At 43.3% G+C, this 144,179-nt stretch overlaps 1 protein-coding gene across 1 annotated transcript; it reads right to left on the bottom strand.

Annotated features, from left to right (window-relative positions):
- Positions 1–39,621: 39,621 nt before the first annotated feature.
- LOC144255126 (transient receptor potential cation channel subfamily M member 8-like) lies at positions 39,622–130,094 on the bottom strand. Its single transcript, XM_077799196.1, is given in 12 exon segments — positions 39,622–39,862; positions 41,517–41,610; positions 41,613–41,694; positions 42,656–42,797; positions 43,846–43,937; positions 48,422–48,641; positions 48,941–49,053; positions 49,732–49,877; positions 51,209–51,338; positions 52,950–53,045; positions 123,030–123,128; positions 129,936–130,094. Coding segments are annotated over 12 exon segments (1,614 nt in total).
- Positions 130,095–144,179: the final 14,085 nt, after the last annotated feature.

Raw genomic sequence — 144,179 nt, 5'->3', positions numbered from 1 at the left:
TATATTTGCTTTGTTCTGAATTAATGTTTCAACCATCTGCTGTCTGTTTTGCTCTATGGCAAGTAAAAGTGGTGTATAGCCCCTCTGGAAAACAACAAAAAGTTTTCAAAATTATTCAACTGAACTGAACCTCTTATAAACTGCTGTCTGAACATAAGAATATAAAAAATAATGTAAATTAAGAGTAACCTCTTCCTTCTCATCTCATTCTACTTTCATATTTTCTGACTCTTAACTTTGCAGTGTCTCTCCTCTACTTAGAGTGGCCACATAAACTCTAGTCATTTCTTGAAGACAGAGACCTCTTTTCTCAATAGCCCTGTACCCTAAAACAATTAGTAAAGGATTTAAATATTTTATTTAATAAGCCAAATTTTTAACTCTATATCAAGGTTTATTAATCTACATACCAAAGAATACATACTTTTCCAGAAATACCAGCCCTTATCAGAAAGGTTCTTTGATTTTTACAAGACTGTGCATTATATATCCAGTACTACAGAAATATCTTTACTATTGCTTAACACTTCTTTGACATTGATTTTTCATAGCAAACATTTACATGTGAAGAACTAAAGTTGCAGGTATACACTTTCCAATAACATGGAAGTTTTCTTCATGTTACTCGAGTCCTCTTGATTCTATTCCATTTATGGTGTCAGAATCCCACATACAATATCAGGCACTTGTGCTCCAAATTGTTCACAAAAGAAGTGGGCTCTGAATTGAAAGGATAGACTTTGAGTACACTATGCTGCTTTTTTCTTAAAGGAAAGAAATTGAATCTTGTTTTCTGCTATTATTAGATAAAAAATATTTACCTTCCATGTTATAAAGATGAAATCAAAAATATATTCTCCCTGGGAATCAGTGAAAGTCTGTCAGCTACTCAACTGATAGGGGTTAATATCCAGAATATATAACACAGACAACAATATACCCCCAAAACAACCTATTCCAATAAATGGGCAAAAGAACTGAGGAGACATTTTTCAAAAGAAGAAAATGAATGAACAACAAATATATAAACAAATGTTCAACATCTCTAGCAATCAAAGAAATGCTACAATAAGGGCTAATATCACTCCAATTGGAATGGTAATGAGCAAGTATACAAACAACAATAAATGCTGGCAAGGTTGTGTGGATAAAGGAACATTTCTACATCGTTGGAAACAATGAAGACTAATATGTTCACTCTGCAAAGCAGTTTGAATATTCCTAAAAAAAATCTAGGGATCAAACCACAATAGAACCAAGATATTTCACTCCTGGTTATTTTTTTAAAAGAATTAAAATCAGCATACTATATTGATATAGCTACTTGAAGTTTATAGTAGTCCAATTCTTAATGACTATGTTTTATAATCAACCCAGATGCCCACTGATGGATGAAAAGATTAAGAAATTGTTGTATGTATACACAATGTCATTCTACTCACCCATAAAGAATAATTAAATTATGGAGTTTGCTAGTTAATTTGTCGAAATGGAGAATATCATGTTAAGTGAAAAAAAGACAAACTCAGAAACTCAAGGGTTGAATGTATTCTCCAGTATGTGGAAGCTAGGGTAAAATGAAGAAAAGGAGGAAGGAAGGATAGGATATCAAAAAGATACAGGGAAGATCAGTAGTGTAGTAGGAGAAGATGGAGGGGCCAAGTAGAAGGATAACAAAGGAGAGTCAACAAATAATGAATTCTTCAAAAATTATGTCATGTACATATATAAATATACCACAGGAAATGTCATCTTTCTGTTTAAGTAAAAAGAACCAATCAAAACTAAATAAATAGAGAAAGGAGCATATGTCTATCAGAGTAGAGGAAAGAGAACAATGGAGGACAGGAAGGACAGAGGGAGAGAGGGTCAAGAAAAGAATTGAATCTTGAACTGAAATCAAATTCCATGCATGTATAATTTTGGGGGGATAAACCCGACAAAACTACTAAGTATAACAATGACTATATATACTACTATGCATTCAACTTCTATGTATAACTATTACAATCTAATAAAAAATAAGATCATAACATATATCCTCAGTTTTAATGGTAATTCTGGGACCCTAATGAACATCTGGTTTTCAAGATTCTTTTAATCTTATGTAATTTTTGTTGCTACTTAAAAAAATTTATAAATTGAGGCAAAATGTAACTCAGAAATTTTGCAAATTGATGAGCTTCATAGTGATCTGTATGGATGAACTGTTTTTTGCATAATGAAAGACAATAAACCAATTGCATTTTTAAGGGACAAAACTGAAGAGAAAGAGATAGTATTGCTTGCAGTGTGAATAATTTTTTTAAATTTATAACAATGTGTAACCTAAACAGGCTTTAAAAATTCCAATGGGAATATGATTTTTATAGTATACATAAGAAAATATGTTTAAAATTCTAATTTATGAGAATTGGAAGAAGATCACAGAATAAAGGAAGCTGCATTCCAAGCTGTGCTGTGTTAAAAGACCAAATAAGTGGGTATACAGCTTCTCAGCCTAGGTACGTAAAGGAGAAATTTCACCAAAATTAAATATTGGACATTCAAAGAGACTTAGGGATTCCAAAATTTGAGTTTAAAAAAAATGAAGAAAGTGCCATTGCCCATGACCAATGGCTGCCAGAAGTGGATTTGGCACAGATTTGTTGACTTACAAGGGGGAGTAAAGGAGGTTGCATTGCAAGCTGCATTTTTTGGAATTTCTTGATTCAGAGAAATCTCACATCAGAAACACTGCCTAAACTCATGTGATCCAGAGACTGCACTAGATGCTTAAAAATCATGCTCTGTTGGAAGGGGAAAGGGGAGTTCTATTCATTTCTCCTTTGTGTTTGGCAGCTCAAAGATCATCTGAAACGGGCCAACAATATGAGTGGTTGAGGGGGAATGCAGTCAAGGACTAAATCCAGAAAGGCTATGCTCTGGGACTCCAGTGAGTGTAGAATCATCCCCCATGAACCACAGTTAGATTTCTTGGGAGGCTTCTGAGAACCAGATCCATTGAAGAAATTGGCTGCTGTGTAGCCTAAGAGTAGGTCAATCTAGTTTCTTCAAAGAAAGCCAGGTGCAACAAAACCTAATTAGACCTGAGGCCAACTAAATCTCAGTGCCAGCAGCTAGAAAATCCCTTAAAGAAAGCTGCAGAAGTGGTAGCCCAGGAGTGCATCAAACTGGTCCTAATGGACACTACTAACTCATCCCACTTCATGCAGGAAAGAAGAAAATATCTCTTATGTAAAACAGCTTCAATCTTAGGCCACTCCAACTAGTAACAAAAAAAGCAGGAAGAGGTTAACACCCACTTCCTTTGCTCTATCAGTACATAACTAAAAGTTATACATAATTTTAGTACATAATTTTTAGTTGTAGATGGACATAATACTTTCATTTTATTTATTTATTTTTTATGTGGTGCTGAGGATCAAATGCAGTGCCTCATATGTGCTAGGCAAGTGCTCCACGACTGCATAACCATACCAGCCCTCTCATTTTCTCTTATCTTCTGGTAACAACCAAATTCTATTGTTCTCTCTCCCTCTCTCCCAATACCTTTGTTCTTCTATTTTCCTTATCTTCTTCTAAACATTACTGCCAAATATCTTCTGCACTCTCTCTGTTCACTTTCTTATAAATCTTAACTAACTTTGTAAGACATTTCTTTTTTCTACTTAACTGCATTTTTAACATTGTAGCTCCTGCCCGCGCACCTTTAATGCTAATACAATCATTAGTATTGTAGGTTATATGACTGACACCTGCTATTGGCTTTAAAGCCACAGGTAGTTCATGGATATTGTTTATAATTTGACAATTGCTAAATTCACTACTCCTCTTTATGGCTACATTAATGTTGAGACATCAGAGCAGGATCTAGGTATTAACGTTAACTCTGTGGTATATTATTTGGAACAGTTATCACTACTGTTTCTTTGAACCCTATTCTGTGATGTGTTGAGAAGCCACAGGGACACTAAGAATTCACAGGTTAAAAAATGTACTGCTGAACTAAACATTCCCTGACATTACTTTAACCCCAAGAAGCGAGGAGATAAATCCCCTGAACTATCAACAAGAATCCAAGGAGGAACAAAAGAGAGGAAAATCGGGGCCCATGCACATAAGTTTGTCAAAGTAAACAAAGTACCATGTATAATTATAAAACTATAATAATGATTTTAAAAGAAAGAAAATTGCCAATTTCTAAATTCTAAAATTTAATCCCATTTCAAAGATTTTTATAGTTTGTTATACAATTCAAATTCTTTTTAATTGATAAAAATACCAAGAAAAGTATGAATTATTTATGTATATTTATTTATTGAGGAAAACAGATCATCTGAGCGAATGCTACATTTTGCCAGCCACAAACTAGAGAACACTCATCTATGCTATTAGGAGGCACTCTCTGTCCACCACACCACACAGTAACATGGCCCAAAGGGGACCTCATTTGGTTCTTAAAAGAAGCTTGGATTCCAGATTTCTGCATCAGTCATCTTAATTTTCAATATGGACACAATGCTTAGATGTAAATTAAATAAATTCATGAGATAAAAAAGAAGATGGACAGAAATTTCAACAACTATTACTATTCTGATCAATAAAACCCTGCTTAAAAATCCACATTTGTTGAAAAATGTCACACTTAAAGCAAACATATTTTAAATATTTTGGAAATAATCATCTTTGGTATATACCTTAGTTCTGGCTTCTATATTTGCATTGAGTGAAAGCAGTTTTTCTGCTAGTGATGTTTTCTTCAGAGAAAGAGCAAAGTGAAGAGGAGTTTCATTTTGGTTGTTGTGAGCATTTGGATCAGCACCATTTTCTAGAAGGATAGTTGCACATTTCTCTTCCAGATATTGTAGGGCCTGTTGGGTTTATACCAAGAAATAAACTGTAAATTTTGACAGTCCAAGAAAAACATTTCATCTGTTTTACTAATTAATCATATTAAATAGAATTAATCAATTTTTCTTCTAAGCATTTCTATCATTTTTTTTTTCTGCAGATATCCTTGGCTACATCTACCTTCATCAATGGTGTGTTGCCATCACGGTCACAGAGGTGAACATTACATTTTATCTTCACTAAGAAAGCCACCAATTCTGGGTGGCCAAAGGCACAGGCATAATGTAGAGCAGTCCTATGAAGGCAAGAGGCTTTGTTAGAAGTTCATAAAGCATTCTCTCAAAATACATGATTATTTATTCAATTATCAACATTAAATAGTATGCAAGTCCTCTACTATTTTCTAAAGAAAGAACAATATTTACTAGCTGTTAGTACACACTAAGTTAATAAATGAGCAGCCTATTCTGTTGACTTTTTCTTTTGTCTTTTTTGGATACTGCTAGGGACTGAAGCCAGGAGCACTCAATCCAGGAGCAATATCCTAAACCCATTTTAATTATTATGATTTTTTTAAATTTTGAGGCAGAGTCTCCATAAGTTGCCCAGGCTATCATTGAACTTGCAATGCTTCTGCTTCATTCTCCCATGTAACTAGAAATATAGGCATGAGCTACTGGGTCTGGTCCCATTGATCTTTTATTTTTGATTGATTGATTGATTGATTGATTGATTGATTGATTTTTGGTGCTGGCATAGAAACCAGGACCTGGAGCCTCCTAGATAAAGTCTCTACCATGGAGCTATATCCCATCCCAGAGTGTCCTACTTGCCTAGAAAGAGCATAGACCTTGAATTTAGCTCAACATTTGCTTGAATTCTACTTTAACCTCTGTGACATGCTATTTAGTTCTCCTATCCATCAATTTTATCTTCAATAAAATACTGATTAAAATTAGTAGTTACCTACTGGGATGATAGTGTGATGCTTAAAATTAAAATATATGTAAAATGTTTGAACAGTTTCTAGCACAATCAACAGCTCAATAATTGTTGGCTATTGTAATTATTACCATTACTATGAATCAACAGAGTATTTCACTTAATGAAGAAGTACTATTATAATGATTTTACAAATATCTTGTAGGGACTATGTGTTTCAATGACTCTTAGATGCTCTTTTTTTCTATCATTTTGACATCACTGACATTGGAAAGCCACTACAAGTATATTGGCAGCATTCAATTTTTTTATTCATACATGAAATAAAGGACCATCACGCAGTACCTTACCTTAAGTGAAATGTGATATACACAAGAGGTCTACAGTGGTTATAGTCATATGAGTGGCATTTAAATTAATTTTAGTTGTTAAAAATACTATAGGTAAGGAGAGATGAATGATAAAACAATAATAAAAGACCAAATTAAAACCATAGTAATCCTTGCTTTTCTTTTTTAAAGTAATTTAAAGCTAAAGGAAATGTAGGACTCAAAAGAATTAGCATGGTTCAATCTATTCAATATTTAGATTTACAGGATATACATAAATCAGGTATTTCCAATGTTAAGTTTTTAACACTGTCTTAACTTTAAAAATGGGCAGTTTACAATTTCCTACCACCAGAGTGCTTCTGTTTGAAATGGAAGAGGAAAAGTTTTACTTGAAATTGAGTCCTATCTCTGAAGTTTTAAATTTCTGATCAATCAAACATAAAGCTTTTAAGGAAGAGTCTTAAGAGTCATTATGTCAATTACATACTAGGTATTCAGAGTATGGGTATAAATGAATAATATAAAAGAACAGATAAGTATACTTGAGTTCAGTTTTTTAAAGCAAAAATTATGAAGGAAAGCAATAATTTGGCAGTAAGAATAATCTTTATTACTTGTTCTCTTTCTTATCAGCATGCCACTAAAACAGAATTAGTAACCTATAATTGCATGTATGTATTAAAACATATCTATAAGAAATGTAATAATATCTATAAGCACAGATGAAAAGTTCCCCTTTGCTTCTACATAGAAATGTACTAGAAGAAAACACAAATGCCTCTTTATACATTTTATATTGGCAAGAACTTTCCTAAGAAAGAAAGAACTTAAAAGAAGACTTCCTTTTTTCCTACCTCTTTTTAAAATCTTTTATTTATTTATTTATTTATTCGTCTATTTATTTATTTATTTAATTCTGGTGCTGAGGATTGAATGCATGGCCTTGAGTTTGCTAAAGCCAAAATGACTTATATTGGACAAAGTACTCTTTTTCCAGATGCTCAAGAAACATATGAACATAGGAAAAAAATATTTGTGCTTCTGGTAAGAGAAGGAATTTAATTTAACAAGAAATGAAATATATTTCAAAATTTTGAGGATGCAGAGAAGTTGTACTTACTCTGTAGCTTAAGGTTCAGCTACTTAAGACTCACTCCTCAAATAGATGATTTGATGGTAATTTCTGTGCAACATGTAGAAAGTATGTTTCTACCCACCTATTCTAGTATACTAAATATACTTTCAGATATTTTCATGTTTTGTATTTTATCCTGATGTACTCACTTATATTTTGGCTGTTGGCAAAGAAGTAATTCATAAAAGTTTACAATGTATTTTGATACCCAGATTGGCAAGACTTTGTCTACTACATAAACATTTTTGTAGTGTCATCATGATCTTAAATACTGCATGCAGGTGGGACTCAAAAATGTTATAACCCTGATATTTTAATTAATTTTTTATTTTAAAATTTTTGTGAAATTGGTAACCATAGAAAGAGCTCACACATTGGAGACAATGAATATTCTTTTTCACAAACACTGTCACCAGGGCACAGACCTACTATGGATAGCCTTTGTCCCTTGAGAACAAGGCAGAGCAAGGGACATTAGGGGAGAAGCAGGCAGCTTGTGCAGCCTGGGAACCTTCTGTTTGCTGCTCTCTTGTTCTTCTGACTGAAGGCCTGCACTGCCTGATCCTGTGGACCAATGCTCTGCTCTCTCTGTTTAAATAAACAAATAAACACTAAGAGATAACTACAGAAAGTATATTGGAACAGGGGAATCAACAATTTTGTACAGAAAGCTTTTGGCACATTTTTTTAAAGTGTAATCTACCTGAAGTGTACAAAATTAGAAAAGCAACATGTGTTTGATGCTTGGAAAGTGGGAAAGCTGCCAGTGAACTCTATTGTCTGCTCCCTTGAAAAGTAAATTAAGTGAATGGAATATTTGCAAAAAAAATCGGGGCTATTCAACAAGCCTTGTTATGAAGTTGGTTGGCTAATGAAGATGACATCAAGTTATCCTTCAGAATTTGATGAACTAGTGAGTTAAGCATGTGAGAAATAAATAATATCTAGTGAGGAGTGAAAGTGTTTCTCCTAAATGTACTAGTACGAATTAAGGTAAAAAACAAAAGAACAACAACAAACGTGGAGCCATGTTCTTAATTCAAAGAGTTCTAATAAAGGTTCCTCAGTAGACAACAGGTAGTGGGTTATATTTGAAGAATTTTTTTAGCCCTCTTGTTGCAATATTATGAGTAATATTTTTTTCTCATTATGTACTTTTCTGCAATGTATGTGACCTATTGTGAAAGTGTGTACATTAACAATAAACTGCTGTATGTACTTACTCGTTAACAATTAGTTTAACAATTAGGAATTATATGCCCCTGGGAAACCAGCTACAGATTTGTTTTTGTTTTACAGTTCATTAAGTCTGCCTGGGTGCTAGACCTCCAAGGTTTGCAGGTGCCTGGTACAGAAGCTCCATGGGGGTATGAAAGTCAAGTATCCTGTTGAAAGAAGGGTCGGTCTCCCTCCTGCTCTGCCCCCATGGGCACAGCATCAATAGTGAAGACCCATTACCCTGCTTTCCCCAGTTGGCCCCTTGTCCTTCAGCCCCTGACTTCCCAGATCCCATACCTTTTCTTTCTGTCCGTGTCATCAACATGACTTCCACGAGCTAGGAAATATTTCACTCGAGGTAAGTCACCATTTCTGACAGCCTCGTGAAATTTGTAAATCTTATTTTCCATGCGGTAGGCAACAATTTTCCTCCAGGCCGATGTCATCCTGAGGCATTGGATACTCGCTCCCCATGGGGGCTTCCTCTGCCTCCAACTCGGATTCTTTGAACTAAAGATTAGCTGAACTAAATCGCTGCAAAGCGCCCAACAGTATAGCCAGCCGCTGGGAGATTAGTATCTCTCCACTGGAAAATAGCCGTTGCCAGGCAACACCAATAAACAGAACTGTTTGTGGGGGGCGTGGCCTCTTGCTGGATAGAATCAGCTAGGCCAGCAATGATTGGCTCCTGGCAGACTCAACCACCTACTAGTCAGCTATTGGCTCTTCTGTCCAGTTGTAGATGGAAGTGTAGGATATGCAGTATTATAGGTGGCGCTAGAGCGGAAGTAAAAGTGGTTGCCTCAGGCCCAATACATCCCAATATTGGTGGGGGAAGGAAAGTCTCACCTTAACATCACAGCTTGCTGCTGCTGCAGGAGGAGCAGTAGCAGCAGCAAGCAGCAGAGATAGAGCTAGATGAAATTTAAGCCTCATGGTGCCAAAACAAAACTTACTGAGCATGGTGCAAGGAGAAGACCTACCTGAGCTTATGGAAGGACAATCTGTGGCATGTAGATTCACTATATCCAAGGCCACCCTGCTGCACCCAACATTCATGGCAGGCCACCTGGAGTCCCCAAGACCCAGGGGCCAGTCTGCAGTTTAAAGAGGGTAGAGTGAAGTTTGGGCTCACTCTCTTTGGGGGCTATGCTCTGGCCAAGCTCTTCTTTGGAGTCCCTGGGTTCTAGCGTCCTAGGCAGCTCAGAGTCATGGCTTGAGATTTTCCATAATGTTGCATGCCCTGTAGTATGCCAAGAAGTACCCTGCCTGAGCTGGAGCAGACACCCACAGGCTAAGAATGTCCCTGTGTCACTGGGGATACCCCCTCCAAGACAGCTGCCCTTTCCAAGCTGTAGTTGTTTACCTCCATGAAGGATGAGGACACTGGGATGAGGCTCCAGGTGATGGCTCAAAGTCTGAACTTGTCCAGGGTACCTGCTCTGCAGCCTTCCAGACACCAGAGGCTGATGACTGGGTAGATCAGAACATCAGGATTATGAATGCTTGGTCTCTAAGTAAACTAGCATAACACAGTCTCCTCAAATCTATATATCCCTACCACATCCACCTGGTTCCTAGCATGGCTCTAGGGGAATTTAGCACATGCAGTAACAGAGACACAAACTTTTGGGGAGAAGCCAGTAAATTCTCCAGATATAATAAAAAGCATTTCTGCTTGCCCCTGCCCCTTCCCTTTGGACTAGCTTTCCTTATACGCTTTCTTTTCTTCTATTTAATTTCCCATTTTAAATCAGTCCATGATTTATTGTGGATCACAGGGCAAGGTGTAAAGCTTAGGAAAGACTTTTTTCCACTGATATTTATTTATTTATGAGGGAGGAAGATGGAGGGCTAGAGGGAGGCAACATTCTGGATCGCTCTGTGATCCAGATCTCACCTACTCAGAATACTGCATCTCTGAGAGTGTTAGAAGACTCCTATACACCTGCTCTCTGCAGAAATCACCAGCACTGTGACCCTGCACAGGGTTCTGGGCCTCAGTTTTAGAGCAGGACACTTGGCATTTGAGTAGAACCCGAAGCTCCAAGTTCTAGCCAAAGCAGGGCTCATGAGCACCTTAGCAGAATCACCTATCAACACATCTGCAGATCTCCAAGACTTTGCTCTACTCCCATGTAGGTCACTCAGCTGATACTTACCCACAGCACAACGCCATCATCCAGCATCCCCCACCTCACCAGATACCCTGGCACTGAAAGAAGACTGCCTCCATCTTGGCTCAACAGTCTCACCATATTAGGTGGGGGCAGCTCCCAGATCAGATCTTCAGCAGCCAGGTACCAAAATCCCAACATCCCCCCTCTTCAGCATTGTTAACCCAACACAGTAGCTGCCTAACACAGGTGTGCAGTGCGACCAGGGAGTTTCCCATGGGAGCTCCTGTGTGACAGGCTCCTCAATTGAAAACTGCTAAGGGAGAAAGGACGAAAGTTTGGAGCCTAACAGAGAGACCAGGAACTGGGGAATCTCCAGGCAAGATAGGGAGATAGTACCAGGTGCTCAAGTCATAGAAGTGACCCCCCATGAGGTACAGTCTCCCTGCAGGGACTGGCAGGTGCAACTCCCTGCTTCCAGAATCCCTGCATCAGGACCAATCTTTTCACCCTGGTTACCTCCACCCTCCTGAGGGCAAAGACACCAGCTTACAACAGAAAACCCCTTCTATTGGATGAGAAGAGAAGCAGGAATGATACAGATCTCTAAAATTAGCAACAACCCCAGTTTCTTCCTTTGAGATTTTTTCCCCTCTTCTACTCTTCTATCCTCCAGCCCTCACATCCCCACCATATGTGAAAACAAGAACTTTGCATGAAATAGGACTTAGAGGACTGAGTCATCTGAATAATATAGTATAGAGTTGTTATATCTCATTTTTTTCTTTTCCTTTTTCTTCTTTCATTTTTCTTTCCCCTTCCATAATTTGCTATTTTAACATGTGCATTTTTCTAAATATATATATATATATATGTGTGTGTGTGTGTGTGTGTGTGTGTGTGTGTGTGTGTGTGTTGGTTTATGTACTCTACTGTCTTCCCAAGTACTTGTCTACCCTAAATTACTTCCTGTCTATTCCTTTGCTACTAACCCTCTCCATTAGATTTCTTCTTTACACTTCCTAAGGTATATTAACTCTATATCCTCACATCCTACTTCCTCAGGATATCATCTTATACTCCACTCCCAGTTCATTTGTCCACCATCAGAGACAGTAAACCTTTTTACAAAACTACTGATTATATTTTAGATAATAATTGAATCCAACATTTCTGTACATTGAGACTAAACTGTAAACGTCTTAATAACAACAAGTTGTTCATAGGTGGTATATTATTGATATTGGGTTCTGTTAACATTGTCCTTACCCACAAAGGAAAAGACCCCACAAAGGAAAGGTCTTGGAACCCTAAAAGAGCACTAAAAACCTATAGGGTAAAACCAATGACACTCCAGACCCACAGAGATGAAAAGGAAGACACATGAGCAACATGAAAAGAAAAAGAAAGAAAATGCCCCAAATAAATCAAGACACCACATCATTAGAATCATTGGCAGCCACATCAGAAGAAATTACAGATAAGGAGTTCAGGGTGTACATGGTTATAATGTTCTGTGAACTCAAGGAAGATATAAGAGAGCAAATACAGGCAGTGAAAGATCACTTTGACAAAAAGGTACATAAACAAACACAGGAAGCAAAAGGTCATCTCAACAGGGAGATAGAGGTTCTAAAAAAAAAAAAAACCAACCACAACAATAACAAAAAAATCCAGAAAAAATAAACCAAATTGAAAGCTCAAATTAAAGTATTACCAACAGAATAGACCACTTGGAAGATAGGACATCAGACAATGAAAGCAAAATATATAATCTTGAAAAGAACAGAGGCCACACAGTGATAATGATAAGAAACCATGAGCATAACAGTCAAGAAATATTGGATAGCATAAAAAGACCAAATTTAAGAGTTATTGGGATAGAGGAAGGCATATAGGTCCACATCAAAGGAATGAACAATCTATTCAATGAAATAATATCAGAAAACTTTCCAAACATGCAGAATGAATTGGAAATCCAAATTCAAGAAGGCTACAGGGTGTCAAATACAAAAAGTCACATCAGGTCCACACCACAGCACATAATAATGAAAACGCCCAATATACAGAATAAGGAGAGAATTTTAAAAGCCACAAGAGAAAGAAATTAGATTACATATAGGAGAAAACCAATTAGGATAACAGCAGATTTTTCAACATAAACCCTGAAAGCTAGAAGATCCTGGTACAACATATATCAAGCTCTGAAAAAAAAATGGGTGCCAACCAAGAATCTTGTATCCAGCAAAACTAAGCTTTAGACTTGAAAATGAAATAAAAACCTTACATGATAAATAAAAGTTAAAAGAATTTATAGCTAGAAAACTGGCACTGCAAAACATCCTTGGAAAAATATTCCATGAATAGGAAGTGAAAAACAACAATGAAAATAATCAGAGGGTGGTAGTAGTACCCTAAAGGAAAAACTAATCAAAGAAGAAAATCAAGTCAAGGTAAATAACAAAAATAATCAAATATGGCTGGGAATACAAACCAGATCTCAATAATAACCCTAAATATCAATGGCTTAAACTCACCAATCAAAAGACATAGGCTAGCAGATTGGATTTAAAAAACAAGACCCAACAATATGCTGCCTCCAGGAGACTCCTAGGAAAAGACATACACAGACCAAAGGTGAAAGGTTGGGAAAAATCATACCACTCATATGGAATGCAGAAGCAAGCAGGGGTTTCGACCCTCGTATCAAATGAAGTAGTCTTCAAGCCAAAGTTAATCAAAAGAGATAGAGTTAAGCATTACATATTGCTCAAGGAAATCATACACCAACAAGACATAACAATCATAAATATATATGCCTATGCCCCAAACAATGGTGCAGTTATGTTCATCATACAAATTCTTCTCAAGCTGATATTTATTTATTTGTAATTAATAATCTATTTATTAATTAATGGGGATTGGACCCAAGGTACTTTACCATAAGATACATCCGAAGACATTTTTATTTTTATTTTGAGACATGGTCTCAGTAAATTGCTGAGGCTGGCATGGAACTTGTGCTTTTCTTGATTCTGTTCTGGGTTTATGGAATTAGAGGCATGGCTTACCTTGCCTGGTTTCACTTTTTAATAGTATCATTTTTATTTTATTTAATCAACAATACTGTGTTTTATATTAGTTTTAATTAGTTTTACCTGATAGTAGAATTCACTTTGATTATGCACTTTGATATATCATACATAGATGGGATATAATTTCTCATTTTTCTGAGTGTACATGTTGCAGAATCATATTGGTCATGAATTCACATATATACATACAGTAATAATGTCCGTTTCATTCTACTATCTTTCCTATCCCCATATCCCCTTCCCTCCCCTCCCATCACTTCCTTATACCTAGTCTAAGACAATGCTATTCTTGCCTACAACCCCCTGCCTTATTGTAGAATTAGCATCTGTATATTAGAGAAAACATTTGATCCTTGGTTTTGTGGGATTGACTTATTTCTCTTAGCATGATATTCTCCAACTCCAACCATTTTCTGGCAAATGCCATAATTTTTCTCTTCTTTAAAGCTGAGTTATAGTCCATGAACTATATGTACCACATTTTCTTTATCCATTCATCTATTGAGAGACACCTAGTTTGGCTCCATAGTCTAGCTATTGTGAATTGAGCTGCTATAAACATTGATGTGGCTGTGTCACTATATTATGCTGATTTTAAGTCCTTTGGGTATAAACCAAGGAGTGGGACAGTTGAGTCAAATGGTGGTTCTATTCCCAATTTTCTGAGGACTCTCCATACTGCTTTCCATAGTGGTTGCACCAATTTGCAGTCCTACCTACAATGTATGAGTGTATCTTTTTCACCACATCCTCGACAACATTTATTGTTGCCTGTATTCTTGATGATTGCCATTCTGACGGGAGTGAGATGAAATCTTAGTTTTGATTTGCATTTATTTAATTGTTAAAGATGTTGAACATTTTTTTATACATTTGTTGATCAATTGTATTTCTTCCTCTGTGAAATGTCTCTTTGCGCATTTATTGGTTGTGTTATTTTTTTTCTTTTTTTTTTTGGAGGTGGATGTGATACAGATTTTCTCTCAATCTGTAGGCTCAATCCTCATCTTACTGTTTCCTTTGCTGAGAAAGAAAACTTTTTAATTTGAATCCATCACATTTATTTATTCTTGATTTTACTTCTTACCCTATAGGAATCTTGTTAAGGAAGTCAGATCCTATTCTGACATGGTGAACATTTGGGCCTATTTTTTCTTCTATTTCTAGACACTTTAGGCACAGGGTCTCTTTTCTAGTACCTAAGTCTTTAATCCACTTGAGTTGATTTTTGTTTAGGGTGAGAGATAGAGGTTTAATTGCATTTTGCTATGTGCAAATTTCCAGTTTTGCCAGTACCACTTATTGAATAGGCTATATTTTCTCCAGTGAATGCTTTTGGCATCTTTGTCTAGAATGACATAACCATATTTATGTGGGTTTGTTTCTGTGTCCTCTATTTTGTACCATTGGTCTACAAGGCTATTTTGGTGCCAATACCATGCCATTTTTATTACTATAGCTCTGTAGTATATTTTAAGTTCTGGTATTGTGATGCCTCCTGCTTCACTTTTCTTGTTAAGGATAACTTTAACTATTCTGGGTCTCATTTTTCCAAATAAATTTCATGATTGTTTTTTTCTAAGTATATGAAGAATGCCATTGGGATTTCAATAGAAATTGCATTAAATCTGAATAATGCTTTTGGTAGTATGGTCATTTTCACAATATTAATTTGGCGTATCCAGGAGCATTGGAGATCTTTTTAACTTCTGAGGTTTTCTTCAATTTCTTTCTTTAGTGGTCTATAGTTTTCACTGTAGAGATCTTTCACCTCTCTTGTCATATTAATTCGTAAGTATTTTATTTTAATTTTTTGAGGCTATTGGGAATGGAGACATTTTCCTAATTTTTTCTTTCAATGGATTCTTTGTTGACGTATAGGAACATGTTTGATTTATAGGTGTTTATTGTATATCCTGCTACTTCGCTGAATTCATTTATTAGTTCTAGAAGTTTTCTGCTGATATTTTTTGGATCTTCTAGATATAGAATCATGTCATCAGCAAATAGTGATAGTTTGAGTTTTTCTTTACCTATTTGTATCCCTTTAATATCTTTATTTTGTCTAATTTCTCTGGCTAGAGTTTCAAGGATGATGTTGAATAAAAGTGGTGAAAGAAGACATCCTTGTCTTGTTCCAGTTTGTAGTGGGAATAATTTCAATTTTCTCCTTTTAGAATGGTGCTGGCCTTGGGTTTAGCATATATAGCTTTTACAATGTTGAGGTATGTTCCTACTATCCCTAGTTTTTCTAGTATTTTGAACATGAAGGTGTGCTGAATTTTGTCAAATGCTTTTTCTGCATCTGTCAAGATGATCATATGATTCTTGTTTTTGAGTCTATTAATTTTAATTCTATTACATCAATTAATATGATGTATTATGTTTATATTTTTATATGTTGAACCAATCCTGCATCTCTGGGATGAATCGCACTTGATCATGGTGCACTATCTTTTTAATATGTTTTTGTTTGTGACTTGCCAGGACTTTATTGAGAATTTTTGCATATATATTCATCAGGGATATTTGGTCTGAAGTTTTCTTTCCTTGATGGCTCTTTATCTGGTTTTGGTGTCAGGGTGATATTAACCTCACAGAATGAGTTTGGAAGGGTTCCCCCCTTTTCTGTTTTGTGGAAATTTCATGGAGTACTTTGAGGAGTATTGGTGTTAATTCTTTGAAAGTCTTGAAGAATTTGGCTGAGAATCCATCTGGTCCTGAGTTTTCTTGGTTGGTAGGCTTTTGATGGCATTTTCTATTTAATTACTTGAAATTGATCTATTTAAATCATGTATGACCTCCTCATTCAGTTTGAGTAGGTCATATGTGTCTAGAAATTTGTCAATGTCTTTATTTTACTAGAGTATAAATTTGCAAGTTTCCAATTTTTTCTGTATTTCAGACATGTTCATTGTGATATTTCTTTCATCTTGTATTTTAGTAATTTGAATTTTCTCTCTTTTTGTGTTCATTAGCATGACAGAGTTTATCTATTTTATTTAGCTTTTCAAAGAACCAACTTTTTGTTTTGTCATTTTTTTCAATTGTTTTTTGTTTGTTTATTTGTTTCAGTGCCATTAATTTCAGCTCTGATTTTAATTATTTCCTGTCTTCTGCTTTTGGTATTGATTTGTTCTTCTTTTTCTAAGGCTTTGAGATGTAGTGTTAGGCCATTTATTTGTTGGGTTTTTATTCTTTTAATGAATGCACTCAATGCAATAAACTTTCCTCTTAGTACTACCTTCAGAGTGTCCCAAAGATTTTGATATGTTGTATCAGTGTTCTCACTTACCTCTAAGTTTTTTTTATTTTATCCTTGATATCTTCTACTATCCACTCATCATTCAATTATGTATTATTTAGTCTCCATTTGTTACAGTAGCTTCTTTTTTTAAAATTTTATCATTGATTTCTATTTTCCTTCCATTGTGGTCTATTAGAATGCAAGGCATTAGCTCTGCTTTTTTGTATTTACTAAGAGTTGTTTGTGGCATAAGATATGATCTGTTTTAGAGAAAGAGCCATGTGTTGCTGAGAAGAAAGTATATTTGCTCATTGATGGACAAAATATTCTATATGTGTCTGTTAAGTCTAAGTTATTGATTGTATTATTTAGTTCTATAATTTTCTTTTAGGTTTTGTTTGGAAGATCTGTCCAGTAGTGAGAGAGGATTGTTAAAATCATCAAATACTATTGTATTTTGGTCTGTTTGACTCTTGAAATTAAGAAGGGTTTGTTTGATGTACATGGATGCTCCACTGTTTGGGGCATAAATATTTATAATTGTTATATTCTTCTTATATATACTTCCCTTCTTTTCCTCTTCTGATTAACTTTGGTTTGAATCTACTTTATCTGAAATGAGAGTGGAGAACCCTACTTGTTTATGCAATCCATATGAATGGTAAATTTTTTCCCATCCTTTCACCTTCAGCCTGTGGATGTCTTTGCCCATGAGGTCTCTTGAAGACAGCACATTGTTGGATCTTCCATTTTAATCCAATCTGCCAATTTGTGTCATTTGATTGATGACTTTAGGTTATTAACATTCAAGGTTATTTTGGAGATGTAATTTGTATTCCCCGTCATTTTGATTTATTTCTGATTTTTGATTTGTCTTAGTTTCTCATTTGGTTGAATGTCACTTTACTGTAGATCCTCCCTTTGCTGGTTTTCACTCCCCCCACCCCTTTATCCTCAAGGAATATTCTGTTGAGAATGCTATGATGTAGTGTACACTTTCTAGTTGTGAATTCTTTTAATTTATCATGGAATGTTTTAATTTTGTTTTCAAATTTGAAAATTTTTCTAAATATAAAATTCTTGGTTAGCATCCATTTTCTTTCAGAGCTTGAAATATATTATTCCAGGACCTCCTAGCTTTGAAGATGTGGGCTGAGAAATCAGTTTGGATCTGTAATTTGATATTTTTCTCAAAACCTTTGGGATTTTATCTTTATTCTCTGTGTTAGTCATTTTCATTATAACGTGTCTTGGTGTGGGTCTGCTGTAATTTTGTACATTTGGGGTCCTGTAAGCCTCTTGTATTTGATCTTCCACTCCATTCTTTAGGTTTGAAAATTTTTCTGCTATTATATCATTGAAAGATTTTGGATTCCTTTGGTTTATGTCTCTGCTCCTTTATCTATTCTGATAACTCTTAAATTTGGCCTTTTCATGTTATACCATAATTCTTGGATGATATGTTCATGGTTTCTTACCATCTTCTCCACATGTTCAACTCTACTATCAAGGTTATATATTTTGTCTTCATTGTCTGTGGTTCTGTCTTCCAAGTGATCTAATCTGTTGGTGATGCTTTCAATTGAATTTATAATTTGGTTTACTGATTCCTTCATTTTGATGATTTTTATTTTTTAACTCTTTATTGAAGTGGTATTTCAAATCCAGTATTTTTCTTTCATTTCTCTCCTTATACTGTACTTCACATATCAGTTTAACCATATATAGTCTGAACTCCTTCTTAGACATTTCTTCTACTGTGTTATCAGTGGCTTCTGTTGTTGAAGCATCTTGGTTTGTTTGGGGTGCTTTGTTCCCTTGTTTTTTCATGTTGTTAGTGTTCTTTCCTACCTAAAAGTATGGATCTAAGTCAAGATAAATTCTACCCTGTAGACCTATAGTGTCCCTAAAGGTTTCCGGTGCTTTGCTTTTACTGGTAAGACCAATATCAACAGGACCCAATGAACACAATAACTTAACCTTATAACCTAATAACTCCCTTAAACCTAATAACTCCCACTAAGACATCTACTGCTTTCTCACATAGAACCAAAAATAATTAGTTCAATGACTATCTATAGTATAAACAAAATATTCGCTAAAACAATTTATGATTTAAAATGGTGAATGAGAGAACAAAGGTAGTGTAGTATGCAATATTCACGAGGGAGGAAGATAGAAGCTAGAAGTAAAAATTCACAGGAAGTGTGGAATAATAACCCATAGAGATTGACTGTTGGTTGGAGAAAGAAATTCCAAGAAAATAGAGAACATAAAGGAAGAATACAAACAAAGAGGAAAAAAATAAAGCCATAAGAGTACAACAAAAATGCAAAACAAAATTCATATATCATTGTCCTCCACACACTGATGCATAAAAAACAAGCTGTTCCAAATATGGTAGAGAGATTAGTGAATTAAAAAATAAAATAAAATAAAACAAATCATGCTGTAAAGTTGAACTGTCAGTGTTAATCAGTTTCTCAGCCCTATCTCTGACATCTCTTGGGATCACCAAACCCAGACCAGCCCTTGCAAACCCAGCCTCTATCCCACCAATCTGAGCTTCAGATTCCTCAGGATTGGCCACGCTGCAGTAGCAAGATCTCAATGCTGCTCATACTTGCTGAGAGACCACCAGGGATACACTCATGCAAAGGAGCAACTCTGAGATGCAGCAGCAGCAAGACAATGGCCACCAGCACTCTAACCAGGAAGATCCAGGGTCCTCCAAACCTTCTGGCACCCCCACAGTGGACCTGAATGTCCCAGCAGGAGTCCCCAGACAGAGGCTCTTGTGGTGGTAAACCTGCTGGCACCCAGGCCCCCGCACTGACTGGTGTCCCCAAATGGGTGCAGCCACATGCAACCAAACCTTAAGTCTCCCTCGAAGTAGTCCTCTAGGTTATGATAGGAGCGGTAGTGGTGGTGGTTGCTGGCAGGGAGTCAGCAGTAGTGGTGGTTGCAGCAGTAGCTACAATAGCAACGGAAGGGGCATTGTATCTAGGTGATCTCCAGGTTCAGCAGCAGAGTAGGCTTCAGTTGCATCCAAGGCAGTGGATTCCTTCTGTGGCAGTAGCATCCAGAAAGAAGACCTCCATAGGATCTAAGGCTGGCGGCAGAGGTCAGAGGCAGCAATGGAGTTAGCAGTGCAAGTGGCGGCTGACTGACAGGAGACTTCCAGTTCAGAAGCAGCTACCTGGGAGGTAGCAAAGGAATTCACCTCCGAGGTACCTGAGGCCTTCCCAGGGATGAGACCTTGGGGAACCTCAGTCACTTCTGTGGTAGTCCTGAAAGAAGTCCTCCAGGTGATCTTAGGCTGGCGGCCCCCGAATCAGAGACAGCAGTGGTGGTTGAGGTGCTGGCAGCAGATGTTTGATAGGAGACTTCTGGTTCAGCAGCAGCTACCTGGGAGGTAGCAAAGGAATTCACCTCAGAGGTAACTGAGGCCTTGCCCAGAGAGTAGACCTCCAGCATGGCAGTGACTTCTGCAGCAGCCCAGAAAGAAGTCCTCCAGGTGATGTTAGGCTGGCGGCAGCAGAATCAGAGGCAGCAATGGAGTTAGCAGTGCAAGTGGCGGTTGACTGACAGGAGACTTCCAGTTCAGCAGCAGCTACCTGGGAGGTAGCAAAGGAATTCACCTCCGAGGTACCTGAGGCCTTGCCCAGGGAAGAGACCTTCGGGAATGTCAGTGACTTCTGCGGTAGTCCAGAAAGAAGTCCTGCAGGTGATCTTAGGCTTGCAGCCACCGAATCACAGACAGCAATGGCAGTTGAGGTGCTGGCATCGGTTGATTGACAGGTACTTCTGGTTCAGCAGCAGCTACCTGGGAGGTAGCAAAGGAATTCACCTCCGAGGTACCTGAGGCCTTGCCCAGGGAAGAGACCTTCCGGAATGTCAGTGACATCTGCAGTTCTCCAGAAAGAAGTCCCCCAGGTGATCTTAGGCTGGCGGCAGCGGATCAGGGACAGCAATGGCTGTTGAGGTGCTGGCAGCGGTTGATTGACAGGAGACTTCTGGTTCAGCAGCAGCTACCTGGGAGGTAGCAAAGGAATTCACCTCAGAGGTAACTGAGGCCTTGCCCAGAGAGGAGACCTCCAGCAGGGCAGTGACTTCTGCAGCAACCCAGAAAGAATTCCTCCAGGTGATGTTAGGCTGGTACCAGCGGAATTCCAGGCAGCAATGGAGTTAGCAGTGCAAGTGGCAGTTGACTGACAGGCGACTTCCAGTTCAGCAGCAGCTACCTCAGAGGTAGCAAAGAAATTCACCCCCGAAGTACCTGAGGCCTTACACAGGGAAGAGACCTTCGGGAATGTCAGTGACTTCTGTTGTAGTCCTCTAAGAAGTCCTCCAGGTGATCTTAGGCTGGCGGCAGCGGAATCAGAGACAGCAATGGCGGTTGCCATGGTGGTTGATTGACAGGAGACTTCCGGTTCAGCAGCAACTACCTCTGAGGTAGCAAAGGAATTCACCTCCAAGGTACCTGAGGCCTTGCCCAGGGAAGAGACCTTTGGGAATGTCAGTGACTTCTGCGGTAGTCCAGAAAAAAGTCCTGCAGGTGATCTGAGGCTTGCAGCCCCCGAATCACAGACAGCAATGGCGGTTGAGGTGCTGGCAGCGGTTGATTGACAGGAGACATCTGGTTCAGCAGCAGCTACCTGGGAGGTAGCAAAGGAATTCACCTCAGAGGTAACTGAGGCCTTGCCCAGAGAGGAGAACTCCAGCACGGCAGTGACTTCTGCAGCAGCCCAGAAAGAATTCCTCCAGGTGATGTTAGGCTGGCAGCAGCAGAATCAGAGGCAGCAATGGAGTTAGCAGTGCAAGTGGTGGTTCACTGACAGGAGACTTCCCTTTCAGCAGCAGCTACCTGGGAGGTAGCAAAGGAATTCACCTCCGAGGTACCTGAGGCCTTGCCCAGGGACCAGACCTTCGGGAACTTCAGTGACTTCTGTGGTAGTCCAGAAAGAAGTCCTCCAGGTGATCTTAGGCTGGAGGCAGCCTAATCAGAGACAGCAATGGCGGTTGCAGTTGCGGTTGCGGTTGATTGACAGGAGACTTCTGGTTCAGCAGCAGCTACCTGGGAGGTAGCAAAGGAATTCACCTCAGAGGTAACTGAGGCCTTGCCCAGAGAGGAGACCTCCAGCATGGCAGTGACTTCTGCAACAGCCCAGAAAGAATTCCTCCAGGTGATGTTAGGCTGGTGGCAGTGGAATCAGAGACAGCAATGGAGTTAGCAGTGCAAGTAGCGGTTCACTGACAGGAGACTTCCCTTTCAGCAGCAGCTACCTGGGAGGTAGCAAAGGAATTCACCTCCAAGGTACCTGAGGCCTTCCCAGGGATGAGACATTCGGGAACCTCAGTGATTTCCGTGGGAGTCCTGAAAGAAGTCCTCCAGGTGATCTTAGGCTGGAGGCAGCAGAATCAGAGACAGCAGTGGTGGTTGAGGTGGTGGCAATGGTTGATTGACAGGAGACTTCCAGTTCAGCAGCAGCTACCTCAGAGATAGCAAAGGAATTCACCTCTGAGGTACCTGAGGCCATGCCCAGGGAAGAGACCTTCCGGAATGTCAGTGACTTCTGCAGCAGCCCAAAAAGAAGTCCTCCAGGTGATCTTAGGCTGGCGGCTGCGGAATCAGAGACAGCAATGGTGGTTGTGGTGGCAGTTGTGGTTGATTGACAGGAGACTTCTAGTTCAGCAGCAGCTACCTGGGAGGTAGCAAAGGAATTCACCTCAGAGGTAACTGAGGCCTTGACCAGAGAGGAGACCTCCAGCAAGGCAGTGACTTCTGCGGCAGCCCAGAAAGAATTCCTCCAGGTGATGTTAGGCTGGGGGCAGCGGAATTCGAGGCAGCAATGGAGTTAGCAGTGCAAGTGGTGGTTGACTGACAGGAGACTTCCGGTTCAGCAGCAGCTACCTCTGAGGTAGCAAAGGAATTCACCCCCGAAGTACCTGAGGCCTTGCACAGGGAAGAGACCTTTGGGAATGTCAGTGACTTCTGCAGTAGTCCAGAAAGAAGTCCTCCAGGTGATCTTAGGCTGGAGGCAGCCTAATCAGAGACAGCAATGGCGGTTGCGGTGGCGGTTGCGGTTGATTGACAGGAGACTTCTGGTTCAGCAGCAGCTACCTGGGAGGTAGCAAAGGAATTCACCTCAGAGGTAACTGAGGCCTTGCCCAGAGAGGAGACCTCCAGCATGGCAGTGACTTCTGCAGCAGCCCAGAAAGAATTCCTCCAGGTGATGTTAGGCTGGCAGCAGCAGAATCAGAGGCAGCAATGGAGTTAGTAGTGCAAGTGGTGGTTGACTGACAGGAGACTTCCAGTTCAGCAGCAGCTACCTCGGAGGTAGCAAAGGAATTCACCCCCGAAGTACCTGAGGCCTTGCACAGGGAAGAGACCTTCGGGAATGTCAGTGACTTCTGCAGTAGTCCAGAAAGAAGTCCTGCAGTTGATGTTAGGCTGGGGGCAGCGGAATTCAAGGCAGCAATGGCGGTTGAGGTGCTGGCAGCCGATGTTTGACAGGAGACTTCCAGTTCAGCAGCAACTACCTGGGAGGTAGCAAAGGAATTCACCTCAGAGGTAACTGAGGCCTTGCCCAGAGAGGAGACCTCCAGCACAGCAGTGACTTCTGCAGCAGCCCAGAAAGAATTCCTCCAGGTGATGTTAGGCTGGCGGCAGCGGAATCAGAGACAGCAATGGTGTTAGCAGTGCAAGTGGCGGTTCACTGACAGGAGACTTCCCTTTCAGCAGCAGCTACCTGGGAGGTAGCAAAGGAATTCACCTCACAGGTACCTGAAGCCTTCCCAGGGATGAGACCTTGGGGAACCTCAGTGACTTCTGTGGTAGTCCTGAAAGAAGTCCTCCAGGTGATCTTAGGCTGTTGGCCCCCGAATCAGAGACAGCAGTGGCGGTTGAGGTGCTGGCAGCCTATGTTTGACAGGAGACTTCTGGTTCAGCAGCAGCTACCTCAGAGGTAGCAAAGGAATTCACCTCTGAGGTACCTGAGGCCTTGCCCAGGGAAGAGACCTTCGGGAATGTCAGTGACTTCTGCAGCAGCCCAAAAAGAAGTCCTGCAGGTGATCTTAGGCTGGCAGCTGTGGAATCAGAGACAGCAATGGCGGTTGTGGTGGCGGTTGTGGTTGATTGACAGGAGACTTCTGGTTCAGCAGCAGCTACCTCAGAGGTAGCAAAGGAATTCACCTCAGTGGTAACTGAGGCCTTGCCCAGAGAGGAGACCTCCAGCATGGCAGTGACTTCTGCTGCAGCCCAGAAAGAATTCCTCCAGGTGATGTTAGGTTGGCGGCAGCGGAATCAGAGATAGCAATGGAGTTAGCAGTGCAAGTGGCGGTTCACTGACAGGAGACTTCCCTTTCAGCAGCAGCTACCTGGGAGGTAGCAAAGGAATTCACCTCCGAGGTACCTGAGGCCTTCCCAGGGATGAGACCTTGGGGAACCTCAGTCACTTCTGTGGTAGTCCTGAAAGAAGTCCTCCAGGTGATCTTAGGCTGGCGGCCCCCGAATCAGAGACAGCAGTGGTGGTTGAGGTGCTGGCAGCATATGTTTGACAGGAGACTTCTGGTTCAGCAGCAGCTACCTCAGAGGTAGCAAAGGAATTCACCTCTGAGGTACCTGAGGCCTTGCCCAGGGAAGAGACCTTCGGGAATGTCAGTGACTTCTGCAGCAGCCCAAAAAGAAGTCCTGCAGGTGATCTTAGTCTGGCGGCTGTGGAATCAGAGACAGCAATGGCGGTTGTGGTGGCGGTTGTGGTTGACTGACAGGAGACTTCTGGTTCAGCAGCAGCTACCTCTGAGGTAGCAAAGGAATTCACCCCGGAAGTACCTGAGGCCTTGCACAGGGAAGAGACCTTCGGGAATGTCAGTGACTTCTGCAGTAGTCCAGAAAGAAGTCCTGCAGTTGATGTTAGGCTGGGGGCAGCGGAATTCAAGGCAGCAATGGCAGTTGCAATGGTGGTTGCGGTTGATTGACAGGAGACTTCTGGTTCAGCAGCAGCTACCTGGGAGGTAGCAAAGGAATTCACCTCAGAGGTAACTGAGGCCTTACCCAGAGAGGAGACCTCCAGCATGGCAGTGACTTCTGCAGCAGCCCAAAAAGAATTCCTCCAGGTGATGTTAGGCTGGCGGCAGCGGAATCAGAGGCAGCAATGGAGTTAGCAGTGCAAGTGGCGGTTCACTGACAGGAGACTTCCGGTTCAGCAGCAGCTACCTCAGAGGTAGCAAAGGAATTCACCTGCGAGGTACCTGAGGCCTTGCCCAGGGACCAGACCTTAGGCAATGTCAGTGACTTCTGCGGTAGTCCAGAAAGAAGTCCTGCAGGTGATCTTAGGCTGGCGGCTGCGGGATCAGAGACAGCAATGGTGGTTGTGGTGGCAGTTGTGGTTGATTGACAGGAGACTTCTAGTTCAGCAGCAGCTACCTGGGAGGTAGCAAAGGAATTCACCTCAGAGGTAACTGAGGCCTTGACCAGAGAGGAGACCTCCAGCAAGGCAGTGACTTCTGCGGCAGCCCAGAAAGAATTCCTCCAGGTGATGTTAGGCTGGGGGCAGCGGAATTCGAGGCAGCAATGGAGTTAGCAGTGCAAGTGGTGGTTGACTGACAGGAGACTTCCGGTTCAGCAGCAGCTACCTCTGAGGTAGCAAAGGAATTCACCCCCGAAGTACCTGAGGCCTTGCACAGGGAAGAGACCTTTGGGAATGTCAGTGACTTCTGCAGTAGTCCAGAAAGAAGTCCTCCAGGTGATCTTAGGCTGGAGGCAGCCTAATCAGAGACAGCAATGGCGGTTGCGGTGGCGGTTGCGGTTGATTGACAGGAGACTTCTGGTTCAGCAGCAGCTACCTGGGAGGTAGCAAAGGAATTCACCTCAGAGGTAACTGAGGCCTTGCCCAGAGAGGAGACCTCCAGCATGGCAGTGACTTCTGCAGCAGCCCAGAAAGAATTCCTCCAGGTGATGTTAGGCTGGCAGCAGCGGGATCAGAGGCAGCAATGGAGTTAGTAGTGCAAGTGGTGGTTGACTGACAGGAGACTTCCAGTTCAGCAGCAGCTACCTCGGAGGTAGCAAAGGAATTCACCCCCGAAGTACCTGAGGCCTTGCACAGGGAAGAGACCTTCGGGAATGTCAGTGACTTCTGCAGTAGTCCAGAAAGAAGTCCTGCAGTTGATGTTAGGCTGGGGGCAGCGGAATTCAAGGCAGCAATGGCGGTTGAGGTGCTGGCAGCCGATGTTTGACAGGAGACTTCCAGTTCAGCAGCAACTACCTGGGAGGTAGCAAAGGAATTCACCTCAGAGGTAACTGAGGCCTTGCCCAGAGAGGAGACCTCCAGCACAGCAGTGACTTCTGCAGCAGCCCAGAAAGAATTCCTCCAGGTGATGTTAGGCTGGCGGCAGCGGAATCAGAGACAGCAATGGCGGTTGTGGTGGCGGTTGTGGTTGATTGACAGGAGACTTCTAGTTCAGCAGCAGCTACCTGGGAGGTAGCAAAGGAATTCACCTCAGAGGTACCTGAGGCCTTCCCAGGGATGAGACCTTGGGGAACCTCAGTCACTTCTGTGGTAGTCCTGAAAGAAGTCCTCCAGGTGATCTTAGGCTGGCGGCCCCCGAATCAGAGATAGCAGTGGTTGTTGAGGTGCTGGCAGCAGATGTTTGACAGGAGACTTCTGGTTCAGCAGCAGCTACCTCAGAGGTAGCAAAGGAATTCACCTCTGAGGTACCTGAGGCCTTGCCCAGGGAAGAGACCTTCGGGAATGTCAGTGACTTCTGCAGCAGCCCAAAAAGACGTCCTGCAGGTGATCTTAGGCTGGCGGCTGTGGAATCAGAGACAGCAATGGCGGTTGTGGTGGCGGTGTGGTTGACTGACAGGAGACTTCTGGTTCAGCAGCAGCTACCTGGGAGGTAGCAAAGGAATTCACCTCAGAGGTAACTGAGGCCTTGCCCAGAGAGGAGACCTCCAGCAAGGCAGTGACTTCTGCTGCAGCCCAGAAAGTATTCCTCCAGGTGATGTTAGGCTGGGGGCAGCGGAATCAGAGGCAGCAATGGAGTTAGCAGTGCAAGTGGCGGTTGACTGACAGGAGACTTCCGGTTCAGCAGCAGCTACCTCAGAGGTAGCAAAGGAATTCACCTCCGAGGTACCTGAGGCCTTGCCCAGGGATGAGACCTTTGGAAACCTCAGTGACTTCTGTGGTAGTCCAGAAAGAAGTCCTCCAGGTGATCTTAGGCTGGAGGCAGCCTAATCAGAGACAGCAATGGTGGTTGAGGTGGCGGTTGCGGTTGATTGACAGGAGACTTCTGGTTCAGCAGCAGCTACCTCAGAGGTAGCAAAGGAATTCACCTCAGTGGTAACTGAGGCCTTGCCCAGAGAGGAGACCTCCAGCATGGCAGTGACTTCTGCAGCAGCCCAGAAAGAATTCCTCCAGGTGATGTTAGGCTGGCGGCAGCGGAATCAGAGACAGCAATGGAGTTAGCAGTGCAAGTGGCGGTTCACTGACAGGAGACTTCCCTTTCAGCAGCAGCTACCTGGGAGGTAGCAAAGGAATTCACCTCCGAGGTACCTGAGGCCTTCCCAGGGATGAGACCTTGGGGAACCTCAGTCACTTCTGTGGTAGTCCTGAAAGAAGTCCTCCAGGTGATCTTAGGCTGGCGGCCCCCGAATCAGAGACAGCAGTGGTGGTTGAGGTGCTGGCAGCAGATGTTTGATAGGAGACTTCTGGTTCAGCAGCAGCTACCTCAGAGGTAGCAAAGGAATTCACCTCTGAGGTACCTGAGGCCTTGCCCAGGGAAGAGACCTTCGGGAATGTCAGTGACTTCTGCAGCAGCCCAAAAAGAAGTCCTGCAGGTGATCTTAGGCTGGCGGCAGCGGAATCAGAGACAGCAATGGCGGTTGTGGTGGCGGTTGTGGTTGACTGACAGGAGACTTCTGGTTCAGCAGCAGCTACCTCTGAGGTAGCAAAGGAATTCACCCCCGAAGTACCTGAGGCCTTGCACAGGGAAGAGACCTTCGGGAATGTCAGTGACTTCTGCAGTAGTCCAGAAAGAAGTCCTGCAGTTGATGTTAGGCTGGGGGCAGCGGAATTCAAGGCAGCAATGGCAGTTGCAATGGTGGTTGCGGTTGATTGACAGGAGACTTCTGGTTCAGCAGCAGCTACCTGGGAGGTAGCAAAGGAATTCACCTCAGAGGTAACTGAGGCCTTACCCAGAGAGGAGACCTCCAGCATGGCAGTGACTTCTGCAGCAGCCCAAAAAGAATTCCTCCAGGTGATGTTAGGCTGGGGGCAGCGGAATCAGAGACAGCAATGGAGTTAGCAGTGCAAGTGGCGGTTCACTGACAGGAGACTTCCGGTTCAGCAGCAGCTACCTCAGAGGTAGCAAAGGAATTCACCTGCGAGGTACCTGAGGCCTTGCCCAGGGACCAGACCTTAGGCAATGTCAGTGACTTCTGCGGTAGTCCAGAAAGAAGTCCTGCAGGTGATCTTAGGCTGGCAGCTGTGGAATCAGAGACAGCAGTGGCGGTTGAGGTGCTGGCAGCCGATGTTTGACAGGAGACTTCTGGTTCAGCAGCAGCTACCTGGGAGGTAGCAAAGGAATTCACCTCAGAGGTAACTGAGGCCTTGCCCAGAGAGGAGACCTCCAGCAGGGCAGTGACTTCTGCAGCAGCCCAGAAAGAATTCCTCCAGGTGATGTTAGGCTGGCAGCAGCGGAATCAGAGGCAGCAATGGAGTTAGCAGTTCAAGTGGTGGTTGACTGACTGGAGACTTCCGGTTCAGTAGCAGGTACCTAGGAGGTAGCAAAGGAATTCCCCCCTGAAGTACCTGAGGCCTTACACAGGGAAGAGACCTTCGGGAATGTCAGTGTCTTCTGCAGTAGTCCAGAAAGAAGTCCTCCAGGTGATCTTAGGCTGGTGGCAGTGGAATCAGAGACAGCAATGGCGGTTGCTGTGGCGGTTGATTGACAGGAGACTTCGGGTTCAGCAGCAGCTACCTCAGAGGTAGCAAAGGAATTCACCTCCGAGGTACCTGAGGCCTTGCCCAGGGATGAGACCTTCGGGAATGTCAGTGACTTCTGTGGTAGTCCAGAAAGAAGTCCTCCAGTTGATCTTAGGCTGGCGGCCGCGGAATCAGAGACAGCAATGGCACTTGCGGTGGTGGTTGAGGTTGATTGACAGGAGACTTCTGGTTCAGCAGCAGCTACCTGGGAGGTAGCAAAGGAATTCACCTCAGAGGTAACTGAGGCCTTGACCAGAGAGGAGACCTCCAGCTTGGCAATGACTTCTGCAGCAGCCCAAAAAGAATTCCTCCAGTGATGTTAGGCTGGCAGCAGCGGAATTCCAGGCAGCAATGGAGTTTGCAGTGCAAGTTGTGGTTGACTGACAGGAGACTTCCGGTTCAGCAGCTGCTACCTCAGAGGTAGCAAAGGAATTCACCTCAGAGGTAACTGAGGTCTTGCCCAGAGAGGAGACCTCCAGCATGGCAGTGACTTCTGCAGCAGCCCAGAAAGAATTCCTCCAGGTGATGTTAGGCTGGTGGCACCAGAATCAGAGACAGCAATGGCAGTTGTGGTGCGGGCAGCGGTTGATTGACAGGAGACTTCCGTTTCAGCAGCAGTTACCTGGGAGGTAGCAAAGGAATTCACTTCAGAGGTAATTGAGGCCTTGCCCAGAGAGGAGACCTCTGGGAATGTCAGTGACTTCTGTGGTAACCCAGAAAAAAGATGTCCAGGTGGTCTCAGGCTGGCAGCTGCATAATCAGAGGCCACAATGAGGAGGGCAGCGGTTGATAGACAGGAGACTTCCAGTTCAGCGGCTAATTTTTAATTTTTCTTAATTAATTACATTTTCTATACTTTGTGTAGTTTGTTTTTTTATTTAAATATGTCTTAAATGATTTATATAATTTATTGTAGATAGAATACATATTTGCCGTTCTTATAATAAATTTAGATTTTTTTGTTAAATGTACTACTATTTAATTTCAATGATTTTTTAAAAAATACGACAAATTCTGAACCTGTTTTTGTTTTTTAGTGTATTCCAGTTATAAATAATGGTGGGATCATGGTTAACATTTTCATAAATACACGTAGTTTTCTTCATTTCAATACTCAGTACTCCCTCTTTTCATGCTTTCTTCTGTCCCCTTAGTCCCAAGGCACCCTGGAGCCCAACTCCCATGAGCGAGGGAGTGAATGCATGGGTGCATAGCTGCTGGAAGACGTACCTGGATCTCATTAAACCATTCCAAGCCTAGACCTGCTCTTCTTGTTCCTCTCTGCTCCTCCTCTTTTGCTAGAGTGTAGCTGGTAATGGACTGGAAGCCATAGCTGCAGTTAACTGGAGGATTGATCCTCTGTGAATGGAGACAATGAGCAGAGCAGCGATGTAGGAATGGTAGAAACTTTAGAATCAGCTTTGGTTCCAAACTTGACTTGGCTGCCCCTCACTGTGTGACCTTGATCCCATTATATTTTTCCTGAATTGAATTCTCTCATCCTAAAAACCTAGCAAAAGCAAACCTCAGGGGTTCTGGTAAGGATTCAATGAGGTAGCACATAAAATACCTATTATGAGCCTAATAGGTTTCAATAGGATGTGTTTTCTGACTAGGTTTGAGTTAGAAAATGAACATCAAAGAAACTAGGAGATCTCTGCTTTGTCATTGGTATAAATTTGTTCCTAATGAATCATTCTGATGAGTATAAATTCCGCCAGCCAGCTATCTGTTCTTCAAATGCTTCCCTGAAGGACTCTGCTGTCAATGTATTCATTGGTAGAGAACATAGTTTTATTCATTCAACACGTATTTTCTGAGCATAGGCTATGTCATAGGACTATACCTACTTGATTTATAACACTATGATGCCCCTGCAAGATAGCTGTGATTATCATTTGACAGATGAGTCAAGTGGGTTCAGTATTCTTTCATGATCACATGGAAGATGGATAGTGATTTGAACTTAGCCTCTCTGATTCCAGGATTTCTTTCTCCCCAGCTGCCTCTGTTTTTAATAATGGCAGTGCTTCAGGCAGGTCAAATTCATCAACACAGTCTCAGTTCCAGATGTCCAGTCTCCTGAGCTTCCATGGAAGTAGAGAGTTTGTGGGGTATGATACTGGTGTCTTATGGCTGAAAAGCCCAGCTAGATCCAGGGCTCCCATGGTGTCACCCTGTCCCTAGTATCCCCACCTGTAGATTTTGTCCTTCTATGGTGAGTAGGCTCTTCACACATGGTGGATAAATGGTCTCCATTCTTTGACTTATATGTTTATAGCTTTCCAATGTATTAGCTTGGGGAAAGGGCCTCGTCTCCAGAGGTTCTACCAATGTCCTGGACATATGTTCATGGCTCTCATTGTCCTAACTTGGGCCTTATGTCCATTTCTCAGATAACTCCTGGGGCTGGAATATGAAATATACTGATTCCAAGTTGAGCTTGGGTGATGTGACCTCAATGACTCAGTGTAGAAAGGGAGGTTTCCTCAGATGAAAATCAGGGTGCACTTGCTAGCACAAGAGGAAGTCGATGTAGGTGAAGGAAACGTATCGCTCTCCACCTTACAGGGCTGGATTACATCTCAAGGTTGGGTCAGATGATGACAGGTGTGCTAAGCTGTCGCAGATTTCAGCAACACAAGCAGAGAGCAGGGATACCCAGGGCCTACAGTTCCCATTGTACAAGGAATGCAGAGTATCCAGGGGAAAGACTCTATAAGCTTTGACGTTCCCCCTATTTATTATTTCTAACTCTCCCTAGGTAATGCTAATATGCCATCAGACAAGTGAATCGAGGGAAGTGATTGTAAATATTGACACCCCTATTTAGCTGCACTTCTCCATACTAGCTGATCAGCTGCCTAAAGTCTCCCCAAAGAGACCCTGGGGTTGTCACATATGTGCCAAGTCCAGTCAACTCTAACCCCTTGTGGGTACCTGTTTCTTGAGAGGTCATTGGAGGAGATGCTGGACCATTGCCCCTGCTGGGTATGCTCTGAGACATGCCACCTTGTTAAGGGTCACCTCTTGGTACTCTTGGTGTCTCCTGGATCTGGTTGCTCTCCTCAGTTCTCACTACCTCAGCCATGCTGGGTTCCAGGCAGAAACAGAAGGTATGCCACTTTCCTGGCACTGTGCAGCAGAACTTTCCAAGGCAATGGAAGTGTTCTTTATCTGTGCTGTCCAGTGTGGAAGCCAGTCATTGTGGCTACTGATCATTTTAAATGTGGACATTACAACCTAATAACTGGATTCTCTAATTTTATTAAATTCCAATGCAAAATTAACCACATGTGGTTACTGGCTGCCATATTGCCATATTGGATAGCATAGCTCTGTAGGACTCAGCCTTCTTCATCTGAGAGCTAGACCTAGGGTCCTGATGCCCGCTGTCCTCTTCAACTCTTGTCTCCCATCCCTATTCCTCCTTCAGATAATGTGCCCCTCATGACTTTCTAGCAAACCATCTTCTTTATCTGTATCCAATTCATACAAATTGGTGCTGAAGGCCAATAAACCAGACAACTCTCTACTCTATTTCAAACTAATCAGATTGGATCACTTAGCTTTTTTCACAACTACAAAGCATTTTACTATCTGTGGCAAGTGCCTCTTAACCATGGTGAGATCTTTAAGGGTAAGGAGTTTGTGTTTATTGAACACCTACTATGTGAAAGCTCCTATACCTGGCCTATAAAATGGTCACTTGACTGATCTTCCCACCAACCTTATGTGGTAGATTTTTTTAGGTGGACGACAGACAGTTCTGTGCTCTGTCATAGCACAGCACACTGAATCCAAGAATCAGCCTTGCACTTCTTCCAAATGTAGGTCAGGCTGCTTGGAAGCTAATACCAAGCTGTCCTACCCACCTTCTCTGGTTCTGATGCCCACAAAGGACACCGTGTACTGCTGCTGCTGCTGCTGCAGTAAGACAGATCCATGGCACTTCCCAAGTTAATGACATCCAGCCTAAGAACTTTCTAGAGTTCTTAGGCCCAAGTTACTGGCCCAAGTTATTGTCCCTAAAAATATCTTGAAATTTGACCTATCTTATCCAGAATGGATCATACTGACTGCCCAAATACCAATGCACATGAAAAAGGTCTGCATCTGCTTCGATGGGTCAGATGCTGTCTGCAGAGGTTTTATCTGAAAGAAATTCACGAGTCCGGCTGAAGGGAGGCATGTTTCTGCAGCTTCCAGTAGGGCCCTGGCCTCTCTGGCAGGTGGGCCTCCCTCCCTTTCTTAGGGCTCAGAATAGAGCTGTACCAGGAAGGGCCACACAGGAAGAGACAGTGCTGTGGCTTACCTGGTCACTGGGGGTCGGTTAAAACATCGGGCACCTTCTAGATCTGCAGGAGGAGGGGTTGGAAACTGTAACCAGGGTCCAGTCCAGCCCCTCACTTGTTTTTTTTTTACCATCCTTGAGTTAAGAATGGCCAAGAGGAGTAGAGGGACCAAATGGGTGCAAGTTCACGGGGCACTGCTTCTTTGGGTACTTGGAATAAAGCAGAGACCCCAGCTGCCCAGACAGAGCAGGTCTGCACCCCTGACCCAGGGCCTGAAAATCATGGCTTTGTGTTTATTTCATTCTCCATTTGAAAGAGCTCTGCCTCACGGGTCACTGGGTCATTTCTTCCTTGGGAGAAACCTCCAAGGACATCTTGTTGTAACAGCAGCTTCCTCGGCACCTCAGAGGAACATGTAGATTCCAGGACCAGCACCCTTTCCCCACATAAATGGTAACAACCTGCTTCCCACTGGGCAAGAGTGAGCTAGCAGAGGCCTGGATGTCAATCCCAAGAGCGTCTCTTCTCAAACCTCAGGGGCCCTAGTTGGCCATGCGGAAGCTGGCCTAGACACTGAGGTCCACCTTCCCTGTATGAAGGCAGCTTCCACAGCCCCCAGTCAGTTCCAGCTGGAGCCACATAGAACAGGGTCCCCCTGGGGTGGCTGATAGTTGGGCACTGCTTTGCTAAAGTACTTTATATATTGTTTAGCCATTATGTCATACCTGTAGAGGACAAAGGGTACTCACAGAGAAGGGCTTTCTGGTGCCAGCACGTGCACACCACACCCCAGGGCCACACACGTGTAAGAGTGGCCTAGGGACCAGCCACGCCCAGGGTCTCACCACCCTACGGATGGTTCCCGTCTCCCCTCCAACCGCTGACCCCAGCCTGCCATTTTCCCTTCAATGCCACATGTCCATGGTGCCTGTGACCTTGAGCGTCCTGCCCCTGGTAACCCTTCTGTTGGCTGGAGGTGAGCAGAGATGACCAAAGTCAACCGCTGAGACCAGCTGAGCAGCCCCAGCTGAGCAGGGCAGGAAGAGGAAGCGAAACCCCACAGAAGGCCAAATTTTTAGAAATCCACTGAGCCTGGAAATGTCCCTAACAGATAACAGACATTTAGAATTCAGAGAGCCTTGTGCACAACGAAACCCAGAAGTATGTTAAAAGAATAATATGCCGTGACCACAGGGTGGAAAGATGACTAAATATTCAGAACAGTTCTATGATTTATCATTTGTATAATACATCATAATACTAGACCAAAAGGAAAATATGATCCCAATGCTGCTAGAAAGTCTTCTGGCCATGCCCAACATCCTTTTCTGATTAGGAAAAAGAGAAGAAGAAAGGAGCTTAATAAATAGGGAATAAGAAGAAACTTCCAGAATGTGATAAAAAGAAAAGAAAAAAGAGACAGTTCAGGAAGAAGACTTGTTCTAAAAGAAATAAGCAAAACGTTAATAGCCTTCCTACGCATCAGAAAGTAGCCACTGGAAAAAACATAATAGCAATTCTGTTCACAACCATAAAAGGCTGGAAATAAATTAACAAAACTCTGCCAGACCCACAAGAAACCCAGGTGACTTTACTGAGAACTGTATATAGTTGAATACACAGAGATCAACTATTTTCTCTAGATAGTAAGGCCGACTTCTCCTAAATAATTATAAAAAGTCAGCATCATCACAGTAAAATTCACAAGATTTTTTTTTTTCCTTTTGGAAGGAAAAAGAAAAGATTTGCAAGATGGGCTTTGAGCTTCTCCACACAATTAAATACACAAGAACAGCCAGGAAAGCTTGGAATAGGAATAATGAGAACTTGTACAACAGATGTTAAAATGATTTAAAAAATTAACATTTCAGTAATGAAAGCCATTTGGTAGTAAAACCAAAATAGAAAGACTGATTACACCAGTATGCAAAGTCTGTGCAAATTTCACAAAGAAAGAGTAGATGCTAATCCCATGGCAGGACCTCAGGATAACCCCAAGCACAAGAAGCGGGTCAGCTGGACGTGGCTTAGTGGACACCCCTCCCAGCTCCCGGCTGATCCCAACCTTCCTGGGCAGCCCAGCCGCCATGTCTATCCAGTACTGTCCCATGCCTGGGGGCCACCTATGTGCCCTCCAGCTGTGTGGAGGGCAGTTGACACATCCGGTTCCCTCTCATTCCCAATAACAGTGTGTTTCAAAATAACCAGAGGAGAGGAATCTGTTTTACCAACATCAAGAAGTGGTAAAAGCCTGAGAAACTGGATATGCTAATTATCCTGATTGATCACTACACACCATGTACACATAGTGAAACATCACACTGTGCCCACAAACGTGCACAATTATCACGTGGGGATTGGGAAAAAAGAAGACGCCATCTTTTCTGAAACTTAAAGGCAACTGAACAGCAGTCAGGGAAAATGGTGAAGATGTCCTAGTTTCACTATTTTTGAAATGAAGTGACTTAATACGAGGGATAGGCAAGGGTGTGGGTGGATCTGAAGTGGGTTAGGTAAGATCTGAGAGGATGTGGCTGATAAGAGGAAATAAGTGTGATTATCCCAAGATGAGAGGGGAGGGGCCGGCAGGAAGCCAGCAGCCCCAGCAGGGAGTGGCACCAATAATGTCAACTCACTGGCTTTTAAGTGATAATTCAACTTAGTCCATAGTGTTGCTATCACAACCAAGATGGCGCCACGCACCTGTGTGGAGGCCCAGGAAATCTCTTTCACCTGCAGGAAATGCCTGGGTCTTTAAAAGAACCTTCTGCATCCACTGCCCACCTCTCCACCTCCTCCCAGCCTCACGCATCGCCCCTGCTTCTCCAGCCCCCACGCCTCTCTGGGCTCCGGGTACCAGGACCTCTGAGCACGGCTCCTCCACTTGGTCACTGCTGACACCAGCTCACTGCCAATATTCCGTCTCACGTCACGACTTCCTCCCCTGTAAACAGCTTTTCCATGATGATCAGATTACGTCACAACGTATCATAACGATATCTGTGATATCATATTATATAATATCATGTCATAAGGTCACATGTTGTTGAAGTAGCAGCAAGCCTTTAGTCTACACGGGGGATTATTTTCTTCCTCCTGCTTTTCTGCATGTTGATAATAAGCATATATTGTTCCTAAGATTTGTAAGTAATCATTCTCGGAAATAAGTCTAGACCCCATGGTTGATGGGTCCTGGCCAGAGCCGCAGTGGGTGAGTTCCCCTTCAGGACAGTGCTTCAAGGGCCACTCCAAGTTCACTTTGCGCCTCTGAGAAGCCACACAGGGCCTGGGACAGAGCATTTTAACGTAAAATAATCACAGATGTTTGCGACCATTTCCTTTGCCACTGAATACCGTCCCGAGAGCCCTGCAGCCTGCCTGTGTGACTCAAAGGTATGTGTACAGTGCCTTCATAAGGTGGCCTTTGGGCACGATGGAGTTTTTAAAGGAGAGTTTTGATGTGACACCAGTCGGGGGTCATGGTCAGGGACAGCTCATACAGTAAGCCCTGAGCAACATTAAAAGTGACCAGAAACAGTGCTCTGAGGACCTAGCCCAGGGACCACAATGGCCCCTCCAGCTGCTCTCAAGCCAGGGAGTAACACAGGAAAAGGCCCTGGGGTAAGCCAGGCTCATCCGGGCTCCCAGGAAGGGGTCCCCGGCTCTCACTCTGAAGCACCAGAGGGGCGAGAACCGCTAGGGCATGGCTGGGGGCTCACAGAAGGAGACGAGTCCTGCCAGACCCCTGGGGTTGGCCCAGATGTGAGCTGCAGATTGACCTCCTTACCCACCCCTGTCAGTTTGGGCTCTCGTCCCTTTGAACTCCAAATCCTACCATCCATGATCATGATGTAGATAATGGATTACAAACACGGCAAGGCCCTTGTAAACGGCTTTTGTGAACAATTTGCAAAACAGATTCTGAGGCCAACTGAGCTGGTGCAACTCACAGGTCACAGCCTCGTGTTTAATTTCTGCAGATATATTCACTTCCAGTTTTTGCTGCACTCTCCAGGGTAAGCTCAATGGAATCTGTTGTCAATGTAGAGCACCAAGCCCCCCTCCACCGCCCTCTTCCTCAGGTTTGGGACCCCCTCTTCTTCCCTTGCTTGTGATACATCGCTATCTGTCACCTGCCACGTCTCTGCCGGCTGGGACGGTGGGCCCCTTGGACACGTAGACATCATTTGGACACCGTGACACTGTCTGGCTGGCTGAGGGAGAAGCTTCTGGGTTCCTGAGTCCCTCCCTAGTCACGGTGGGAGGGAAAGGGTGGCACAGTCCCTCTGGGAGAACTTGGGACACCAGTGGCCACATGGCCTCCGTATCTCCTGCTCTGCTGCTCACCACGAGGCTCCTCAGCAGTGACACACCAGGAAGCAGCCTCGTGACCACTGGCTGATTAGTGAACAGGACGTGCAAAGGACACTGTCCTCCTCCTTCACCAACCCACGAGGTCCCAGGGCTGAGATCAAGGCGCAGTCTCCACCCTCGGAGCTTCCTGTGCAGAAGAAACGTGCTTCGTGGTCTAAGGACCCCCTCCACAAAGGAAAGAGGTCGTCAGGGAGGCTGAGCTCACGAAGGGAGAGAAAGGAGAGGACGGAGCCAGGAGTCCGGAAGCAGGACCTGCCTGCACAAAAGCATCGTGCCGAGCAGGTGGCCCTGCTTAGGGAGGAACAGGGGGACTTCCTGGGGGGCAGACCAGACAGCAGGGGGACCTGAGAGTGTGTTCCAGGGTCAAGTCACACAGCCCTGGGGAAGATGAGGAGACTGGAATTAAAATAAAATCCTTTGAGGGTTCTAAGCAGAGCAAGGGATGCACTGGACCATGGGAGACCAGAAGGCCACTCCATGTGATGTCCCCAGAGGCACATGTCCCACGTAGATGTGCCTGCCTCTGACAAACAAAGCAGGTGACCCTCCTGTGTAGTCTGTACTTCTCACAGCCTCAGACCTCTGTGTAGCAACTGACTGTCCTCGTTCTCTTCCTAAATTAAAAGGCAATATGTGATTATAACAAGTGAAATGTATAACTGAAGTTTTAAGATATTAGTGTTAGTGATTAGAAAATAAGAGTACACCCTAAAACTAGTCTGCAATTTGTTTTTTATATTAAAAATGCCATCCTTCAATAAACACAGATCTTACTTTATCTTTTTAAGGATTGTATAATATTCTATAGTACAGATAAAAGACGCTTTATTCAATCATTCCTCTACCGACAGGTATTAAAAATGACCCAGGAAACACCTTTGTATGCGCGTCTGTCAGATTCCCAGGTGTGAGAAGGTTTGATTAAAGCCTGTGTGTTTTTCCCTTTAGTAGCTCTGATCAGATTACTTTCCAAAGACTTGGTGGCTGTTTGTGCCCCAGCAGCAATGTCACTTCCTAGCCTCGTCTGTGACACCACAGGCTCCCTTCAACTTCCGCCCATCCGATGGTGCAAGACCAGCATCTGTCTTAATCTGAACTTTCCCTCCCAGCAGGTTGAGCTCCTTTTCACGTGCGTTTAGCTACCTGAATCTCCTCCTCTGAACGCACGGTCATTGTCTCTAGCAGTTTTTCTCTGGGATCATCTTTTTATAAATTCAGGAGTTCTTCCTTTATTAGGAATTAAAAGCCTTTGTTCACCATATGCATCAAAAACATTTCCTCAGTCTTTACCACTGCATTTCAGCTCTCTTTTATCTTAAAAAAAAATTTTGTTTTATGAAACTAACTGTGTTTACTTAGTTTGTCATTCATAGCTTCTGGGTTTCGGTTTTGACTGAAGGGTTCTGATCCATATCAAGCTGTATTAAATGATTTGTTAAATTTGTGTATCTTTTTGTGAACGTCTGAACTGGTATGGCTGAAATACCCTCTACCCTAAAGGACAAGTCCCCCCACTGGCACCACCACAGGGGACCCTGAAACCCTCTGGGAAGATGAAGTGTGAACGCACAACTGCGTTTTCTCGGTGTATGAAGGAGAACTGCCTAAGCCAATACAGATAAGATCAGGTCCTGGCAGGTCCCGCTCAGCCTCGTCAGTCATGCGTCCCAGAGAAGACGCTCTCCGGGCTCCACTCCCTGAACTCCCATTTAAACGGAACCGTTTAAAGCAGCAACTGAGCTCCTGGAAACGCTGAAATCTACACCAGCGAGTCCCATAGAGCACAAGCAACCGCCGAGCGGAGCAGAGCTGCCCTGGGGTCACCGTTGTGCCGGCATCCGGGCGCCTGGGGACACTGCTCATGGGTACTGAAACCCCGGCCTCCATTTGTCACAGGTGGCTGGAGGTGCTCACCACTGGTGTCAACTTAAGGCTCAGCTCCTAACGGTGCTTTTAGTCCCTTTGAGGCCCCAGCCCTGAAGACCCTGCTCTCAGCCCCTCCAGGGAGGCCCTTGGCTGCTGCACTCACGGCCCTCCCGGCCTGCCCGGCGTGGGGTGGACCCCCGTGAACACATAACGGGGCACATACCCGAACATGGCGACCAGCAGGTTGACGAGCAGGATGTTGATGGACAGCATGTAGATGCACACCAGGGGGATGGTGACCCACTCGGGGAAGCGGGGCAGGCTGTGCTCGTCCAGCTCCACGCACAGCGGCTTGGACTCGGTGCCGGTGAAGGTGCAGTGGGCGAAGTCGTAGTGGTACCTGAGGGGGTGGAACCAAAGGCCCAGTGAGGCCCCTCTAGAGGGCCCAGGGCCCTGGCACACCGGGGAACCAGGATGCGGTCACGGATATCCAAGCAAGGGACACACCTCAGAGTCACCTGTCCCTCCACTCCGAGCTTCCTGAGCTACCTCCCTGCTCCTTAGGGACTTCACTGAGGTCAAGATCAAGCAAGGGCACATGTCCCATGGCCTCCACGGGTCAGTGGGTACCCAGGCACAGAGCTTAGAGGTCCAGCCTGTGAGACACGCACAAGGGCTCTGAGGCCACAGACGGGGGCAGTCCACCCAGAGGGAAGGGTCTCTGAGCTGAGAGCAGAAGGCTGGGCAGGAGCCGGCCACGGGGGCGAACGGGAGGAGCAGGTGCCCAGGGCGTCCCAACAGAGCCAAGGCCTACGGCGTGGGCATCACTGAAGACATCATCCCTCCCAGAACGAGAGATCTAGATGCCCAGCGACCAGACCCCCTTTTTTTTCTTTTTTAAATTTTTACACTAAAACTGCGGGAAGCCATCAGACTGTTTTAAGCAGGGGACAACACATCAGACTCTCCTCATCTGGCTGCAGCGTAGATGGGGGGAGCCAGAGAGGGAGCTGGGAGGTTGGGAGGAGGGTGCAGGCAGACAGAATGGGATGCTTAGGGTGGGCTGGGGGCGGGGACGCAGCAGGATGTCAAAGCATCTCAGAGACAAAGTCCACACAGCCAGCTGAGGACGTGGATGTTGGGGTGGACTCAGAAGAGGATCAAGAATGACATCGAGGCTCTGGGGTGCACAGCTGAGCTCATGGTGGGGAGACTGAGACAGAAAGATGGAGTCGCCCCCAAAAGGGCACACAGCACACTAAAAGCCGAGATTGCTGCCCCACTGGCCACAGTGTATGCTCCCAAGTGGGACCAAAACACCAACACGGAGGACCCTCCCGAGGACAAACGCAATGGCTTATGGGAAACAGCAAGAACGGGGAGCAGACGGGATAAAAATGACGAAGAGGAGGAAGAACCGTGTTTCTAACATCCTGGAAGAGGCTCCAGCACAGGGCGCTGGAGAGACTGAAGAAGAGAGAGCCACAGGACACTGAGAGGTGCCACCAATCAGGGCAGGCGCTGGCTCCAGGAGGCCGTTGGCATCATCTATGGCAGGCAGACAGGAAAGGACGGCCGGGCTGATGTCAGCACCATAAAGATGCTTTGCACAGTTCCCTGCCAGCACCAGCACACGCCCTGCTCTGCTCGCCTGCGCTGGGTATGGGCGAATTAAGCCACGGGGCCACCACGGCTGCCTCCCCAAACCAGCTGGCACTGGGCTGATGTAAAAGTTTAGATTCCAGGTTCAGAGCAAATTTCTCCACGATGCTCTTTTTGAAACAAATAGGTGCCCCCGTTACCCTGTTGTAGGAAAGCACAGCTCGTGAGCGGGGTTCCTTCAGCCACCATGTTACTCTGAAATCATTCTTCAAAAGGTTTGAAAAGTGAAATGCTGGGGACAAGGGAGAATCCTGCTTAGGAGTAAAGACAAGGTTTGAGGATTGTTTCTTCAGTCCGTGGCTCCGGCCCCCGCTCAGTGAACACATGGAACTGTGGTCAGGGTTAGCCCTGGAGGCTGCCTTCTGCTGGCCCCCTCCCAGCCCCATCTCCACCTGAGCCATGTCGGCTTACCATCCACGTCGCTGGGCACCTGGCCGAACATGGCCAGGTAGGGCTCCTAGATGACGGAGCAGAAGATCCACCTCAGTGCTGCTCGTTTTGCCTCAGGATCCCTTGCCTGGCCACCATCCACACGGCAAAGAGGAACAGGAAGAAGAAGACATCCACCAGCTGCCAAGGAAGAACATCAGAACAGAGTCAGGAGCATGCCCACGGGCAGTGGGGCCCGCAGCCTGGCTGTTCTCAGTTAGCCCTGGTCCCAGGGCCCTGAAACTCTAGGTTACCTGTGCTCACTTGCTAATTTTTAAAAAATGGCTGGCATCACCTTTGGGTCTGGGGACAATGCTTTTCCAGAATTAAACCTGAAGGATGCATGTGTGTCCACCAGTCTCCAAACCAGCTTGGCACCTGCTGCTGAGTGACAGCCCAGCTCAAGAACATACAAAGACCTATGGGGAGGACCTCTCTGTGTCTAGACCTCACGTACTTGCATTCTTTAAACCCCTAAATTATTTCTGTAGGTTTCTTTTCCTTGGGAAACAAAAGCAGTTCTTATTAGACAAGAATGGACAATTTGATTTTTTTAAAGTTTTTGCACACACAGCATGACTTCATAGTGACTCCCTGCCTCAGATATGCTTTGAGCGAAAACCACAAGCTCAGCCTCGGTGTTGGAAAGGAACGTCCAGATGAGCTCATCCAGGCCCATCTCGCTGCAAGACAGACAGTGGAGGTCTGAGCCACATGGAGAATCGGCCTAGGGAGCCACCGCCATGTGTGATTTCCCCTCTGGTGCCATGTGAGCCTGGGGGGTCCTCCCTGCATGTGTCCCAGGGTCTGAGGTCAGGTTCCAATCCTCCCCTCCCTGCCCACGCTCTTAGCAAATTGTTCAGACTCCACTGGAAGCACACTGTAAAGTGTGCATCTGAACACGTGTGTTTATTTCCTACTCCCAGCCATCTCTCCTGAAAGTTCAACCTGGGGGACGCCCTTCATGAGGACACGTGGAAGAAAGCAACCATCACTGATTGAGAAATGCAACCATCACATTAGGGGAGAAAGCCTCCTGTCAATCATTAGTGGAACTGAATGGAGCAAGAGAACCGTGGCGAGAGGGACTCTTGACTCTTACCATCCTCTGCAACATTATGATCTTGGGTCCTAAATTTCTGCTGACAGTGAAAATGTGGATCAACCTTAGGGTGAATATAATGTAATCCAGGCAGAAAATGACCCAGCCGGAGTACAGCGAACTTTTATTAGAGGGGTGCAGCCTGTGGAGAGAAGGCGAACAGATGTGTGGGACGTGGACAAAGCATCGCAACGTCGAGTTTTTAAAGTAACCAGAGTCAGGGAGCAGCTGAGAGCCAGGAGCTGGGCATGTGGAACAGGACAGGAGCATCACCACTGCCCTCTGCCACGTGGGCACTGAAGAAGGCCCCAAGAGCTCTGGAGGCTCCTGGCTCCCTGTCCCTCATCCTCACGTCCTCCTGCCATCTTTGCTGGATCACAGGGAGGTGTCCAAGATGATGCAAACCCCACCTCAACCCCTGGACTTGGCTCTGCCAACTTCCCTCAAAAACTCACCGCGGTCTCCCTGACACTGATTAGCTAAGCCCTGCTACCAGAGGACACCCCTGTCAATTCTGAGATCCTCAACCCCAGCAGGAAGGATGAGGAAGAAATGGCGTGCTGGCCCCTTCGCCGTGGAGGGCAAGCACGCCACCTTCACAGGGGCAAAAGGGAGCAGGTGGGCTCCTCTGCAAAGCGGCGCCCTGTGTGCCTGTCCATGTCGCAGCCTCCCCTTTGGCCTGGAGGGACGTGGGCAACGGACCACGCCTGGGGCTTCCCAACCCTTCCTCAGGGAGGGCAGCTGGTGCTTTGCCCTCAGGGGCAGCGTTGGATTTGTCTGCTGACACACTCTGGCTCCAGGATTGAGGATTGTGCTGGTAGCTGAAGGACAGCTCCGTGGCCGGTTTTCAGGTTAAGGTCACACATGTCTTAGGTTACACACCCCAAATGAACCAGTAGTAGCCTAAGGTATCGGCATCCTCCTCACTCTTTACTCTCCTCGGTGTGGAGTTCCCTCTCCCCAAAGCCTAGAAGGCCAAAAGGAAAGATCACAGACCCCCTGGAGGGAAGAGAGGAAACGCTGACCAGGCTGACCAGGCTGCCCAAGCTGCCCAGGCTGACCAAGCTGACCGGGGCCTTTCCCAGTCAACTCCAAGCAACAGCCCCCATGGGCTCAGAGGGTCCAAGAGTTTTTCTCCACTTTGGTGCCCACAACGTCGAAAACTAGGGAAAGCAATTAGGATAACTCACGGAAACACAATCCCCGCTATGAAGTAGAACAGCCCCAGCGTGTCCATGACATTCCACAGGTCGGTAAAATAATTCACCCCGTTCATGTACCACTGCAGCCCAGGGGAAAAGAGAGGTGTCAGCAGCCTGGGACCACCGTGTGCTTCCCATCCTCCCCAGGTCCGCTCTGTGCCAAGAGAACCCTAACATGCCCTGCCACCCGGGGGACCCGAGGCTGGGCTGGGCGCCAGCGGCTCTGCTATTCATGTGTTGCTGGTCTGTCAGGAGGAAGGTCTCCTGGTCCTCCTTCAAGATGAAGCCGCAGAGGGCGAGCACCACCTGCCAGGGCACCTGGGAAGCACGGGGCCACCTTGCACGGTGAGTAGCACAGTCACACACCTCACAGTTACAGAGGGGCCATCCCTGCTGGGCTCGTTGTCTGCTTCTGTATCCACGTAAGATTTGTCTGGCACATGACAGTAAAAGGCCTTAACTAAAGGATATCCAGGAGGAGACGCCTCTCTAGCCACTGTAGACTGGAGTTGGGGAGTCCCAGGGGCGTCCTCTAACTTGTCATCTGTCCTCCTACTCCAAGTATGTTTCCTGAGGGCCCACAGGATTTCAAACCCTGGGCCAGCCTCCTGGGACACAGAGAGATCAGTGGGTGCAATACCAATCCTCAAGGAGTCCACTGTTCCATGGAAAGACAGGTGTAAACCATGTTAAAACCAAATGTGAAGAGGATGGGAGAGAAGGCAGAAGTTCACCGGGGAGTAAGCTCAGATAAGGGCCACCATATTCCCTGTGCACACCAAGAAAGCCATGGCAAAGAGGGCCCGGAAGGGCGAGGCCCACTCATCTCTCCATCCGAGATGGCCAGTACTCGGGTCCTGCTTCCTACCCTGACCCAGACACCGAGGCCTGGAGGCTAAGGTGCCGCCCTGAGCAAGGCCTCCCTGTTCTCAATCTCCAGGCCCCTCAAGCTCCCACCGGGAGGAGTCAAGACGCACAGCCCACTTCCCAGGCACCTCCTTCCCCACGAGTGAGTGGAAAGAGCAGCTGAGTGGGCAACAGAGGAGGCTGCTGGGAACCAGTACCCGTGGGAGGCCACGGCTGGAGCAGCCCTGGATGGACCGCGTGCTGGGAACTGACCGCTGGGGAGGTGGCAGGGGTGTCCACCTGGCTGGGCAGCATGATTCCAACTGACATTTGCTTTTCCTGTGCCTAGTGAGACGAGGGTCTGCCCTGGCACTGGTCTGCCCCTGCCCTCCGGGACCCAGGCAGATACCAGCAGCCTACACAGCCTACACGACCTTGCCCAGGTCACCCTGGCCTTCATGCAGACACCTTAGGCCAGTTCCAGGGCTCCAGGAACCAGTGCTGGGAGAAAGCTCTTTTTATTTCTTCTTCTTCATCATCATCATCATCATCATCATCATCATCAATGAGAGGAGGCCTCTTCTCTGAGCGTAAGGGCAGAGGCAGACTGAATTTGTAAACTACCAGCACCATGTTGCAGGTTCTCTCAGGATCTGGGGACACGGTGGGCCTCGAGATTGAATGGTACTCTCTGTGAAGGTGCAGGCTACTTGCCCCATCTTAAGCAAACACTCATGGTGCCTGCTTAGCAGAGCCCAGGTGATTTAGCAACTGTGTCGTGCTATTGACTGCCCTGGTTAAAAACCCCAAGTCAGCACATCAGTATCTGCCTCCAGGCCGAGGTCACCTGGAGACGCTACAGAGCAAGGCTCTTTGACTCCCAGACACAATTTAAATCAGGTGGCCTCTATTTCGGGGTTGTTTTCCTCTCACAAATGTGAATCAGTTTAATGAAGACCACACCCGGCCAGCAGAGCCACTTCCTGGGGGAAAACTAATCCCTTAGGAGTCCAAAGGCACCGGCTGCAGACAAGAAGGAAAACAGCGACCCCAAGTGGCAGGTTCTTTAACAACAAGCCCCTCACAGCTACAGTCTGAGGACTCCCTGGATCCAAGGCCAAGCAGCCACTGCGGGCAGGACCACTGAGTTAACACAGGTCAGTGTTGGACCAGGAACACTGACTGGACACCCTCGGTACCACCTACCAAGCACCCCCATTCTGGACGCAGAGGGTAGGGGCTCTCCGGCCTTGCAGGCCTCCCTTCCTCCAGCAGCCCCAGGGAAGACTCTAGCCCACTTTCCCTTCTGATGTTCCTACCCACCTGCCCTCTGTCCACTCACACTCCATGTCCCTGCCCTGAGCCCTCCTTGCTCCCAGCCTAACCTTTCCCAGGCCTTCTCCAAGCAGGATAGCTGCCTGGGTCTCCCCACACAGGCCAAACAGGTGACTTAGTGGCTAAATGCGCACATGATGCTTGTATGGAGATGTCTGTGATGGCAGCAGTTCCCCTGGGCCAACCTGTCCTATGGTGCTGGCCCCCACTCAGCTCTCCTCAAGAGCTCCTGGAAGTGACCCACCAGTCACCCTAAGGGGAAAGCTCCAAGGGCCAAAGGTATTTGTCTGGTTCATTCTGTATCTTCAGGGTCTCGGGCAGGGCCTGGCACGCAGTAGGTGCTCACTGAATACTTGGTGAAAGACAGAACACATGGAAAGGGACTGGGCTTCCAGAGTTAGGCCCATCTCCCTGCGGTCCCAGCCAGGCCGGGCTCTTCCTTCCATGGCAAACAGAAACACGCCCTTTTCTCAGCTTCATGGTTCCTGTAGATGCCTAAGGACCCGCCTGGCAGCTTCTGTGTCCTAATGGGACGGGAGCAGGGTCAGGGATGAGACTGGCGGGGCAACGTGTGAGAAGATGAGGGTGGCGGAAGCAGGAGAGCATTTCTTACTGTTTATCAACATTCCAAGATGAGGCACCAAGGTCCCCTCGGCTTGGAAGGCTGCCCTGAGCACCTTGATGCCAGGGAGCACCTCCAGGTACCTTGCTCCCTCCCCGTCCTCACTTTCCACTTCCCTTTGCTGCTGCCACACAGTAAGTCAGAGTAGAACTAGGTACAAGGCTGGCCGCTGCAGAGCGAATGGACCGTGTGATGGGCTGAATCATGTACCCCAAATGGAAGTCCCACCCTCTGCACCTCGGAGCAGGACCTCGTCTGGACAGGTCACGGTGATGTGACTGAGTGAGTCAGGAGGAAGTCGAGTGAAGCAGAACGGTCCCCACCCAAAGTGACCGTTGTCCTCCGGAAATGGGGAAATCAGAACACAGACAGGCTCCCAGGGAAGACACCACATGGATGTGACACAGGGTCACAGTGTTGCTTCAACAGGCCCAGGGACAGCAATGATGGCCCAAAACTACAGAAGCCGGGGAAAGGAGCCAGCCCCGCCCACACCTGACCTCAGACTCCAGGCTCCAGAACTGTGAGCAATGAGCCCGTGTCACTGAAGCCACCAAGCCATGGTGTTTTGTCACCACAGCCTTACAAACCATCACAAAGCATGACCTGGACAGGGCTGTGGCCTCAGGAGGCAGAGCATGGGGCTCCCATGGGGCTGTCGTAAAATCGGGAAAACGCTCTGCACCCCTGCAGGACCTGGGAGAGCTGCAGGAGACAGCCCGCCCGGCAATCGGCCCCGTCCAGCACTGATGGTCACTCAGCCCTTCCTCTTCACCTCCACCCAAACCTCCCACCTCAGGGAACAGGAAGACAGGAGCAGGGCACTGGCCCAGGACCTCCCACTCCTCCCACCTGGCAGACATAATGGATCAAGATGCTCCCTGCTGAGAAGACACCCTCAGACTCTTCCCACCCCAGGGGTCCTGGAAACCACACACCCACACAGGGAAAGGCTGTCAGGGCCCTGTGACGAACAGGACAGCATCTTCTATCACTGGGCCTACTACTCCCCAAACTGCAAGCACCCCGTATGTTCTAAGGGCCCGGCACACACTGCGGAGCCCACACATTTTGAGGCTTGGGCTCAGAAGGGACCACAGCAGTGGCGGCAACAGCAGTTCCTAACAAGCTGTGAGCCCCAATCTGAAGGGTTTCTCAGACGGCTTTTCCTACAGATTCAGGGACAGCCCCACTCTTCACCATCAAATGATTTCTTTGAGAATTACTAACTAAGCACAGGTGAGGCCAGGGCTCAAGTTTTGGATTCAACAGTGGAGAGGGGAAGCCCAAAACAGCAGATGCCCAGAAACCAAGAAAAACCCAATCATCATTTCACACCGACTCCCTGAATCCCACAGGGAACCCCGCTTTTGTTCTGACACAGGGCATCACGATGCCCTTAGCTGCTGGAAAGTCCCCCCAGATGCCCTGCCACCTGCTACACTGACCCTCTCAGGGCGACAGTCACGGTAGGAACACGGATGACTCCTGATAATGGCAGGGGCTGCAGACCAAGGTCTCTGTCCCTTGAACACCACCCACCCCTGACTGACCCATCATCATCGATTAGCTGCAGGCAGAGGGCAGAACATGGGGCTGGCAGATCTCCCCAGGTCGCCAGCAGTTTGCGAATGCACCCCAGGTTCACGGGCAACCAGCCAGCAGGGACACTGACGTCCTGACTTCGAGCCCCAGCTCCCCAGTGGCTCCCCCTCTGCTGGGCACTAGGAGGACGTGGCCCGCGCCCCCGAGCCCTCCTACCTGCCTCACTTCATCACAGAATAGGACGAAGGCCAGCGCGTACAGGACCAGCTCAGGGGTGTGCCGCACCTCGTGGAAGTCCATGAGCAGCACGTAGGCAAAGAGCAGGAGGAAGGCGATGTTCGAGAAGACCACGTTCCAGGAGAAGACCACGAACGGGGAGGTGAAGAAGGCCACGTAGTGCCACAGGAGCCGCTTGTGCTTGTCCACGGGCTTCTTCCTGAAGGAGAGGCCAGATGTCATGGTCCAGGCACGCGGTGGAGTGGTCGGGTCCAGCCCTCACGACACACACACATCCAGGAAGGGAACACACAGGGCTCCAGGACTGAGCCCGCCAGACAACTCCGCCTAGATAACTGACCCCACCACCCGCCCTCTGAAGCCAGACCCAGGAAAAGCCTCCCTGCAGTGAACCATCCCTTATCCAAGAGCGTGCAGGTGTGGACGTGCATACACACTTCACACTTGCACACGTGCACACACACACACACACACACACGGGGGTGCCCCAGCTCCTACCTGAACGACACGAAGCCACAGCCCACCAAGGGAATGAGAAACAGACACAGAATGATCTTCCAATTCTTGGTGTCACGGGAGATCTCTCCATACCATTGCTTGGAAAGAAAATTCTACAAGGACACAAGACAACACAGATTTGATTCACGCAGGTGACCTCTCTCCCAGCCCCCACGCCTCCCCAAAACAGATCTAAGTTAGTATTCTTATAAGCTGCCTGGGCTCGTGAGGGCTGTGAGAGAACAACTTAAAATCCTGTTTGATTTTAGGTTTTCTTCTAAGCTGGGTATGTGAGCTTTCAAACAGCCACGTGAGTGCAAGTTCAATACACCGATGGATCTTTGACCAGCTGATTCTCACTATGTAAGTCCACACCAGTATCCTTCTGACTCTCTTCTCTAATGATCACAAATTCGGGGGCATGGCCAACCCTGTCTGTAGGCCCCAGGGATCCCTTTCCAGACACAGGCAGGTGTCAGTCTTGCAGGAAAACTAAAAGGAAATCAGGAAGGACGAGACCAAGGTCAATGACAATTCAAGCTAAAATGCTCCCAAAACTTTGCCCAGACTGTAGGGCAGGGCTGTTTCTCCAAGGTGGAAATTAGAAAGAGCTGGGGTAGGAGAGAGGGTGAACCTGACCACAGCCAAGGGACCCACAGCTCTCAGAAAAGAGCCCGACAGTGGGAGGAGCTTGTGGGGGATGCGGTTAATTTTCAATATTTTTAAAGCTGCTAATAGCATCTGATGTCAAGGCCTATTTCTGGGCACCTAGTTCTGTGGCTGGTGTTTACCTGCACCCCAGGTTGGGCGATGAAATGCTGGTCTGTGGCCTCCACCGCCAGCTCCAAACAGTTGCTTCCGCCCCAAGCTTCGCAGGAGTAGACCAGCAGCTGCTCTGCCAAGTCCTCGTCACTGCTGTAGCACTCTGTGAAGAGCTCTGCACCATCACCAGAGACGGAAGCCAGAATCAGGGCTGGCACCTCGGGAAGCAGCTTGCCCCCAGCCGACCCCCAATCCAAGGACAGCATGGACACGAGAATCTCATAAAAGGCACAGAGAAGCCATCACAACACAGTCATTACCCAGCACAGAGCTTTTTAAGACGCACCACACCCTGCAGGGCCAGTGTGATAGTGGGTGTCAGTCAGAGCTCAGGGGATCAGACACAGGAGCCTCCCTCATTGGTGGGCTTTGGTCTCGGTCCAGGCAGAAGGATAGGAGACCCTCTGCCTCCCCTTAGCTAGCACAGACTCTCCATCCCCTGGGCTTCTGTGCTTTCTTGGTAAGATTTCTTCACAGATAAGTCACAGCATATAAACCATAGAAGGTGGAAGAAACATCGACTTGGAGCATTCAGGTGTGCTCAGTGACAGAGACCACTGTACAGAACCTCAGAGGAAATGTTTTAAAGTAAAAATAGAAACCATGGCCACCTGAGGTCACCTGGAAATTAATGTATTGAAAGAAATGGCTGCACACCTCTTTTCCAACACCAAGAAGCTGAACACATTGTTACGTTAGATTAGACAGTAGACAAAGGTGTCATGCAGATGTCACCCTGCAAACTTAAAGCTGCAGAGGAACAAGGGAGACACTGAGCAGACCCAGAGCTCTCTGCTGTTGGATAACAGTTGCTCCCAACTCTCCCATTCGCACGTGGTCCTGTCCTCTGCAAAAAGGGCACTGACCAGCTTTAATTAAGGATTCGATAGCAAAGAGCAGCCAGATGACCAGTCCCGAGGCATCCAGGAGAGGACGGCTCAGGAATGCCTGCTATCCCAGGCCGTGGCTGATCCCCCCCAGCCCTTCTGGAGCTCCAAGGCTCCTACCTTCAGGGACCTACTCGCCAGCCATCACTGGAGTCGCCCTATGGGACACTGAGGCCTAGAAACCCAATTGCTGCCTTTGCCATTAAAACCAAATCTGCATCAGACCCAGGGACCTGAAGTCTTCTGAGAGCATTTATGTATACACGAAATGCAGACTCACTTGTTCACAGTGTCTTAACTATGTCCAAAAACACCCTGAAACCTCCTGAGGTGTTGAGCTACTTAGGCCTGAGCCAGGTAGCTCTGCAATGACAGTACTCAAGATTTTCACATTCACTCTGGGAAAAGTCCCAAGCGCCTGGAGCAGGAAGCCTGTACACAGCGTGGGGGTCTGCATGGGTCTGCAGCCTTCCGTGAGGCCAGCAGGGGGAGCCCAGACACTCCAGTCTGAGCCTTGGTCCACCTGCAACTCCCCTGGAGTCCCTCTGCTGTGACTTACCCACTGCGTGGGTCTTGTACTCATTTGCCAGCTCCTCTGATTCTCCAGCGGCATGGATGTCATTCTTCACTTTGGCCAGAGTCTTCAGAAGCTTGCTGGCTCCCAGAGCTGCCAGAGTACAGCCCCTGGTCTTTTCAAGGGGTGGAGAAACTTAGGTTAACTCAGAATCCCTTGAAGCGGTTGAGTGGACACTAATGGTGAACAAGGATGAACTCAGAGCATGAGCAGGAAGGGGCAAAGTCCCAACTATGTGTAACATTTCAAAGTAGAATTTGTAATGAGCACAAGAGTCTTGGACCTGAATATGTTCAGTCCTAAACAGGGCGACCTCGAGCCTGAAGCTACTCAGATGAAGAAGCAGCGCAGGAAAAGAAAAACATCAAGATAAATGCCCCGAGAAATTGCCAGTAAGAGGGGATGGAAGCCAGTCCTCTATTACAGCTTTGTCAGCTGCACAAAGAGCTCCCAGATGGGGACAAGTGGGTAAGGACATAAAGGACCTGAATTATGTAACCAGAGGCCATATGTGTGAATTCAGCACTCCACACCCAACCTGATGCTCTCAAAGTGGAGAAGCTAGTGTTACGTGCTAAATCACACATAAAGTTTTCAATAATTTTTCCAAAGCAGACTTTTTACAAGCCCTATTTCCTGTCCATAAGGCAATAAAGCCAAAAATTAACTTTTTAAACTAAATTTCAATTCCTCACCAACTGAGGAAATATTCACACACCCACACATACTGAGAATCAGGTGCCCACTAGGTGCCCCGCAAGGCAAGCCCACTCTCCAGGGACCACCCTCCTGAACACACCTCCATCAACATGCAGCACAGCCATGACCACCTGGCATCTGCAGTGTGGGAGCAGTGACAGAGAATGGGAGAGCAGTGTCTGAGACTGGGGTCTCTGATGACTTAATGACTGTCGCATGCTTGGTGCCTGGGAAAGTTTCTGTGCAAAAGGGCAGCATGTCTAGTTGCTATGGTGACACCCTCCATAAGAAGGCTCTGTGCTAGAGTCTTATCAGCCTCAACCTTGCTCTCAGGCACACAGCTCCTGGGAATAGAGGAACTCTCTTGCTACACAGCCACAATGTGTCACCAAGTTCCTGAACCTGCCTGCCTAACGTAACTTTAAAAATGGACTTTCTTTTTAAAAAAATATTTATTTTTTAGTTGTAAATGGACACAATATCTTTATTTTATTTTAAGTGGTGCTGAGGATCGAACCCAGGGCCTCACACGTGCTAGGCGAGCCCTCTACCACTGAGCCACAACCCCAGCCCCTGAACAATGGACTTTCTTGAGAGCTGCACAAAGCTCCTAACATTGCACATTGTAACTGTAGAATATAACAGCAGAATAAGCTTCATAATATTGCTAACTCTGTACCTTTCATGAATACAGAGAATAATGCTTGTACAGTCTTTAATCTGATAATGAGGCACATATAAATAAAGATGGCTGGTGTAATTATTAGACCTGCTTCTCCATCAGAGAGTAGAGCTCCACCTGATCCCAGCCATTATCTTCAAAATCTGAGTCCGTAAAGTGAGTTTTTATTTTCCTAATCCCCATCGTCTCTCACCGGAATCTGCTAATTTGGCCTCACTAGTCGCAGAACGGTGGCCACTTTTTTTTTTTTTTTTTTTGGTGATGTTTTAGAGTACACATGAGATTTGAGGTCAGAATTGTTACAACCAAACATGCCTTTGGTGTGAACTCAAGCTGAACATTTACCTGTTCCCAAATGACTTTGGAGAGCTCCTTCTTGTTCTGCAGAATGGCCCAGATGAAGAGAGCTTGCAGGGGGTGCCGGGTAATAAAAGACACATCCTGGGAGGGGCCAGAGCATAGGGTCAGCTGTGCAGAGGCAAATCACTTCAGGTACCCAGGAAAAGGGGGTCAGGAAGCCCAGGGGACCGCCCTGTGCTGGAGGCTCTGTGGCTGGGCCATTGGAACAGCAGAGTGACGCAATTTCCATCTCTGCCACCCTCCAGGGGGTGTAATTTGATGTGAAATCTTTCATCTATCATAAAATATAAAGTACAACTAGAAGAAAAGGTATCAAGAGTGAAAAAAAAAGTGCTAAGAGCAATTTAAAAACTAAAAGACCTCTGACAAGCCAGAGAGAAATCAATTCCTTCTCATCATATAACTCTGTTTCTCATCTAGGGGGAAAAAATGTTCAGATTAAATTCTAACTTTCCTGTGGTTAAAGTTCAACTATCAGAACATAAAATGTGCTTCTTTCTTTGGATTCTTATTCAAAGATTCGACTCCTAATACATCAATTAGAATCCCAGCTGGTCTTCAAGATTCAAGACCTGTCCTGATAGGAAACAGGTTATATTCAAGACCTGTCCTGATAGAAAACATGTATATATTCCCTTTCAACTTCTTTTCATGTTTCACCAAAGTCTTAAATGCATAATGTGTAGTTAGGGGTTGTGTTGCAAAAAAAAAAAAAAAAAAAATTCACATAAACAGTGTCCAAAAGAAGCTCTCTGAACACTTCGACTTCCTGAGAACACCTAGCTTCTTCAGATTTTTAACTCACACACACTTAAAAGTCCCAGAATTCCAAAAGGTAATGACCTTGTTTGGGTTTCCCGAGAAGCAATCCCGAGATAAGAATTTGAGGTAAGTAGGTTGTTTGGGAAATGATCCCAAAGAAACCAGTGGGAAAGTGAGGAAATGAGACATGAAAAGAGAGACATCGACAAAAAGTGTGGAATCAAGCATGCTGCCATGGTGGGCACTGGAGATCCGCTCCCCTGGACAGCTCTAGAAGTTCAGGCAGAACACTGCCCCAGGCATGACCGGCCCGTCACTGGGCTCTGATCAGCACAAGCGTCTAGCCACAGTCACTGGTGCTGGTCAGGGGAACCCGGTCTGCCACTCAGTCACACCCCATCCCTCTCAGTTCTTATCTTTGGTAAGTGTAGTACTTTGAAGTCAATGATGCTCTGAAAATTACCTACACAGTTTTAGCAAATCCTTTTATTGTGTGTGTGTGTTTGAGAGAGAGAGAGAGAGAGAGAGAGAGAGAGAGAGAGAGAGAGAAGACCACATGGAAGAAGTCCTTAAAAATAAACTCTTAAGCCAGGCATGACAAGGGCAGGGCATGTGACACACACTCCTGTAAACCCAACATCTTGGGAGGCTGAAGCAGGAGGATCCCAAATTTGATCAGCCTCAGCAATTTAGCAAGGCCCTCAGCAATTTAGTGAGATTAAATTTATTTTTTATTTCTCAAAATAAAAAATAAAAAGGACTAGGATGTGGCTCAGAGGTTAAATGCCTCTTGGTTCAATCCCTGGTGTGAGAGAGAGAAAGATAGAGAAATGAACTCTTAAAAATGTACACACACACACACACACACACACACACTAAGGATTAAACCCAGGGCACTTAACCACTGAACCACATCTTCAGCCTGTTTTATTTTTTGTTTTGAGAAAGGGTTTCACTAAGTTGCTTAGGGACTTGCTAAGTTGTTGAGGCTGGCTTTGAACTTGTGATCCTCCTGTCTCAGCCTCCCAAGCTGCTGGGATTACAGGCTATGCCACTATGCTAGGCAAGAATACATTTTAACAGTTAAGGTTGTACTTTCATTGTTAAGAATATGTTCTCTGTTAAGGATATATTTTAATTTGATCTTGCAATGTCTTTTGAAGACTTTGCTGTAGGTAAACGAGGCCCTCTGGAGAGATACCCAGATAAATAAAGCAATCTGCACCCTTGAAGGAGAATGCTTTTAGTAAGATGAAGAGACTTGTAAAAACACAACAAAACAATGGACTTGAAAAGTGCCAGTGAGGATGCTCCCATAAGGGCCAGTTAGGCGACACTGGTGATAGGGCTCAGCCTGTCCCAGGATGGTGGCCAACATTCTTTGCTTATTCATAACAAACCATTAGGGGCAGCCAGACTCTAATTTACTTAAAATCATTTTGAAAATTATCATGAAATTAACATTATATAAAAATTAGAGGAAATTAACTTTTTTTTTTTACCTGAAAGAGAAATTGACAATTTGATCCAAACTTCAGAAACAAACCCAGAGAATGAATGAGCCTTTCCGAAGAAAGTCATATGGCATTGCTATAAAAATGAGTGTAATGTGAATAATACTAAAAAGCTTCCTGCCCATAAATCAGTGGTCTGCCCTGACTAGTTACACTTCCAGTGTCTGAGATGGAGGAGGATCTTGTGACTCAGGCCATGCCTATGTGCCACCGCATACCAGCCCACCCAACCTGCCTGAGGATTTCTTAGCTCTGGATGTGGATGTTTCTGAGCAGAGGAGTGCCAAGGTATGGCAGGGCCAGGTATATCTCTCCTTGAACCCTGAATCATTTATCAGGCCTCCATGGAAACTGCCGCAGTCTGGCTGGGCACAATTCAGGAGCCATTTGTCAAAAGAAACGAACTTTATTTTTAGAACCACACAGGCCAAACAAAACAGCTCCTCAGGAAAAACCCTCAGAGCCCAACTGCCACCACCGGCTTCCCACAAGCCTCTCCCTCAACCACAAGCCTCACCACCTCCCACAATCCCCCTGCTCTTGAGGCTGATTGGCTGGGTCGCGTAGGCAGAGCCAAAAAAAGTCCCCCAATGAGCAGCTCCGTGGTCTGAAAGGGCAGGGAAACAGCCTAATGAGCATCACCACAGAGGAGCCAATCAGCTAGGTGTTGCTGGGGCCACTGTGAGCCAATCATCAGCTGGCAGTCTGAAAGGGCAGGGAAACAGCTCAATGAGCATCTCCAATGAGCATCACTACAGAGGAGCCAATCAGCTAGATGTTGCTGGGACCGCTGTGAGCCAATCATCAGCCGAAGCTGGAAGTTTGACGGCAGCTGGAAGTTTGCTGGGGCCCCTTCGGCTGTGGCTCTCAACATCTCCCCCTCTCTGTTTAAACAACCAGCATGTGGCTTAAGGACAATGCCTGCCTTAGATTGTCCAATAGTACATATGGTCCTTATGTACATTTTTTGGACACATATGCCTTTCTGCAGCACTAAGCCCTGATGAATCCAAATTTATAAAGTTTAGAGTAAAAAGGGTTATTTTAAGTTTATCTTTGGGGAATATATACCCCTTCCCAATTCCTTCTTTTTGCTTTAATAAGTACATTTTAATAGTTTGATGAGCTCTTTCAACTATGCCTTGTCCCTGTGGATTGTATGGGATTCCTGTTATATGAGTAATGCCAAATGTTGAGCAAAATTGTTTAAAAGAGGTAGGAGTATAACCAGGGGCATTATCTGTTTTTAACTGTTTTGGAACGCCCAAAATGGCAAAATTTTGTAAACAATGAGCTATAACATCTTTAGTTTTTTTCTCCAGCATGAAGGGAGCCCATCAAAAATCCAGAAGAAGTATCAACTGTAACATGCAAATATTTTAATTTTCCAAATTCTGGCAAGTGTGTGACGTCCATCTGCCAAATATGGTTAGGTATCAATCCTCTAGGATTGACTCCAAGATTAACTTGTGGTAAAAAGGTCACACAATTTTGACATTGTTTTATTATTTGTCTAGCTTGTTCCTTAGTTATTTTAAAACACTTTTGTAAAGTATTAGCATTGACATGGAACCTTTTATGAAAATTTATAGCTTCTTCTAGTGTAGAGAAAATATGTATGTCATGTGTAGTTTTATCTGCTAAATCATTGCCCAAACTAAGGGCTCCAGGCAACACTGTATGTGCCCTGATATGTCCTATAAAGAGTGGATCTTTTCTGTCCAGATTAGACTTTGTATAGTGGAAAGCAAAGAGAAAACAGTAGAGGAAGGGGAAATCCTACCAGCATCTTCAAGGGATACTATAGCATTAACTATATACTGACTATCGGAAAATAAATTAAATACAGAATCTTTAAACATCACAAAAGCTTGTAATACTGCATTAAGCTCTACCTTTTAAGCTGATTGTTTGGGTACTAAAAATGTAAAAGTTTGATCAGGTGTAACTATTGCTGCTGTACCATTATTTGACCCATCAGTGAATATATTCGGAGCATTCATGATAGGTGTTTTTCTTGTCATTTTTGGAAAAATTACAGGATGCAATGACCAAAAAGACAATAAAGGATTAGATGGTAAGTGGTTATCAAATGAAACATTAGATTTACACATGATTATTGCCCAAGTATTTAACTCATTAGCTAACTCATCAATTTGATTCATAGTATATGGAGTAATAATTTTATTGGGAGAAATTCCAAACACTCCCTTTGCTGCTTTTATTCCTTTGAGTATTAATTGTCCTACAGCCTCAGGATACCTAGTAAGAATAGTGTTAGGAGAATAAGATAAATGTATCCATAATAATGGACCTTCTTGCCAAAATACTCCTGTAGGAATATTTTTTGTTGGTAGTACAATAAATAATAAAGGCAAACTTTTATATCAATTCTATCCAAATGCATATTTTCCATATATGTTTCAATGATTTTTAATGCCTTTCTTGCTTTAGGCATTAACATTCGGGGTGAATTTGGATCTGATGGACCTTTTAGGATATCAAATAAAGGTCCCAACTCTCCTGTTGGTATACCTAGATAAGGCCTTATCCAATTTATGTCTCCTAATAACTTTTGAAAGTCATTAAGTGATTTGAGTTGATCTACTCGTATTTGAATTTTTGGTGGACGGACCATGGTTGAGGATAATAGAACTCCTAAATAATTAAATGGAAAATTTAATTGTACTTTATCTATTGCTATCTCTAGATTATAATTTTTAATAAGTTTGTAAGTGTGGCATAACATTCTAGCAATGTGTTTTTATCTTTGTGTGCTAATAATACATCATCCATATAGTGAAATATTTGTAGTTCAGGATTTTGATTTCTAAGTGGCTGGATTACTTTGTTAACATAAATTTGACACATAGTTGGGCTGTTAGCCATCCCTTGAGGGAGTACTTTCCATTCATATCTCTGATCAGGACCTTCATGATTCAGTGCAGGGATAGGAAATGCAAAACGTGGACTATCCTCAGGATGAATTGGAATTGAAAAAAAAAACAATCTTTAATATTTATAACTAAAACATACCAGGTTTTTGGAAAAGCAGACAATTGAGGAATCCCCGATTGAGCAGGTCCCATAATAACCATTTCATTATTAATGGCTCTTAAATCTTGCAGTAATCTCCATTTACAAGAGTTCTTTTTGATGACAAAAATGGGAGTATTATGGGGAGATACAGAAGGTTGTATATGTCCTTCTGCTAATTGTTGTTTGACCAGGTCATGGGCTGCTTGTATCTTTTCTTTAGTCAGGGGCCACTGAGGAACCCACTGGTCTTTCTGATTTCCAAGTAATTTTTATTGTCTCAGTGGCCCTTTCTGAAAATCCAACCCATGTCTGTCTGTTCCTTGATCTATTTGTATTGGTGCTGCTATACCTTGTTCTTGTTTTTCTAATCTTTTTCCTTTCCTAAAATCTTGTCTAGCTATAATAGTGGGTGCATTTTGATTGATATTATTTGTTAATGTCAAACCTAATTGATCTAGGACATCTCGTCCCCAAAAATGTACGGGAAGATGATCCAATACATATGGCTGTATAGTTCCCTCACATCCTTCAGGATCCTTCCAATCTAATACCATTGCACTTCTATGGGGATTAGTCCCCACTCCTTGGCCTCGATGCGTTTGAGTGGCTTGTTGTAATGGCCAATGTTTTGGCCATTCTTGACAAGAAACTACATTTGTAAGGGTCATGGAAGCTTCTGTAGAATAGATCAGACCATATGACAAATGAGGATGGAAATGTCCAAGCAGGAAGAGGAGGCCAAGGAATAAAGAGAGTCAGAGAAACTCTTGCAGACAGCATGCAGGGGGTCATTGCCTCAGAAGTCTTGCAAATAAAAACAAACAAATGAATGATCCATGATTTAATTAGGAGTAATCTGAAAGGATTTTCGATTTCCTTGGAGGAGCAATGAAGGCACAATACCTGTCTAATCAGAGACTATACACCGGCCTACTTTGGTAACTTCCCTATATCCATATCCTTAACTTAATCACATCTGAAAGTTCCTTTCACCGTGAAGGGCAGTGTCTTTCACAAGCCCCTGGGATACAAACTTTTATATTTAGGAGATGGTGTGAACACAGATGGGCACTGTGTTCCTGGAATCCTTGGGGGCAGTTTTATAACCTTGGCCCACAGCATCCCTTGGTCATCATCATGAAGGCATAACCACATGTGAGGGTCTCAAGTTGCTGATTGCTCAAGCATTAAGCACATAGAGAAGGTCTACACCAACTCCATCACAACAGGGAGACAAGTGGTCATGACCTGGCGTTTCTAGACCACAGCTTCCCATTCTGGTGTCTGTGACTCCACAATAGTCCCTGGACTGTGTAGGACTGATCTCCCCTTTCCTCTTCCCAGAACCTTGTCTGAAGAAGCTGAAGAGCCTCTTCTCCTTGTGGGGTGGAGATGCTCTGGGTTCCTCCCCTCTCACCTGCCCCTCTAAGCCCTGACCCTTCTCATTACCATTCTGTCAGGCCAGGGTAGGAGTTCTCAGGAAGGGGACATTCTAGGGGGAGGCTTTGTTGGTAGCACCTTGCATCTGGTCACTGTGGGCCAGGATTCTGGGCATGATTTTCTTGTAGACTGGGGTCTATTCTTTGCAAACCGAATTTAATAGTTCCCCTAGTAAAAATCAGTCTAATGCAAATGGTGTTAAAGAAATGAATATTAGGCATTTTCTAAGCAGGGCTCACCTAGTGAAATGAGTTTCTAAGTCTTTGTTTGAGCCGCTTCTCAGATCTTTTAACCTTGCTCCTTGATAGTTATAACTTAGAGCAGAGCCAGCCATTATACCCATCTGAAGGCAGCTGGGAATGTGAGGGGTGGAGCTTGGGGGGAGCTTGCTGGTGGGGAAATGGCCTCAGCCACAAACTGTGGGTGCCCAGTTATTCAGTGGTATAACAGTAAGCATTAAAGTATATCAAATCCCACTACAGAGTGGTGTCTGCCTGTGCTCCTGGATTTGGGAGGAAAATACCTTAATTCTATCTGCTTGCCCTGTGAAGGACGCTGCTCCAGGACAAGAAGCCACACCCCCTGCCCAATCCACTGACCAGGGCCCTAAGATCCCCCTTGAGCTTGCCTTTCTCTTTCCTGGGCTTAGATCCTTCCTCTCCATTGGTGGATTTAACCACATTCCATCAGCCGCCCTTGGACAGATTCCTGGATGCAGACTCAAAGTCAGGGCTGGTTCATTCTGGACAAAGCAGAATTCATTGCTGGTCCTTTTTCAACTTCTAGAGGCCACCTGCATTTCTTGGCTTGTGGCCTCTTGCTTAATTGTCCCAACCTCTTGTTTCATTGTCCCATCTCCTGCCTAATCCCCCTATCTTGCTCATCCAAGAGTCTTGTGACTATAGTGGGTCTACCTTGATAATCTCCCCACCACAAGATCCTTAACTTCATGACAACTATGAAATCCCTTTTACCAAGTAAGGAATGTCTTTAATGGATCATTGGGATTATGGCTTTTTTTTTAGAAGAAGATGGTATTATCCTGCCTACATTAGTTGGGAATGAAGGGAAGTGCTTCGGGCTCGGGAAATGAGGTGGACAGACAGAAGACAGAATTTTTAACTTGTTCTGAGGCTGATGTAGAGCAGGAACAGGGAGTAAAGAAGGAGTCTCCTAGCATTCATGAACCTCAGCAGAAGATGGCTATAGGAGACTGTTCATAGTGGGGATGGACCAGTGGCAGAGAGAGCTCTGAGCTGCCCAGAGCAGCAGGACCAAGACAGATGGCAGCACCAGCTCTCAGCTGCAGCAGCAGCATCTTTTAGCTAAAGAAATAGTCACAGAGGTAAGGACCATCATGCAGAAGTACATGCCTGCTCCCCTGAATTTCTGGAACCATATAAGCCTTGATTTTTATGTGACCCCATAGAACATAGAGCAGGGAAAGGTGTCCCTCAAATGAATATCTGGTTGGGCTAACTAGTTGGAACTGAAAAAGATTCATTGTAATTTTCAGGAGTTTTCAAAAACAGTGTGATGTTGAACTTTCATATCATGGTTTTAAAAAATCATACTTCTGGAGTTATAAACTTGCTGTGGCTACAGAAGGTAGATGGGCAGGTAAAGGCAGAGTTTTCAACAATATGCTCCAAGCAGTGTTTACATGGGAGTTAGCCATGAGGAGACATCTCACTTCCAAATGCTTCTGACTCAGGGGTCTACACCTAAACCAAACAACCTGCTAGGTGGTTGCGCTCCTTCCATGGCAGATATTATCTGAATAACAATAGCCATATTAATAACTCTATCCAGCAGGGGGGATAAAAAGGTGGTAGGGTATTCCCAAGAGGAAAATTAATTTCTTTTTATAATCTGCCATAGTTTATTTCACATATTCATGACCCGCCCAGTATGTTTTTTCTTTATGATGAGCCATAAAAATGACAAAATACATTAGCCAAGTTCTTCGTTTCTGCTAAAATGACCATATTCAAAAATAATAACAGAGACTTGTATCAGCGATGCAAAAGATGCATGAAGTAATTGGGGCTTAATTTGTACACAAACTGTCAAGGCAGTTTTCCTCAAGGCCTGCATCTTCTGAATTCATTAGTCTCTAATTACGGCCAGTGGGGACCAGCAGTTAGAAGGTTAAAGAGGTTCTGACAGGCCTAATCATTGCTCAGGAAGCTGAAAATGTATGCAAAGTCTCGGCAGATGGGGTGAGAGCAGCTTCTGCCAAGCGATAACTGTTATTCCTTTGCACCTCCAAAGCTGTCATACTAATAGGCACATTTTAAATTTATTAATGCTCTAGTTACAATGCATACACAGTCTCTAATGGTATGTCATTCTGAGTATATAAACTGAGCAATTAACACATATTACCTGGTAATGGTAAAATTATTTGTTGCCTGTTTGATTTTTTTTTTTTTTTTGGAGGGGGAGGGATATCTCGTTCTGGTAAGAATTGTCCCAGGAAAAGCTTCCTTCCCTTTGTTAAAATAGCATCAGAGCTACATTGTGGACGGGCTTCTCTCTGCACTCTGATGTAGGAAGCCCCTCTGAAATCACACATTCCGATCTCCTCTCTACCAATTTCTGACCTCTCGTGTCAGAATCTGGTAGTTAAAAACAATTCGAGAGGGCTGCTTGGCTGGACTTTGGGAAAGAAACAGAACTCCAAGCTTTGATGATAGAATCCTTTAAAGTGAGAAAAACCCAGGGTCCCATTTGGTGTTTGTGCCTTTATACCAATTCATAAAAGTAGAGGTATGTATGCTCTTTCCAATTTCCAAATGCCCCATCTTCCATGTCACATTCTTCTCAGGTGGCCTCCCTGACTTTAACCCTGATCACTTTAAAGCTAACTTATCACCAATAAGAAGTATCTTTTTTTTTTTTTAAACAAATGAGGTCTCTTTTCTTTTCTGTGACTGCAGCTATGACATGGGAAGGGCCTTTAATTAAATGCAGCACTTAGTGCCACAATTGTTTACATGTAGGAGGCTACAGAAATGGAGACAGCTGGAATGGATAGTCCCTAAATTGTAGGCTTCGTCAGGACTACAAGATTCATAAGCGGTCCTAATAGCATGATAAGGTGTTAATCTCAGCAACAGAGCAATTATCTGTCCAGTGACTGACCGCCACTCTGCACCCACTAGCCCGTTGCAGCTAATTGATTTACACTGTAATGAAGTAATGTTACAATAACAGCAACAAAAAAAATGTCTTGAAGATTGTATGTTAATTAAAAACTATGATTACATTTTCTTGCTAGGTGATCTGTTTAAGATTTTTTTATATCATCCAGCAACAATAGCACACTGTTAGGTAATAAGTTTTCCTTGCTGGGGAAGGAATAACTTATCTGCTATGATTCTGCAGGGACTACAGGAATAGCTCTAGTTGATTAATAAATATGAGCCGTGTGACCTCAGGTAAGTGCCCTCATCTCTCTGAGTTTGGTTTCGTCATCCCTAAAGCAAAGAGTTGGCCTAGACTATCTGTAACCTCTAAGCTCATTTTCAGTTCTTGAAGTTCATAATTCTATGAATCCAAATGCCCTATAGCCAGAACTAGTTAGGAGCAGGTCAAGTCTTATGTCTTCCACTGGACATTTAATGTGCTTTCTGATTGTTCTGTCTATTTATAATTTGTTTTCCTATATGTGTACACTGAATATTTTTGGTTCCATTGCTATATTTTTTCCTTTATGAGATAGACATTCATTTTCAGAGATTAAAGAAAAAAAAACAAAACAAGCAAACTGTTTTCAGCATCACTTTAATGGAAAACCCAGTGAAGAGAGTCTAGACATGCCCCACAGTGGTATCAGCTCACTTGGTGTGATGTGGCACTGAGGAAGAAGGGCCACTGTCCAGGCTCTATGAACAGTGAGGGTGTGGGGTCTGCTCCGTGGAGTCCCCTGTTCAGGTAAGCATAAGCCCCTGTCTGTGTCTCTGCTCAGAAGACACCTGGCCTCCTTGGGCCTCGTTTCCCTGTATATATCTGAAAATCCTGGGGTGAATGCTCTCTAAGATCTGCATCATCAACTGCATTTGATGATATCCATTCTGGGAAAAGGGAATTTCCTTGAAATTAGAGCTGTAGAAGCCAAATAGTATTTAGAGGATCCAGCAGATGGAGAGAGAAAGAAGAGCCCTGAAAATCATTTATGAGAGAAAAGTCTCATCATTTTGGAAATGTCAGGTCATGGTGTGGGGTACAATTTATAGTTCAATAAAAATAAAAAAAAATATGAGTTATAATTATTAAGCAAAGTTTAAAAATGACCTTGGATTGTCTTATCTATTTGGGAATCTTAGGAGCCACTGTTTTTAAAAAGCACATCATCTGACTTGCTTAACCTCACCTAGAAAGGCCACTGCAGCTCCCTTGGCGAAGGATTGTGGCTCAGAGTGACCGCTGACCCTCCAGTGAACATTCCCATCATGTTAAAGCCATCTGTTTTGTAAAGATATTTCCCAAAGAATGGACCACTGTATCAGAGATCCTGGAAGTCTGTTCAAAAGTGAGCATTTCTTAAAAAGAAAGCTCCTCAGGTTATCCTTACAAGATGAAAAATCACAGTTCTAGAAATCAAGCTGTTCTGTTGTTCCCTTCAAGAACAGTGCAGTTTATTTTCCACTCTGGGGCTGACTTGCAGCCTTCTGTAAGGAAGAAGGCCTAGTGTGCAGATTAAACCTGTGGTGACCTCCCAGGAGCAAGGTCACAGTCATCGGTTACAGGTCAAGGTTTTTTTTATTTGAGCCCAGTTGTGCTCATAGACTCACTCCATCCTTCCAGCATAAACTGGTTTCTATAATTGGGGCTTTGTTGGTATGGGTCACTTTTGCCTATGGCCTTAGCCATCAAGCTTCTACAGGCTTTGACATGGAGGTTCAATAAAATGTGGGAGTCCAAGGAAACCCATTCCTAGCTCTGTGCGTTCACATTTACATTGTTGACCACATACACCCAGTCACACACGTGCACAAGTCTCCTGGTCATTGTAGTTCCCTGGAAGTATGACAATCTCAGAGTTCCTCAAACTCACTCTTAATAGTAGAAGAGAAGAAAATGAAATGACTTCACAGAGTGGAAATCTCTTAGTAGAATTCTCAGTCTCAGTTTTGGAGAAGGGTAACTAGATGCATTACCAGTGCTCCTGGTTTCAAATGCTGGCTCTACCCTGTATCCATAGAGCCACAGACAAGATGCATACCTCTTCTATGCCTCAGTTTCCATGTTAAAGATAGAAAATAGTAGCTATTCCTTCTTAGGTTTTTCCTAAAGATTAAATGATTAAACTTTTAGAACAGGGCTCAACAGAGAGCAATTACCCATTCAATATTAGTCATGGTTAATTCTGGATCATCTATGCACAGGCTCTATGGGGGTGCAACCTATGCAGTGGCCAAGGACCCCAAGTTTAGAAAGGCCCCTGTACTTGCCTTAATGTTATGCTTCTATTGGCTTGAATTTTTTTGTAATTTTTGAGCAAGAACCCCACATATTCATCTTGCCCTGGACCTACAAATTATGTGGCGGTCTGTCTACAAAGTGGTTGTGGCTAAAATCTAGTCTATAAAGTGTTGAAACTAAAATTACCTACCTTAATGTTCTCTGAGAAAGGCCAGATTTTTCCCTAAGGAAAGTAGGGCTAAGGCAAATATTCTAGGCACATTTTCATGGAGTTAGAGATGATTCATATTTAGTGGTACAATTATGCTTCACAGATTTAGCATTATCTGGCTTTCAGATAATGAAGTGGATCAACATTGAAATGGGTAGAAGTAAAATCTTTTAAACTATAGTACGGTAGTATGTTTCTAGATTTTTTTTATTAGTTTCTAGATTTTTTTGATCATAGTTTCATTTTTTTTTCCTATAAACAAAGTATATTCTTAGTTTTCTGAATTTTCCAAAGTATCCATCATAGGCTTTGACAACTAGTCATTACTTAGTAATTTTAAAGATGACCAATAAGATGATCATATGTCATTCATCTCATGAGTAATGGCGAACATATCTTGGGTAAAGATGAAATTAATATATGCTAAGCTCCTTCCTCTATCATGAATTTTGGTTGTTTTTAGTTCATGGGTTTTGGTGCAACTTAAGAGCCCATGAACTGATACAATTAAGATTATATGGGAACTCTACTGCTTTATGATATAAATTTCTAGAATAATTTCATGATAAGTGAAGCATTTTTTCCCCAATAATATCCCAGTTTTAGGCTCTCCTTAAAGGATATTAGAACTATATGAGACCTCAGGAATCATTTTCTTGGTGCCTGACTTGGCATTTGAGGAGACTGATGCCCACAAAGGTTGTGGTTTCGAAAGTCACTCAGTTTGTTGATGCTTGTCAAGTGATTCACCATTGCCCTAGGTTGGGGACCAGAGGGTGATCCATGCAGTGGGGCAGAGCTTGGAGTGCAGATGGATCACTTCAACTTGGGAAACCCATGGATGATGAGCTGGGCAACACTGGCTGGCATCAACTCCCTCCCAGGACAGCAATAAGAACCTCTGAGTCCCAACTCAGCTTCTTTCTAGCACCAAGTTCTCAATAGAGCTGAGACTAGAGATTTCATAAGCTAATATATCCTCTCTTCCTGCTCCTTACTCTCTTCCTTCCTGTTTTTATCCATGTATTTCTCTGGAAAACCTACACTACAAGTGTGTCTTTGAATCTTTCTGTATCCACGTTTAGACAAGCAGTTTGCATGTGGTACTAATCATCTCTGTTTCTGGAGTACAGAAGGTGAGTCCCACCCAGCTGCGAAGAAGGGACTCTAGGTGTACTTCTGAAAGTAATTAGTGAGTCCAAGAGAAGGGTGTGGGATGAATGCAAAGCACGTCAATTGAGGCTTCAAAACATGAAATGGCCTCAACTGTTACTCAGGAGTCTGGTTTCCCTAGATGCCCAGTAATTCCTTTCAAACTTGGTGCCATTTTTCTTCCTACTTCCTCTCTTATTTGGAGACACAGTCTTCCCTCTCCCTAACTTCTTTTTCTCTGGCCTGGCACTGCCAGGGAGGGGATGGAGGCTTTCAAGGAGCAGTGCCCTAGTGCCTGGTATGCTATTCCTCTGAAAGGAGCAGCATCCAATCAGCCAGTTGGTACCACTGCCAGGGCCATAGGAAGCGGGCATCAACACAGGGGCTAGGATTCCTCATTTCTTGGCAGTGCAAATGCTGAATTTTATTTAGAAGACATTTTCTTTAGGTTCTATCTATCAGGTGAGTGGGTCAGGGACCAGGGGAATCAGGATTCCTATTTACCAGATGCAGCTGGGCTGACCAAGGTTGAGGGTAAATGAACTGTTCCATAGATTTCTAGTTATTCACTTGCAGGTGAGAGGCAAACACATCTCTTTCAACTGGGCTGGGAAAGAGTGTCTGCCCTGAGGAATGCACAGGGACCTTAGAGATCCCCACTGTGTCACGGACTTACATTTTTGGTGGACTCACATCACCTCAGCAGGCCTGGGGGTCTAGGGTCTTTCTCGATGCAACTTAGGACCACCTTAAAGCTCATTGTCCTTGTCTTTGTGGGATTCTTCTGAGCCTTGAGTAGATCTGGACAGGAGGATAGTAAGTCATGAGTAGCTACACAATGAAGAATCTCATCTTTGGGGGAAATTAGGAGAGGTATTCTTATTTTCCCCAAATGACAGTTTTAAAATGCACAAGATTCCTCATTGAGCGCAACTCTTCCATCCAGCTCCTTGCTTTGAGTCAAGAGAGTAATCTCCATTTCTGTCCATCCCTATCATTGGAAGTCACATTTCCCTAGCAGTGTCACATGTGCATTTCCCTGTTCTTGATCACTTCTTCTCCTGGAGATGAATCTTAGAGAACATGAGATCCGTGTGGGCACAGTGACTATGGACACAGCCACCTGCTACCCCACTGGGGGAATAGCAGGGACAGGATAGATAGGAAGGGAAGAGGGAGGGGAGAGGTATCTTTGAAGGGTATCAAGACAACAGATACCTCATGGGTTGCTTGGCCATGAGGGATGCAGGGGACTGTTAGAGGGTAAGTGAGGGAATAGCTCATTTATGCTCTAAAAGTAAATGGGTTATAAAAGGAGAGAAAGGGGTTCTAAAAACCAATTCAGGAAGATGGAGAAAAAGTGAGGACTAAAACATGGAGTCAGTCTTGAATCATTTTACAAAAGGCAGTGGATTTCTGAGCAAAAGTGTGATTTTTCCACATTTGTTGCTGCCACTTAGCAGTGGCTGTACAAAAGGCACTAGAGTGAAGCTGGACTTTGGATAGAAGTTTAGTAGTCAGTCTTTTCTCTTCAGGGTTCCTCCAGGTTTTCCTGGAAGGAGAAGACTGGAGTGGATGTGCCCACTCCCCCCATCCTGAATGGCTCTCCAGGGCCTCTCTGTTCACTCATTGCTTATTCATTCCTCATGCGTAGATGGAGCCCACTCATGCCCAGCATGGGCACTGTATGGGATATAGAGATAACAAGAGCCCCATATAAAGTAGGTGACACAGACAAATGAAGGTCATGAAGAATAACAGTCTAGGGAGAGAAGACAAAGGTATCTAGAGAAAAGTATCTAGAGAAAGAGTTAGAGCAGGACTGACCTAGATGTCCCCTACATCCTATTCCTGAAGTCTTCCCCTCCAACCCCCCCACCACCTCACTGCAGTAATACTAATGCTCTTGGATCATGTAGGGGCTTGGATCAGAGAGAAAGTTAAGGAACTGAATAAGTTGTCCCAGAAGAGGATCATTTGGAGACAGAAATGCTCAGGAAGTGGGGTTTTTAGAAGGTGGAATTTGCAGGGTCTCACAATCCACACTATGTAGGTAGCAGCATGACTAAACCTAAGGCAGCTCTCTGGAGTAGTTTGCTCCCAGCCACACATGCAGGTGGCAGGATTGAGATTTCCAAAGGGAGGGGTGAAGTACATCTTCTCACCTCAACCACTGAGATACACCTGCCCCCATCCTATTGGGTTGTGGAAATGCTAAGCTTCCTGTCTCAGAAGATGGTCATTAAGATGTCAAAATGCACCCAAGTGTGTCTCTGGTCCTTCTTTAATCAGAAATTTGGTTTTACAGGTCTAGTGGGCTCCACTAAAGGATGAAGGTGGCCTGAGTGAAATGACATATTTCTAGGAGGCTTTCTGACAAAACTGAGGCCACCAGCCCCAGTCGTTTTATCCCTCACTGGGAACTTCTGCCAAGTTCTAAGGACAGGGACAGGGATATCCTACCATAGACAGTCTGCAGGTCATCACTTGGCACAATTCGTTTCACCTTCTGATCTTTCTTTTTCCTTTTACCCAGGGAAGGTCCAGGGCAAGCTTTCTCTGGGAAGTGGGCAGAGTCTCCTCTTCCTAGATTCCAGATCATTTGGAGGCAGCCTGACGTCCTGGGATGCAGTTGAACTCAGAGTGCCAGGAAAATGGAGAGCAATAAGGAAATGCTGGGTCTACACATTATTTATTGCCTTGTCAGTGCTTCTGCTGTGGATTCTTTTTTGCAGATCACATCAACTTAAAGCCAGTTCTCAAGAAGCTCCTCCTGGCATAACCACAAACTGTCTCCCTTCCCTACCATTAATCAGTGTCTGCTAATTAGAGAACAAACTCCTGTTTATCCAAACAGTTTCCCAGATCCCCACCCAAGGCAGCTAAATGAGGATAAATGAATCCGTCTTATTAAAAAAAAAATGACTTAAATGTATTAAATCCTATTTATGTTTTTTTTTAGAGTCAATTTTCTATAGACTCACTGACTCCAAATGAGAAGGTTTCCAGCTAAAGTAATTTCTTCCTGACGTAACACAAGACTGGGTTGTGTGTCAGTGATATTTGTGACCGCCACAGCAGTAATTCTACAAAATACTAATATCACGAAGCCCTGTGTATGCACTGTGTTCAAAACTTTACATGCATTATCTCATTTAATTCTCACAAACACCTTGGCAATAAATATTATCTCCATTGGCACGTAAGGAAACTAATGTTCAAGAAGGTTAAGTCAATTAACTGAGGTCACACCGTTGGTATTTAATAGGATTCCATGACCCATCCTAGATTCTGAGTCCAGTATGCTCAGAGTGTGAGCCTTGAACCACTGAAATTGGAAAGATCTGGAGGCCTTGTTAAACTGAAGTTTCCTAAGCTCTACATTAGACCTAGGAAATCAAAATCTCTGGGGATGTGATCCTGGAATCTATGAAGGTGTAATGCCTGTGGATAGGGATATGTAGTTAACCTTGGGGACTACATTGACTTCTTTCATATGAGGCAGTGGGAAAAAATGGAGGCAGAGAACTGTTTTAGTCCTTGAGTGAGCTTTCATGATTTATTTGATCAGTCTCAGCCTCCTTTATTATTTTTTTATTTGTAAACAGAAAGGCTACTTTTCTTTTCCAGATGATTGTGAGGATTGAAGGAGATGAGAGAGGAATAAAATTTTAAGCATTGAAAACACTGTACAAATGTAATTAATTGTAGGATTACCTGGGCCTGGGGAGCAGTCATAGTTCTGCGCATAATGTTGGCACTTTGTATGAATACAGAGGAGGGGGAAAGAGCAACTAATCCCTTCAGGGACTGGGCATCTTGGGGATCTGTCCAGCTTCTTAGAAGGGACCATTTCTCCTACAACTCAAATGAATTCATTTCTTCAGTCCAAGTAGGCATGCTTTCTACCTGCTGCTGGCCCTCGTTTACCAAGCTGTTTCGTGTGGATGAAGGATTCCTTTCTGCCTGAATTTCTCCCCTATATCCAGGCTGAAGACACACACCTGCTCCTCCTTGATCCCACCCTCTGCCAACATTATTTTTTTAGGTCATATAAGTGAATATTCTCTATGTGCCCAGGTAAGTATTGCTGTGGTTTGATAAGTATCTTTAAAAGACCCCTGTGTTAAAGGTTTGGTCTCCAATCTGTGGTGTTGGTGAGCACTGGTAGAACCTTTAGGAGGGGAACCTAGTAGAAGAAGTGAGGTCATTGGGATATGCCTTGGAAGGGGATATTAGGATCTGACCTCCTTTCTTTCTTTTTCTTCCTGGCCTCCATGAGGCAAACAGACATCCTCTACCACATGTTCCTGCCATGATGAGCTGCCACAGGCCCAAAATAATAGGGTCAAGTGACCATGGACTGAAAATGTGAGTCCAAATAAACATTTTCACTTTTTAAGTTGATTATCTCTGGTATTTGCTATAGTCATAGAGAGCTGACTAATACAAGTATTATTTCATTTAATCCTCACAACAGTCCTATTGAGTCTATACTTTGATTATTCCCATTTTACAACAAGGGAAGAGAGGCACGGAGTTTAATCTGCCCAAGCTAGGAAGTGGTAGAACTCCAGGAAGTTCTTATCTTCCATCGCACACTCCCGGGAAAGGCTGGAAGGAAGGGTTGCGACTGAGAGCGTGTTAAGCGTCACGCTGTTCTGCGGCCTCTCAAGGAGCATCTGTATTGGAAGCCACCTCTTCCTCTCCCTGGCCCTCTTTAATGTAGCCTAAGTTATTCAATTAGGAAGGCAAATAATTGGCAGTGGAGAATGCCTCCAGCAGTAGTAATTACCTCCAGTGCCTTGTTGGAATAGTCAAGCTACATTTCAGTTTGTGCTGTAATACCTTAATTATAATATAAACAGCTGCCCTCAGCCCTGTGGGGCAGGCTTCCCCCGCCTTTCTTCTCTGGTCTGGGAATGGTGTTCCCCTCATGAGTGGTCAGGGAGCTCTGGGAGTGGGATGAGGCCTTGGGAAGGAGGAGAGCTGATGTGCAATGTGTGTGGTGATGGGCTTTGAGAGACTAAACTAGAAGGAGGCTCTGTCAAGTCCCCATCTTCAGAGGAGGCAGCTGAAGGCAGACTCACCCACCATTCACACTAGAGTCATAGAAGGGCAGAGGCTCCAGGAGTTAGCTCTCAGCCTAGCACCATTCTGTTTGAATGGGGTTTGGCAGAATGTAGCGTCCTTTCAGGGTAACATCTTTTTCCATTTCCTCCCCTGTGAAGGAGATGAAGTCTTCCCTTTTGGAATGAGATGTTGCATCTTGGATGGGCCCCTATTGAGCACCCACTGCATACTAGGTAGTGTGTTAGGCACACTCCCAAGTGTTTCCCCATTAAAACTTTAAAATGCTTGGATACTCAGGACATTAATAGCCTCATTTGCCTGTGGAGAACATCTGCCTTTGGAAATTCAATGGGGAATAAATTTAGTGGTTGTCATGCAAACCACTTTGTTAGACTATGGTTCAGGTAATCAATATTAGGTATTTTTGTCCAGAGTAGAAGGAGGCAGAGGAAGGGATGGTCACCAATGGGCATCTGAGAGGGTCCAGGGGCAGGGTGCTGATGAGAGGAGGAGGGAATAGAAACAAGAAGAGCTGAAGCTGCTGATTGCTAGGTGCAGAGATCTGCCTAGGATTAGCCCTAGTGCCCCATGATTAGAAGTTCTGTGCCATCTGACAACCAGGTTTAGAACTTTGATATAAGAAATCAAAGTCAGTCTGGTGAGATAGATAGGGTTGTCATTTGATGGTCAGGGTCATTTGATGGTCTCTCTTCAATCATTGTGGGCAAGATGGAAATATGTGAGCTTTTCAGTGGTCTTCATAATTGAGTAAGCAAAGCAGTCCTCTAAAGAGTAAGAATGTTTATTAGAACTTCTATTTAAAAACATTTATCCTCCATTTAATTCCTGATTTCTACATGTTTTATAATAGGGATATGTTTCATAATAGGACACTTATCTAACTTATACACAAATATGCATATTATATATGTAAATATGTATACACACACATACATGCTCATGTTCAAGATTTTTCTAGAACTTGTGGTATATCATCAAAATTTTGAAATCCACTAGGCTATTTAGATTTGATTATATAGATTTATTGTTTTTTTCTCTTTTTCTTTTTGTATTCTAATTTGTTATTTATGGCAGCAGAATACATCAGAGTTCATATTACACAAATAAAGCACAAATTTTCATATCTCTGGTTGTACACAAAGTAGAGTCACAACATTCATGTCTTCATACATATACTTCAGGTAATGATTTCCATCTTATTCCACTGTCTTTCCTTCCCCCATACTCTTCTTTCCCCTCCCTCCCCTTTACCTTATCTAAAGTTCATCTAATCCACCCATACTCCTCACCCCCAACCCCATTATGACAGCATTTTTATATCAGAGAAAACATTCAGCATTTGTTTTTTTGGGATTGGCTTACTTCACTTAGGATGATATTCTCCATCTCCATCCATTTACCTGCAAATACCATGATTTTATTCTTTTTTGATGCTAAGTAGTATTCCATTGTGTATATATACCACATTTTCATTATCCATTCATAAACTGAAGGGCATCTAGGTTGGTTCCACAGTTTAGTTATTATGAATTGTGCTGCTATAAACATTAGTGACTCATTTGGATAACTTGGAGTCATAGTAATTATTTCTCAAAGAGCAACTATGAGTTTATTCTTTCATTTGCTGAAGCAAGGCAAAGTAGAGTCCATGGCATAGCCTCTGGAACTGGACTGTCCAGCCCCAGACCCCTGCTCTGTCATCTGCTAGCTGTGTGATATGGGATAAGTTACTTAGCCTTTGCATGTCTCAGTATCTTTGAAGATTAGAACTCAGATTCTGCAGAATTTAACTCTAGTCTACATTGAAGGGTATCTGTGAGGATTACATGAGTTAGTCCACCTAAAGTGCCTACATAGTGCTTGGTCCTAGTAACCAGTGATCAAATGTTAACGATGCAGGATTTTATTGGTAAGGAAAGGGAGCTTCAGGAAAGGAAGTGGAAGAGCTGACCTTTCAGCTCAGATCTGGATGATTCTAAAACCTATGCATAGGGATCCACAATAGAAATAATTCTAAGTTTTCACCCACAATCAGTTGGGCCTAAGAAGGTATATCAGCTTCTGTTTCTAAGAATCTATGAGTCTTAACTTCTAGCTACCCTCACTCTATCCATTTCCCAACCGGAACAGAGAACAGGATATTAACACGTCTCTTGTTCAGCTAGACGATGCCCAGCAATTTGGTGCTTGCTGCCATCATCCCAACAGGTAAATGCCTCCATCTTTTCATGGTCCTCCAGTGGGCCTCTCAACTCTTCAGGATGTCCTTGCTCCAAGGAGGGATTCTAGAGCCATCTACAGCTTCAATCAGGACCAGCAGGAGTGCTGCAGAAAGGCAGGTGCTGCCAAGGACTTGAGCATCAAAGGGAGCCCATCTGCTGGGCATACAAGGATAGGGTATGGGGGCTGTCTGGCTGGATGAGCCTGGACCAAAATTCACATATATCACTGTCTCTTTTCACTGGTTTTCCCTGACTGTCCTAGGATATGATACTCACATGTCCTCATTCTATATAAAGTTTGGGAGCAAGGTGTCTTTGCTGTAAACCCTGAGCCTTTTTGAGGTTGTAGTGATTTAATAGCATCTTAGGTCTTTAACCTCAACCCCCAACTCTGACAATCTGCTGGATACGTTTTAGGCTCAGCCTATCAAGAGCTTCAGATTCAGGGACTTTGAGGTCAGAAGAAGCACTGATCACTACAAGGACAGGAGGAAGCCCTCATGATCTGAGGGTCCTTTGCTATAGACTCCCAGAGTCACTGGAAGCAGGACTCTGCCCTGCTCCTAGGGATTGAATTTCCTCCTTCCCTGCTTCTAGCATCATCTATTGCTCTCAATCCCAGGAACGCCACCCACAGATTCTTTACTAGACTTTCCCTGAAGAATGTAGCCATTGGGAGTTTTCTGAGAGTTTTTAACATTAGAAGTGGTCAGAAACTTAACAGTATCAGTAAGTAAAATTTCCAAAAAAAAAAAAAAAAAGGAAAACTTACTATGTTTCTAGACACTCTGAATGATGCACTCAAAATGCATTAGGATAGAAATTAAAGTCCTTGAGTAGCTTTTTATATTTTATATTTCATATTAACCTGACTACAATTTTCTCTTCTTCATTCACTTCCTAGAAATCCTTCTTCAATGAAAGGCCGGAGGATGAAGCCCATGCTGGCTCAGTAGGGGACAAGCTGTGCCCGTTTTTTATCTTGTGAGTTCTCTCTCGGTGCGCCACAAGACGGGGGCAACCTCTCTCAGGAGACAATTAAAATGGTGCTTTAAGAAATCTTCAGCCCCAAAAAAAGTTGCTTACACAGTTAGAAAGCCTGTCTGTGTGTCAATTTTCTTAACCTCCTAATCTCAACTGTCCAATTATGGGTTTATAAGCCCTTGGGGACTGCTGTATTAAGTAAATTAAGAAGAATAGTCATATTCAGTGGAAGAATACCCAAGGCTAGTAGTAGGAAAGGAGTTACCTATTCCATCTTTCATAAAATACAGTCTCTAAAGCAAAAAGAATAGTTCCCTTCAGATTTGCCCTGTGGGTTGCCTTTCATGGGCTGGTTCATATTTATAAACCAATTTGTCTGGGAATAAATCTCTTTAACGCACTCAACCAACTTCTAGAGGTGTGTCCCAGGGGAACCAATCTCCTAAATGAACTGTCTCAGAGAGGGATTTAACAAAAACATTGCCAATCCTGGAATATCCGCCTCAGAAAACGATATCATCAATAGACTGCTTGAGAACATAAAATGCACCAAATTTAAGAAATTGCCAAATTGAATCCAAGCACCTAAAAAAAAATTGGTTTTGGTGTTAAATAGTTAAGGGGATAGCGATGGGAAGGAACAGATTCTTGTTCTACAGACCTGAGGTTCAGCAACGGCCCCTCTGACCTGAGATTACCTCAGACAACAGCTGGTTTTGCATCTGCCACGATTTCTTCTCATTTGTTCAGAAAAGAGGGCATGTAATCTTGAAAATATGAGATTTTCTTCTCTTCTTTTTTCGTTCCTTCTTTTCCCCCCTTCCTTTTCTTTCCTCTCTTTTTCTAATTTCTTGAGGGTAAAGACAGGCATATGGCAAAAGTTAAAGCTTTAAAATGCTCTTTTTAATGGGGGATTGTTTCTTCCAGGGACCTTGTACCATCTCATCTCAAAAATGGAGGGTAGTATGTTTATTACCTATTTTTATTGAGATGTGATCAACCTACAATAAAAGTACCTAATTTACAAAGTTGTTTGGAGTCATAAAATGACATGAAATTGCTCCCCACAATGCTCAGCTTTGGTTAATTTAAATATAGCAGAACTGTTAACAGCACTCCTTTGTTTTAAAACCTCAATGGTTCTTCGTTTCTTACAGAACAGTCCAAAATCCAAAGCTCAAAAATTTAAGGCTCTTAATAATTCAACCCCAGACTGCTTTGTAGGCTCAACTGTTGCTACATTCTTGTACACCTCACTTGGCAGATGAAACTGGATGAGAGGGAACTGTCCTATCTCCAGAATTTCCTTATGCTCTATTTCTGCCCATCAAGGTCCTTCTTCAAGGTCGGAAGTCAACTCCTCCATGGAGTCTTCCTGAGCACTCCAGCTGGTTATTCCTTTTTCAATGACATTAGTCAGATTCCCATCACTGTGACAAAATACCTGATATAAACAACTTACAAAGGGAAAAGATTTTGTTTGGCTCATGGTTTCAGATCTTTCAGCTCAGGGCCAGTTGACCTTTTGCTTTGGGGTCTGCATTGAGGCAGAATATCATTGTGGGAATACATGGTAGAGGAAGCTACTCATCTTGCAGCATCGGAGAAGCAAAGGAAGAGTGAGAGAGGAGGAGCCTGGGTTACAATATCTCCTTCAAGGACATGCCCCTATGATCTCACTTCCTCCCTTTATGCTCCACCTCTTAAAGGTTCCACCATCTCCCAAAGTGCCACAGGCTAGGGACCAAGCCTTCAACACATGGGACTTGGGGAAACATTCTGAATCCAAACTCTAGCCTATCTTACTATACTGTCTTGATTCTAAGTTATTCACCACATTATGTTTTGTACAACTTATTGGTGAGTAATTTTGATAAACATTCATTGAGCATGTGTAATGTATAGGCAGTGAGTTAGACAAGGGGAGTAGAGAGGTGCAGAGGTAAATGGCATAGTGTTTCCTCTGGAAAAGCTCATGACCTAGTGGGAAGCCTGAGGTTGAAGATCCCACCTTGTTCAATTCTGGATTTTTCAAAAGTGTCCAAAGCGTCCAACTGTAGCAGAAAGAGATGCTGAATAAAATTAAAGAGTGTTGAAGGTTTAAAAAAAAGTCAGTGTTAAAAGTAATTGTCTCATTCTAGCAAAAAAGGAAATTATGCCTTAGGTAGGTTAAATCACTTGTCCAAGATCAGAGTTATAAGTAGAGCACTATAAGTAACCACAAACCAAGGTGGGAAGGTCGGGCATAGGAACCATTTTTCCTGTGTGTGTGTGTGTGTGTGTGTGTTTTGCTCAAATGTAGGCTTCTCTGTGGTCTACATGTGGTCTACAAAAAGTCCAAAAAAGTGAACACCATTTCCTGTGAAGTACCAACCTTTGGCCTCAGTGGAACCTGGGTTTGAATTCTAGACCAGACGCTGACCAGTTGAGTGTTCTAGGATGAAAGACTTACTATCTCTAAGTTTCATTTTCCTTGTTTGATAAATGAGAATATAACAGATATATAATAGGACCATTATGAAGAGTTTATTAATAATGAATTAAATTAATATATGGGAAGAAATAAGCTCAGGTCCCAACCCCTGGTAAACGTTGATAGCAGTGGGTGATAGTGGTGTTGATGGTAGAAGTAGATAATGTCATTCAAACACACCAGAAAGGTGGAATTAACTTCCTGCTAATGCTGTTTGTGTCTGGAAGCAGTCATTTGTGAACTTAGCCCCAGATGATGGGGAAGTATATGCATCTTAGCTTCCAGGGTTCTCACTTCCATATTTATCAACCAACCCTTTGTAGCACTTAGAGCAAAAAGAAATTCATTTCACCATGGTTTTCTAGATCTTCTTATTCCTATCCAGCCGAGGTCTGTGCCTTCATTCAGGTGAACTCTGCCAATGATGCTGCAAAGAATGAGTGATGCTCTTATGATATTAATAACTTTGTCGCTTCTCGCCCATCCTACATAACATGTGTTTTTCCACCTGCTCCTCTTTCCTGGATTATTGACCACATTGTCCCACTGACTCCTTGAATCAACCACCAGTGTTACTTTACTGAATCAGGTCCTCCTCCTCCTCAGTCATACTTCACTCACTGCCTGCCACAGTTTACTGCTCCAGGCAGCCACAGGCCTGATTCCATGTTATCTCCATGCTCCAGCAGTCAGGTCTTCCAAGGCTTCTCGGTTCCAATGATAAGAAATCAAATGATGAAGGTAGAGGAGGCAAGTGCTGGTGTTCATGGTGAAGAGAAGAGAGAACCTGGCTGTCGGATAGATATATCCTGTCACCCTAATACCTGTGACACACCTATGTTCTAGATAAGCTAGTAGTGAAAATTTTGAAACTTCTCCTAATTCTACTTTTATTAAAAGAGAAAGACAAGGGAGTATACTGGTAATCACTATTGATTAAGAAAAACTACTTCTAGAGAATGTGTTAGTGCACTAGCCGATTCTGCTCCTCTTATCTCTCCTCTCTATTACTGCATTAGTGTGCCATGATTTCTGATATAGAGATCACTGTTTTGTTATTCAAATATTCCCCAGGTGCCTCTGAATTAGCAACAAACCAACTGAAAGGTCATATTATGGTATGTATACTTTCAACTTTGAAATATTTAAGTTATATAAAATTCCTTGAAAATCACTTATTTGTAAAGGCATGTATGGCAAACTTTGGTAAAATGGAATATCCAGTTGTTAAGAATATTCACTTAATTCAAAATTCTACTCTATGTCAGCTGTATGCTAGATATTTCAGAATAGTACCTCTTTTAAAATTATTATTACTATTATTATTGAATAGCACTTCTTAATCTGGGTCTGTGGAACTCTTGAGAAGACTGTGAATGGATGTTGGGGGTTTGAGCATGCTGTATCTGTGTGCAAAGTTTCGAATCTGTATGGTTATGATCCTTTGGTGACCAAGGAGAGCCCATAGCCTTTAGTAACACTACTGTGCATGATGAGTAGCCTGTATATCAGGACCCTTAATGGGTAAGTGTTTCTCCATGGTGTGTGCTTGGGAGAGCATATTTTAGTATGAGAGTATCACACATCAAAGAATGTTACCAAACTTAGCTAAATTTCTACCTGAAAAATAGGTAATCCAGGGACAAATTCTGGCTTCAACAAAATTATTCCAAAAGTGATTATGTTTTTCCTGAGTTATTTTTCATTGTTGTTTGAGAAGAACCTTGCTCAGGTATTGGAAGGGGAGCACATCCCTATTCTCCCCCATTTCTCACCATGAAAATTCCTTTTCTCATTTCTCCTCAATCACCTTCACTTTTTCTTTCTACTTTTTCACCCTCATGCCCCAAATCCTGCACCCTGCTCTCTCTCGATTCCTTTCCTCTGCCCTTGGCTGCAAACCTGCGCTGTAATTCACAACAGAGCAGCTGTCCTTGGCTGGGAGAATCAGGCTCCTTGGTTTTAGAAAGCCCCGGAACAAGGCAATATGACTTTGGTCTCTGGGCTCCTCAATAGACTGTACAACAAAGCTGTGGTGAAAGAAGGTGTCTTCTAAGAAGTTCACATTACGGCCCGTAGTAAAAGAAAATGGCGATATTGTTACAGCCACCAGTTTCTTCCCATTGTCTTCCTTGTCAAAAACATGCCCCTCCAAAGGGACAGGATGCGTTTCAGTACAATTTGAGAATGTTCAGTAACCCAATATTATCTTCATTTCCCTCCTTGTTTCATGTTACTTTCTGATCCTTGAGTTCTCCCAAGTTCACAGCGGTCCATGACATTACGGTGACTTGCTCACTTTCCCATTATACTAACCGTCAATGGCAGGACAATAGGTTGTGTTATTCTGTATTTCGCTTCCCTGTCACTCAGTGTTTTATCTCCGCTGATACCCCGGTACCAGACACAGAAACCAAAGTAGGTTGTCTTGTCTTCAGCGAATCTTGAATGCCTTTTGTTCAGAGAGGCGTTTTGTATTCACCAGTCAACTGAGGACTCATCCTGAAGAGGCCCTCAGTCAGCACACAGCCCCAAGTCAAAAAGGGATACCCAGGCTGTGAAATATTCATAGCAAAAGGTACCTCTGTGGCGTTCACCTTTTGGCCCCACCAGCCTGAAAGGATCACCCACAGTAACTGGAGCATCTTGTGGACATGAACATTTCCTGGATGAAATCATGTGCACGTCTCATATCCACTTTTGATATTAAACCTTTTCACATAGGCACATTTATCTTCCTACTCCATCTGCCAACCGGCTGTGTCAAACAGCTGTAATAAAAGTCCAAAGGTGAAATGATAGTGATCAAAGCTTAACCTGATTCCTTCTCCCTCTTCTTCGAAAGAGGTAATAGCGTTTCTCCCATATGTTGCTTCTTTAAATGCCTCTCTTGGGGTGCTTAGAGACAACATGATGCTTAGAGACAACACAGAGGCCACATCAAATGGCATATTGTTTATGTTTCTGAAGAATAAAATCTTACCAGATCAATAAACTCATGTCCAAACAGAAAGCAACTGAAGAATATAATGGTTGCTAATTCGATGCCATTAGTTGATGACGACCAAAGGTCAAGTTCAACCAAAAAAAAACCAGTCAGCAGAATCCATAGCAATGCACAGAGATAGAGGGAGAAGAAAAGAAATGGGGTGGGGGTGCATAAAACATCACTTTCAAGATTTACTGCCTCAGATTTCTGATAGAATGAGGACTGAATACTCCCAAATTTTGCACCAACTTCTCTCTACATATTTTTTATGTAGATCTAGATTTCAAAAGCAAGGAGGACTGATTTCCATAGTAGAGAATGCAAAGGAACAATAAACAGAAAATAAAAAGTAGTGAACGAACCCCCCATGCTCCTCCCAGTTAACCCAGATACTAGAAGGAGATGGTAACTTTTATTTTTGACCATTATAGGCATCTCACATGCACACATAGGAAGGTTTTAAAGGAAGAGCAATAAATTTATTCACAGATTTAACTTTAGAGTGCATTTGATCAAATACTCCTGTCTGGAGTATTTGAATATCCAAAGTAGAATCCTAGCCAAGCCTGTACTCAACTAAAGGCCTTCAAGGAATGGTTTGTAACAACTTCCCAGGGCCGATAGAAATGAGAAGTCTTTAGATGAAGAACAACAAAGAGGATTCCGTTCAAAAAATTGTTTTCATGATCCTAGTTCCTACCTAGATTAAGAGGGTCTCTGAGACTGTTTCAACACTCAGAAGGAAAAACCAAAACAACCCGAAGAAAAATCCTGTACTTGAAATAGGAGCGTGGGATAGACTCATGGTGTAAGAGCTGGTCATTCTGAGCTTAGACCCAAGTGTGCTTGGTTTCTGGATCTTTTTAATCTCAGAACACTGCAAAGGGTACAAAAGGGTTGCAAAGCAATTGACTTGGTGGAAAATCTATATTCTAATTTCCTATTAGGCACCTAGACCTCTCCGGAGAGAAGGCCTCTGACAACCTAATGAATAAATAAAACCCAAATAAAGCTTCACATTCAAGTCCAGGTGCCCCAGAGAGACAGTCTCTTGGAATTCAGTCATCAAGAGGCCAGGCTGCATTTGTACCCAGACTCCCCCCAGCCTATCAGGAGCATATCTGGCCCCAAAGAAAGCAAATAATTAAACAGGTCATTAGGAAGCCTATAAAAATACGGATATGCAGCTACACCCTGCCCTGCCTTTAACTTCAAAAGGTGACCGAAAGGCAGAGGTTCTTTGCAGCAAAGGAAAAAGCAATGGAAAAAGTGAAGTCGCATGACACCCAAAGGCAACCGGGTGGGAGTTCATTCTGAAAAGAATCTGCTTCAGCCCAAGAGGGTTAAGTGCTTTCCCTATTTGCTGAGTCTGTGCTCAGAAGTCTCCGAGGGTTCCACTGTCACTGATAGCTGTAGCTTTGCTGGGGTGAACAGGGTACTTCTCTACCACTACTCTTTGCATATTTTCAAATATCTTCCTGCTGAAGAAAACAAATGCAGTGAACTCAAACAAGGGTTACTAAGAAATCCATTCTAATGTTGCTGCTTTGTGAGGCTAAATATACATGATTTTTTAGACCACTTAATGCTAGAGATTCTTCCTACCAGTATGACCTCCAATAGTATCCATCACAGGAAATGAACTTGGCCTCTTCGGTAGATATGCGTTTCAGTGCTAAGCAAAATGTGAACACTCACCTCCTGCATGGCAGATCTGTCTCTCATTTTTAAGGTGTAAATTTTTATGTTTAAGGAGTATCACTTGACATTTTTCAAGTGAAAGTCTTTATAATGGTGACCTCAGAAAAGAAAGCATTTTTTCAACAGTATTTCTATGTCATGCTTTCCCTCAGAAGATCTTAAAGATGGGTTTCTTAAATAATAATAATAATTATTATTATCATTATTATTTTATAAGAAATTTAATAATTATTTATTAATAATAAACCACTAATAATTTATTGTTAAATTATTATTAAATAATAATAAGTTATTAATTTAGTAGTAGTAATAATAATTATTATTATTATTAGAGAATTTAAGGGAGATATGGTTATTCTCTCTAAATTTGTGAGAAGAACAGTAAAGAGGACAAATAATGGGAATAACTCTTCCTGCAACCTCAGAGGCACCCTGTGAAACAATTTTCCATATCTTATTTGATTCTCACAACAATCATATAAGGAAAGTCAGTAATTTAGACAAGGAAAATAGTAGAATCTTAGCAATGGCACAGCAAGCAGTTAAGTGGCAAAGTCCGAGTTCTCAAAAAAAAAAACAAACAAACAAACAAACAAAAAAAACACCTCTAAATAAAACCCTAAAACCAAATACAATCATTGAATGCAAAACGGATAAGCACAACCAAGAGATAAAAGAATGAAAAAATGTTTATTACTTGCAATGATAAGAAGAGTGCTAGAAATAATTCTCAAAGCAGTGACTCCCTGAACAGAGAAAGCAAGGCCCTTTTATTGGGGAAACTCATGCATATGCATATAGGAAAGAGAAGTCATCATCCATACAGGCGGTCACATTCCTGAGCATGCTCAGTTCTAAGTCATACGTACGTAGCATGTTGGAAAAAATGGTGCATGAGAACACCCCTGGGCATAGAATTTAGTATTATAATGAGCAAAGTTTACTCCAAGTTGCTTAAAAGGGTGACTCAGCAATTTTGGCTGGTGCATTGTAAATTTCTCTGGAGGGCTTATCCCAAACCAAAAAAATTGAAGGATCATTAATGTCATTTAAACAGGCATCTCCCTCTCTCTCCTCCCCAGCCTCCACAAACATAGGTGACTGCCCCTAAAAGTAGCTGCCTAGCAGCTCTCACACTTCCACAACCCAGAGTTATACTACAGTCCCATGGGTAAAACTGGGGTCGGTAGACAGAAATGACAAAGCAGTAGATTTTATTTCACTCAATATAAGAGGGAGATTCTGAGCTTCAGAGTAGTTCAGAAATGACAAGTGGGGTTGGGGAGGGTGGAGGGTGGGGGAGTGGCCTTTCTGGGGGCTGTTGGGTTCTGATTCTGTATGCGTCATCATTTCCCATCATCATGTCCTATAGACTCCTTTGCTTGAGGAATGACAAAGGAATATGGAAAAAAAAAATAGAGAGGGAGGAAGATATGGGCTTTGTGGTTGAATAAATGCTCCAAATGCTGAGTTGAAACAGGCCGTCCTCGGAGAATTTTGCTAAGTCTTTCAAATACTAATTATGGTCTGTGAACCTACAAAATGGAGAACTTATCTGACATTAGAACCTCTTTCTGCTGGAATATTTCAGGGACTAATATTCCAAAGAATGTGATCAGAAATAAGATCTGATCTTCTGTCTTCCCTTTTGACCCTGATCAGCTTCCCCCACTGCCTGCAACCCATCCCAGTTCCTGTCACTCCACTCCAGTCCTCTTTCGCATTCTGAAAACACTCCAGGTACATGCAGGCTTTTCACTGCTGCTCCTGCTGCCCTTGAGGCTCCTTTCCCAAGTATCTGTGTGGTTAACATGGGTGCTTCCTGCAAGGTTTGTTCAGTGTTAGCTACTCAATGTAGCCAATCCCTGCTCCTCCCTCTTGCGCTCTCTCTCTCTCTCTCTCTCTCTCTCTCTCTATATATATATATATATATATATATATAATTTGCTTTAAGCAAAAATATATACATATATATATATATATTCATAGCAGTTATTGCCTTTCAGCATAAATGAAATTAACTTTATAATTTTCATTGGTGTCTGTCTTCCCCACTAGAAATGTAAGCTCCATGAGGGTAAACATCTTAGTTTGTTTTGTTCATTGACACATCCCAAATGTTTAACCTAGCTCTCAAGGCCATAGTAGGTGCTCAGTAGACAGCACCTATACCAATGAGTGAGTCACAGTTCCTATCCCCCATGGAGGTAATTCTATGAACATCCAAGTGAACAGAAAACCTCTAATATTTATTATTGGAGTGCTTATACATATATACAGAATCTCAAAATAACCTCAAAAAAATGTAGAACATGTTCCAAGTAATCCATGACATAGATCAGGTACTGAGGACACTCATAGGCTTTGGAGGCATCCATAAACTTTAAATGAGATGGCCTTCATATCCAAACCTTGCTGACATCACCTTATGAGGTCTGAAAGATCGAAGTCTGACCCAGAAGCTCATTTGTGGTCTATTTATGTTTTAATATGTGGGAGAGCTCAGTCAGGTGGCAGCCGAGATGAGTCTAAAAGTGTCAGGATGCTCCCTACCCAAAGGTGCCAGTTAAATAGGGTCAAGGTCACCCTGGTTTGAGTACCAGGTAAACCTTTATGTTTGTATAGGGACATTCTGGTATATGTGTCTATTCTTCCCAATGTGACAGTCCTAGTCTCCCTTCTATGTACTGAAAGGACTGTGGGGAAAGATCTTCAGCTGCAGGGAAGCCCCTATCCTGTCTTGTAACTGGTAGACCTTTCCTACTCAGAAATCCACCATTGTTATCAGAAACACACAAAGTGGGTTTTGGTGAAATTTTTATTTAGACCAGTCTGTTTCAAGACTGGAGCACTTTATATTTATGTGAGTCCCCAAAAGACTGTTCAACACCTGAAGCCACCAACAGGATGCTGACCAAAACCCAAACCCAACTCTGCTTAGACTTCTCTACTACTTGTTCTAATTACTATTCTCAGCGTCCGAGGGGAAAAAGGACAGAGGTGAAGGTTTTATTCCAAATCGGGAAATAAAAACTCATGCATTGTGAGAAACAACAATGTGATTATTTTTACCTTTATAGAATGGTTGGTTCTATTCTGTCTTATCTATGTATGTGGCAATTAAAAAAATATATAAGTAGCTGGCTTTAAGCAAATTAGAATACTTAATATGGGTTTTGAACTTCTGCCAGGAGTGGCTCCAAAGCCACTTCTTTCTATTTGCATTGCTGCATTTATCCATTTCCAAACATCAGAAGATCCATCTATCAGATTCTGTGTAAATCCAGCACACAGATAATTTGTAAAAAAGCTTTCTTTCAAAATGTTCTGCAGTTTTTCTAATCTCGTCGCTTTTCTAATTTTCTAATCACATAAGCTTGAAGTCGAAAAGACACAGCCTATGATAATCTGTGTACACTGTCTTCATTATTATCACAGACATTTCTGGGGGAAAAAAAAGAAAACACACACACACAAAACACACACCAAAAAAAAACCCTTTTCCACCCCACACACATTCAAAGCTGGCTTTAAAGTCCTACTTTAGTCACAGTTCAATCAGATCCACATTAGTCCTACTCATCAGACAGAAAAGTGTTCATGAGCATAAGGGGGATATTGACTTTAAAAATTTACTGGCGAGGTGTTCAGAGCCTGCAGGAATGTCAAAACTCCAACCTGCATTTTGATGTTTTTGCCTCCGGTTAGTCTTGACTGACAAGCTTGGAGCACTTTGGTCTGTGCTTTGGCATCCATTAACTGTCCTTGACTCAATGTTATCTGGGCCGTTATGGGCAGCGCTGTGCCTGCCTAATGGTTTCAGTGGATTAGATGCCCCAAGGTGTAAGGAAAACTCACACCCGGTTTTCAGGGATCACGTTGGCTATTCTTGGCTTCATTAGGGGGGCATTGTTTGATCCTAAATAATGAGAGCCTGTTAATTATTATTCTGATAATTGGGCCTCATGTGGGAGTATGGCAGGCTGGCGAGGTGTTTTAAAAGGAAGCAAGTTTGGAAAAGGAGAAAGAAATGTCAAGGTTGAGGTGTCTTTGAGAGGGGAGTTTGTTTATATGCAAAGCATTTTCACCTAAGTGGGGACCTGGTGCTGGATGGAGGGGACAGAGGGGGGGCTGGGGAGAGCTCTGCTCTATACTTACTTCAGCTAGGCTGGATTACAAAATTACTACCTTGGGCAAACTATTCACAAAGGCTCACCTATCCCACGACTGAACCTGTAATTCTGTGTGAAGGGACTGGGAATTGGTTTGTCTTGGAGGAGCGAGAGATCGTCCAGAGAATGGGGGGCCTGGGTTCATCCCATCTGCTCTCTGGGGACAAGAGTGAGCTTTGTTTCTTTGTGTGCTCTTGTTTTGCTATCATTGCTTCCTCCATAAAATGACAACCAAATCCATGAAAGGGATCAGTGATAAGACTGCTGCCTGGTCAGACAGAAGAGGTGGCGGTCCAGGACCCAGGAATGCCAAGAGTCCCTGAGGTGGCAGATAGCAGATGACCTTTGGGAGGGGGGGAGGTTTCCTTGAATAAGCCAGTCCCAAATGAACCCCCTGAGATACCAGGACAACTTGGCCCTTTCAGATGATCTACAAGTTCAAAGTACTGTTTTCCATTGTTAAATCTGAACTTGGGATCTTTACCCCTCAGTGAGAACTATATGGCAACATTTAGACTTGTTTTTGATGATTTATGACATCACCCATGTAATGGTGACAGATAAAATTCCATAATCGAGGTGTCTGCAGAATTCCAGAATCTATCATGGACTCCAAGTTGAGAGCCCATGGCCTCTCTGTCCACATGAAGGAAGGACTGGGTTTAGACAAATGTCTCAATTTAAAAGGAGGAGAGAGAGTTTGGGGAAAGTAAAATTGCATTTGAAGCTTTAACTGGGTTTTTGTCCGACTTACTTAGACTTCGGGTAGAGTTGGCCAGCTGAGATGAGAGCTGGCCTGCCTGTAGACCAGGTGACAGTGACCAACAGGAAGAGAAGAAATAGAGAGTCCATACTCATTTTGAGTTCCAGAGCTATGTTCACCTGACTTTGCTTGCTTCTAAATCGCACTCTTCCAATTAAACTGGAGAGACTATCAAAAGTACATGTTCGAAACGGTTATATATCCTGGAGTTTTGGACTTGCCTGAGCCTTCTTCATACAGCTCTGTGATTCTCTTTTGTAGGTGCGGATGTTCTTTGAGATGCACCATGGGCTGTAGAGCAGGAGGAAAGGGTGGGAGGGCCCGGGGCACAGTATTGGGGAATTGAAGAGTTACTGGCCAAAATAGGTGTTCTTGTCTGTGATCTCTCAACTGTTCCCAGCAGCTTCAGTGCATCTCATAAGCTCACCCAAATGGCACTGCACGTCACTAGAACATGGCAAACCAAGTGCAGAGTTAATAGACCGCAGAGCCATCTTGGACCCTGGGCACAGGCAAGTATTAAAGTCAGAGCTGACCAACAGAGTTCAAGAAAGAACACGAATAATCAAGTAGAGACTATACCCGATTTGACTGTTCATTTGTTAGGTGACCTTGAACTTGGTATAGGAATTTTGTCTATTAGTAAAGATTATGTTGCTTTTCTGTCCAAGGTTTGCCATTACAGGTGAGGGATAAAACAAATGACCCTAAATTCCCTTTTAAAAAGACTCCTTTTTAAGAGTTTTTCCAAACACTTTTTTTTTTGTATCACTTTTTATTTTCAGCTTGTATCACTTCCCAGAATTTCAGGTTTCAGCTTTCACTTAGTTCTTACCGTCCCTCTTGAAGAAGCTGCTTCATGCTTCTCTGAAGGACAATGAACCATATATTTCCAGGATTATTGGAGAGGTGTGACATTCCCATATCCAGATCCTTGTATTTTACAGATTTACTTCCATGGTTCTCCAAGCTCTTAACTTTTGCCACTGAAAGATTGGTAACCTTTGTAACCTATTTTCAGATTTTGCATGAAGATCCAATTGGCAGTTTCATAAGATGTTTTATCACCTTACAATTATCATAGAAACCACAGTCTCTTTCTGGAGAGTTCACAATTTGTTAAGTTAGACAGATGATATACAAGGGCCATGGGGTCAGATTACACTCCTGGGAAAACACATTATTTAAGACAAAGGATGAGGTTTTATTCATCCCCAGGGCTTCCTTACTCCAAATTTCTTTAGGTTTACCCGTTGACAGTGCTGTCATCTTATGTCTTGACATTCACTAGGGCACTTGATCGCCAAGGTCTTCAGTGCCTTTGAACTCACACAAATATTTCCACTTCAGTGACGGTGACTCAGAAGCCAATTTCCATAGCTGCTCTGTCCTCTGGATGGGAGGGCATTTGTGTTTCACGGATGAACTCTGCATAGTGGACGATGTAGTAAAATGCTTTTTCTCTCTTTTCTCGCTGTCTCTCCTTCTCCCTCTCAAAATATTTATGAAGTGCTTTCTTCTGCCTTTTACTGGGAGTGACATTGACCATCCTTTAAATTTACCATTTCCTGTGGCATACCAAATACCTGTGGTTCAAAATACCAGACTGTTTTCCAATGGTGATGTTCCCACAGGACAGAGTCTACGCCTTCTCCAGTATGCCTTTGCTCTGTGTCCTTGTGTCCCACACCTGAGTGATGAGATGAGAAAGTCATAAATACCACTGAGCATAAGCTCTTTCAAGGCCACAATCACCAACTGGTCCAGTGATTAAAAGTTGAATAAATATTTAGAATCAGGCAATTTGAGCTGAATGGGAATCAGGTAGAAGCAATTTGTAATGTTGTCCATAACTACCCTGACCCCTACACCACCTCCACCTATTATCCACAGGTAGATTCACGGATATGTAAATGATCTGTGATGACTCTGGAATGATGGGTCAATTCCTGCCTTCCTAGAAACCCTCCTCCTCTGTTTTGTATCCCAAGGAAAACACAACAGGCTCATTGCCTTAAGAAGGAGCCTATTCCTCAAATTATGTCATGTGCTGATACGAATGTCACAGTGAATCTCATTATTATTGTTTTAGTCAGCTGTTTTGCTTCTGTGACTAAATGACCTGGCCAGAACAATTGTAGAGAAGGAAAAGTTTATTTGAGGGCCCACGGTTTCAGAGGTCTTAGTCCATAGAAGGCTGGCTCCATTCCTTGGGGCCCAAGGTGAGGCAGAACATCTTGGAGGAAGAGTGTGGCAGAGGGAGGCAGCTCACGTGGATCTGATCAGGAAGCAGAGAGAGAGAGAGAGGTCTCTACTTGCCAGATAAAAAATATACCCATCTCATCCAGCCACACCCTATCACTTCAATTACCACTTAGTTAATCCTATTGGGAAATTAATTCACTGATTAGGTTAAGACCCTTATAATCCAATCATTTCTCCTCTGAACCTTCTTGCATTGTCTCACACGTCAGCTTTTGGGGGACACTGCGCATCCAACCCGAAACTATTATGTATAACTACAATGTGCCTATATGTTTCAAAACAAGGTGCCCATTCTAGAACTTTTAGATCACATGCTTTGGATTATCTATACCATCAATTTCCTCTTTCATTACAGATGATTGAAAAGTATTAATTTAAGAGAAATTTTTTTCCTGGCCTAGAATATAACACTTGGATTTAATAGCTACAATCAGCAAAAAAGCCTATCTAAAAGTTTGATCTGTTCAAAAGTTTACAGTAGAGAATGGATTGAGAAGTTAATGTGGATGGCATTTTGACAAATTTGTGACAACATTATCATGAATCTTTTTCTCATTTTTCTTGTCACCATTTCCTTGTGCTGTTCTGGTAGAGAGAAGATTTAACAAGCAATCGGCCATATAGCACTATCGAATAGACTGGAGAGACTACCTTATCTTTTTAACTACCCTGCCTTTTGAGGGATGCATTTTTGTCCCGTGTCTTGAGTCAGGATGGTTTTGCAAAGCTTCTGTGACTTTGGGAACACAGTTGTCTAGGAGTGAATGGAACAGGTGTGTGGGCTGTGTGTTCTCATGGTGACATCATTACTAGTAAAGACAGATCGCCTAACTTACAGCTACTAAACCGAGGCATCTGACCTCTGGTTCCACTTGTGTAAATGACAGTTCGTGAAACATCTTGGGTTACTTCTCTAGAATTCTCCAACATTTAACTCTCTCAGAGGCTGGGCCTACATACATGGTTTCATTAATTCAATAAATATTCAACATCCAATGAGAATACTCCAGGTGCTGGAAATGGCGTAGCTAAATAGTATAGATGTAGTTCCTCCCCCTTTTAGTCTCCCACTATTTAAAAAGAAAGAAAAACATAACAATGGGCATACAACCAAAATAAATAAATAAATACACAATTACTATTGCCCAAATTCAAGTCTTTCTTCCCCCCAAGTAAATCAGTTCTACTGAATTCCACAGTTGGTAGTTATTCTACCTCACTTCCCATGGCTTATTCTCACTGGGTCCATGGTAAAGTCAAAGTGGCTGCTCCAAAGACTGGCTGAGTCTCAGTCTTCTAGTCTCCCATAGAAAGGAGCTGACCACCTTTGCCTCCAAAAAGTTGTTGGAGAGGCAGAAGGTTTTAGGATCTGCTCCATAAAAAAGTGTGTATGTGTGTGTGTGTGTGTGTGTGTGTGTGTGTGTGTGTGTGTGAAAGAGAGAGAGAGAGAGAGAGAGAGAGAGAGAGAGAGAGAGAGAGAGATGGAGGAATCACTTTTCATGTCTCACATTGAAAGTAGAAAGCTTATCTCTACCACCCTCCACTCCAAATTCAAGCTACTCGTTTATCTAGTTGAGGTCAAAATGCCTACTCCCCCATTTCAGAGGATCCTCAACAGGTTGGTTGGGGGGGGGTCATAGCCAGCAATGTTGAGAGAGTTTGTAGGTTGGGCCATCTGTGTGGTGTACGATAAGCGACAAGAGTTGCCCTCTCTTGAGTACTTGTCACCATTTGGCATGATTAACTCTGAAGTTTCCTGTAGTCCTCATTTCCATCCCAGCTGCTGCATGGAGCTGATAAATGTATGCCCAGGGTTGGGGGAGGGAATCAGGGAGACGAATGGAATTTCTGTGGTTTGGGTTTTCTGTTCTTTTTAGCTTAGAAGAAATGTATCATAGGAAATAGGTCAAGTTTGGCAGGTATTTCTGGTAGACCTAGAAGGCAGCAGATGCTCTAAGTAGATGATAAGCAATAGCTTCTAACATCAGTGGTTTGCCTGCTTACTTGACCATTCGTCTTTTGGTCGTAGGTTTTTTGTTACTGCTTTGAGCAATCACTTTCCTTAGTGATTGTCAACACTGAATGAAAAAAAGTATGGTGGCCACTACAGATCATTTCAACATTTTGGACCAAGGCAATCAGTTCTGCATCATGACTCTTAATAGGCTGTTAAGTCAGTCAATTCAAGAAGAGAAATTTTTACCGAATGGAGATTTGATCTGGTGGCCCCTTGTAAATAGTTTCCATTATGTCACAGAGGGAGACTGAAAGCAGGACTGGGACACCTTCAAACCATATCTTCAGCCCTCTCTTGTTTCTCCTGTTTAAATTTGGTTCCTTGTTACTGGTGATCCGGCCTCCACTTCCTCACCATTGCCTAGCTGCTTGAATGTACAGGAATCATCCCACCTCCCAATTTGGTTTAACGTTTCTGTTCATTTTTCATATAGGTACAGTTTATTGAGCTTGGTATCAGATCTTGCATAGATCCTTTCTATGCATGATCTCACCCACGAATAGATAGGTGCCTTTGCTGAGTTTTCTAAATGTTCAAAAAATTTTACACATATATTTTGTCTAAAGCAGAATTATTGTCCCCACACTTCCAATGAGTCCTGTTCCCTTCATCCACTTGCTCTTAACCAGACCCTCAGATTCATCGACTCCTCTCTTTCCCTAATTATATCATCCAGTCCAGCAATAGGTATTGTCAGCCCCACTTGGAAAATCTTTCTTAAATATGACCAATTCTTAGGAACTCCATTCTTGGTTCCTAAATTTAATAAATATTTTTTCCTTCTCCTTCAAATATCCTCTCCCAGACTTTCCCCTGGCTTACTCAGTCTGTTCATCAAGATTTAGTCAAAATGTCACCTCCTTAAAGAACTTTCTTTGCCCATCCTATTCCCCTTCTCACTATCTCTTTATTCTATGTTAGCTGTTTTTAAGGTATAATCCACTATTTTGTCTTAGTACTTATTCTAGTTCATTTCTTTGGTTACATTCTCCTGATAACATGCAAGCCTCATACAAGTAAGGAATCCAACTGGTTTACAGCCAGAACAGGGCCTGACACAGAGTAGATGCTCACTAAAACTTATGAATGAACAAATAAACAGATGAAGAAACACAAGTCAACAGAGATAGAGTAATTTGCCCAAGGTAACACAGCTATCAAGTGGTTTAGCCAGGACTGGAGCCCTTATAGGTCTTAATTGCTACCAGATTGAGTTTTCTTCTTTTTTCTTCTCCATCAGATCTCCCCTTTTACCCTGAGCTCTCCATCCTTGTTTCTCAAGAAATTCACACAATCTAATTCTAAGTAAATGCTTTTCTTCCTATAGGACTGTCACTTCTTTAAAGGGATGCCTGAGGATGGTAAAAGAGTTTCCCAAAAGAATAAAGCTCTTCATTCTACTATCATTTATAACCAATTAGAGCAAATTTTTTAAAAAGACTAAAACTCTAATTCTAATGAGAATTCTAGTCACTAAGGAGGAAGAATTGGGGAGATATTTTAGAGGGCTGTGGGTGTAGGGGTCATTGGCACAAATCTTCCAGATTTGATGAGATTCTTCAGATCTCATCCAGAAGGTAAATCCTTCCATGCAAAGGCTGGACTGGCTGTCATCCATCCAACTACACCTGCATCAAAATATATACTGGACAAGGGTATTCCCTATGTGTTTGCTCTCTGCTGTGATCTTCACAACCCTTTCATGTTATCATGTAAGATTTTTTTCCTATTCCCTCTTTACCAAAGAAGGAACAGAGTCTCAAATGACGTCATCACTTCCTGCAAGGACAGCTGGCCAGGGTGTGGCAGAGCAGGAGATGGTGCCTGTGATTTCCATGTCCCAGTCAGGAGTTCTCTACTTGCTGTGCTGTGACAAGAGTTTCATTCTCGTGTTGTGCTTTTGATGATGGGAATAATAAGAAAAAAAGGAAATATATATTAATAAAGAGGATCTTGTTTTTTACCCCAAATCGAAAAATTTTGTTATAGGCCTGAATGATGGTTCCAAAAAAAAAATAACCTTATGAAAATGTTTATATTCCAAGAGGTCCAAGTTTCAGTCCAAGTTTCTCCCACCAACCTTCTCTCCCACTCTCCCATCTTCCCTCCCTACTTTTTTATTACTGCACTGAAGTGGAGTAAAGAATAGACGTATTTTCTTCTAAAAATTCTTCAGTCCTGTTCCCTGAAGAATGAACCTAATTATTTACTTGGCTCTCCCATGAAGTATTAACCTCACAGGGGAATTATTTTTTTTTTGAAGTAATAATAAGAGCTTTAATTTTATAGAGCATCTGCTACTTACCACATAGTGTGATGGCGGTAACTATCTATTGTCATTCACATCTCAAAACACAACATGGAAGTCTTATGCCCATTTTACAACGAGAAAACTAAGTAAGACTTTCAAGGTTATGTAGCTAGTAAGTGACAAAACTAGATTATAAACTTATGGATGATTCCAATATTCATTTAAACCATCTTAATAAGACTTTCTCAATCATTTTTCATCTAGCCCTTCAGTCAACTAGATAATATCACCACATCGTTTCATGTCATTAAACTGAGATCTTTGGGACTAATGACTTCATGATTTTATTTTGGATTAATTTTCTTATTTTTGGAGCTGTCACAGTCCCAGTGTTTGAAGAACAGACTCACTGACAGCTCCAAGAATGCTCTTCTCATCTGCAGACTGAGCTCCCTTTTCTATCTTCAAAGGTTTGGAAGGTATCCAGGGTCACCATCTTGCTCTATAGGTGACCATTTAGGGTTCTCAGGCTGAAATCCCAGGCTACTCAGTCATCATCAACATGGTTAATTTGATATCACTACCTTTGTCAAAGAGCTGTAATGCACAGGAATTTTGATGTTACACCTGACAATATTTCATCATAAAGCAGCAAGTTTGGGCAAAAAAGAGAAACAGATGATCATATATGTTTGGGTAGTTTCAAGGAGGTGGTACATTAAATCAAGGCACTAATGAAATGTTTTTCACTTGAAAACATCTTCATCAGCAGCTTCTTTTTTTGTGTTTCTTACTTCCATGAAGTTTGCTGAGGATCAGTGTGTATTTCCTTCACCTTTCATATCTCAAGACCTTGGAGGACAAGGGAAGATGGTGGATGAGAGAAACTCATTGCAGATGTTATCTAAAAGTTGATGAGGAGTTGCAATGATTGAGGGTGGGAAAGCAGATGGAAAGAAGCAAAGTAAGGCAGATGTAGGCACTTGGGTTGTTGGGACTTCAGTCTTTGGAAACCAATGCTCAGCCTACTCTGTGTTGAAAAGCACCATCCAGTTAACACTCCCCAGTGTACGTCTATAGGTCTGCCATAGAGATATGGGCATTGCTCTGTGGGCTTCCATCACTTGGTCTTGGTCCAGCTTTGCTATGGGCTTGCTGTGCAATCTTAGACAAGTAAATTTTAAGTTATCTGAGTCTCAGGAGACTTAATCATAAGGGTTGATCTTAACCCTCTTTGGAAATCAGAATCATTAGAACTTTTAAGAATGCAGATTCCTGCAGCACACCGCCTTAAGTGGTGGATTCAGAATATGTAGGTAGGAGATCAGGGGTTCACCAATATTTTTACTAAGGTCCTTAGAAAAATCAAAATCACTGGACTGAGTGATGTCTGAGGTCTCCGTGGTTCTGACCAACTTCCTGTTCCCAACAGATTGCAAGATTAATCAGTGCACCTCAACTGGTAGACCCAGCTTTAACACATTCAATTAGAAGGTCCCCTTAGGTCCTGTGGGTTTGGTTAGAAACCTCAGGGTTGCTAGTGCTTAGGAAAGAGCAAAGCATCGGAGCGACCTCTTCCTTGGAGAGAGTTTGCAATGTTTGTCTGGCTGTCAGCATCAAGTGGGTGCTCAAAGTATCAGAAAGTCAGTGAAAGTGAGATGGTAATTAGCTGAGCAGTGGCACTACCAGAGGTCATTGCAGACATTTCACGATAGCAGAAGCTCCTTTTCTATCGGAGGTGGCAAAGTCTTGTTGTAGCTTGAGATCTTTTTTTTTTCCTCCCCACTAGTCCTCCTAACAAAAAAGGAACTTCTCAAGGAAACTCTAAACTGGAATTCAAAAGGAACAATAGAATTGGATTTGATTTGTTTAATTCCGAAATCAAGGTCACTAGAAAGTACTACAGCTCTTATTTGTGTGGTTTGGGATTTTTTTTTTTTTTTGGCAACATCTTTCTTTTCATTTGATGGTCCTGTCATCCCCAGAACTGTGTATGTTACTGATCCTGCCTGTATTCAAAGCTGTTATTAAGTGGACTCTTTTAGATTTTAGAGAAATGATAATGGTTCCAAAGATGACAGAAAGTGGCAGCTGGTGACAAAAAAAACCCTTGATAAGACGACAACAGTAAATCAAACTACCGCCACTTTTCCGTTTCATGTTTGTTAATACCACCTCGCCTTTTGAAGTTTAAAGCAAGGTTCAAAAAAGCCAGGTGCTGAATCATAATATTAAAGCAAGCAAGGAGCTCCATGAAAGGGAGGAGATGTGAGGGGGAAGCAACAAACACAGCTTTCAACTGCCTTTTGTCGGCCTTTCTGCAGATGTCACCAGTGGTTGTCCCAGCAGAGGGTTCGGCTTGTAGCAGTGCCTCTGGCTGATTCCCGCGCTGCGTTTCAAGTGTCAATCAAAAAGGAAGGATGCAGCTTAGGTCCTGGTCATTGTCCTGTGAAAAGAGCCAAGCATTTAACATTGATTTAGCTCCCTCAATATACAAAGATGGAGCCAGCTTTGTGCATCCAAAAGGGCCTTTGGCAAGGTTGCTTGTAGAGCAATTCCATCGCATCGGATGCGCCTTGGTGTAGCTGTCAGACTGCGGTGTCTGGAGCCCTCTGAAAAGTTATTCAGGACTGAGTGAGCAAATTAGAAAGAAAGAACGCGTTCCTGGCAAGAGCGGTGCTGGTTGTGGCCGGGGCCTTTTAGGATCTCGTGGTCATTTTAAATAATAAGAAACCTCCAGAGCTTCAGGGTGAGTCAGAGCAAGGTAGAAAGGAGGCCAGAGACCACCCGAGAACCCAGATTGGCTGCTGGGTTGACAGCGTGTTTTCCTGGGAGTTCATCCCAGCCTGTCTGCATCCCATGTGGCCTTCAGCAGGCGCTGAAAGTTTAGAGCAGTTGGTGTTGAGTGGTCCCCTCATTTATGTTTCCATTTTTTGTGAGTAGACATCAGTCTGGCCACGCTAAAGGAGTCGGGGAGATCCTGACCGTTGAGCATCCTTACCTGGCCTTATTGCATTTGTGTATGCATTTCTTATTTCTTCTCTCTCCTCTTCTCCTTCTATTTCTCCTCCTCCTCCTATCACTCTTCTTCCTTTTCCTCCTCCTGGACTTTTTTTTTTCCTGTGTTTTCTTATGAAATGACCAGCTGCTTGCTCTCGGGCTACATGAACACTTCCAGTCCTGAAAATGTTGTACAGATGGTACCCCGATGATGAGGGTTTTTCCACTTTACAACAGTGCAAAAGTGCCTCATTCTGTAGAAAACTATACTTTGAATTTTGAATGTGAATCTTTTCCTGGGCTAGCAATATGTGGTACAAGACTCTCTTGTGATGCTGGGCAGAAAAATCATAGCTCGCTGTCATCTGTATGATCACCAGGGCAAATCTATGGGGTGCTGTGTGGCTGAGCACGAATGTTCAGAAGGTTAGGCATACTAAATGCGTTTCCCACCTACAGTATTTTACACTTAGGATGGGTTTATTAGGATGTGACCCCATCATACATCAAGGAATATTTCCAAGCCTCTCTTCCTCATCTGCTAATGAGTTGAGGTCCTTGAAATTGTTCAGGGCTTAGGAAACATGGTGGTTGAGCTGGTTCAACAGAGATGATTGATGCTCTCTGAATGTCCATGGGCTTTCTTTCATTTCCTCACTTTCTCTGCTGTTGAATGGGATTTTGGGGTGAGTCTGAGCTTATGAGAATGTCCTCTAATTCCTATTTGAGGTCCTAAAAATTGGAATACCTGGTCCATCACTTCTGCCATTTGCTGATGATAGAACCCCACCATAGAAAAAGACTTTTATGCTGGAGAGTCACCAGACCAACATGGACTTTGTCTGAACCAGAAATAAATCTTTGTTGTGTTACACCACTGAACTAGGGTCTCACCCATCATATTCGATATGCCCAGTGTGCTAGAAATATCCAGATAAGGCACTCCTCAAAAAGGGTGGTGCTGAAATCTTGGCTAACCATAGAGCTTTTTCCAACAGCTGCTCTAACCTGTGTAAATACAGCAAGACGATAAATGGAAACATAACAACACAAAAAAAAAATGGTTCATTTTCCATTTAGCCAAAGTTCTGAGTCCTCAACAATGATTGTCTGTCATCTGAGGGACCACCTCTTCTTTTATGCCCACCCACATCCCCAGTCCCCTTGCCAAATTGTCTATTAGCTGCACATGCCTGCCCACACCTTGACTAAGAATTAACTAAACCATCTGCCTCTTTTATTCTTGAGTCCAGTTTGGTGAGTGTGACTTATAGGAAATAAATCAACCTTGCTGGTAAGGACAGCTGCTGATTCTATGTTTCCAGCCTCAGTTGCCCCTCAATACCAATGGGCAGTTTTGTTGCACATGTTTAATTTGCTTCATCTACCACGCTCTTAGCATATCATACAACTTCCATTTGTATGTGCACACACAAAAGACTGACAGTTTCTCTAAAACTTCCATTCCCATACCCACAAGTTTTTCAGTGCCTCTCTCCCGTGTCTCAAAGGATTCTGCCTTTCATCCAAGGATGATCCACATTCCTGCCCTCTGGGTCCCATTTTCTAGGACTTTGCTCAATCAATGACCTTTTTTATTCCTAGGATTTCTGTCTTCAAGGACGCCCTCTCCCAGCATACAAACCAAGCTCTTTCTGTACACCTTTGGAAAAAGTGGTCTATCCTCCTGTTGTCCTTTATCTCATTCCCCAGTTATTTCTTGATCCATAACAGTCTGCCCTGTGTCTTCTCTATTTATACTGTTCTGGTGAAAGTCACTACCATGTAATTGCAATAGGAATCTTTGGATCTTCACGTGGCAGCATCTGTCTGCACCATCTAGACTCTTTCACCACCTCCTTCTCTCCCTTTTCCCCAGTTTTGGTTTCTATGATGTTGTTTCCTTCTGTCTTGTCTCTTCTCTCTCTCACTCTCTTTTCTTAAATTCCTGTTTGTGCAAAGAAAACACCATCTAACTTATAGTTTTTAAAATAGCCTTCCTAATACTGGTTGGAATGGGGGCAAGTACTTAGTTAAAAAAAAATCAAAATTGCCTGCAAGAAGAGGAATCCTCCTGACTCAGATTGGGGCTCTGTGACAGATAGCCGATTCCTCCAACATGATCAGGTTGTTAAGTTTTGCAAATAGATGTGACTCAGGTTGTACCAGGGGCTGGATCCACATCTATTGTTAGGATGTTGAGCTTCTGCTCAGAGCTTCTGAAGATGAAGAGTCATATCTGTGACATCCCTGGTGCTACCTAGTGGTTACAGGAATAGAACTGGGGTAGAGGGAGGAACCATTTGGCATCCGGCTGCTGGTTTCTTTGAAAGGCTTTGAAAATGTAGTTATTTACCTGTGAACTTCTGAACTCAGACATACACGCAGGGATCACACCCTAGGCAATTCCATAAGACACAAAACTTTGTATCTTTTGTTGTATTTCAGATGCACATCTCTGCAGATTGTCTTGCATGATACTTTTTAAAAAAAAATTTTCATCTTCCCACTGAAAAAAATTATTCACTGCCTCTCAATGTTAATTAACATGGGTTCATAATTCTACATGTTGCTTCAATTTGACTTGAAACTCTCTGAGCCAGAGAGCCCATTCCCTTTCCTTATAACCCTCTTGCGGCCATTCCTAGACACCCACACAATCACATACCTATATTCACACTAAGGAAGACATCATACTGACGATGCTGGAAGACACTACTTTTCAATCATTCACTTCTTGCTATGGACATTCAACACTTAACTCTAAAGGTGATCTGTTGCTTTAAGGCTGAAAAGAAGGCAGCATATGAGTTCCGTCTGAAGTTCAGATTCTCCATGCCAACCCTTTTGACTGACCTGGCTAGGTCATCTAGTATACCAGGCTGTCAACTTGAACTCATGGTCCAAATGGCTATACTGGGTCTCCAGAGACATGCTGTGATTTTGTGACTTCCTCCCAGCTTCCCAGTCAGGGCAGCAACTCGGCTTTGATTGCTTTTGTTCTGATTCACTCTCAGCCATGAACCAAGTTTTTAAGCCACAATAGACAGCAAAGGCCACAAGCCTATAGTGTGGAAAAGGTGACGGCACAGGACATTAAAAGAGAAACAAGGAAAAGTAGCATGAATCCGTGGATAAGCTAAAGCAAATGTCATATGACATGTGACTTTGTTTACCTTGACTGGGTGTGTCATCCCTGAGTGCCCGGGGACTAGGCAGGCAGGACGGTGGGGACTGGTCTAGATATGAGTCATCTACATATTGAGTTTATTAAAGATTTAAGGGGCCCTTTGGGTCTTTCCATCCAAAGATTATTGTTTCCTTCCAGGTGTTTGGCTATAATACATTCTCTTAGGGCACATGGGGCCCACAGTGTAATGACAGTTCGTGGTCTCTGGTGACAACTTCTCATCCCTCCATTGTGCTCTTCTAAAAGAGCAATATTCATTATATTTTCAGCAGCACTTGATTACATTCTTGCTCTCTCTATACTCCTTTCTTGGAGGCTCAGAATTCCTGAGATGCTTAGATCGCAAGACCTCTGAAACCCTAGGGAATGGTGGATGAAGAAAAGCAGGGAGGTCACCACTCTCTTGACCCCTCCAAACTGAAGAACACTGGAGTGCTTAGGAGAATGTCGGGAGCCTCGGGAGCCTCTGCTAAGGCATTAAAGCATCTCTGGAATGGGTGGGGCCAGCCTGGCATGCATGCTCCTGGTTTTGGCATCTCCTAGTCTGATCCTTGGTGTCCTTCCCTCAGCAAAGTGAACCCCTTGGTCAGAAGACACCACGGGACAGCAAAGGGATTGGAAACCCTGTTTGTTCTGCTCTTGGGCTACTTTTGTCTGAACTGTGCTTATTGGATCACACAATTGCTACCATTGCTTCATGTACTCTCCTGGAGTGCATGGGTCTGGTGCCCCTTTGGTTCAAGAACAATGCAATCTGTGGTTCCTTCCACCAAGGAAGGCTGGATTCACCTGTCACCCAAACAATCAAAAAATGGGGTGGGGGGAGGGGAGAAGAAGAAAAGTGAATCAGGTCACATAGTCAAAGTCATATGCATTCTAAAAACCCAAAATGTCCCTCCCCCTGGCATTTTGACTTCATCCAACCCTGAGTCCCCTGAAGAGAAATATGGGATACGTACATGCAGGTGGAGAAGCAGATGAAGAGAGAAGAAGGGAGGAAAAGGGGTTTCAGTACAAGCTCCTGTAGTGTGTGTCCACTCACACCCAGACCTGGCCTCATAATAAATCCTATTTCACTCATTGCAAGTTTTCAGAGCAGTCAAGATGGGTAGGGAAATCTGCATACACCTGATCTAGAATAAAATAGCAACCAGGGAAGTAGACAGATCAAATCCTTTCATTCTGATTTCATTTAGCCTTTGCTATATCAACATTTATTGAGACAATTCTCTTGATAATTCATTCTATTTTCCACCTGTGAAAATCAACTAAAAATGAAGACTATGAGGCTGTCTCGAAGGCAGCTGGGGCACAGTGCTATGAATGGGATTTGGGGCTCATAGTACCAGAGAACCAACACTGACTCCAGTCCCCACAGACTCAACTCCTTTGGCTGTAGAATAAAGATGGCAGTAACAGTAGCCCCTGCCTCTCAGTGGGGATTAAGTCAGGTAATGCAAGCATTAAGTCAGTAGCTGGCCCATACCAAGTGGTCATTAAACACAGCTATTGTCATTATTTATATTGCCTTTGTGTAAAATTATTTAATGCTCAATAGTTGAGCACTTCCTTTTGGAGATTGAGAAGAGCCCATGAAAGATGAATCCATGCTAAGGATGCAATGCAGGGTGTCCATGTAAAATGTAGGTAGACAGAAAACAAGAGAAGAAAATTAAATTCACTTTTATCTCATCATCAGTGATAACTCCTACAAATCTTAGGGCATATATATTTGAGATTTATAATTAATATTCATATACATGTGAATGTGTATATTCATATATGCATAGTTTTTTCTATACACCAAATACATATATATTTTTACTTAATAGAGATTACACAATGTATTATTTATTAGAATCTGTTCTTTCATTTAAGGGAAGAGCATTATGTTAACACTCTCCCTTGCCCCTTGGTTGACTGCCCCACTCTCTTCTTTCAGGCTCTCCATTCCCCCCCAGAGACACCTCTGTCTGCCCTAAATTAAACAGCATTCCCATCGCCTATGTTGGCCTGGCCCACCTTCGTTCCAGCGGAGGCACCTCTGTGTGTGCCACCTCCATTCCCATCTGAGCATGCACTTTAGTCATCCCTGCATCTTCTGCACCTGATGCAGGCAGGGCACCCCCATCAGTGCCCCCTGAATATTTGCAGGATGACAGTTCTTCCTCGGCCATTCACACCTTTCTAGTGACATTAGGACGGGTTTCTTTAGTTATCGATTCCTGTGCTCTGAGGAAGTGTAAACTGACTTAAATCTTGACCCAAACAGCATAAAGGGGAAGGGAAGGCTGCCAGGAAATACACAGGTAAAATATCCCACAATTACCTGCAAATGATTTTTAACATCTGTGATTTGGGGGTTCATCGTACAGTGAGCATGAGCTCTCTCACCCGTGGAAAGGTAAGTAGTGTATTCAGATTTCCATTTTACCACTTTTCAGTGTCAAGTCTGCACTTCTGGGTTTCTGTTCACCCATTTCTTCTGCTCACCTGTCTGTTTACCTTAGAGGCAAGGTCTCAGGTGTCCCTTCTGGGCTTCTGATGGAAATGTGTGAACGAGGGAATCGCACAGCCCTTCACTTTGTATCCTGAAGTCACACAGAGCCACCCTTGGAGAGGACTGGAAACAAACTCACTGGGGTTATCTTTAACCCCCCAACTCGCCTTTTCCAAATACAAAAGGGTCACACCGTCACTGATTTACCAGAGCCAACGTCGTGACATTTTAATTATGGGCTTTATTGGTTGACTTGCTGGCTGGACAGTGAATCACTTCTAGAAGACGATGTCACCCCTGCAGGGCCCAGAAACCTGGAAGAGAGGTTTAGAAAGCCAAGGCTGTGTTTGTAGGAGTTGAGCAAAGATGAAACAAAGTGAGAGGAAATAGAGAAAAAACCACACACATCCTGCAGCATGAGGTGAGCATCCTTCTTAAAAATGTTTTACCCAAGAGAGGGCATGAGGGAGTGAAGAGTCCTCCATGGGAAGTTCATGTGATATTTTTCTGGGTCTACCTGACAAGGCTATGGTACCCATTTATTTAATCAAAATAACTGTTGCTATGAAGGGATTTTTAAAATGTGGTTAACATCTACAATCAGTTGACCTTCAGTGACAATTACCCTCCGTAAAGTAGGTGGGCCTTGTTGAATCAGTTGAAGCCCTGAGGACAAAAAGTAATGTTTTCTAGAGAAGAAATCCTGCCTCAATACTGCAGTGCTAACTTCTGACTGAGTGGCAGCCTGAAAGTCTGCCCTAGAGATTTTAGGCATTCCAGTCCTTACATCATAGAAAAACCAATCCCCTCAAACATATGACATATATTTGTCCTATATGAGATTATGTACATATATGCTGATGTACAGATATGTTTTTCTGTATATATGATATATGTATATATATATATATATATGGACATATATATGATGTAATTGCACACACATATACACAGATATAGATATCCTTGTGTTTCTGCGTCTCTGGAGGGTGCTGACTGACACAGCTGGGAAGTAGGATCTGCCCAGAAAAGGGAGAGAGAAATGGGTGCGGATGGGTGCCAAGGGGAAAAAAGGGAAGAAATTCAAAGACATTCCTGTTACTGTTACCAAAAATTGAGGACATGCCAAGTCTACAAGAGTAACTGGGATGTGAACTAGGTTTGAGGGTGCAAAGATGAGTACAGAGTATTTCCCTCAGGAGCCAAGGTGGCCAATAGCCATTGCTGGACCACGGTAGCTGCCAGGGTACCAGCAAGAGTGGCTGCTAGCTCTTTCTTCCACGTGCATTACCCTCTCCCAGCCATCCACCCCTGTTTCTTTGCTTGAGTCTTAATACCAAGCCTGCAAGTTAGCAAGGGCAAGCATTGGTAGGCCCATTTCACAGATCAGAAAATAGAGAGCCACTGAGTACCCAAGCCTGGGGACTCATGGATGCCGCAGAGAAAGGTTACTTTGAAGACAACGCATGGTGTTCAGAGCCCAGCGCAGCTGAGATGAATCAGGAAGCTGTGGTCCACCTCTTCTGCGTCCACCTGTGTCTGCAGCCTGTGCCCATCTGCTTGAGAGCAATCCTAAAGAGAGTCCTCGCAGACCAGCAGCTCTGTTGCAGGAGAATTGAAGGGGTTAGGTTTTGGAGGACGTGGTCTTTAGAGGGAAAGTTGAGCGGTGGCAACAAAAGTTACCCATCGGCAAAAACAGCTGGGGAGCCATCTGTCTGGGAGAAGCCTCCTACCCTTTGCATTACCCCCCTCCCTGCATCTGTGAGAGGCCTGGCCGCTGACTGAGGCGGTTTATAGCACAGGGAACAGAAGGAACCAGTTGGCCCTTGGATAACCTTGGCCTCATTAGCATTGAACCAAAGCCCACTGCGCTATTGACTTCTAGTAAATATCCACCCATCAAGAAGATGTCCCAGAGCCCTGCCTCAGGGGTGTTCAGACACCAGACAGAGCCTTCTTGCTCCTCCACGGCCAGCTTTGTGATCCAGGAGTGGCTGTCAGACCCGTCCTCCTCTCTCCACCCACCACCATCCAGCGCTCAGAAGCCACTCCATCTTCCCGGGCGGGGGACAGGGGGAGAAGAAAACCCAGCACAGCCACCTCTCTGAAAGTCTCCCATTCTCTCCTTCCAAAGGGCCAAACAAACCCTGGAAAGTTGGTTCAGCACCTAAAGTGTACACAATTATATTTCCAACTGCTTTGAAAAACTTTTATTTATTTATTTATTTATTTTGTACAGCAAATGACACATTATCTTTCCGGAGGTCAGGGAATAATGCAGTTGGATTCTTGCGACATTGTGAGAGTTAATGTTTCTATTTGCCATTGTGTCCTGTGCAAAGAAAGGCGGCCGGTCACCTGGGGTTACCACAACACAGCACGGAGATGGTGGAATCTCGGAGAAGTGCTTTGATGATATTGGACACTATTGTGCAGGCGGTGGCCCCCTTCTTGCCTGCGCTGCATAATGGGCTTCCGAGTGCTAAGGAGAGAAACGATACTATCCTTGGAGTGTCAGAGGTAGAGCTCTCCAGGAGCTGCATTCATAATTCGCTCCAACTTAAGGACTTGGATTTTTTAATAGTAATTGAAACCTAGAATTCAATGGCCATGTCATTTTCTAATATCATAATTGCCAAGGAAATTGAACCACAAAGAACTCTTATAAATTGCAATTTCACTTTATTAGAGTACCTGGGAGCTGGTAGTGTTTTCTCATCAAGAAAGACCCCTAGGTATCTTCTCTTTGCGTCTTTCAAACGTTCACCCTCATTCACGCTGCCCTCTTGAGCAGTACCTTGGATTTCCAATGGGCGTATTTAGCCCCTCTTAAAATGCGTACTATTTGCCAAGTGTTTATATTAATTGCTCCCGTGGGAGCTTCATAATATAAGCTTCAACTCCATCTCTTCATTGTCACATGTCAGCTTCCTCCCATTCCACCTAGAACACTGTCTTTGTTTCTGTGGATAGAAGTGATATAAAGATGCTTTATATGTTTAGAGGACTGTTATAATATTGATGCTGCTGTTACTGGATTCTATGCATCTTTCTTAAAGTGAAACAATCCCTAAAGAAGATTTATTACAATATCACCAAACTAAGTTCAGGACTGAAGCATAGAACAACAACCAAAAAAAAAAAAAAAATTTTTTTTCACTCTTCTTCGAGAGGCCTGGCTTGGAATCATCTGAATTATTATTGTCATTATTATTATTTTTGATTATTGAGAGGCAGTGAAGCGCTTCACCTCCTATTTCTGTGGAAATGCAGGACCTGCTTACTTTTTTCCCCTACCTCCCAATTACTGAACTGCTCTGTTTTCCTTTTTCTGGTCCTGGATTCTGATCCATTGATAACCACCGGGCTCTCCTTCCTGGTAGCTACTACCTCAGTTCAATTCCTGGAACATTCTGGCATGAAAAGGACTCCAGAGAGTAGACTCTGGGGAACTCAGTCCAGGCATCGAATCCTTGACAAAGAAACCATATGGAACCCAGCAGTGTCTTTATTCCCAGGAATCCCGGGAACCTGGGAATTTGAGATTCAAACACCAGGGAAGAAAACAAGAGACACAAACCACACTCATCCTGGAAAAGTCTCTGATATGGAGCGGGAGAAAAAGGGATATGAAATGTGTGCCCATCTGGATTGTAACTATGTAACGTCTTTATTTATGAAGACAAAGGATGGCAACAGAATTTACCAGAGTGAAAGCAGGTTGTGTTAGGTGGTCAGGGTTATTAAGTATTATTTTCTCCATTTTCTGGACCTTCTATTATGCACTGTCTTTATAATAGAAAAGTGGAAGAAAATGAGGCTTTAAGGAGAGAAGAGCAGAATCCCAGCCACATCTGTCCCTATTTTGACCCCTCACCTTCCAGCACCTCAGACCCTGTCCAGCATTGTGTGGAGGTCTACTAGCTGGGAGCAGAGGGAAGGGAAACTGAAACTTTGTCCTTAGCTGGGTGACTTTTTCACTTACTATGGAAGGGGGAACTGAAGAAAAGCAGAAGTCAGGGACAATTTTTCCAAAGTGATATGCTGATCTCAAGGTGCCTGTTTGAAATTCCTTGAAAGATAGGTACTGCCTGAACAGCCCATGACAGACAAACTTAAGTGAATCTTTAGAGAGGTTTGAATTTATGTATTTATTTTAACTGAAATATTTTTCTCATGATTTGTTTTCCCTTAAAAAATGAAACAGCCAGGCGTGGTGGCACTCGCCTGTAATCCCAGTGTCTCAGGAGGCTGAGGTAGGAGGATCTCAAGTTCAAAGCCAGCCTCAGCAAAATTGAGGCACTAAGCAACTTGGTGAGACTACGTCTCTAAACAGAATATAAAATAGGGCTGGGGATGTGGCTCAGTGGTTGAGTGCCTCTTGAGTTCAATCCCTGGTACCACCACCACCACTACACCCCCCAAAAAAAAGAAAAAAAAGAAAGAAAAAAAAAAGAAAAGAAACAGCCACTTCCCATGGAAGCACATGTAATGGAATTGATACCACTCAAAGAAAGTAAGTCTGGCCCTGCAGTAGGATGACATGAAGGACCAAAAGCATCTCAATATCAGATGAGGGATGTCATTAAGTATAAATGGGCTTTGATGTCACTCAGTCTTGAATTGTCTCCATTTGGCAATTGAGTTAACTCTTCTGGACCTCAATCATCGCCACAGATAAACAATGGGAATTTTCCCTGCCTTGAGTTACTCTGAGAAGGCAAAGGGCTGGGGTTTGCAAGTCTAAAGTACTCAACAAGGTGCGGTTCTCATTTCCTTCTGACCTGAGTTCTCCTGTCCATTCCTGTGCATCTCATTGGACCACTTCTATGTCAAAAGGAGGCAGAATGGCATCTGAGACAACATCCCTTGTCACTGCACACATTCAGATATGCCACTGGTTAAATCATGATCTATAAAATGTCCCAACTACAGTCAAACAGAGTCTAGTTGCTTTGACAATTTTCAGTACCTGAAAGGGGTGGGCTGGATGCTCTGGGGCCCTGGTGCTCTCTGGCATAGGGATGAGGAGCTCGAAGCTTGGGTCAAATCACCACAAATACACTGAGTGGCTTGGGCAAGACATTTGGTCCCTAAGCCTTCGGTTTTCTCATCTGTAAAATGAGGCAAATGGTCAGAATCAGGACCTTCAAAATAGATTTTAGCAGCCCTTCAGTATTCAAGTTGAACTTTACCCAAAACAGTCACCCCCGTTGTGGCAGGGAGCAGTTACTCTGGTTGTGGCCACCCAGCTTGGTGACCCTCACTCCCTGTGGTGGCCCTTCTGCAAGACCACAGAGCAGAGCTGGAGACCACAGGTTTACCCTCTTCCAAACCACTTCTCAATCTAACAGGGCACAACATATTGAACAGAATGGGTACTTATTACTGTGTTAGAATAATAAATATCTGGCCACAAGACGTGACTATTTATTTTTAAAATATTGTTAACCTTTATCAAAGCATATTATCAAATTACTTTGTTTGCTTCCATTTAGGAACAATTTCTAAAAAAAAATTTTTTTTTTTACTCGTGACTGCTTTACTGAACATCCGTCATTTTTTTTTCTTCTCTTCGCTTTTAATTTTACTTTAATTTCTACTCTCTTCCAAAAGGAATTCCCCACTCTCTATTATCGAATTCCTCAGCTCCCTTCTTAACCCAGATTGACATGTACATGGGAGAGCAAGGGAAGGATCAGGAAAGGTAGATTCTGGGGATGCCTCTCTCACTCTCTCTCTCTCTCTCTCTCTCCCGGATGGCGTTCTTCTTTCTGATTTCTCTTCCAAATTCTTTCCTTCTTCCTCCAGCATCTTCTAAGGGCCACCATTACCTTAAGGTATTTTTAAAAACCTGGATTCCGGGTTTCATCCCATATCTATCCAATCAAGATCTCCGAGGCTGGAATTTTAGGAAAGTAGAGAATCAAAATAAAGCTCCCAAAGTGAATTTAAAAAAAAAAAATCTTCTAAATTTCAAAACCTACCTTCCAAGTCCCTTTCCCCAAATCCCGTCTCCCAGTCTCCCCATCTCTCTCTTCTCCACGACTTTCCCCATCGGTTTTCATCCTAATTACCAGCCAACTGGTGGATGTCACTGCTACTCAAATGCACTCCCGCTCTGGAGCCCTAATCATGCCCATTGTGCTCCTCAAAGCTGAGTCAAGAATTGCTGCCTTTTTATTTCCCTCTCTCCATACATATTGTAGAAAGAAGCAGGTCCCCGCTGCTTTTGTTGTCCCTACTTCTGGGCTGAGCTCCATTTGCTGGTGAACGGGGCTTATCTTCACCCCCCCACCACCACCCTAAACACTGTAACATTCAGCATCCTTTCATGTTGGTGCTTTTAAAGTAAATCTTTGGACAATTAAAGATATGAAATGGCTAAATAGAGTTCTGCGGGCATTCTTCTCTCCTTTTTAAAGGTTTAATCACACTTAATGGCTCTCTTCAAAACTTGAATTTTCCATTTTGGTGTTTTGACTCCATTGAAAGAGTTTACTAATATTCTTTCAAAAGTATTCTCTGCTCAAATGAGCTATTCAATAAAGTTTTAAGCCACGCTATAGGATTTACACTAAATGGAAAATAATTTAAAGGGAGATCAGAGTTGGGGGTGACGTTTCGCTCTACAGGTTTTGTTACCCAAATTATAATCACCAATACGTGGTGCCTGAAGAGTTGGTGGGAGAGAAGAAAAATTATTTAGATACACAGGAGAGTATTTCAAATGCGATTTCAATACCTTCCTTTCCTTGAAGAGAGCTTCTTGTTTGGCTTTATGATTCTATAAATAGGAACTTGAGGTATATTTCCCCCTTTCTGATCCTCCCTGTCTTCTCTCTTCTCCTCTTATGTTTTTCTTCCCGAAGAGCAGCAAGCAATGAGTCTACTCTGTGACCGAGTGTCTGTTGCAGTTTGTCTTAAACAAATCGCTTGACAGTTCCCAGCCTTGGTCTTGCTGAGACAAATCTTATTCTTACTTGTCACCGTCAAGAGTAAGAAGCTGGCAGGACACTGAGTCCCCCAGCCCCATGGGTCATCACAGTCCAAATGAAAGAATTTGCCATTTGAAAGGCAAATTAGTGTAAAATAGAAACCAGAACTCCTTGACAGCTTCTCTATGCACCCCAAGCCCTCTGGTGGTCTTACTGGTATGCACATATATGTGGCACTAACAAGACACACTGGAAAGGTAAGGAGTAATCTACGTCCATGACCAAACACGGACACCCCTTCACCTGCCTGCCATCTACCTTCCTTCCTTCTTTCTTCCTGTAAGTAACCTTGATCACTTGTACCATGCCCAGTCATGTGCTAAGTATCAGGCCACATTGAAAAGAAGTATGACCTGATCTTGAGTTTAACATTTGGCTAAAGAAATAAGTAATGTAGCTAATACACGGAAGACACTATGATCTATGAGCCAGGTGCTGTCATTTACTAACCATGTGATCTCTGGGAAGGCATTTAATTTCTCTGAGACTCAGTGTTTCTTTTCCATGGACATCGGGTTGCTGAGGTTGAGTAGAATTTAACACTACCTGAAAATATCTCTTTAATTTTGTTTGTTTGTTTGTTCTTTTACTCCTCCCTCCACCTCCCCAGGGCAAGCTCCACTAGAGCTGGGACTTCGGCTGATAATTCACCTCTGCATCCTCAATGCCAGGAGAGTGGGTGGCACAGAGAAGATGGTTGATAAATAGTTGCTGAATGGAGGCACATGTCATAAGGAAATCTCTATAAAGACTGAGCTACTGATCTTGACGTAGATTTGTAATCTAGGCGGAATTTTCAAGAAGATACACAGACGGGGTGGAGAGTGGTCAGAGTAAGGTGAAGAGATGCCGAAGACATTGTAATGGGCTCGAGATACAGAAAATACCAGTCTGCTCGGGAGTGGTGTGTGTGTGCCCTGGGAAGAACGGATTTAGCCTGAATTTTGAAAGGCCTTCAATGGCAGGATTAGCCTAGGGGAGAGAGTGAAGGGTTTTGGTCAGGAAGTACTGACCAAAAGTACTTTCAAGAAGTACTGTTTTGGGAAGATTAATCGGGTCATGATAGACAAAACTGGCCATGTGGTAGGGAAATAAGTTAGGAGGACCCTGTGAAAACTGAGGCTCCAGGTGACAAGGCCTGCTTAGAACCACAGGGAATGGGGATCTCAAGAAGAGAGAAGTAGAATGTTCTACCCAGCCAAAAATCAATGGAACTGGATAACTGAGGAGCCATGAAGAGGAGGAGGAGGAGGAGGAGGAGGAGGGAGAGGGGGAGGAGGAGGGAGGGGGAGGAGGAAGGAGGCACTTAAGATATGAAAGACAAGGGAGAATCCACAGAACCACAGAAATGAGGAGGGGAGGCCATTTTGAGAGAAATATAATGAAACTGTTTTCAGTTATTTTAAGGTGTATGTGGAACACCCAAGTGAAGATTTCTGGTAGGCTGCAGAAAACCATGTGGGGGAGATCAGCTGGGGCTGTAGCTCAATGATACAGCGCTTGCCTAGCATGAGTGAGGCCCTGGGTTTGATCCTTGGCACCCCATAAAAATAAATAAAATAAGGGTCCATCGACAACTAAAAAAAAATTTGTTTTTAATTAAAAAAAGAGGAAGAAATGTGGTGTGAGAGCTGAAAATAACAGACATATAGTCTTGCCTTCAGAGATGACAGGAAAAACTCACGAGAGGAGGTAAGAGAAGGAAGAAGGAAGACCCACAGACAGAGCCTGAGAGAATGAGTCACCACGAGAGAAGGAAGATGAATGAGAGAAGGGAACAGGACTAGCTGGGGAGGTGGTCCAGATGTACAATTGGCATTGGAGTCACTGCAATGGAAATCCTTCTCAGGTCTGAGGGAACTGCCAGTAATATCAACCACTTCAGAGAAGACATCATGGAAAACAAGAATTAGAAATTAGCAATTAGCTCTGCTGGCTAGGAGGTCCATGAGGAGAACAGGAGAAATACTAAAAGGCTTTCCTGTTTGAGAACTTACTTCACCAGGTAGTTTTACAGTTTCAGCCTTTCTGTCAGAGTCCATGCTGGAACACCCTGCAAGTCTTTATCATTTTCAATCCCCAAGGAAGGTCTCATGGGGATGGGACTTCCTCATAGGCCATGTAGCACAACCCAGCCTGTGTTCTTACTTATAAGCAGATCAGCAGAGTCACTGACTAATTTCACCCACTGAAACAAGAACAACTGAGATTTTTTTTATCCCTGACTCTTTTTATCACCATTTTCTTTGTTTTGCCTTCTTCTGGGACTGAGATCTCACAAACTGCACATTTTCAAGACCTGGGGGATGGAGTGGAGAAAAGAAAAAAAATGTTATAAAAGTCTTTGTTAGGTTCTGGCCCTCTGCAAGCTCATTTTCATCCCCAGAAAGATTTCAGAAGTTTGGTTCCATTAGCTACAGAGCTAGCCTAATATTTAAATATGCTAGGTTGTTGACCGATGACCACTTGCTAACATTTTAGGGTGCATTTAAAAATATCCTTGCCTCCAAAATACTTCCCATAATCTTCTCCTAATATTTCCAATGAAGTCTGGAATTCCTTGAAGGAACAGAGCCATTATTGACCCACAAAGAGCCATCAAGCTTAAAACAGAGAAATGATACTGGGTCTTCACCTCCACCATTACTTGGTTTAAGTTAACCTTTAAGAACAAATAATTTACAACAAAGAATAAAACGGACAAATAACACTGTAAGATTTTTCATAGTGTCCCTAAAAGTTAGTGACAGAGAATGGTTTCAAATTTCTTAATATAGCTGACTTGAGTTGCCACTTCTGTTAAAACTCAGGGTTGGGTAGGAGCAGGAGTAAGCAGGGGTGAGAGGAGACTTTCTCACATATACACAGTAACCCTTCATGGAAGGAAAGGACCTACTTCTGATTGATCTCTCAAGGACAACAAGGACATACTGGGAGGAGACCAACCTGACTTTGCCAAGTCAAGGGGAAGACACTCATCCCAACTTTGATTTTCCACAGCCTTATGAGAGAAGCACAGTTGTTAGCTTGGACTTGAATCTGTTGCACTCAATTGCTCTGGTGTATGACCTTGAGAGGAACCAATACTCTAATGTGCACCCAGAGGCTGCACTTTTCAAAGCTTTGCATTAACTCCCCCCACCACTATCCCCCAAGAGTGTCCACTGTACAGCTGTCAGAGGTATCGTGCAGAGAGAGCACTGGAAGCCAAGTCAAGCTTGAATGGTTCTGTAGTGATAGATTTTGACTTCCTTGGGGCTCATGAGCTATTGGAATCAGATAAAGATCATTCCGAGGGCTGGGGATGTGGCTCAAGTGGTAGTGTGCTCGCCTGGCTTGCGTGCAGCCCGGGTTTGATCCTCAGCACCACATACAAAGATGCTATGTCTGCCAAGAACTAAAAAATAAATATTAAAAAATTCTCTCTCTCTCTTTAAAAAAAAGATAATTCCGACCTTTTAAAAAAAATTTAAATTTAATTTAATTAATATTTTTGATACAGAGTATTGAATTCAGGGTCACTCAACCACTGAGTCAGCCCTATTTTGTATTTTATTCAGAGACAGGATCTCACTGAGTTGCTTAGTGCCTCACCTTTGCTGAGGCTGGCTTTGAACTTGCCATCCTCCTGCCTCAGCCTCCTGAGCCCCTGGAATTATGGATTGCACCACTGTGACCAGCCAGGCCTTTTTAAAAAGCTTAATCTCTCAACTTTGTTTTTTGCTCTTCAGACTCTGACATCAGAGACTTGTCAATAAGAGGGTTTGCTGGGGCACAGAAAGCAGGCTGATCCTGAGTTTTTGAATGTTGGAAGAGGAGAAAGAGAGGGAGACGAAAGAGAAATGAAGATGTACTGCCAATAAATCTCACTGACTGCCCTGCAGATTGCCCCATGCCGGTGATTCTTGACTCCCAGAGAGTCCAAGTCTAAGTAAGATCACTCTCTCGGCTCCACCAAAGTTTTCATTTCCTAGAGAAACCGCTTCTCTCTCTGCATGTTTCCTTCAACTCTCAGCAAGACCTGAATAAGCGCATGAAGTTGATAAACCTGCTACTTCACTGGGGCTGTTTATTTCCAGTTGACAAATATTGTGCCGATGTTCACTTCAATTAGGAGACACATTTGACAATCTGACTACTCCATCTGATGCCTCAAGGGCAAATTTCAGCTCTTTCAGGAAGGGATGGGCCAACAGTATGAATAAAATATACAGAGAAGGAACATTTGCAGCAGTTTGGGGGAAACCACCTTCTGCAGCAAGGAGAACAAAATGTCCACATGAAATAAAAAAGAAATGCATATAAATAAAGCTTAGGGCTCAAATTGGAGGGAGGCTGGGAATTTAGAGAGAGGCTACGGAGCCTGTCTGGAGTTGAGAATGAAGAAGTGAGATTTTAGCTCTAAGACTCAAAAGACATTTGCAACTCTGGAGGAAATTCTTTGCAGAAGTGTTAAACTCACTGAGAATCTTGCTAGTTTATTGCAGTTTTAAGGATTATTTTAGCAAGCCAAGCACGGTGGTGTGTACCTGTAATCCCAGTGGCTCGAGAGGCTGATGCAGGAGGATCACCAGTTCAAAGCCAGCCTCAGGAACAGCAAGGTGCTAAGCAATTTAGTGAGACCCTGTCTCTAAATCAAATACAAAAAAGGGCTGGGAATGTGGCTCAGTGATCAAGTGCCCCTGAATTCAATCCCCAGTATCCCTTCCCCCGAAAAATCTTAGCAACCAGAAGTTTTTCTGGGTGTCTAATTTTACTCACTCTGTTTAATCCTGTTTCTTTATCACCCTGAAGACAATCAGATAATCAGCTAAGCATCTCCTTTTATATCTTAGAAGGTGGAGGTCAAGGACCAGACTGCTTGTGCAGCATTTCCTGCTCAGAACTGACCCTGGACCCAGGTTCCTATTTTTCAGGCAGTCAAGGACTGGAGGAATGGATGAGACCCTCAGTTGCACCTATCAGCTGCCTTGGGCGAGTGCCATGAGCTCCCTGGACTTCTGTGCTCTTGCGTCCCCATCAGGGAAGGGGAATGTCAGTTCTTTCCTCATCTTCCTGGAATGAGGGTCTCCGAGGAATAAAGTGAAGTGATAAGAGTGGAAGGAAGTGAAAGTTTGATAGAAACGAAGAGACTCTCATGATTCAGCTTTTGTTTTCCCAAGCTGACCTGGTCAGTGCAATGAGGTCACTCAATCCCTGAGATCAGAAAATGAAAGACATCATTGCCTTGAGATTGAGGCAGCTTAGATGATTTCCTCCCCTAGGTCCCTAGTCAATTAAATGCTAGACTATTTAAAATACCTATATGTGTATTTGGTTTTTTTTAAAAAAAATGGATCTTACCCAGCTTCTACTAGCTTGTTAATAACATATGATTTATTTTATATTTTAATGTTAATAGTAGCTACTTACTAATTTTTGAAGGGCATGAGGAGCATCTGTGGTTAGCATAGGAAGAAATCTCTTGTGACTGATCATCAATACACTGATGGCACTTGCCCAGGTCTTATGACATTTTTATGTAGATCTATTATTATTAACCGATGGTTATAATAGCATCTAATTGAAAATGAATTTATTTTAGGAGAGTTCTTGGAGTTATACTGGTACTTGATCTATCTCCAGTTGTTGCTCCCTTCTCTCATTGATTCATCTATTCAACAAACACTTATGAAAACTTAGCATGGGCCAGGATGGTGGGGAAGTTGTGAGGGAGAGATGTGTTTCCTCCTGCTAGGAGACAGCAAGGCCAAGAGACAGCTTGCTGCAGCTTCCTGCAACCAGAGGGGAGACAGAGCCTTCAGTGCTAGACAGAGCTCTCAGGAGCTTGACCTGAGACTCTGAAGGTGAATGGAAACCTACAGTGTGGGTAGTGGTACAAAGCTCCCTAGGTGGCAGGCCTTGCTGTGTAAAGGCAGAGTCCCTATCTGGTTTTCCTCCTTTCCTCCTTTTCTTCTCTTTTCCTCTTCCCTTTTCCTTCCCAACATTTCTCTTCATTCCTTTCAATTTTTTTTTTTTGGGGGGGGGCGGTGGTTGGTGGTTCCAGGATTGAACTCAGGAGCACTCGACCACTGGGCCACATCCCCAGCCCTATTTTGTATTTTATTTAGAGATAGGGTCTCAGTGAGTTGCTTAGCCCCTCGCTTTTGCTGAGGTGGCTTTGAACTGGCGATCCTCCTGCCTCAGCCTCCTTAGCCGCTGGGATTATGGCGTGCACCACATGCCCAGACCTTTCCTCTTTTAACTTCAGGATTCTAACAATAATTTTGGTCTCGCCTAAAACCAAAATATATCTGAATGAAAATTAAGAAAAAATTGATCAAAGACATAAATTTCAGGGAACACCCTCAATTCAGGCATGGTTTTATTCCTATAGTAGCACCCTCACCCACCACTGAGTAGCCCTGAGACATCCCTTCCCTCTACTTGGTTTCTAGGGGTCTGTATAGGGAGACCCGTCATTCTCTCTTCCATTTTTACCACCTGGATGTGTATTTTCTACACACTTGAAAAACTTGTTTGTAGAACCCAAGAGCTGACTGGCCACCTAGAATGAGGGAGGGTGAGCAAAGAGGGCACTGAGCCATCTGGAAGTTGAACAAGGATCCAAGTGTAGAGATGAGAACTGGAGCCATTTAAGTGTCTGCCATTCCTGGTGTTAACAGGAAAGTGTGTGGACAGCTCAGTCATGGCGGCCACCTTTAAACAAATGTGGCATCCACAGGAAAATTACTGTGTAAGTCTTCTTAGAACAAAGCCCATTTTAAATGATTGGGAGTCTGTCCATCTGATCCATCCCATCCATACCATATGAGATTATTAAAACTATACTCTCCTGCTCTGGTTTTCAAAAGTTCATAGAAGAGAAATTGTCCCAGATATTGGCTGTTGTGGTCATGCAGTGCAACATTTCCTCTCACCAAATTCATCTGGCTGTGCTTTTGAGCTAAACAACATGCATCCTCAGACTTCATAAATTGTCATTCCTCTGCTGATCCAGAGAGCAGAAATTCATGACTTGATCTCAATCAAACAGTGTAAAAACCCAAACAAAAATACATCTGGACAAACAGGATGCCAGGTTTTTGTTTGATGAGAAGGGAAATAGCTCAACCCTGGCCCCTTGAAATGAAGGCTTTATCTAAAAAAAAATGCTCATAGAACCTTAACAGAGTTACTGAGACCAGCTTCCCTTATAATATTCAACATAAACTAGATATGGAGCTCATTTTATTCCGTGCTTTGTGACCTGGAAAACATTTTGTTGGAGCCTTAAAAAAAAAATTAGCCCATGTTCTTTCCCCTCCATCCCCAAATGCTATGATCATCATTTTGTGTTCCTTTAGCCCAGGTGAACAGCAGACAGGGAGCAGGGGCAAAAAAAAAAAAAAAAAAAAAAAAAAAAAAAAGTGGACTCACAATTTCCTGACACAGCTAACAAGCCGTTCAAATTCTGTCCTGCCCAGCTTCAGGGTTGGTGTTCAGGGAGTCGGAAGGCTAGAACCACAGGAGAAAAATAGACACTGCTCACTTTATTTTGGCTAATATCTCTGCACAAAGTAGACTGAAGAGTAGACAGCAGCAAAACGTGATTTACTGGTCAGTTAAACAATCCATTATCCACAAAACTGGTTACTAATGCTAAAGTTTGTCTGAATACGAAATTTCCTGAAACAGAACAAATTTCTCATGGGTAGGCAGGAGAACTGGGGTACTTTTCTTTCTTTCTTTCTTTTAATAGAGAGAATTATATAAAGAGATTCACCACTGGAAGCAAAAGCAGAGATTACTTGAGCCGAGATCCTACCAGACCAAGTCTGCAATTATCAACTCCTATTCCTCCTTCCTTCTGCTCCTCCAATTCTACTCTCCAGGGCTGACCTGGGGGAGGGTGTCTTTGGGCAGGGACCAGCAGCAGGATATATGCAAATGTTCCTTAATTGTGTCCCAGCCATTACTCCATTGTGGAGGCTTTTAAGATAATTTATTAATATTCTCTTTAACCACTGTAAATGAAACGGCACACTGTGGGTTTGGTGGTGTGTGTGTGTGTGTGTGTGTGTGTGTGTGTGTGTGAGTGTGATTTCTTCCTGAGTTATTTATTTGATAATGATATTAAATATTAGATACTCTAACAGCTGGTGTGTTTATCCTGACTTGAGTGTATTAACCTCTTTAGCCCTTTTTTCCAGAAGAAGGATTCGGCATCACAGATTTGACTGTCAGCTGCGGTGCCTGGCGGCCCCACCGATTGGCATTCTGACAGAATCTGAAGTTCAGAGCAGCAAGTAAACATGGATGACATTGCAGCGAGCAAGGGGGGAAAGGGAGCGCATGATGACTTGAGGCACCTGCAGCTGCTTGCACCCAAATCAAAGTAAAGGCTGCGCTCACTGGAATGGAAAAACACGGAATTTACTGGGAGTGCGTTGGCACCGTGCTAGGTGAGGGGGGAGGAGGGGGCTCGATGGAGGGCATGGGAGGGGAAAATGGAGCCCCAAGCACTGGCATGATGCCTGCTGACAATTCTCAGAGAGCTAAAGAGGCTCAGGGGAAATCTCTGGGTCCTAAGGACCATTGCCTCCCACACAGTGGGTGTGGATCAGCAGTGACACTGGGCTGATGGGTCAGGAGGGTGAAGGACAGACCTGAGCAGCCTGGGCCACTGAATAGCAGTGTGGTCTTGGACCATGGTGATGGTCAGGTAAAAATCATGGATCTTGCCCTAGGACTACCTTCTACTGACCACATGACCTTTGGGAAGTTAATTTCTCAGCCTCAGTTTCCACACCTGTACCATGAAGATAATTAATACATGGCCATGGGGACAGTCACGGTAGGCCATAGTCAAATGCGATAAAGAATGGATGAAATGCAAATGTAAAGTGGTAGTAGTTTCCTGTCTCTTCTTAACCAATTCTTCTGTAAGAAGAATTGCCTCTGTAGTCTTCCCACTGACAGCCCCCAAAGTGCAAGGCATTGAGGAATTGCCAGTCTTCTTCAGCTTGCTTTGCTTCTGAAGATTGAGTTAATAGTACAAGATCCCTTTCTGGAACCTGGGTACATGGCCTTTGCCCTCAATGGGGCTTCTCCCTCCGTGTTCGGGGCTTCAATATCCCTGCAAGAATGACATGGGGAGGAGGGATAAGGAGTGGTACAAAATAGTGTTCAAGTTCCAAGGGAAGAGTTTTCCTTGGAGGGGATGCATCCTCTTCTAGGGCCATTTCTCAGGAGCAGGGCCCTGCAGTGTAAGTTTGGTGGGCATCTCAACTCTTCTTAGTAAAACTACTGGTGGTGACTGGCCCCAAGGAGTAAAATGCAGTGTCAGGGGGATGGAGACCCAGGGAGGAAGACTGTGGTTATTTTAGGACAGTAAACAAGGTGCTTCAGTTATTCCAGGAAGCCAGGGTTATCCCTGTTTATCAGAGTGTTGGGCATATATGAGGTGCATTGATTGATAAATGAAAGAATGCATGGATGGATGGATATGTGGACAAATGAAGAAACAAACTGTCAAGTAAAAAGAAAGCCTATTTATGCAATAGAGCAAATAGTAAGTACACATTGATCAGTAGCCATACTCATGGCTGGAGTTCCAGTGTATTAGAAGACTCCATGTGTAATTGTAAGATAGTCTATTTCCCCTGGATCCATGTCATGAGCCCCTTGTTCCACTCCAGCTGCCACTGCAGGGAGCAGTCAAGCACAGCCTCACCATGTCAACTGACCCTATAATGTATGCCTCTCACTCCCTAATGGGACTTCCCTCTTGCCACTGAAGCATGACATACTACAGGACCTTCTTGGTACCCAGATATGTGCAACCTTAAGTGTGGAGAGTTAATGACCCATGGACCACAAGAGCTAGAACCTGGTGGATATATTCTCCCTCTCCCACTTCCTTCCTCTATGGACTCTCCTGAGACAATAGCTCACAGGACCAATGGGATGTAAGTCCTGAGACCTGAAATGTTATACTGAGTACATTATACTGAGAAGAAGTTATTATTTTGTAATGTCCCTCATTTGGGTTCTTCCTTGCATTCTCCCCCTTTACTTGATTCCTGAGAAATCCTTAATAAAAACTGTACCCTAAATGTAATGTAAGACTCCTAGTATATTTTTCTATCACTTAACTTGGGTAGACAAAAATGAATATACTCTTAGCACACATCTGCACTATGGATTAAAAAGTTAAACAAAAAGACAGTTTAACTAGATTGTTGAATCATCTACACTTCTATTCAGAACCAGTTGGAAAACTTAACCCATCTGAAATGCCAGACAGATCTCTAAGCTACTTTATGGACTGAATATTTGTGTTCCCCCAAAATTCATATGTTGATGTCCCAACCCCATTAGTAAAACTAATGGTGGTGATTGGCCCCCATGGATGGGGTGCAGTGTCAGGGGGATGGAGACACAGGAAGGAAGACTGTGATTGCTTTAGGATAGCAGTTTTTCACAGGGTTTGGCATATATGAGTTCCATTCATTGATTAATGAATGAATGCATGAATGAATGAATAAATGAGATCCTTTCCTGGGTCTCTATTCCCCTGACACTGTACCCGACTCATTGGGGTCAATCACCATCATTAGTTTTGGTATTCAGAATGGGGCCTTAGGGAGGTAATTTGGATTAGATTGGGTTATGAGAATAGGACCTTCATAATGGGATTAGTATCCTGATAGGGAGAGGAAAAGTGAATCGCTTTCTCCACCATGTGAGGGCTAGCAAGAATGTAGTCAACTACACAGTCAAAGAGCCCTCTCTAGAACTGGGCCATGTTGGCACCCTGATCTTGAACTTACAGCTGTCGGAACTGTGAGAAAAAAATTTTTTATTGTTTAAGCCACCAAGTCCGTGACATTTTGTCATGGCTGCCTAAGCTGGCTTGCACAGTTCCAAGGGCTGAGGGGCAGCAGTAAATGGGAAGGAAAGGGCAGTGCAAGACCTGGAACTCCTGGAGGATAGACTGCTGTGGGCTTCCACCTGCTCTCTGCATTCACCACCCTCATAGGGCTTTAGGCACTTTGTCACAGTGTTTGGCATATATGAGGTCCATTCATTGATTAATGAATGAATGCATGAATGAATGAATGAATGAATGAATGAATGAGATCACTTCCTGGGTCTCTATTCCCCTGACACTGCACCCCACTCATTGGGGTCAAACACCACCATTAGTTTTGGTATTTAGAATGGGGCCTTAAGGAGGTAATTTCACCCTTCTCTAGTGCTTATTGCCAACCCTCCATTACGTTAAGGCAGTCATTCATGTGACATAAGCAGTAAAGCAGTAAAGTTATCCATTGTGAACTAAGCTTACAGACATTGATGTCATCTCTATGAATGCTTGGTGTTGGGTAATGTGCTGGCATGGTGGGTGGAGGTGCTAGTGAGAGAAGAACAAATTCACAGAAAGATATGAGCCCTGCAGGCACCAGAGGCCCAGGAAAGAGGCCTACATACGGTGCTCTAGGGTCTCTGAGAAGAAGCCAAGAGGAGGCTTCCCCTTGCACTTCTGATGTTAGGCATGAAAAACTGGAAATGATGATTCTAGCTTTAGGAATTGTTGAAAGCAGCTGCCCATCATCTCAGAGAGAAGCAATGAAGCTTCCATTTCTATGGTTTGCTGTTTGTGATGAAGAGATCTGAGCTTGTAAGTGTAGAATGCAGGAAGGGCAGGAGTCTAAGAGGAGAGGTTTGATCTTGAAGACCTTCCTAACTGAATCTGTTCCTTTTTTCCTATTCTCTACCCAATTCCAACTCTCCCTGCTCCAGGGATTGGTGCCCTACCCTACTCCAAGTCAAGGTCAATGAATAAGGAGGGTCCACTATATACCAATTCAAGGTAAAGTTCAATCTTTATATGCTATTCCTTTTATTTGCATTTTGACAGACCCTCTTCTTTTCTCCCCAGATCAATATATTATTCAAAGGAATAACTTTCTAATAGTGGAATTTCTAGTACTTGGCTCCCATGCAGAATAGGTGTAGGAGCATGAAGTTCTTTGCCACTTTTTGTCTAACCATCTCACATCAATGAACATCTACATGTGAGATTAGCAAAGGTCTAGGTTAAGAATCAGCAAACTATGACTGCAGGCTAACTTCGGCATGCTGCTTGATTTTGGAACTTCGTGGAACAGAGCCACCCCAGATCTCTTTACCTATCGTCTATGGCTGCTTTCAACTCTATGATGGAAAAGTTGAGTAACTGGGACAGAGACTATATGGTCCAAAAAATCGTTATATTTGATTTTCTGAGGACTCTCCATACTGCTTTCCATAGTGGTTGCACCAATTTTCAGTCTCACCAGCAATATATGAGTGGGACTGCAAATTGGTGTAACCACTATGGAAAACAGTATGGAGATTTCTCAGAAAATTGGGAGTGGAACCACCATTTGATCCAGCTATCCCACTCTTTGGTTTATATCCAAAGGACTTAAAATCAGCATATTATAGTGATGGACCATATCAATGTTTATAGCAGATCAATTCACAACAACTAGACTAAGGGAACCAACCTAGGTGTCCCTCAATAGATGAATGGATAAAGAAAATGTGGTACATATACTCAATGGAATATTACTCAGCTTTAAAAAAAAGTGAAATTATGGCATTTGGTTGGAGTTGGAGAATATCATGCTAAATGAACTAAGCCAATCTTACAAAACCAAAGGCCAAATGTTTTCTCTAATATTCGGATGCTAAACAATAAGGTGGGGGAGGGGGGACTAGGGAAGAATAGTGTTACCTTAGATTAGGTAGAAGGAAGTGATGGGAGGAAAGGGGAGGGGATGTGGGGATAGGAAAGAGAGTCAAATGCAATAGACATTATTACTGTATGTATATATGTGACTGCATGACCAATATGATTCTGCATCATGTACACTCAGAAAAATGAGAATTATATTCCATCAATGTATGATATATCAAAGTGCATAAATGCATTCTACTGTCATGCATAACTAATTAAAACAAAAAAAATTTAAAAATAAAAATAAATAATTTGTTTTAAAAAGAGAAGATTTGTTTATTCCAATCTAGATTAGTATGTAGTTTAGATTCACTATTATTTAGAGATCTGGGTATGGTCCAGTCAAAACCTGCTTTTGACCTATCAAAGTGCATTTTCTCTGGAAATTTGAAGGGTGAAATGAGTCCTTTGTTCAGGTATTTCCAAAAATAATACTAATTACTAATCCTACCATAATTTAATACCTTTTACTTATAACATCTGATCTTAAAATCTATAACAACCAAGGGGAGCAGATATTAGGGATTACAAAACTGCTGCTCTGATAAGTTACACAATTGCTGCAGGTCTCATAACTGGTAAAAGAGGGTACAGGAATTTGAACCCAAGTCTTAGATGTGATCTTAAGCATTTTTGTGTACTCCTCAATAAAGATACTGACTTCCACATGTTGAACATTTATTAAATATTAGGTACTATATAATATAACTTCCTTTCATTATCTCATTTAACCTTTGAACCAACTCTGTATAAGTGGGGATATGCACCCACACATTGTATTTAAATTGTCCATAGGCCCAGCATGGTGATGCATGCCTGTAATCCCAGCTACTCAGGAGGCCAAGGCTGGAGGATTGCAAGTACAAAGCCAGCCTCACAATAAAATAAAAAGAGCTAGTCATGTAGCTCAGTGGTAGATCACTTGTCTTGCATTCACAAGGCCCTGGGTTCACTATCCAGTACTGCAAAAATTAAATAAAGTCTCCACAGCCTTTGTAAAGGGGGCCCCCAGACATCAACAGCAGTGATCAATGATGAAACCTCATACACCCTCGGGCTCTCTGATGGAAGGCATTTGTTTCCCCACAGTTAGTTCTGTTCCCTTCTGGGAGGTCACCTGCTCTCCTACCTTCCAGGCTGGGGGCAGCTTGGCTTCACCCTCCATATCCACATCAGGGCAGCTGGACCTGTTCTGCAGAGTAGCAGGTGGTATAGGAACTCTGGGTGTCTAATTGGGAAGTGGGAGTGACAGAATGGACCAGAGCGTGGTTTGGCTAAAAAAGACGAGAGAAGCATGGTTTCTCAGCTGTCATTGTGCTCTGGTTCAGGAAAGGGATCAACACTGGTGTTTCCAGCTCCCCAGTTTCCTGGTATGTTGCAGCCACCGGGTTACAAAGAAGCACCACTCTGGGCAACTGTGCCACCAACACAACACACTCTGTGCAGGCTCTCTCATTCCCAGCCATCTGAACTGCCAGGACAATCTTATCATCTCTCCAACGATTCTGGTGTTAGCTCATATGCCACCACAGGTGCTTTGGGCCAGATGCACTATGATGATCTATTGTCTGTGTAGAAAACTCATGGTGGCAAGTTGCTAAAATTGCTATCTATAAACTTCCTCTAAGATGCCCAGTTCTGCCACAGGGCCAAGTAGGAGAACAAAGAGCTATTGTGACCGGCCCTACTACTCAGCAGTTTGGAGTTATAATTACTTGGTTCCTCCATTTTACTTTAGTTCTTCTCCAGTTCCCCATTCTTAATTCTTTTTATGACTTATCAATAGGTTGTTTTGTTATTCCTGTTTTTGGCAGAAAAAACAAAGGCAAATTTTGAGAAATTGATTATACCCTCGTCTCCCAAAAAAATGTGTTTGATGACTGATGTGACGTTGAAAACTTTTTTTTTTTTTTTGAGCAAAGGAAATGGATGAGAACTCAATCGTATGTGGGCATAAGTGAAGATGGATTCATACCTTTGGCCCTGTCATTTCCCACACCCGTATAAGAATCTGTAAAACCATCACCTAGTTGTTCTGATGTGGCTGTGACCCAACAGATTCAGAAGACAGTGACCCCTCCTCCCCCAGTGGTTTTGAGCCTCATCCTGAACTCAGCCTCCAAGATGGCTGCCTAGCTGTCACCCTGGACATCCGCCCATCCATCCACTGTCACTCTCAGTGGGTCTGGCGTGGGTCTTCATCATCTCTCCTGAATTGTGGCAACAGCCTCCCAGCATCCCTTCCAGCTTGTATTAAACTGCAGACTCCTTGCCAAGCAAGTACAAACAGAGATAAAGATGTCAATCAAGAAAATGAGTCAACAGAGAGAGGGATGGTGCCAACGAAGAATTGAAAACAAAGATTTTTCCCTCAGACTACCGACAAAATGGCTGTTTGAAAACTGACCACAGTATGAAGCCAAAGATTCAGAAGTTTAAAGCATCCTCCCCGAGGGCTGGAAAGTCTGCTGGGTATCACCCGGCTGTGCCGCAGTTCCTCATGGTCGTGACTGATGTGTGCTACGCAGTAATCATTAGGACACTGTCCCTAACCCCCAAACCAGGAAATAGACACTTGAATTTGATAGAGTCTGATTGTCAATTTTTTTAAAAAAAATATCAACTATGACTAAAAAGGCTATTTTCATTTGACATGTGTCTTACCCAGTGTTCCATGTTTGGGAAGATAAGGCAGGCTTTGTCTCTGTCGCTCCAGAGAGAACGTTGAAGTCACGTAAACAAACAGCAGTGACCGCCGGGATATTCCCCCCTCAAATTCCCCCCATGATCCCTCAACGTCAGATTCTGTCACTCATCTCCTCCGCTTATTGCATTCGCTCAACCCACAATGCCATTAGGATTCCAACAGCAAGTCTGGGGACACCAGCCGAGCCCCCTCCAGAAGTTGTTCCCTGAATAAAGAAGGTGGCCGTTCAAAGTGCTGTTGACAATAGTGCTGCAATACACATCTTACTGAAATGTTGGAAAAAGTGGGTAGAGAGGGGAGATAAGAGATGAGATGTTTCCAAATCAGGTGGGGCTCTGGGTGTCCCATAGCTCCTTGTCAGCGGTGATGTTGGAAAGAGGGCTTAAACACAACTTGGATTTGTCTCCATCACAGCCTCTAACCTACAGAAAATCTTGCAAGTGGATACCTGAGAGATGACCAGGACCCTGTGTCAGTGGCTTTATGCCTTGACTCTGGCCGCCACCTCTATGTGGAATTCTTGTGACCCCAATCACCAAATTCCCTTCCACTTTCTCTAGACACAGGAATCTCCTCTTCGTCTTGCAGGTCTCATTTCAAGGTTGCCTCCCAACCCCACTCCAGGAAGAGTTGGCTCTAGGTGCCTTTGTTCTCCTCCCTACTCCATGCATATGGCTACCTTGCCACCATGAACACTCTCGTATATGACATTCATTTGTGAGTCTCAACCCCTGCCCAGACCACACAGCACTTGAGGGTTTGTGCTTGAATCCCAAACATCCCAGTCCAGGGCCTGGCAGGTAGTGAGGACTTTCTTCTGGCTTTTGAATAAACGGATTTCTTTAGACTACCTCAGAAATAAAGGGAGCTGTAATAGTTGTATTTTTCTAAGGGCCAGAGAAAATCTTGAAAATTCTGCAGGTTGCCCAGCCTAGTGGACGTCTTCAGCAGCAACACTGTAGAGGTCCCGGTTTATTCTCCAGACCGTAACTAAGATTGCTGCCTAATGAGGTGTCCAAAGAGGTTCTCTTGGGAGAGCCCAAACCCAAAATGCTATCAGTAAATGTGTTAGTTAGAAAGAAAAGGGGAGACAATTCTGCTCAGGCTGGTGTTTAGTATCATTCCAAAGGATCATAATAAGTCTCTCCTCTTGCCCAGAACAGACAGTGGAAGATGGTTATATTATTAGGAAAATCGAAATTACTCAGCTGGCCTTTATCATCAGCATCATTTTTTTGGTTTGATCTTTCTTATGCTTCTAGAAGAGCCAATAAATTAATTTTCAACCTGAAACCCTGAAACATATTTCAGAATCTAATAGGAATTATTGAGTTATCTGTCTTTGGGATTACTGGTACTTCTCTCCATAAGTGTAGATAATCAAGAGTTTGCTATTACAGCAGGGAAACTGGATGGCCAAGAGAATGGTAATTAACTGGACAGCTTCAGAACTATTCTGACCATAAGGACCTGATCCAAAAATCATCCAAAGCATATTCTGGATAATGTCTGGTGGACCCCATTCCAGCCCCTCATAAGCCCTCAAAAATATGCTCCTCCATATCTATCTCTTCACTAACTTGGATTGTGTCTAGACAGGCTCAAAAGGGAAACTAACCCCCTAGAAACACCATGATACTTTTTAGGATGCATCTCTCAGACTAACTGAGTGGGGAAGGTGAGATTGAAGTCCTAGCTAGGAAAGGAGGAAAGGGCACGGGAGGCCAGTGTCCTCGGTCCCACAGCTCCATGCTTGCCCAACTGTGAGCACTTCCAACATTGCTGATGTTTTGATTCACTACTACACCCTAAAGAGCAGGGATGAGTTTAGGCATTTTTGTAACCCACTGGTTCCTTATCCACCGTAGGTGCTCAATTAACAGCTTCAGAAGTACTTAATATCTCAGCACCTGGGCAATGGAGATGCACAGGGAGCCATGAAAACTCTCCACAGAGGTTATAACAACATCCATAACATAACTAAGTGCTCATCTGTGTCCTCTGACGCAGTTAGTAGTTAACCAGTTAACACCATCCACCGAATCTGACGAGGCCATCTCCAGTCTCTTTGTTCTGAATTCCCCTCCACCAGCTGTTTCACACCACTGGCTTTCACTCCTATTTACAGGCCATTTCTCTCCATTTCTATAGCTGTCTGATTCTCTTTTCTAAATGATTTCTACCCCTGAGCAGGCTGTAAAATCCTTTAGTACAAGGATATGGTTTATATTTATATTTGTTTTTCAGCACCTAGCATGGTGCGGGATGCGTGGCAAATATTCCATATATTGATTAGTTGACTGTCTATTGCTATATTTCTTCTATGGTAAAACTAAACCGAACCACATAAAAAAAACAAGCCAAATAAAACCAAAAGTTACCATGGCCCTATTGCCTCTTCTAGTCAATGCTCCAACTCTTTGACCTCCTTTGCAGTAAAACCTTTCAAAGGAGTTTTATTTATTATTAGAGACTCCTCTTCTCTCATTTTTTCCCCTGGCCCCAATCCATTCCTCCAAAACTGCTCATGCCCAGGCCAACGATGACCTCCATATTGCTGAAAGGAACGGTAACATCTTGGTATTCATCTTTCTTGACCTCTCTGCAGTCAGTTGGACCTCTTGCTGGGATACATTCCTCCACCTGAATCCACAAACTCCTACTTTGCAGGTTTACTCATCCTTCATCTCCTTTGTTGGTTCTCTCCCTTTAAACTCTTAAGGTGGGAACACCAGCTCCCGTTCTCCATCTTCACGCATCCAGTCTTAGGACATTTAAATATCGTGAATATACAAATAATTTCCAAATGGACATTTCACGCTCAGACATTGCTTCAGAACTTTAGACTTCTATCTCTAATGTCACACTCCACATCTTTACCTGGACAGCTATCATAGACATCTTGGACTCAACACACCTGAAACTAAATTCAGGATCTTCCCCGAAAAAAAAAAAAAAATTCTGTCTTTTTTTCAGAAGCCAGAAACCTTGGCCTACCCACAGCCCATCACCATTAACCAGATCCTTGGCTTCATCTCCAAACTATATTCGGAAACTGACCACTTTGTCCCACCTCCAATTATGCTGCCCCTCTCCAAGTCTCCATCTTCTCCCTCTTTCTCATACCCATTATCCCACTCCATTGCTATAGATTTACTTATCTATATAACTCTATCTATCTATGTGTGTGTGTGTATATATATATATATATTTTTTTTTTTGCCAGTATTTGGGATTGACCCAAAGGCCCTGCACATGCCAGGCAAGTGCTCTACCACTGAGCTACATTCCCACCTCCTTGCCCTCTATTTTTTTTTAAATTTGTTCTTATTGGTTATACATGACAGTAGAATAGATTTTGACCTGTCATACATAAACGGAATAGAACTTCTCATTCTTTTGGTTGTACATGATGTAGAATCACACCAGTCATGTAAACATATATGTAGATAGGGTAATATTGACGGATTGATTCTCCTATCCTTCCTACCCCATCCTTAGATCCCTCCCCTCCCTTCACTCCCCTCTGCCTTATCCAAAGTAACTATTTTTCCCTAGCCATGTCTCCCCCTCTTATTATGAATTAGCATCCACACATCAGAGAAAACATTTGGCCTTTGGTTTTTTATGATGGGATTATTTCGCTTAGCATGTATTCACCAGCTCCATCCATTTGCTTGCAAATGCCATAACGTTATTCTCTAAGGCTGAGTAATATTCCATTGTATGTATGTATGTATGTATATTTTCATTATCCATTCACCTATTTAAAGGCATCTAGGTTTTGCCATCTACTCTTACCACAGCAGTGAGACTGATCTTTTAAAAATCCAAGTTAGATCATGCTATTCTTCTACTTAAAATTCTTCAGTGACTCCTCATTTCTCTCTAAATAAGAGCTGAAGATCTTATAACGGCTCATAATAGCCTACAGGGTTTACACTCTCATGACCTGGCTGACTTTAACCATGACTCATACTCAACCACCCCATGATTTAGTCCTCCTGACCTCCTCAGTGTCCCTTGGATGACCCAGTGCCCCTCCACACACAGTAAAGCCATCTTGCTCAGCAGCTTCCTCGGTGTGGAGGTGCCACCTCTGGATGCCTACCCCACCTACCCTGTGGTGTCTGCCCAGGGGTCTACTTCTCAAAGAAGTTCACCTTGGAAAGTTGTAGAGCATCCTCCTTTACAACTCTACCCCTCTGTTCCCATAGCACCCATTCCTTATCACATATGAGAACTGGCTTATTTATTGTTTGTATTATGTACTGTCCACCTTGCCCCACTAGAATATGAACTTCTTTGGGCAGAGAACTCTATTTTGTTCATTGAAGCAAACTAAGCTCCCAGCACTCAGTAGGTCCTTCATAACTTTGATTCATTTGTTGAATGAATGAATAATTCATTAGGCGATTGCCTGGAACCACATGGACTGAGGGAGGTCCCAGTGTGGTCTTCAGAGACGAAGAAATTTTGCCGGCACAGGGTCCAGGGTCCAGGAGAGAAGGAGGATTAATCATTTATCCACATGTCCCACTCCCAGGGCTGGTGTAAATAGAGATTTAACCTGAACATCCTTCAAAGCCTTGAGCCTTCCCAGGAGAAAAGTGTTGACAGAGCACAGAAGGACAGGAGTCACTGAGGATGTGACTTTGATTTGCAGGATGGCAGTTTATTGGGAGAGCAGGTTGGGGTCCTCCCTCATCCTGGGACTGGCCCCCCTTTGTCCTTCCTCCTCCATCCACGCCTCACAGAGACACCCTGCCATGAATCCCCTTCCCTCCAGGGGCACAGAGGTAGGACTTGGTGCTCAGACGAGATCAATAACACAACCCCAATGATGCTGAGATCAATGCCAGTGTTTGAAACCTAAATCCTCAGCATTCATATCATCCAGAGGCATTTTCCTCTGCCAAGTTGGGACTCCAGGAGCTGTAGACATTTTCCCCTCTAAATTGAAAGTGGTTTCTTTATTTCTCTTTCTTTTTTTTTTTTTGTCACAGTAGTGGGTAGTGGGCTTCAGAACTGCAAACCAGAGAGGTATTTTGATTCCACAAACAGCCCCCAGAGGAAACCATTTCAAACCTAACATTTTTCTTCTTTAGCCAAGGGACCCATCGCATCATCTCAACACTCTCCTCCCCCCCCCCCCCGCCCCGGCTTCCTCCATCCCTTACACACATGCATAAAGAAAAAAAAAATTTTTTTTTAATGCCTCTCATTGAATTAACTTAAATGGGAAAATAAAATCAGCTCCTTCAACCTATTTTTACTTGGTCAGAATGATCGAGAAATGTATTTAAAGAAGAGTTCTAATGACCTTACCTGCTTAGTGCTACAAACACCAGAGGATCTTATTAGCTGAAAAAAATCTCCTTTGTGCTCCGGGTAGGTAGGGACACCACTGCCAGCATGTTTGTGTTTGGACGGGGCCCGCCCAGCCTTCCGATGGCCTGCGGTGAGAGGCACCTTGAAGTGCCTCATGCGGACATCACAGGGCCCTCGTCTGCTTATCTGGGTCAGCAGAGAGCCCGATCCCCACAGGCAACTGAGCACTTCTGGGTAAATTGAGTATTTGTTAAGAACTGCATTTTTTTTTCCCCTGTGGAAAAAAAAAATATGTGAAGCCTCCACAGTGACTAACAGCACTCACTGTCTCTCCTCTAGAAAGGCAGAGAAATCTGGAAAGAGGATGGGGTCTCTTTCCATACTCACCCCATGAGCTCACATGATGGGAAGAGCCCCACATGGGCTTAGCAGCTTTGCCTGAACCTACACTGCCTGATCCTACATGCAACCCTGCCAGAGAATCAGTGCTGCCTGTCTCTCCTCCTGTGGAGAGAGCTCCAAGTTCCTACCGTAGTGATAGGAGGTTGAGGATCTTGATAACCAAACCCTATGTGTTCATTACCATGGTTTCGTTCAGCTAAAATGTTCCCTCCTTCTCTGGCCCAAGAAATGGCAGACATTTGTAAAGGGTCTGTATTTTTTTAATGGATATTTCACAGGCCCCAAGTTCCATGGAGCATTCTTTCAAAAAGATGCAAAGAAAGAGTGTGAATCAATTAAGTTGCACATGGAGTCCCTCTCACTTCATGTTAGCTGACCAGAGCCATAAATCTTAACCTTAAATGAGCCACAAAATCATCTGTGGATCTATTTCAAAACAAATTCTTATACTCACTCAAATTGGGATCTCTTAGTACTTGTAAATCACAGGGACAGAAGGAAATCATATGTTTGTTTTTCCTGAGATCTTTTCATTTTATTAAATCATTTCTTTAGGAAAAAAAAGTTCCAGGTATTGGAATAGTACAATAAAGGCTTTTAGTGGTTTCCCTGCCTAGTGGCTGAGAACATGAGCTTTGGATCCAGACAGCCTTAGGGTCTCCTAGCTCACAGTTTACTTTCTGTGTGATACTGAATAAGATATTCAACCAGTGGAAACCTCCATCTCCTTGCCCATATAAGCAGGAGAATATTAGTACTGACCTCATAAGCTTGGGAAAATTAAATGAGATGATGCATGCAGCTTATTTGCCAAGGTCCTGTGCTTAGAAATAATGCAGCGGATGGTGGCTATTAATAAGAAGGTACTTTATAGCAGGACTCTGCCTACCAACTGCACTGTGCCAGCCATGACTGCACAAAGAGTTCATTGTGTTGTCAGCATTAGGATCTAGAAGGTGACTCTATGGGAGTGATCTGGCTTACTGTTGTGATAAAGGTATGTTTCAAAAAGTTAATCTGTTTTCATTTTTATCATATCTACATGGGTGTTTGGTTAAAAATATTTCCATCGTCTATGAGGATACAAAATGGTAGATTAGAAGAAGGCTGTATTTCTAGTTAGTAATGGGGAAATACTGAAGCATTTTTTTTTAAATCCAGAACAAGATAAAGATGTCTAGTCTCACCATGCCTGTTCAATACAGCACTAGAAATTCTAGTCAGAACAATCAGGCAAGAGAAGGGATTAAAAGGAATAAAAATAGAAAAGGAAGAAGTCAAATTATCACGTTACAGATGATATGATTCCAAAACTTAGAACATCCAAAAAGTTCCATCAGAAGACTGCTAGAGTTATTAAACAAACTCAGCAAAGTAGCAATTTACCAATCCAACAGACAAAAATCAATCACTTTTCTAAGCACCAATAATAAATCTGTTGAGAAAGAAATCAGGAAAACAATCCCATTCACAATAGCCTAAAAAAAATAATACTTAGAAAAAAATCTAACCAAGGAGGTGAAAAACTATAGAACATTTAAGAAACAAAAATTGAAGAGGACACAAGAAGATGGAAAGATTTCCCATGTTCATGGATAAGCAGAATTAATATTGTTAAAATGGCCATACCGTCAAAAGCAATATACAAATTCAATGAAATCCTCATCAAAATATCAAATTAAAAATATTCTATACAGCAAAGGAAACAATTAAGAATGAGAAGAAAGAATCTACAGAATAGAAGAAAATCTTTGCTAGGTACTCTTCTGACAGAGGATAAATAACCAGAATATATAAAGTACTAAAAAAAAAAAAACAGTTAACAAATTGGTAAATTAACTAAACAGACACTTCTTAAAAGAAGAAATATAAATGGCCAAAAAATACATGAAAAATTTTGTTCAACATTTTTTATCAATTAGGGAAATGCAAATCAAAACTACTCTGAGATTTCATCACCCTCCAGTTGAGAACAGCAGCTATCAAGAATACAAACAATTATAAATACTGGAAAGAGTGGAAGAAAAAAGAACACTTTTACACTGTTGGTGAAAATTAGTGCAACCATTACACAATTAGAGTGGAGTTTCCTCAAAAGGCTAGGAATGAAACCACCACATGACCTAGCTATACCACTCCTAGGTGTGTATACTAAAGAATTTAAGTCAGCATACTGCAGTGATACATGCATACTCATGTTTATGGCAGCACCATTCACACTAGCCAAACTATGGAATCAGCCTAGGTGTCCCTCAGTGGAGGAATGGTTAGAGAATATATGATGTGTGTGTATATGTATACACACACACACACACACACACACACACACACACACACACACACATATACAATGGAGTCTTAGCCCATAAAGAAGATGGAAATATGTCATTTGCAGGAAAATAGATGAAACTTAAGAATATTTTGTTAATCAAAATAAGCCAAACTCAGAAAGGGTTATATGTTTCTGTTTTAGTTTTTGTTTTCCTATGTGGAGGCTAGAGAGAAAAAAAGGAAAAGACAGGTATGGAGGGGAAATCTTATGGAAATCCAAGGGAAATCAGTAGAGTAGAGGAAAGGGATCAGGGTGAGGAAGGAGGGGAAGGAAAGGGGCAACTGGGGAATGATATTAGCCAAATTATTTTATTGTATGGTGTGCATTTATGAATATTTAATGATGAATTCTACCATTATGTATCACCATAATGCACCAATAAAATGTGGAAAAGATTCATCAAAAATGACATAGGCTATCTAGAAGGGCTTATGATGAAAAGCAAGATTCCCTTGATTTCCTCCCTCACCTCCTAGCCGTTCCTTTAGGTTCTTATGCCAAAGACAATCAAATTGAGCTGTTCCCTCTTTCCAGGACTTTTGATAATTACCATCATGTGTCTATATAATATAATTTCTGCTGCTTTTATTTGAGTTACCAACTTTGGATACGGTCATGATGGATGCAGATTTGGGTGTCTATACCACTTCCCTTCCAATGATACAACTGCTCTTCTCAGTTACTTCAGCTCTGCATCCAGGCTATGCTTAAGCCTCCACTTCCTGTCCCATACCTGCAGACACTGTGTTAGTCAACTTTCCATCAAAATAACTAAATACCTGAGGCAATAAACTTAAAAAGAAGAAAGGTGAGGCAAAACAACATGGTAGAAGAGTGGGGAAGAGGGAAGCAGCTCACACCATGATCAGCAGCAGAGAGACTCCACTTGCCAGATACAAATATATACCCCAAAGCCATGCCCCCCATGACCCACCTCCTCCAGCCATACCCCACCTGCCTCCAATTACCACTCACTTAATCCCCTCAGGCAATTAATTCACTGATCAATAATTGATAAGTAACATATAACCCTTTCTGAGTTTGGCTTATTTTGATTAACATAATGTTCTTAAGTTTCATCCATTTTCCTGTGAATGACATAATTTCCATCTTCTTTATGGCTGAATAAAATTGCATTTTGTATATATACCATATATTCTTTATCCATTCATCCACTGATGGGCACCTAGGCTGACTCACAGTTCTGGACATTTGGGCCCATGGTTGGTTGTCTCATTTCTTTTGGGCCTATGGTGAAGCCAAACATCATGGCAGGAACACATAATAGGAAAAAAGCTGTCCATCTCATGGTAGCCAGGAGACAAAGAAAGGAAGAGGATGAGATTGGAGTCTTAATATTCCATCCAAGAGCATGACCCAAATGGCCTCGCTTCCTTCTACCAAGCCCAATCTCTTAAAAGTTCCACTATATCCCAATAGTGCCATGGGCTGGAGACCATGCCTTCCACCCCTTCTGGGGATACTTAAGATCCACACAATAGCTGATAGCATCTGCAGACCCTTAAAACAAAGATCTGAGTGATGTAGAGAAGGTGGGAGCACCACCATGGTCCATAGGTTGTTGAAACAGCTGAACACCAATAAACAGTATTTATACCACGATATTCATGTCAGTTTTGTTCTCTGCAGAACCAGAACAGTGTGTTCTGCTGCATAGGCAAGGGGTAATCAGGGGACCACGTCAGAACATGGGCGTTGTACTGGCTCACAGACAATCTTCTTTTCTGTCACCCTAATGTTTGAAGCAGTCAAGTACACACTTCCTCATAATGAGGGAGAAACCCTGGACATTGTATAAAGATCTTCAGAAAACAAAAAAAGAATCTGAAGCAATGACTTTCATCTATTTAAAAGTGGGTTTAGCAGTTTCTATATTAAGTGAAAGATGGAGGTTGCAAAGGCAGTTGTATTACCTGATGCAAAGACATTGCTTCTGATGAATGTAATATTAACATGATGAATATTTCAAAATATTGCTTAAATACTCTATTTTAAGTGTTTTTTCACACAAAAAATAAGTATCTGAAGTGATGGGTATGTTGATAAGTTTGATTTAATCATTTCACATATAAACATATCAAAGCAGTACGTTGTACCCCATAAGTAGATAGAATTATTGACCAATTTAAAAAAAAGACCCCGCCATTGTGTTTTATACATAAACATTCTATTGGTTTAAAATGACTTCAAGGACCAATGTGTCCAAAGAAGAAAACAAAACCTTAGGGCATAAGAAAAAACTGTAATTTCTAGCTGTAAATGTCAGCCAAGGGTTAACTGTGCTAATATTTTTCTTCCAATTGTTACTATTATCATTAGCGTTATAGTCACAAAAATCCCACAAGTTTTGAGTCACCTGCCAAATCCTATTTTCCCCCTACACCCTATTTTGATTTATTTTATTTTATTTTTATTGCACAATTTTGTAAACCATGCAACATTTCAAAGATGTATATATGATGTTCTGGTAGAAATGCCTGATTGTCTGGGGTTTATGTTGCCTTCTCAGCACCCTGATGTGCCCATTGTGAAACACAAAGAACATGTTCCTGGAGGCAATCTGAATGAATTATGCCTTTATCATTGCCTCCAGTTTTTCCAAGCTCTCAATCATCACCATCTCTAGTCTATTAGTGGCCCTTATTTCTGGAAATGTATCCCTGTCTCCTCATTCTGCTCCAGCCTCGATTGGCTGCTTTGGGGGCATCTTCATAGTTTGTCTTCAGATCAGTCCATTTGTTATGATTTGGATGGAAGGTGTCCCCCAGAAGCTCAGATGTGAAACATTGCAAGAAGGTTCAGAGAAGAAATGATCAGGTCGTGAGAGCCATAACCCAATCAGTAAATTAATCACCTGAGGGGATTAAGTGGGTGGTAATTGGAGGCAGGTGGGGTGTGGCTGGAGAAGGTGGGTCATTGGGGCGCAGGGCTTTGGGGTATATATCTGTATCTGGCAAGTGGAGTCTCTCTGCTGCTGATCACGGTGTGAACTGCTTTCCTCCTCCCCACTCTTCTACCATGTTTTTCTGCCTCACTTTGAGCCCCGAAACATGGGCCCGCTGTCTATGGATTGAGACCTGTGAAACCATGAGCCCCCAAATAAACATTTCCTCCTCTACGGTTGTTCTGGTTGGGTACTTAGTGAGAGCAGCAAAAATCTGACTAAAACACCATTCTTTTCTTGGATACCACATTTTTCTCTTCCACAGTTTACCTACTTGGACTTACAGGCACATATTCTTGTATTTTTGTCCTACAAAAGAACACAAGGGGCAAACTTTTGAATCCTTGAATATCTAAAAAGGCTCTATTTCTAGCACTTAACTAAAGTTTCGGCTGGTTATAGGCATCTTGGTTCAAAATTTTAGCCTCTGAATTTTTAAGGCATTGATCCATTGTCTTCTAACAGCCAGTGTTCCTAAGAAGTATTATGCCAATATAATTCTTATTTCAGTTTTTTTCCCTCCTGAAAGGTTTTAAGAGCTTTTCTTTATTCTTAGTGTTCTAAAATTTTGCATGCCGTGTCTAGTTGAACTCTTCTTATTCATTATGTTCAGCACTTGGTGTCTTTTTCCATTTGAAGAATCTGGGAGATTCTCTTTTATTAATTCTTTAATAAGTTCTCACTACTATTTTCACTATTCTCTACTTCAATAACTCAATATTTCAATTAGTCCGATGGTGGGGTCTCTTGAAATTAGTACTCGATATCTTATATTATCTTGTGTTTCTTCTAATAAAAAAAAATCTGTTCTGAGACATTTCTCCAACTTTAACTACGGAGGTTACTGTAGAGGTTTTCATTTTAGCCATCATAATTTTAAATCCCGAGATCTTTTTCTTACTCTCTGTTCATATGTATTATCTTTTTCTCATTAATTTTAGGAGCAACATATTTTCCATTTTTCCAGAACATATTTTTAAAATGCATTTTAAATTTTCTCTTCTCTGCAATATAGTTTCTGCTGGTAAGACACAGGCTCCCTCAAGCCTCCTATCTCCAGCTTCTCTGGAATTCATACAATCTATTGCCTCCTCCTTCCCAGCTCAGCCTCTGGTTGGTGGCTTCCTGTACTTAGCTTCATCAGTTGCACTCCTGCATCTCTCTTCCAAGAGCTATTCCAAAAACTATTGTCCAAAACTCTTTATCTGTTTCTCTTTCTCCTTTTCACTTCTTTTATTCACATCGGCTTATACCTGTTGCACATTTTAATGAGAGCTCATGCAGAATGTGCATCTTCTTCTTCTAAGAAAAGTTGGCACTTAGAGGTTTTCACAGCCCTGAAAAGATGCCATATAACCTAGCAGTGAACCTCCAACTATAAAGTAGGCTATCTGAAGTCATGGGTAACTGAATATATTTTGATAGCTAAGATTCCAGAACTGTTCTGACTAGTGTGGTGGTTCTTAAGACCAACCACAGTGTCTAGGACCATGGGGAAGTTATACCCAATGGCAAAGCTCTTCTACCAAGTAACCTTGGATAAATAGCTTCATACCTTCAGAGAGACATTATGTCCACCAACACCTCAGGCTCAGTTTGGGGTTAATGAGGAAATGGTGCTTAAGCAAATCAAACTGCTCTGAGATTAGCATTCCAAGATGTGAGGCCTATTTATCAGCTACCCTAAACTGTAATGGTGTCAAATGACAGAAGTCTACCTGGTTAGCCAGGTGGGGGGAATAAGTTATTGCCCTGAACTTTTTTCTTGCCTGTAGGTATGAAGTTGTTACTTGGTCTGGTTGGTTTACAGGGGATGGCTGGCCACAGCAGGCAGAGCTGTGCCAATTAGTAAACTGGACCCCCGCCCCTCCCTAACACAGTCTGAACCACCACTCTCCTTGTCTACATTCACCTTTCCTTGTGTTTTCACCAGTTTACCCCCTCCCAGTGCTTATGAACTCTGTCTCTGGTAGGTTATTGAACACTAGCTTGCTTTTATGTTGAAAAAACTGGTAAGTGCCTGTCATGGACAAAAGCTGTGTATCCAGCCTTGGAAATTTCACATCCATCTCCTTCTTGTTTTGATTGAAATAGCATGTAACTCTAAGATAAATCTACCTGTGTCCAGGTAGCTGAAATCACCATTTTGACTCCTTAGTAACCAGTCATCTGCCAGGTATGTCTTAGACCTAGCCTAGATCTTTCCCCCATATGATTATAAACCCTCTACGGGTAGGATTTAGTCTTTTCTTTAAAAACAAAACCAAACAACCAGCAAACCCCCAAACTCTCCTATCTGCCCCAGCACCAAGTCCAGAGTTGGTTGGCCAGAGAATGCTCAGCTCTTCTGGAGGTGGCATAGTAGAGCTCTGGCTGGATTCGCTAACTTCTCTGTAGATCTTGGCTTTTCATATGTGAAATCAGATTGCTAAGGCATCAACCTTTAGCCATGGAGACCATATATCACACAACGAATTGTACAGAATCCAATGTGTCTGAGCCAGCTGGGAGATGATTTGTTTGGTGACAGGATAATGGGAGGGAGCTGAAGAGTCACCTAATCATCTCACCATCTCCTTCAAGTTAGTGGCCTCCAAGGTCTCCCTGGAGAGTAGTCTGGCCACCTCTGGATGAAATGATGAAATGTTTCCCTTTTATCCCTAATATTGGCCAGAGAGAAATATAAGATTGATAATCTGCCCAGGGTAGCCAATTGTCATGGGGTTTGCCTGCAACTGAGGAGGTACCTGGAATGCTAGTCTTTCAGTGCTAAAGCGAGGACCCTCCTGCGCAAACTGGGATAGTCGGTCACCCTACTGAAGGTCACAGAGTACAGATTCAGATTTGAGATTTGGGAGAGAATTCCAACAAGGTCACAGTAATCAGAGTGATCCCAGTGAGCCTCACCTGTGGGTGTTCAAACCTTTATGTAAACCTCTCTCTTTAAAAGTGGGCCTGTGGATTCTCTCTGTCCAAGAGAAAGGGCAACAGCGATGGCTATCACTCTCGTGACTCCATTCAAGAAGACTCCATGTTCGATATTAGAGCTAGAGTTCTGCTTCAGGCTTGATGAAGTGAGCAGCTGAAGAAAAGTCCACAGGGCAAGAAACTTGCCCTCCCAGAAGGAGGGCTCTCGGTCATACAGTCTCAGGGAAATGACTTCTACCAGCCACCCAATGGGCTGGGAGACAAACTCCTCCCCAGTGGAGCCTTCAGATGAGAACACAACCTGGTTAAAAACTTATGTTATAGTTTGAAGACCCCTCACCCAAAATCATCTTGAAACTTACTCCCCCTGGTAAGGTATTAAGAGGGTAAAAAACCCAATCTGACTGTGGTATTTGGAAGTGGGGCCTCTGGGAGGTCATTGAGATTAAATGAGGTCAGAAGGGGTTGGGCCCTAATCCTACAGGACTGTGACTTCAAAAGTAGAGGGAGAGAGACCTAAGCTAAGATGTTCTGTTTCATCATGTGAGACACCGTGCTACCTTGAGACTCTGCAGAGTCCCCACCAGCAAGAAAGGCTTCACCAGATGCAGCTGCCTGATATTGAACTTTCCAGCCTTCAGAACTGTGAGCCACCCTCCCCCTTCACTCCAGTCTGTGGTGTTCAGTTATAGCAACAGAAAATGGTCTAAGATCCGTTAAGACAGCCCTGACCAGAGGACCCAGTCAAGTTGTGCCCAGATTTCTCATCTGTTATGACTTGGATCTGGAATGTCTCCCAGAGTCTCATGTTGAAAGCATGGTCCCCAATGCAACAAGGTTCAGAGGTGGGACTTTTAGGCATGATGGGATCGTGAGGGCTCTGACTTCATCAGATGGATTAAACCATGGATAGCCAGACGGACTACTGGGAGGTTGGGACTTCACTGGGGGAAGCAGGTCACTGGGGACACAGCCTGGGATTTATCTTCTGTACTACTCCTTCCTCCTCCCCTCTCTGCATCCCAGCTGCCAGGAGCTGAGCAGCTTTCCTCCACCACGCCCCTCCACCATGACGTCCTAAACCTGACCTCAGGCACAAAGCAAGGAAGTTGACTGATCTCTGACTGAATTCTCTGAAACCATGATCGAAAACTAAACTGTTCTTCCTCCAAATTGTTTATGTCTGATGTTTTGGTAACAACCATGTAAACCTGACTAAAACATCACCCATGAAGATAGATAATAAATATGCAATTTGGGGGGCAGCTAAGTTGGTTGTAGCTTGCTATGCAGCCACAGAAAACGTTCCCAAGGTGGTTTCAAACACCCGAGAGTGTTTCAAACGTGGGAGACCCAAGAGGGTTAGCTCATTCAGGAAAGGGTCAACACCCGGCTGTGTGTGATGAGGTCTTCTCCTGCTACTGCGACTGAGATAGTGGCACAGTCAGTGACCTTGTGGTCAACCTCTGGCCCTGATTCTCTGCACTCTGAGCCATCTCTCTCGAACCCTGCTCAGTACTCCACAGAGAAATTACACAGAATCTGTGACTTCCTTCTTCACAAAGGAAGATTCTCGAAATAAGAAATCCAAGACTTAAAAAAAAAAACAAAAACAGGTCACTTCTGACTAGAATCCCGCTGCTCGGGCAGCAGTGAGTAGCTTTTCATCTTCGTGTTATGCTCACTTTTAATAGGTTGTAATGTCAGCATTTAAAAATCACTCTACAAAATGATTCTCTTTTCCCTTCCTTTTTATTCTTGCCTCCCTCCCTTGCCTCCTCCCCCTTCATTGGCACTCATTTCTCTTGTTCAGATAAGATGGTAAAAGGATGAGTATTGTACCAAATTGGTCTAATGGAAATGAGGATCCTGCTACTAGAAATGTAGGTAGGACATAAAATAGGATAATTGACAGTTCTCACATTGCAGGCCAACCTCCGAGTTCCTTTGTTTGACTGGCCTGACCCCCATCTCGTTGTGATTATTCATTTTAGAACTTAGAGAACTAGAACAAGGCCAGCACCGGAGCTTGCTACGCCTACCTGTGGCAGCAGCAGCAGCAGCGTCTCGCCAGCCTATACCTTAGACTGAACACCTCCAGGCAAGTGACTTGGTCCCAGATTAGCATATATTATCAGGAGCTGCCCTCGATAGTCGGAGCTTGGGTGCAACTCTGCCAGCAACTCGGATCTGTTTCCAGTTGGAGAGGATCAGGGAAGAGTTCTCCCGGGGAAAGTGTGCACAGAGACTCAACTTTCACACAAGCACTCACCTGACTTCTCAATTACAGGGCAGCCAGTGCCACAGGCAGTAAGAAAGTGACTGTTTTCCCATCGAGACTTTTGTTGTGCCAATGCCAGGGTGCAAGGACAAAGAATCTCCAGGGGTCCAATATTGATTATTGACTTTGAAAAACGAATAGATTTGTGAATACCCCCTGTCAATCTAAATAGGTGAAGTAATCAGAGGTCCTGGCCACCCATTCTTTTTTGCAATATCGTAACTACCGAGTCCATTTCATGGTGCAGGGGCTGGGGACAACTGGGGGAGAAGCTTAGGCACAGAGCCTCCCTAAGAAAAGGCTGAGGACTGTGGTCATCTGGTTGATTCCTTCCTTACTCTTCAGTCTCCTTGAAAATGGTGCACCCGGCTGGTTTCCAGAAAGGATTGTAGACTAGATCACTTTTATCACATGCTGAAGCCTGAGCTACATAAAAATAACTGACAGTCATTTTTCTTGGGTGATTTTTTTTTCCATTAGGAAGATGGGTTTCTTCAAAGCAGTTTGCTATTTTAAGGCCTCGGACATTTCCAGCATTTGCACAGGGTTACTGTGAGCCTTGGCTTATTTACAGAGAGATGCTGAACTGAGATAAGGCTACTTAATAATCCACCAATTCTTGCTAAACACAATTTCTTTCCATATCCTCAGTGAAAGTCAGGAGTAAGTACACTCAGAGAGAAGCCTTAGATGCTGCTGTTATTATTTTAGAGAAAGGCTACTTGAACCGTGAATTACACAGTGGCTTCAGTGGACGGATTCTATCATTGGTCAATGGCTAAATACTTTGCAAAGGCTAAACTTTAAGGTGAAGTCCATGAAAAGCGATTTAAAAGAAACTGTCTAATCTCCATCCTTTTAATAATTTTGCAAGGTCAACATGGTTATTATCACTTAAATTAATACAGCTATTGTGAAAAACAGTGTGGATATTCCTTTAAAAAATTAACAAACAGGACTATCATATGATCCAGTTATTCCTGGGTTATTCATATAATCATATATATCATATAATCATATATATCATATAATCCAGTTATTCCTACAACCAAAGGAAATGAAATCAATATGTCAAAGGGACATTTGCACTCCCGTGTGTATTGCAGCACTATTCCCACTAACCAAGTGACTAATCAATCTAAGTATTCATCAACTGATAAACAGACAAAATATGGTACATATACTCAATGGAATACTATTCAGCCTTGAAAATGTAGGGATTTCTATTATTTGGGATCACTATGAGAAACCCAGAGACCACTGTGTTAAGTTAAATAAGCTAACTACCCAAATACTTTCAACCTCACTTAGATAGGTTGTGTAAAAAAGACAAACTAATAGTAGAAAGTAGAATAGTGGTTACTAAGGGCAGAGGGTCAGGAAAGGGGATTGGAGAGAAATAATAATAATAATAATGCCTATTGTAGTAAAGGGAATTGAGGTCAAGTTGCTTATAGGTGGCAGAAGCAGTATTTGGACCCAGGTCAGTCTTACTTCTTTATACTTTATCTATTTCTCCCATTATCCTCACTGTACCATTGACCCACAGGGCCACATGGGGTCCAGATGGAAGAGAAGGTGATGTGTGGCCAGTAGGTATTATAAATTTGAGGCTCAAAAATAAATCCTCATGTCAAGCATGTATTGAGCTCTTCCTACGTTCAGGTACTGGATGAGGACCTGGGGGTGGGGGTTAAGCTATTGTCTACCTTGAAAAGAGTCCCTAGTATAAAACTTTAGGGTAGGACATCAATCAGTTGTAATGTCACTGATCAAACAAGGCAAAGAGGTTAGCCCTTCCTCTCTCTCTCTCTCTCTCTCTCTCTCTCTCTCTCTCTCTCTCACACACACACACACACACACACACACACACACATACAAACACTCCACAGATTAAATCCTTGCATATTTTTTCCTCTTAATAAATCTCTGCTTGGATTCACTGCAACCTGCAAAAGCAAAATTAATAAATGGGGGAAATATTCGCCTCACCTTTCCCCCATCAGAGGTAGCTCAGAAAACGGTACTACCTTGATCTGAGAAGAGAAACCTCAACAATATCCACCAAGGTACATTTACTTTTTACATGTATTGTTTTTTTCTTTTAAAATCCTATTTTTAAAATAGGATTCGTTATAGAAAAATCAAAGATTGAGAAAAAAATCACGTCATACCCTCTATCTCCATAAAATGACTAGAACTGACAGGTTGCTGGTAATTGTTACAAACTTTTTTGTTGGCACATGTTCATAAACATGCCTCTGTATTCCAGAAATTGTGTCATCACTTGTCTTTCTCCTAGTATAAACATTGTGTCATGTAAGTATATATAAATATGTTAAACGTGTATATTCCACTATGAAAATATATCTATTCCTCTATCATGATTCAATTCATCAATTATGACTGTGGAACATGTTAGGTTATTTCCAGTAGGTTATCATTGCAAATGAGATTCTCTTGAACGTTCTTATTCATTCATCTTTGTGCCATATCCGATCATTTCCTTAGGTTAGTTTCCTTAGGTATTTCTAGACATGGAAGTGCTGGGTTAAACACTCTGCACACATACTAAGGAATTTGGCTACCTCAGAGCCAGTAGTATCTCACATTTTCACCTGTGGAAGAAGGAGGGGTTCATTTTCTATACCTCTCTCTAAGAAGCATAGAAACTTTAAGACCAGAGTGAGGCAGGAGAAACCTGTAGAACTAAATGTGATGCTTAACCCCCACCCCGGATCCTGGGTGGCCTGCGTTCTGCTGCAGAGCGTGGGCTCAGAGGGTTTGGAAGAAAGGAATCACTGCCTGGCCCCTGCTATCTCCTATGTCTCTTTCGGTTTGAAAAATTCTATGAATAGACTAATTTTCCAGGAAGTTTTTCCTCTGCTCAGTCATTTAATTTAGCAAAACAATGGCTAATAAGAGAATCTAGGCCGATTTAAGTTCTAGGAAGTTATTTTTGTATCAGATGCTTGTTAGAGATGCTCGTCCTGTGGGTAATCTTGCAAGGTTTCAAGCCCGGGACTCGGGAAGATGCATGGGGGAAGAGGTGGCCTGTTCCCTTCTGGAAAAGTGTATGTTTATGCTAAATTTTTCCTGACTCCTGGGGAAATCTGGGAAAACACTGCAAGTTCCAGGACCTCTGGCATCGAACTGTTTGCCACTGTGGAAACCAAACTGTTGTCTTAAACTTTTACCTCTCACTCAGCACTCCCGGGCATATTTACTGATCTGCTCATGCTTTGTACTGACCTTGGCCTGAAGTAAGTAGAATGTGCTTACTCTGCCCTGTGACTCAACTGGGTCCACGGGTACAAACCCCCTCAGACCCTG

Source organism: Urocitellus parryii, chromosome 1 (genome assembly GCF_045843805.1).
Source record: "Urocitellus parryii isolate mUroPar1 chromosome 1, mUroPar1.hap1, whole genome shotgun sequence".
Lineage (NCBI taxonomy): Eukaryota > Metazoa > Chordata > Mammalia > Rodentia > Sciuridae > Urocitellus > Urocitellus parryii.
Note: the sequence above shows the minus strand (reverse complement) of the source record. Positions and strands in the feature narration are given on the sequence as shown.